The sequence below is a fragment of the Ursus maritimus genome, unplaced genomic scaffold (assembly GCF_017311325.1).
Source record: "Ursus maritimus isolate PB19 unplaced genomic scaffold, ASM1731132v1 scaffold_30, whole genome shotgun sequence".
NCBI lineage: Eukaryota > Metazoa > Chordata > Mammalia > Carnivora > Ursidae > Ursus > Ursus maritimus.
The window spans coordinates 3,212,127-3,347,712 of NW_024425564.1; the positions used below are offsets into that span (position 1 = coordinate 3,212,127).

Sequence of the window (135,586 nt, forward strand, 5' to 3'; positions counted from 1 at the left end):
CTTAAGGGTCAGAGCCTCGACAATGTGCTGGAAAAGAAATGCTATTAAGAGCAGTGATACCAGGGGAGAGCTTTCGTAGAGGACACGGCCCCGATGTTGCTCCGATGCCCAGCACGAGCACTATGGCCATCGGTGATGCCAGTCCGAGAAAAGTGTCTCAGGGCGCCTGGCTGGCTCAGTTGAAGGAGCCGGAGCGTGCGACTCTTAATCTCAGGGTGGTGAGTTCAAGCCCCACGTTGGGTGCAGAGTTTAGTTCAATAAATAAAGAAATCTTTTTAAAAGAAAGTAAGGGAGGGAGGGAGGGAGAAAGGAAGGGAGGGAGGGAAGAAAAGAAAGGAAAAGAAAAGAAAAGAAAAGAAAAGAAAAGAAAAAAAGAAAGAGAGAAAGAAAAGAAAGAAAGAGACCAGAAAAAGGTGTCTCCTCTGAGGTTATCAGTGAGGAAAAGTCACCCATTTCGGAAAAATAAAAAGATACCCTTCCTCTGGGTTAGATGCAGCCCAGCACCAGGGCACATAACTTGAGCAGCAGAGCTTGGGCTGGATTTTAGCCCTTACTGGGTTAGATCCTCTTGTGCAGTGAACAACTTCTACAACTGTAGATGGTGGTCCTGGAGGCTACTGTAGGCTCTTGATCAAAATAGGGCCAAGAAGAGAGCAGAGAATTGGTAGGGCTCAGGGGTGTCTGCTCACAAGGGCCCCATAGTTTCCCCTTGCTTCCGTTTGGTCCCAGAGATGAGGGCTGGGATGCTCCTTGCCCAAGGCCACCCCATGCCGTGCCTCCTCACTGTCTGTGTTTTCCTCTCTGGCGGGGCGCGGGGCGGCCCCTAGGTGTCCAGCCACATACAGGTTCTAGCTCGGAAGAAGGTGCGGGAGTACCAGGTTGGCATCAAGGTACGTTGGGCGCCTGACTAGGGCCTCCGGTCCCTCCTCGGCGTCTCCACTGCTGTCTCCGCACGGCTCAGGCCTCTGCCACGGCCGGCTCTCTGGCCCCACTGTGCCTCTTTTCTGGCTGAAGCTCTGTTCTTGCTTCTTCTGCCCTTTCTGCTCTTTTTCTCTCTTTCTCTCTCTTTCTACAGGTCTCTAGCCACTTGCAGGTTCTAGCCAGGCGGAAATCTCGAGAGATTCAGTCCAAGCTGAAGGTAGGGGTCCCCTGCCACTTGGCCTGGCCCTGCTGTTTTCTGAGCCCAGCGCACGGCAGAGAGGCGGCTGAAGGGCTATGGCGGGGTGGAGGGTGTCTCAAACACAAACAGCAGCATGAAGCCCAAAGGCCACTTCGGGCTAGAGAGGGCCATAGCCCCTGGAGACTAAGCAGAAGCCCGGGGGGACAGCCAGCCCTACAGTGAGGGAGAGGAAGACCATCTGGGGGCCACTAAGGCCCACCTCTCTTCTTCTTCCTTTTCCTTTTTCTCCTTCCTCCTAATTGCTGCTTGTTAATTGCACGGGGCCTTCAGGTGGGCAGGAGGAGACACGGGCTCGCTGGGTGGCAGAGCTGTTGTGGGCCTGGCTGTTCCTTGCCCTGGACGCTCAATCCTGGCTGCTCTGCAGCCTTGGATCTCAGAGCATGGGGCCCAGGGCCCCTGTAGGCTGTGTCTTCCCAGACTGGGTCTCCCGCTCCAGGCCCCTGTGCCTATGTCACAGCCCAGAAGACGTGGACACACCCCCAGGGGCACCAGCGTGGTCCACCGTCTAGGTCTCCAGCCTGCCCTCCCTCATTCTGCCCTTTGCAGGGCACCCCCAGCTAGCAAGCCCTCCCCCTGGGTAGCAGTGGGGTGGGGGGAGGATCTACAGCTGCCTCTGAGCTCCGCTGGGGTCCTCAGACCTGAGAGCCAGGTGGCCGTTGAGTGGAAGGGGGTGAGAAGATGTGTCCCCACCCTACGTCGCCCTCACACGTGCCTCTTCTAATCTACCTTCCCTCTCCTTCACAGGCCATGAACCTGGTAAGTAGCCTGCCCCTCCCCTGGGAGGCGATGGTGGGGGCAGGGGGCGGGGAGCACCTAACACAGGATTTCCAAATTATGAATTGTGAAATCAGCTTAATAGGTTGGCAACCGACGTTGTTTAAAAATGAGATAGAGTGGTTCTCAAACTTTAGCATATATCAGAATCACTGGAAGGGCTGGTGAAGACAGATTTCTGGGCTTCACCCCCAGAGTTTCTGAATCAGTGGGTCTGGGCTGGGGCCCGAGAATTTGCATTTCTAACAAGCTTCCAGTGATGCTGGTGCCGTTGGTCCACGGACCATACTTTGAGAACCACTGATAAAACAGAACAGGAAATAGGAGAGCGCGTGACGCACAACATAAGGGGAAGTGTTTGGGTATATACTGGGTTATGGAATAAAATAAAATTATTTCTCACCATGGACGGTGCTCAGAGGGGTGAGGTGCTCTTAGGAGACAGGCCCAGGCAGGGGCTGAGACTCTCCCGAGCCCACACAACAGAGCCCTGAGGGCCTGGGAGGGGCCGGGAGGCAAGGCGAGCCCCAGCCCCGTGTCTGACCTGGCCATCCTCACGTGGCCTCTCCCCTCCCCAGGACCAGGTCTCCAAGGACAAAGCCCTCCAGAGCATGGCCTCCATGTCGTCTGCCCAGATCGTCTCCGCCAGTGTCCTCCAGAACAAGTTCAGCCCGCCCTCCCCTCTGCCCCAAGCCGTCTTCTCCACTTCCTCGCGGGTAGGGGGGCCCGGGAGGTGGGGCCGAGGTGAGGGAATGCCTTCGGGGTGGGGGGGTCTCGGATGCTGAGGGGCCCCTGGGCCTTGTCCCATCTCTGCAGTTCTGGAGCAGCCCCCCTCTCCTGGGACAGCAGCCTGGACCCTCTCAGGAGTGAGTATTGTGGCCCGACCCTTACCCCCTTGTCCCTGGCGGCCGCGCTGAGACTTCCCCTTTGAGCTGGGTTTGGGCAACAGCTGAGCCAGGTTTTCCTTCAGAAATAGAGGATGGAGGGCGCCGGGGAGAGAGCCGGCGCGTGTCTGTTCACTCATGCGTGTGTTCGTTCATCAGCCTCTTCATCCACTTGTCCCCCGGCCTTCAGTTCTTCTCCCTCGGTTGCCCTCCTGGTGGGTCTCGGAGTCAGCGCGTGGGGCAGTCAGGGCTGCTCGGCTCCCTCGGTTCTGAGAGGACTTTCATCCTCCGGCACACACTCGGTTTAACGAGCCGCTCTCGGGGAGGGGTTGCGAGGCCGCACTACGCGTGCACCTCCCTTGGGAGATGCAGCAGGCTTTCATAAAGGCTCAAATGAGGAGAAAACCAAAAGCTGGGCGGTTAGCGTGTCAGCGTGCGCTTCGGGGCCTTTGCAGAAAGGCGGGTGGCTCCCTCTTGAGACCAGATGACTCCTAGAGACGGGACCAGGTGGAAGGTGGGGCTGGGGCTGGGACCCTCTAACCAGGCTGTGCTCCTGTCTGCAGCATCAAGCCCTTTGCACAGCCAGCCTACCCCATCCAGCCGCCCCTGCCGCCAGCGCTCAGCAGTAAGTTCCCCGCACGAGCCTGCCGCCCCTGTGCACCTGCTTGGCTGCTCAGAAGCGGGGGGACCGAGGCTGGGCATGTGTTTGCACTGGGAGGGAGAAAGGGGTGCCTCCGTAGGGGATTGGGACAGGCCGGGAACAGGCCCCTTAACTTTCACATTGTTGGACACACCAAAGAAGATACCACATTTATATATATTATAACATTCTTCTTCAGAAATACACCAAAATCTTAACAGAGTATCACTCTGTCTAGGTGTTGAGATTCTGGATAATTTTTATTTTTCCCTTTTCACGTATCTGCATTTTCTTTTTGTTTTTTCTTTTTCTTTTTTTAAAAAAGATTTTATTTATTTATTTGACAGAGATAGAGACAGCCAGCGAGAGAGGAACACAAGCGGGGGGGGTGGGAGAGGAAGAAGCAGGCTCACAGCAGAGGAGCCTGATGTGGGGCTCGATCCCATAATGCAGGGATCACGCCCTGAGCCGAAGGCAGACGCTTAACCGCTGTGCCACCCAGGCACCCCTCACTTATCTGCATTTTCTGCTTGAACACACATGAATAGTGACATATAAGCCCCCCCCCCCATGTATACCACTGGGGCCACCGTGCACAGTCGTGCAGGTTGTACACTGTACAAGGAAATGTGGTGGAGGGGTCAAAATCCAGCCTGTGTTCCTACTCGGAGAGGGCGCCATGTTCTAGTTTGCACAGCAGCTCTGTGCAGCAGGGGCAGCTCCGTGTGTAAGCGTGTGCACACGCCCATGCAGATGAGGGTCCATCTCGCCCTCCCAGGTTACGAGCCCCTGACCCCGCTCCCCCCAGCTGCTGCCTCTGTGCCCGTGTGGCAGGACCGCACCATTGCCTCCTCCCGGCTGCGGCTCCTCGAGTATTCGGCCTTCATGGAGGTGCAGCGAGACCCGGACACGGTACTGTGCCTGGGGTGGGGGTGAGGGTTTGGCGAGCCCGGGAGACCCGGCGGGGTGGTCCAGGGCCACGGCTCAGGGGCGTGGGCTTGGGGAGCCACAGGGCAGTCGTGTCCCGGTGCGGCCCTCGGGCCCGCGCTCCTGGGTGCCCTCCTGACCCCGCACCGGGCCCTCCCCACAGTACAGCAAACACCTGTTTGTGCACATCGGCCAGACGAACCCCGCCTTCTCCGACCCGCCGCTGGAGGCAGTCGACGTGCGTCAGATCTATGACAAGTTCCCTGAGAAGAAGGGCGGACTGAAGGAGCTCTACGAGAAGGGGCCCCCGAACGCCTTCTTCCTCGTCAAGTTCTGGGTGAGCTGCCCTGTCTGCTCCCGACAGCCCCTCCCCCACGCGCAGGGCACCGGGGCCCACCGCACTGACCCCGCAGCCTGTGGCCCGTGGGCAGGGTGCTGGGGATGGTCCTGGGGCGAAGCACTGATGCGGCCCGGCCCACCCGCCTCCAGGCCGACCTCAACAGCACGATCCAGGAGGGCCCCGGAGCCTTCTATGGGGTCAGCTCTCAGTACAGCTCGGCCGACAGCATGACCATCAGCGTCTCCACCAAGGTGTGCTCCTTCGGCAAGCAGGTGGTGGAGAAGGTAGAGGTGAGTGGGGGCGCGGGGCGGCGCAGAGGGGCGGGGAGCAGGCACGTTGGCTGACGCGTTCCCCGCGCCGTGCGCAGACGGAGTACGCGCGGCTGGAGAACGGGCGCTTCGTGTACCGCATCCACCGCTCCCCCATGTGCGAGTACATGATCAACTTCATCCACAAGCTGAAGCACCTGCCCGAGAAGTACATGATGAACAGCGTGCTGGAGAACTTCACCATCCTGCAGGTGGGGGCCGGGGGCCGGGGGCACGGGGCCTCCGAGCGGGGGCGGCCAGCCCCTGCGCCCCGTGGCCCCGCGCCGCCTGACCCCTTGCATCCTCCTGCCTGGCCCCCAGGTGGTCACGAGCCGGGACTCCCAGGAGACCCTGCTTGTCATTGCTTTCGTCTTTGAAGTCTCCACCAGCGAACACGGGGCCCAGCACCACGTCTACAAGCTCGTCAAAGACTAGGCTAGCCTCGGCCCCCAGCACCAGGATCCAGGACGAGCATCTTTTCCACACACCTGCCTGGCCCCCCCACCCTCCCCCCCGCCGGAGGTCTGGGGTTGAGGACTCATCCGCCTACCAGGCCTCAGGCCCAGGACCCAGGAGGCCTCCCCACCTACCCCCAGCACACACACTCCCTGCCACTGTTCTGCGCTTTACTTGTGGGAAAAGAGAGGGCGGCTTCGTGGTGGGGCAGCCTGGCCCGGACGCTGAACCATCACCCAGCTCTGCCCAGCCTCCAGTGAGCGGGATCCGAGCCCTTCGGGCTCAGGCGTGTGTGGCCGGCAGGGGAGGGTAGAATGGACATCGAGGGGATCAGAGTGCAGAGGCCCCAGGAAGGAGAGTGTTGAGTTGGGGTTAGGGTGAGAAGAAGAGAGAGGGGCCCACACTTTCTTGCACCTGCTGTGTGCCTCGCCCCATTCGCAGACTGTGCGAGGCCAGCGCGGGTCTTGGTGTCTCATATGATGGGCTGAGACTCTGAGAAGTTGAGGGACCCATGCAAGGGGGCAGAGTTGGAATTCTCACCCGGGCTGCCTGTCCCCGGAGCCCAGGTACACTACCTCCCTGGAGTGGGGGCAGGGGGGCAGCCGCAGGTTGGGGGCCTCCTCCCAGGGCAGCAGCTGCTTCTGACCAGGCAGGGAAAGAGGAGTGGCGGGTACTTGGCACCTGTTAGGCGCTCTCTGTCAGCGCACAGTGCAGCCAAGGCCTCGGGAGCCCCGGTGCTGACCTCCATCTGGGGCCTGAGCCCCTCAGCACCTTCCTGGCGGGCGAAGGCCCCCAGCGGCAGGCTCCAGAATAGCTCGGACGGTCACGTAGGAAGATGGAGTCCCAGCCTCTGGGCAGACCAGCGTCCCGGGGACAAGGGGTAGCAGAAGGATTTGGTATTTTCAAATGCCCAAGCCTTGGGTTTGGTGAGCCCTCGGTGGGCACCACTCCCTTATGTTTCTCTCCACCTCCAGTGTCCCAGGCCTGGAGCAGGAGCTCCCCAGACCCAGTTCTGGGACTGAAGGTTAACCCTTCACCTGCTGCCCCTCCCTACACCCAGGCCCCTCAGCCAGCTCCGCCTGTCTGCCAGCCACCTCTGGGCATTTATGAGTTTCATATGAAGTACTGTGCCCCTTCCCTTCCTTACACCGCCCGCCCCTGAGCTTCCTGAAGGTCCTCACAGTTCGCATATCGCTCAGGCCACTTCCAAACCCAACCTAGGTTTTATAATGTATATTATATTTTTTTGTGTATTTTTTAAATCCAGCTGTGATGGGTTGTATCGTAAACGTGGCGCGGGGCTGGAGCAGGGGTCCTCAAGGCCCGGCTCCTGCTCCAAAAAAAGAAAAAAAAGAAAAAAATTAAAGTTATTTGTTTGTGGGTTAATTCTGTGACCAGTGTGTGACAGACCCCTCTGGGTTGGATTAGCTTCGTGGTGGTGCTCCTGCTAGGTTAGGTCCTGATCTGTCACCCCACCCTACCCCAACCCTGCTGGGGGGGCCCACGCCATACCCACACTCAAAATAGCTATGATTCAGAGATCCCATAAAAGCTTTTCTCTGACCCCTTCCTGCCATGAGTTGAGTGCTGAAGTTGAGTGCCCAGTGCTGGCCTAGGTTCAGTTGTTAAATTGTCTCTTTGAAGTGACTTGCCCAGGGTCACACAACGACTGAGCTGGAGCCCCTGCTAAATCCCGTCTTCATGGTGGCTGCTACTGGTTCTCACCCAAGTGGATGGCTGCTAGCAGGGGAAGCCAGATTCCAACCTGTTCTTGTCTGCCTGGGCCAGCCCTGCTCTCCCCCCTAAGCTGGCTTGTGCTCATATAGCAGGTGGACCCATACCACAGAATGGGGAGGGTGAGGGGACATGCGTTGTTTATCTGAAGTTCAAATTTAAATGAGCATCGTGCGTTTTCATTTGCTAAATCTGGCAGCCCTACTCTAGAATCTAGAGTCTTCTAGATTATTCTGATCCAAGTTTGCAGCTAGGGAAATAGACTGAAGTTAAAATGTTCTCTTCACTGAGCCGGTCACTGGCTACACCAAGATTTGAATCTGGTCAGCCTGACTCCCAAGTCCGTGCACCTGGTAGACTAAATCATCAGGTAGCCTTTTGTCTTAGTCCACAGCGTTGGATGGACCCCAGACTGTCACTTGCAGGATGGGGCCAGTGCCTGGAGCCCCAGGCAGGTGGGTGGGGGCCTGGAGTCAGAAGCTGGTTTATAAAGGACCCACCATGTGCCAGGCCTAGGACTAGATGCAAAATCCAATCTCTGGGCTAACACGGAATTTCATCTATTGGGTGCTTGAGGCATCATCACGTGTGTTGTTGCTTTCACTCTCCTGGAGTAAACAGCCTGCAGGTAATTTCTTTCAGAATCATGTAGGTCTCATACAGAAAACTCAAGTGAAACATGGCTGGCCTCCTTGCTTGTCTTGCCCGACCCCACCCCACCCTGCCCCCCAACAAATATAAAGAGCCAGAGGTCAGTGATGACGTTTCAAGGTCCCAAAGTAAGGAAGGAACCAGTCTTGTGAGCCCAAAGCCCAGGGCCCTCTCCCAGAAGTGGCTCCCCCCTGCTGAGGGTTCTGTGGGAAACTATAAGGAAGGGCCAAGATGGCTGGACCCCAAAGACCAAGACTGTAGTTCTGTCTTTCCTGTCCCTGCTCCTGTTCTGATGCTCCCAGGGAAGAGGGAGGAATGCCATTTTTTGGGTTGAGTCCACAGTCAAGGCCTAGGAATCGTTCTGAGGTTTCACAAGGGCTCTTCATTTCCCTGTACCACAAATGCCTGAGAACTGGGGCTCCCCAGATAGCTGAACGCTGAATTCTAACTCACGTGCACAGTAAGCTGTAGACTAATCATCCCAGAGGCTGGACTTGGTTAGAAAAGCCAACTTCCTTCGCAAGGGACTCTAGCGGCCTCCACACGTGTTTCCCCTTTGCTTTCCCTTCTGCTGCCTGCTCCCCTGCGGCGCTGTGGGCCAACTGAGAGCAGGCGCCGCGGCCCTAGATTCCCCGTGGCCCAGCAGAGCGCAGGGAGTCAGCGTTTGCTTAATATAGTGGGTTTTTAAGGACTCCTACCCCAGGATGTGAGGCTTGATGGAATGGGTGACTTAAATCCAGGTGACTCAAATCAATAATCCAGGAAGACTCAAGTTCCCAAGTATTTCCAAACACCCACCTACCTTCCCCCCTCCAAGCTTCCAAAACTATTAAAAATGTTCAATCCTTGGCTCATTTCAAACAGGAGGGCGTGGCTAACTTTGAAGCCACCTTGTTCTCCCCATTCATCAGCACCTAAACCCCGCTGAGCCAGACAAGCAGATCCCTTCTGTGCCGGGGTCGGAACGCGCCCGTCTGCACCTACACGTCACTGCCGTTTTACAACTGCTGTTTGAGCCCTTAGGGCTGGCACCGCGCAAAGCACGAAACGCTTTGAATTTGGTCCTCCTGTCTTTTAGACAGGTGCCATCACCTGCACTTTCAGGTGGGAAAACCGTTTTGAGACTCACTCAGCAGGCTCACGGGCCTCTTGCGGGAGCCCTGGGATTCAAACTCGGGAGTGGGAGGGGTTCCGCCCGCAGGCAATCATGGGGGGGGTGGGTCTTCTTGCACCCAGTAAATAGTTGAGTATACATGTGAGGTCATGAGAAACCACCTCTAAAACCCATGGCTCCACAGCTGTTGGCAGCACAGCGCCGCTGCTGGTGGCACAGAAACGTCTCTCTGGTCTTCAGCTCAGATCCGCTGCCCGAGGCCCTCAGAATTGGCTGCGAGGTGCCGCTGGGGCCCATCTTAGCCAACTTGGGGACTTGTTTTAGGCTTCCGCCTCGTGGCTCTGGCCTGCTGTATTCAGTGGCTAGAGCAACACTGAAGTCCGGCAGACGGCATTTCTGATTACATTCCCATAGTCCTCAAAATATCCTTTTTTCTTGCCTTAGTATTTTTTCCCTCTGATTACAATCATAGACCTTCAGAAAACCCCAGATAATCCCTTTCCTCTCTGAGTTAAACATGGCCAACATTCTGATATGTAAACTTCCATCACTTTAACTCAGCATAAATGTTTTCAATAAAACTGGGTCCTGTAGTTTTATATGCCAGCTTTTCCCCCTCTCTCTGGAACATTGTCTGACAAACCTAGGCATTTTATCACTCCTAATACGACAGTACTAGACCAGAGGAAAGAGCAAACTACACCGATTAACCCTCAGAACCCAAATTCAAGGCTCATTCAAGATTAGGTTGTAGCCATTTTACCTGTAAGCAAACTCACTAACTTAAAAGCTACAATAGAAGTCAAACACAAGACCAAGATCTTCGGTGAAAATCTTGTATGTTGTTTACGGCTCAAACTTGTTCTGAGGAACCTTCTATTTACGCTTTGGATTCGCCTTTCAGCTGTTTTTTAAAAACATCCGTTTATTTTACAGTATGCACGTGAGCAGGGGAGACTCCCAGGCAGACTCCACACAGCATGGAGCCTCGATCTCACTACCTGAGCCAAAATCAAGAGCTATCAAGAGTCAGAGGCCCCTACCCCCTTCAGCTGTATTAAAGATGGACGGATGGCCTTGTTACTTTACCAAAGTCAAATGAAGCAGATTCAAGTCAAATCACTGGTATTTCCCATACCAAAAACCAACTTCCCAGTGCTGGATGCTGGAGGAAAGAACTCCAACAGGGAAGAGGCGCCTGGGTGGCTCAAGTTCCGATCGACTGAGCCCTCACTGGGCTCCCTGCTCAGTGGGAAGTCTGTTTCTCCCTCTCCTGCCGCTCATTCTTTCTCAAAATCTTAAACAAAAACTCCCAACAGGTAAAGTGCCTCAGGTCGGGAAGGGAACAGAACCTACCTGGAGAGCAGAGGGCCTGAAGTTTCCACAGCCCATTCTACCCATTCACTTAGCTCCCCTAGAAAACAGGAGCAATTACAAGGTCTCCTACTTGTGTTTTCCTAAGCACCTCACAGAGTAAATTACTACCCTGAACAGATTATTTAATTTGGGGTCAGACAAGGAAGTCACGGTTGTGGACCACTTCCATCTGAAGAATCTAGGAACCCAATCTCCATCTGAAACATTCCTTGTGATCCCCACCAAGGGCCCAAATGCACAACCTAGAAGGACAAAACAGAAGCCCACGGAAAGAAACCATGGTGTAGACAGAAGCAACTTCAGGCCATAGGTTAAGCATGCTGCTGAGAACTGAGTCAGTGTCCTCAATGCGAAGGTCCTAGCCCTCTCTTTCCACTAGTACGCAGCGGGAGCACTGCAGGCTGGAGCCCTAGTCCTAGAGATCTGCCCTTCCCAAGGTTCAGAAAAGCTCCAGTCCTAGTAAGCAGCCCCACTATCACGTTACGTTATAAAGTAACCAAGAGACCGAAATAATAAGACTACATGGTTTTGAAGGTAGATAAAATGTACTTCCTGGCTTGCAGTACGGAGAGCATGACCAACCATCAGTGGGTGCCAGAAACTGCCGCCACCAGCACAGCGCTATGGCATGCAACGTCAGCGCACAGAGCACCCCCTCTCCCTGGACACAGGCAGACAGGTCATGGTAGCGCTCAGGTTTATTAAGCTGTGCCTTAGTACAGGCGCTGGGGCTTGCCCATGGTGCTCTTGATGTACAAGGCCCGGACGTTCTGCCAATTCTTCTTGAGCAAGGACACCAGGAAATTGACAGCTAAGTGGATATTGTATACAAGCTCATCATCTGTCATCTTCACGTGGCCAACAGCCACTGCCAGACATAGCACCTGTGGGAAGAGTCAAGTCAAATCAGGCTGGTGGCTAGATGGAAGAGTCAGAGTGGGCATATCTGTAGGCCCATCCCCCCACTCCAGTGACCCTAATCAACAGTACTCTGTCCCCTAACCCCAGGCCAGGAAGACCAGGCCTATGTGAAAAGCTTCAATCCTGCTTGGTGACTGTCACATGTCCTAAGTATCCACAGAAATGCAAACCAGGGCTCCCATTTAGAGAGGGGATAAACTTCAGGACTGGTGGTGCCACCATCACCACAGCTGAACCTATGCAACCCAGTCAGACCTCCTTACCTTCTTCATCTGGAATTTGATGGTGGACTTCACTTCGTCCACTTTGGCCACCATGTTCTCATTGTGGGTCAGCAAGGAAGGGAACTTGCCAGCCTTATTCAGGCCTGGGCCAAGGATTCGTGGGATCTGCTTGATCAGAGATTCTGAAGCCAAAAAGGCATCATACTTCTTGGCTGGTAAAAAGAAGTCATTGGATGCTCAGCATCTCGCCCCCAAAGGCAACCTCCAGAGCTGTCATCCAACCACGAAAGTGGCCTCCAACCACTACACTCTACCCCAATTCTCCACATACCAAGTCTTTTTACTCCTCTCCTTATTCAGCTTATCTCTATTCCCTGGACTTTTACTGGCCTAACATTAACATGAAACGTGGTGTCAGAAACCCAGGCTGACCCATCCTCCTTGTTCCAATAGTAAATGCACACGCTGGTTAAGACTCCTCGAGTTCAAATCCCGTCTGCCTACTTTCTAGTTACAGGACAACCAAGGTACTGCTTTCCTATCCCTGAAATGCTCACACCACACAGGACAAAGATGGGGGGGGGGGGACTTTAAGTAGAAATCCCAATTCAGAACATAATGAGGAGCCCACCTGTTTAGAAAGAACCCTCAAAGCAAATATAAAAAGGAACCTTTAAAAGATTAAAAACTATCACTCAAGTTAACCCACCAGAGCATATCCTTCCCATCATGATTCTCTGCACCCTCTTCCACCATTTTAAAATCCAGATGGCAGTACTGTCGCCTGCCACTCCCATGACAACTGTCTGCCAGAATACAGAACCACCCCAAGCCACACTCACCCAGCTTCTTGACTAGTTTTTTATTCTTGTTGAGTTTCTTCAGCGCCTCAATGTCCATGTGCGGAATATCCACTGCCTTGGCCTCATCACAGTGCTGCTGGTCCCCCAAAACACATACGGAGAACTTGGGGCGGGGAGTGGACTTAAGCCTGCGTTTTGAGGGACAGAACAGGTCAAGCCCAGTCTGGGGGGTCCGAAAGCAGGTGAAGGGGTCTGGGACCGCTGCAGCCACGGAGCCTTACCCAGAACGTCCACATTCACCAACAGCTAGTCTGGCTTCTCAAACTAGCCGGCGGGCTCGGCCTAGGCCTCCCCACGCCTCCCCTCTTGTTTTAAGACCCAGGGTGGGGGTCCGTCCAGCCACGCCTGCCCGGGGCAGGGGGTCTGAACTACCCAGGCGCGTCCGTGCCGCCCGTGCCCGCCCGCCTCAAGCTCAACAGGAGCCTGGAGAGTGGCGGGGGGTACGGGGGGGGGCACGGAGGGCTGGGTGGGGTCAGAGCGGTGCCAACCTGACGGTGCCCGAGAAGCGTTTGTCCTTCTGAGGGTCATAGTTCTTGAGGCTGATCTGCAGCTCCACCGTCTCCAAAAACCTTAGAGAAGGCACCAAAGTCAGGCGGCCGCCCACGGCTTCCCACGCCGCTGCCCTCCCCGCCGAGCCCCGGCTTACTTCCGGCGCTTGCGCTGGTTCCCGTGCAGGACTTCCCGCACCGCCTCGTACAGCGTGTCGCGGGAGACTTTGCTGCTGCGAGAGAGAAGCAAGACGAGCGCTCAGCACCTGCAAAGCCCGGATCGGCAGCCTCGGGCAGGCAGACGGACCCCAAAGGGATTCCGGACCCCAAATCCGGCGATTTGGGTGTGACCACGATGCAAGCCCCGAGAAAGAGACACCCTACTGGGGGACGGGCCCGGCGGGCGGACTGGAACGCCGGTGACTGCAGGGCGGCGCCCGGCGAGAAATGCCCCTTAGCGAAACAGGGGCAAAGACCACCCCCCGATTCAGCCCGCAAGTCTCCCTCCCCACCAGGGTGCCAGGGATCTCGGATGAGAGTGGATGGCTTCCTCAGCGCCACTCACCTCATGGTTCCCCACGCCGCAGTAACAGGAAAGAGATTAATCTAGTTCGCGCATGCGTTCAAATAAGGCTCTTGTTCTCGCGAGATGCCTTTTCCTGTAGCTTCCCTCCCGAGCGCGGCTGGGTCGCTCAATCCCTGGGAGCACTGCCATCTGCGGCCGCTAGAGGGCGCTGCCGCACGTTGCGCGGCTAGACGCGCTCGAAGGGAGAGGAGGTGCGGCGATCTTGGGCGCCCCGTGGCACGCGGAGACTATCCCCATTCGCGCCAGCTACTGCCAGGCACTTAAGAGCCTGGTCCTGGGCACCGCAGCGTGATGGCCGCTGAGAGCGTGCAGTTCCCGCATGTTTGTGCCTCCACCCTCTTCTGCCCGCCTCCTCCTGCCCTCCGCACCTGCTTCGGGCCTCAAAAACGGGGCTTACTGACCTCTCCCTCATCATTGTGCTCTGGGGCTCATGGTTTCGGAGAAGTCGTGAGAAGGGAAATGTCATGAAAGTTCTGTTCCCGGCCCCTCGAAGCCTGCAGTGGGGAAGAGCTGGGAAGGTACCTGATAGTCCATTGAATCACACCAACCCGGTGAAGTGTTTACTACGAACCAACCTTCTCCAAATCGACAGGTGCACCCGCCTTCAAGGCCCCCGCCGTGGCCAGTGCGCGCTCCGCCTACTCCACAGACAGCTCTGCCGCGGCTGGGGGGAGTGGCGCCGCACACCGGTGCCCAGAACTGAAGGAACGAACTCGAGAACTCTGTCGCCTTCCCCTCACAGAACTTTTCACCAGGAAAAAGATGCCCCTTGTCACTGAGTAGGGTGGGTGGTGGTGGTGTCTGTTGGTTTTCAACAAATACCCAGAGTTCATAGGAAGGCAGACATTGCTTCGAAGAAGACATTAAACTTCCTGCTTTTTATTAAATACCTGCTTTTTAATAAATTATTATCCAAGTCAGAAAGAACACAGAGCGTCATAACATACACTTGAGTGCAAGATATTTGCGCTGAGGACACAGGTCACCTCAGGGCTCCTGAAGCATCATTCATCTACCAGGGTCTGCTTTGACCCTACTGAGGCCTTTCAGAAAGTTTCTGTCCCCACAGTCTGAAGTAAAAGTGACAAGGAGTCACTTTTGATCTGGAAATAAGGGTCATCAAGCTGCTTAGCCCAGGACCTTTCCTGCTGGCTGGGAGGCCAAGATGTCTTCTCTGCATCCTGGAGCAGGGAGGCAGCAGACCCCTGGGATGGCCAGGCTCAGCCTTTACCCCCAGGTGAGGGGTCAGGGTGAGGTGCAGAGGGCAGAAGTATCCTTCAGGCAGCTGGTGAGGGAGCTCCAGCAGTGTGGTCCCTTGGTGCATGGTCAGGGGGCCAGATGTCTCAGGGCGGCCTGCAGGGACTTCCTCAGGAAAGTGGTGTTGAGCTCTATAGCTGTGGCCAGGCCCAGCCTCTGGATCTCAGTGATCTGGGGAAAGGAAGAATCATATCAGGACTCCAGCAGCTGATTCGTCCCCTTTCCCCTCTGCCCCATGGCCCTGTCTAGGAAGGAGAGAGGAATTCAGGACACATGGACCATGGAGGAGATATCTGAATGCATTACTTTACCATGATTACGCAAAGTCTTTGGGTTCAAGTGGACCTGGGGTCAAATATTAACTGTACAACTTACTAAGTCAGCCACACTAATAACAGTTGACAATTATTGGGTACTTACTACGTGGCAACACTTATAAACACAACTTCATGTAATCTGCACAACCCTCCCATTATACAGATGAGAAACTGAGAGTCAGAGATACTCCGCTGTGGCTGCCGCATTCCTTCTGGGCCACGCTATTTCTTCCCTGACCTGTCGCTGTAACCTCCTGACAACAAGGTCTCTGCCCTGTACCTTCTCTCCAATCCCTCCTAATTACAGATGCCACAGGTGCCTTTATAAAACCTTTATAAAACACAAATTTGACTAGTCATCCCAGCTTCAGGGGGGCCCTGGGATAACTACTGATGTCTCATATTGGAGGCCCTTCCTCCAGGATCTACAGGGTCTCCAGAAGATCCAGGAGTCTCCTGAAATTTCGCATAAGATGTGTGTTCAGATCTCATTTTTCTGGGAGGATCTATAGGTTTCATCAAATCATTAAATGGGCCTGTGACTCCCCCCAAAAGGTAAAGAGCCAACAGCCAAGGACACCTGGCCTTCAAGACAAAGTCCATGCTCCTCTTCATAACTTACGGGGTCTTTCCTAAGATGATAACATGGCCTGGCCACGTGACCTTGGGCAGGTCATTTTAACCTCCTCTGGGTCTCAACCTCCTCATCTATAAAATGGAGCTAATAATAGTATTTCCTCATTGGGCTAATACGTGGAATAAACTAGCGAGTTAACATAAACAAAGGGCTCCGAACAGTGCCTAAGACATAGCAGGGGCTCTGCGATATTAGCTCTCAGTGTTTTAACTCTGACCTCTAACCTCACCCCTACCACCACCCACTCTCATGGTTTTAGGCCTCAGCTACTACCTGTAGATCCCCCTGGACGCTTACCGCTTATACTGCTTCCTTTGCCTGAAATGCCCTTTCCTCAGTCTTGGTCCCTGGCCGCCATTCAGCCTTTCAGAGTTGAGAAGCCTGTCCTCACTCCCAACCACAAACCAGGTTTAGTTGCCTCCTCCTCCTCGGCAACCAAATGCCCCGCACACACCTCTCACCCGGCTCCTTCCAGATACTAGGCTGATCTGGTTATCCGCTCTCTCCCGCCCCACTGGCCTGGCACCGGTGGAGAGTGTCAAGTCAAGGACAGGGACTGCGTTATGGTCACCGTTGACTCTGCAGTGCCCGCAGAGCATCTGGCCCACGGCGGTGCAGGCCGGCTGAATGAACTCCTCCGCCACCTCACCCCCAGTCCGAGACTTGAACTTGCAGTTTCCCGGGCTGACATCTAGATGTGCATGCTCATGGCCCGCGCAGAGCAGCAGGAGCAGCCCTCGCGGCCCTCCCGGTACTCACGCGGGCCTGGTACTTGGTCATCACCATCAGCACGAGCTTGGCATAGGCCACAGACGTGGTGGCCGCTGGCCCCTCTTTACAGAGCTTCTCTATCAAGACACTGAACTCCTCAGGGGTCATCTCCACCTGCACACATTGGGAGACGGGACAGGAGAGTAAGAAAGGGCCCCAGATTCAATTCTGAACTCTACCACTTTCTAACGAAGTCACCCTGGGCAGGTCACGTAACCAGACAAAGCCTCAGTTTCGGCATCTGGAAAATGGCGCTCCCGACGCTAAAGATGGTGAAAAGAACGAAATGAGATAATGCACACGAAGCCTGGCGCATGGGTCTCGGCGTCGCTTGGCGGTTGGAGACATGAAGGAGTGAGGAGTCCCAAGGGCACTGCCGGCACGGTAACAACAGCTGTCCTTCATAGTACTGTAATAAACACTTGGTATGCATCAGGCACCGTTCTGAGCATTTCATACCAATTATCCACTTCGACCTCACCCCGGCCTCGTGTGGTACGTACCATCATCACTCCCCTTTTGTAGGTGGAAAACTGAGGCATAAAGAGGTTAGGTCAGCTACCTAAGTTATAAACAAATGAGGCAGAACTTTAGGCAGTCATATGGAAAAATTCCCAAAATATACTGTACGTTAAAAAAGCAAAGTACAGAGCACTGAGCTCGGTGTGTTGCCACCTATGTAAAAAGTAGGCAAAAGTAAACTTAAACACGTGTCCTTATACATAAAAGCATCTCTGGGAGAGTTCCCCTGAAACTAGTAACACTGATTAGCCCTGGAGAGGGGAATCTGGATGGCGGGGGGAGTAGTTTTCACTATATCCTTGGAGCTTTAAAATTTGTCAACATAGAGGACCTGGGTGGCTCAGTCGGTTAATCATCTGACTCTTGGTTTTGGCTCAGGTCATGATCTCTGGGTCATGGGATTGAGCCCTGAGTAGGGCTCTGCACTGAGTGGGGAATCTGCTTGGGATTCTCTCTCCCCCTCTCCTTCCCTACTCCCCGCACATATGCACTCTCTCTCTCTCTCTCAAATAAATAAAATCTTAAAAAAATTTATGAGGGGCTCCTGGGTGGCTCAGTTGGTTAAGTGTCTGCCTTTGGCTCAGGTCATGATCCCAGGTTCCTGGGATCAAGCCCCGAAGCAGGCTCCCCACTGCTTCTCCCTCTCCTCCCCACTCGTGCTATCTCTGTCTCTCTCTCTCTCAAATAAATAAAATCTTTTTAAAAAATTGTGAACAGATTAATTTATAACCTATTCAAAAATAAAATGAAATTCAAGGTGCCTGGGTGACTCAGTCGGTTGGGCATCCAACTCTTGGTTTTGCTCAGGTCATGATCTCAAGGTTGGGGGATTGAGCCCCAAGTCAGGTTTTGTGCTCAACACAGCATCTGATTAAGATTCTCTCTCCCTTTCCCTCCCGCACTCGCTCTCTCTCAAATAAATAAAATCTTAAAAAAATAAAATAAAATAAAATAAAATTCACACACAGGCACATACACACACACACACACACACACACATACCAAAGTCCCTGCCCAAGGCCACGCAGCTAGTAAGAGGCAAAGCTGGGCTCTACCATGCAGTCAGCTCTTGGCTCCCAGGCTTTCAGGCCCCAGGACTCACCCGCTGTTGTGGCCCAGCTTGCGTGGGACAGCTGTTCTGCTTGCCTCCAGCCCCGGAGGGATCAGACAGCCAGGAGGCCCACGCCCGTCCACAGCACTGCGACATTTGCTCGTCCACCCTTCCCCAAGGCAGTCTGCTCACCTGCCGCTCTAGCAGTGACTGCACCACCAAGAAAGTGTCCTCTTTCCAGGGCAGCTCCAAGATCTGTCTGCAAAAAGCACAGGCCCCACTGAGGACAGCCCATGTCTGGGTATCTACTGCTCCTACCCCCCTCCAGGGCAAGGCCCCGGAGACAGCAACAGAGGAAGTAGTCAGAGCCCCCGCCGACGCTAGCGGCCCCCAGGAGCCAGCCCATACTCGGTGCTGGGAAGGCTACAACCCAAGACTCCTGGGGCGGAGCACGAAGGATTTGGCATGAGGTGTACCAAGGAAGGTTCCCTGCAAAGCAAGCAGGAGTGGAGAGCGCACCGTGAGTGCGGAAGGTGAGGTGCCCAGGGAAGAGCACGATGGCGCGGTGAGATGTCCGTGAGGCTGTCTGGAGGGCAGCTTTCCCTGCAGAGCCCTGCCCGCGGGGCCATCCGCTCCGGCCGTGCCAAGGCAGCGTGTCACACGCAGCAGTGCGGCTTCTTGGCTGCACAGGCTTGAGTCTGGTTCACTTGCTGGCTGTGCGACCTTTGGCCCAGTCCCTTAACGACCCTGAGCGTCAGGCTTCCCGTCTCCACAGCTGCCACAGCACCTACCTCACAGCACTGTGCGAAGACTACGGAGAGAACAACGCTAAAGCACAGAGAAAGGACTCGACCAGTGGTGGCTGACGTTATTGTTCAGACCGTCCCCTTCTCACGCGAGAGTCAGCATTTTATAGCTCACGGTAGTGCCAATGCAGTCGTAGCTACTCACTTGTTTCTACGTGTCCGGATCTTGACTCCCCACTTTTAATACCCAAATTGAACACCAATTTAATAACAATTTTCGAGCACTCACCAGGGGCCAAATACTGCGCTGAAGCCTATATGCATTATCACATTTAATATCCAGAAAAATCCTAGCAAGGGAACATTATCCCCATTTTTCATAAGAGGAAACAGAGGCTCAGAGAGACGGTGAAAGTGTCAGGGCACTGACACAGGGCAGGGTTGAGATTTGAAATCCTGTCCGCCGGCTCCAGAGCCAGTGCTCTTAACCACTGGCCATGCTCCAGCTACGCTGTGAACTGCTCAAGAGTGGCGACCAGCAGCCTCTTCCCCAAGGCCTCCGGCCCGGCAGACTGGAACCCGGGGCTTGGGCAGGGTCCCAGGATGGCAACTTGCACAAGCCTAGGGCAGGGAAGGCACAAGCCAGGCTCGGGCCACAGCGAGAGGGGCATCCGCTGTGCCGCTGCCTGTCCTTCAGGCACAGCCTGCTACCCAGCTGGCTCCAGCTCCGGAATGGCGGCAGCAGGCCGGGCTGGGGCGAGGGCGTGGGGGTAGGGCAGCATGGAGGCCTGTCCACTCACCCCAGCATTAGAATCCGTGTGTCTGGCTCCAGGGCCTCGTCCTTCATAAGGCAACACAGTAACTCTGTTTGAGCTGGACCTGGATAGGGAACAGCAGAGCGGGGAGGTCTGGGGGCAAATGGCAGGAGAGGATGGAACAGAATGCCTGGCTCCTTATGGGGGGGGGCATCGTCAGGAAGCAAGGTATCTTTACTGACTGAATACACAACTTCCAGGGCCCCCTGGAGTGAAGGGTGCTGGGAACCGAGAGGGCACAGCTACCAGGCCTGGGGCTGGTCCCAGAATTACCTATTCCTGGGGCCTGGAGCACGGGGCCAAGAAGGGCTCTGCAGACAGGATAGGCATACTTGGCACAGAAGGAGGTCAGGGCAGTCATGAGCAGGCGGGAGGCTGAGGAAGTCAGGGAGAGAATCTACAGCCAACGGGAAGGAAAATATTAATCCATTCGTTTCTTCTTCCCTTTAATAAATGTTTCCCAGACACGTATTTCAGACGGTGATACATGTTACAAAGAAAAAACAGAAGTTCTTTCATCTAGAACTCACATGGATTCGCCCATTGGAAAAGACACAAAACTCCCTTCCCCAGCTCCGAAATCCCTTCAGCTTCTGGAAGGGTCTGGGGTCCAAGGGGGAGGAATTAGATGCCATGTGGATACATGACCTGGAGGTCCTTACCCTTCCCTTGCCCCAGGCTGCATCGACGGGCCAGTCGCCTTACAAGGTTGGGAACCAGCTCTCCCAAACACCACCCTTCTGAGGGCTCAGATTCTCTCCCCCATAGTCCCCAGCTTGCCAAGTGTATCGCAGGGCACCTACCCGTCTGAGAAAGAGGCTCTTGGTCAGAACAGTCGCATTGCTGAGGCTGAGATCTGGTGAAAGGGACAGGAGCCAGGTGCAGAGCTGCAGGACAGCTGGGTCCGAGAGCTGTGGGAGCTGCAGCTGGGCACACAGAAGGTCCATCTGCCAAGGAGGAGGGAGGACACAGACGTACTCGGCCTGCCTCTGCCAGGCTGTCTGAAGTCAACCCCGAAGCAGGATGGGTAGGGCAAGGACACTCCAAGGTAAGGTGAGGCAGGGAGAGCTGCCCCCCGTCGTGAGGATCCAAGGGCGAAAAGAAGCACACAGGGTGACCCCTACCCAAGAGACCAAAAAAACCCAACAAAATCCCCTCCCCCCATTCCCACTCAAGGCAAAGAAACGGAGACTTAAATGGAAAAAGGCTGGGGAGAGGGGATGTACCCTCAGGGCCAGGCAGTCTTTCCAGACTCACCTGGCGGGGATTACACTCATGGAGAAGCTGTAGCTCGAGCGGGGGGGCGCCCTCCAAACCCTGGAAAGGCAAATCCCGTGTTTGGGTGGGCAGAACCCCTGGTGACAGTCCGAGACCACCCCTTTGTCTGGCAGAGTGGGTGGATGAGAGCCTGGAGGCTACCAGAGGAGAGGGACTTGTCTGGGTTAGATGACGGATCTGTCCTTGGGCCAAGACAAGCCCCTGCAGTGACTGTCCTTGGACCTCCACTCCGAACCCCACTGTCCAAACGGCCTGTGCTTCCCTGGGCATGGCTGAGGTCCAGGCAGTAGGGGATGGGGGGCAATGGGGAGCAGGGGCCAGTTACCTCCCCGAAAGTCTTGAGCAGCTGCTGCAGCCTGGGAACCTGGTCCTGCAGAGGAGAGCCCAGTCAGGGCCAAGTCCCTACCAACACGGTATGGCCCAGTCCGAGCCCCTCTCCCGAGAAGGCCCCGGATCAGTGGGAGCTAGCAGGCAAGGACGATTCAAGAGAGCCAAGAACATGAAGCCTAAACCTTGAGAGGTGCTTAAGAACTCAAAGTCGACAAGGCCTGTGGAAAGCCAGCTGCCTAGCCTGGTCTTCTCTGCACCCACCCGAATGGGGGCAGACCCAGGCCTTGGGTTGGGAGGACAGGCTGCAGGCTAGCACAGTTCCACACCCTCTCCCCAGGACAGCTCTGGACCCTCTCTTCTTGCCCTGCAGTCCTTTAACCTCATGTTGTAGATCGTTAAGGCCAAAGGTCTCCGCCTCCAGTAACTCGCTTCCCACCCCCTCCTCAGAGTTGGTGGAGCAGAGACTATTCCCTTAACCCCACGCCTCTACCCCCTGCTCCGTGGACAACAGTTATCCAAGTTGGGAAACAGTCTCCCAACCAGCTTTCATCCTGGATCAGCCCCACACTCTTGGAGGATCACTCCAAACCCAGCCTCCCCACTCTAGTACCTGGACAGTTTTGGGCAACTCCAAGCCCTCAGCTGGGGCCTGAGTCTCCTCCAGACCCTGACCAGCCTCCCTGGGCTCGGCCCTGCCAGGCTGGTTCTTAATGGGTGAGGCACCTCCTTCATCTGCCCGGGATTCCAAAGATTCAGGTTCACGACTCTCTTCCTCCTGTCCTTCTTCCTCTTCTCTTTCCAAATGCCGGAACCTTTTGGGGGCCCTCTCGCCCTCAGGACTGGCAGGCTCTTCTGCTGGCCCCTTTCTGCGTTTCCCAGACCGCGGGGAGTCCTTGTCCTCCTCCTCCCCCTCTTCCTCCTCTTCGGGAACTGGAGCCTGGGCCAACCTCAGCCTCCTGCCTCCCTGGCCCAGCCGCCTACACAGGCCTTGGAGCTGTCTCTGGCAGCTTGCAGACAGCGGAGACGCTCCCTCAAGCGCTGCCCCAGCGTTCAGATCCCTCCGCAGCAATTCCCCCAGGGCCCGGAGCCAGGCGTCAGGCTCGGGGCTTTGGTCTTGTTGTGCAATCCGCAGCACAGGGAGTAGGCCGCTCTCGGGCAGCGATGGCCGGACAGCCATCAGCAGGGACATCAGGTTCCTTTGGCATAAGGGGGACAATCGCAGCAGCAGTGGTTTCCTGGTAGCAGAGAGAGGACAAACAGTTAAGAGCATCTTGCCGGAAGGAGCACAGGGCAGCCCGCGTAGAGCTAGCGGTTGGATGGCAGTGGACAGACAGGGTGGCTAGGGGGCAGTACCCGCGGGGCAGTGGGGATAGAGGGGGTCAGCACAAGCGCCATTCAACAGGCCTTCACTGAGCATGTATTTTTTGCTGTGGTGGTGAAGCCAGTTGGAGTTCATTTTACTACTGCTAAAGAGCCAAAAGTTCTCTGAGCGATGCTGTTTGTTTGTTTTTTTAACAATTCCATTTTTTTTTTTTCATTGAGCATGTATTCATGTATTCTGTGCTAGGCCCTGCTCTTTGACATCTCCTGTTCTGGCTCAAAAAATTCATGTTGAAACCTACTCTATAAAAGATCCATGCTTGTTTTACATTAAAAAGTCCCTTCCCAAACTTTATATAAAAATAATACTCTAGGGGGCCCTTGGCTGGCTTGGTCAGTAGAGCATGTGACTTTATTTTTTCTTTTTTGAAGATTGTATTTATTTAAAGTAAACTCTATACCCAACATGGGGCAAACTCACGACCCCAAGATCATGAGTCACACGCTCCACCGATTGAGCCAGCGTGGTGCCCCTAGAGCACGTGTCTCATGATCTTAGGGTCCTGAGTTCAAGCCCCACATTGGGCGTAGAGCTTACTTAAAAAGATAAATAAATAAAATAAAAAAAAAAAAGAATGTGCTGTGGGATGGGCCAAGGTCCAAAATGAAAATAATAATAATAGTAGTAAGACTCGAGGATGCTGAGCAGTGCTTCCTCTGCGGCCCTGTGCTCCCCTTGGCAATCCCCTGGAACTCACAAGGTCACATCTGTCTAGCTTTGACGTTCCTTTCATCCAGCTGAGGTCCTGAGAGGCAGAGGCAGTCTCTCCTTCCGCCGTGTCCCAATACCCGGCATGGCATCAGCCCATCGCAGGCACTGGGTACGCATTTACTGAATGAATTAACTCTCTGAGAGTAAGTGTCCAGAGATTAGCCAGGGCTACCGCGGACAGTGCAATGGAGCCATGTACCATGTTGTCAACGTGAGAATCCAGATGCTATGTGACCTGAGGCTTATTGGTGCAGCAAACAAGTCATGGGTACATGGAGCCCATCTGCCATCATGCCTCTCTGCTCCTCTCTATGTGACTCTGCAGGGCTGCTTGCCATCCCATACAAGGGGCACCTGGGATGTGTGAAAGAGAAAAAAATTCTGACTTTTACTTCTTTGTGAAAAACAAACACAAAGCGAGAGAAAAAAAACCAAAGTAAAAGTTAAACAGATGGTCAATTTGTGGTAGAGGATATTCAGAAGTACAGAGGTGGGGAAGACCCTACTTCAAGGGCTTTTAACTTTTTCGTGTGCATGGACCCCCTTATCAGAATAAGTGTTAAATGTATAAGATAAAATACATGGGATTATGAAAGAAACCAGTTATACGGAAATAAAGTTCTACCAGGGACCTTAGATTAAGTTCCCCTCCTAGTCTGTCAAGAAAAAGCCAGACAGCTGGATAAACACGTCTATGGCCTCCAATTTGGGGACATTCTCCTGGCCCCTATTTCTTTCTTTCTTTATCTTTTTTTCTTTCTCTTTTCTTTCTTTCCTTTCCTTTTTTTTTTTTTTTTTTTTTTAAATAGGCTCCAGTATGGGGTTTGAACTCAGGACCCTGAGGTCAAGACCTGAGCGGAGATCAAGAGCCCCGCGCTCAACTGACTGAGCCTCCCAGGTGCCTCTCTCCTGACCCATTTCTTGAAAGAAATTCAAAGTGGGGTGTCAGAAGACAATATTAGAATTTCTATTTCTACTTACCTAAAATATAAGAAATTAAGTATTACAACTATTTAATGTATGGAATGGCCCTTCCTAGTCCAGTCTTCAGCCTAATTCTGAGGGAAGGGTATCCAAGAGTGCAAAGCCAGTCTCTTCAGCCCCCTAGAGGCTGAACGGGGCACCTCACTTTTTTCTTTTTTCTTTTCTTTCTTTCTTTTACTTTTTGTGTATTTTCATTAATTATGATAATTCAGTGCATTTATGGATACTGCATTATGGTCTTTAACAAAACCAACCTCACTAAATGGACACATAGCTTATAAGGATAACTGAAAAGAAACTGAATATCAGTAACGGAAGCCCACCAAATAAGAAAATGGCAGAACTGACTTCTCCCAGCAGAAATTGTCAATCAGATAAAGAGGCGAAGGAAAAAATAAAAGTTCAAAGTCACCCCAAAGACTATAAATGATCAAGAACACCAACCTTAAGGAAAGTGATTTTGCCCTAAAATGTATATTGTGCTTTGAAAATTTGACATTATAAAGCCACTCCATCAGATGTCCGTTCGGTTACCACGTTTTAAATTTCTACTTTCGTATACTTTATAATGTACGTATTTTTACTCTTGTGTACACTTGGTTAAACATAAGTATCCAGACTTATGAGTTCGATTTCCTTAGAGACGGGAAGTACGAGATCAGAAGCGATTTGAGTCCACCGGCTTCTAGTTATTCATTTACACTCAGCGGGAGGCGTGTGTCTGACGGCTCCGGCCGCACCCAGGAGGTGCTCCTGCCGGGCAGGGACGCCTGGCCGTGGGGAACTAATGAACCTCTCCGGGCCTCGGGCTCCTCATCTAGAAAAGTGGGGTGGCGCCAGCCCCTGCCTCACACGGCGTGGAGGATGGAACACGGCGCCCCGCGACCAGACGACTTACAGCTCCAGGCGACAGTCCGGGCCCTCCACGACAGGCTCCTCCCGGCACAGCGCCTCCAGGACGCTGGCCCAGCCGAAGGGCTCTCCGCTGCGACTGCCCAGGGCCCGCAGCAGCCCCAGGCCGCGCCGCGCCCCCTCCGGCCCCGCCTGCAGCGCCTGCAGCAGGAACCGGGCCGGGGCCTCCAGCTGCCACCAGGGTGCCGACCCCGCGCCTTCAGCCAGAGCGGGCGCCCCCTCCGAGGCCTCCATGCCCGGGGCTCCGGGGCTGCGCCGGCCGCCGCTCTGGTTCCTGACCTCAGCCTCGAAAACTGGCGAAAGGGAGCAGAAAGCCAGCGCCTGCCCCGACGCGACGACGAGCCTCCTCCCGCACCTGCCACCTGCCGGGCTCAGCGTTCGGGGACACACCGGGAGCTCCGCCGCCGGTAGCCCTACAAGATTCGCGCGCGCCTTTAGAAACGTAGGAAGGGGTGTGGCCAGGGGCGGGGCCGGACGTGAAGCGAGGGGCGAGGCAGGCCGGAAGGGGCGGGTCCAGAAATGGTCCTGGCCAGAGAGACAGAGGAACGGAGTAAGGGGGCGGGACCAAGGCCGAGGGAGATCCACGGATGGGGCGGGACCACAACGAGGGGGTTCGCTTGTGGGCGGGTTCATCCGAAGATAGCGGGGTGGGGTGGGATGGGTCGGGGCTTGGTGAAGGGAGGGATCCTTGCCTGCTGATCCTCGCCTTCCTTTCTCCACTGCTCCCTGTAGTAGGGGGACGAAAGGCGGATGCGGAATGGATGTCAGGGATCCTGTTGCTCAGGATCCAAGCATCATTTAACTTTAGCTGATGTCCATGTTATGTGTAGATCATGGACTTTGCGGTAGGATTTAATCACAGTTTACCACCCGCATTGACGTCACCTCTTCCACAGTCCGTCAACTGCCATCATGAGGGTTTCAGTCCTCTCCAGAAATATTTGATACACAACTACCCTGAGAATGTGGGTAGTTGTGTATCTATATGGCCAAAGGCCTTGCTGTGAACTTCCTCCAAAGTCCAGGAAGCTTGCTCCGGTTGTTTATAAGGGGCTGGGAGGGGCTCCACCTCCAAGATTTCAGTTTAAGGAAATCTGCTGGAGAAGGCAGGCTTCCAGCGAAGTGGAGGGAAAGGAGAAATCACTTCAGAGGATAAAAATAAAGAGAGAGGGGATGGGGCGCCTGGGTGGCTCAGATGGTTAAGCATCTGCCTTCAACTCAGGTCATGATCTCCAGGTCCTGGGATCGCGCCCGAGGACAAGCCCCACATCGGGCTCCCAGATCAGCAGGGAGTGTACTTCTCCCTCCCCCTCTGCCTCTCCTGGTTTGTGCTCTGTCTCTTTCTCAAATGAATAGTCTTAAAGAAATAAAGAGAGAGGGGAGAAGAGCCCCCACAGCACCCATAAACCCTACTCTGGGTTCCAGTTTCTATTTACCATTCTCCCAGCTTCTGCAGCTGCACACATCCATTTATTCAATAAACCTTTACTGAGCACCTAGGGCTGGGGATCCAGGGAACAAAACAAAGACCCTCCTCATTGTTGCTGACACTCTAGAGAGGAGAGACAACTAGTAAGTAAACAATAGAATGTTTGATTGTGATTAGTGCTTTCAAGAAGAAGATAGCTGGGAAGGGAGATAGGGTGAGGTAATTTTAAGTACGGTAGTCAGGCAAAATGAACCTGAAGAAGATAAGGGAGCAAGCAAGTCAGATAGAGATCTTTGGGGAGGTCATTTCAGGCAGGGGGAACAGCACATGCAAAGGGCCCGAGACAATGCAGCTGGAGCAGAATGTACTTGCTGGAGAGTAATCAGAGAAAAGATCAGAGAGGTAACTGGGCTAAATCTTGTGAGGCCTTGAGGTCATAAAGAGGACTTTGGTTTTCACTCTAAATAATATGGTAAGCCATAGGAATATCTTGTTTGTTTTTAAGTAATCTCTACACCCAATGTGGGGCTTGAACTCACGACCTTGAGATTGAGAGTTGCATTCTCTACTGACTGAGCCAGCCAGGTGCCCCTGAACAGTATGGTAAGCCATAGGGTTATTTGAGCTGGATCTGATTTCCACTGGAGCCATTTTTCCCCCCAAAATATTTTTAAGGGAGGTGTTGGGAAAGACTAAGGAGTATTTCTTACAGAGTGACTGCTTTGCAAAGGCTTAAATAGCAGGAAAGAAGTTTTTTGTCAACACTTCTATCTCAGGTTAACTGTTCTAACTACATAGAAGATGTCTTTGGTGTTCAAATGACCAGCTGTTTCGGGGGGGCAGGCCCTGACAAGTAGGGGGTGGGGTCAGAAATGCTAAATAACCTTCAGTGCCTTTCCAGTCCTCAACTCTCAGCTTTACCCTGCGATGGTGGCTTTGGCTCATGCCCACTGAGGTTGGCATTCTAGCCTTGGGAAGGAGAGCAGGGAGGAAAGTTCTAAGGGTGGCTCAAGTACCCTGGGGGATCCTGGAGACCTTTTCATGGGATCTGTGATGTCATTACTATTTTCCTAATACTAAGATGTTATTTGCCCTTTCCACTCTCATACTCTTAGGAGCATAAAGTGAAGTTTTGCAGAGGCTAATGACAGGTGATATTGCAACAGAATGAATGTGGAAACAGCCCTTGGTCAGCGGGAGGGCATCCGGGCTATGAGCAGACACGCTTTAGATACCAGCAGTGATGGCCTAGATGCATTTTATTGGTTTTCTTTCAGAATCCTACAAAAGAGCAAAGTTAAAAACCAAGTCCCTGGCAAGAGAGTAAACCCTTTCTCTTTCACAAGAGCCCTCCACCTCCTCCCTTGGTCCCCAGCTGTGTCTGCTGTGCTCCATGGGCGTGGAGGGCTTGCTACTTTCAGCCCCCACCAAGCCCTGAAAGGGAAAAGACCTACCACCTAGCAATCCCTGCCTCTCAGCTCTATCCCCCACATGTTGATCCTGGTTACAGAAGGCCCAGGTAAGAAGTATCGGGACCCAGTAAGAGTTCTGAACCCCAGAAGGTCATGGCCAAGGCACAATTCATGAAGAACACTTCGTTCTCCTGTTCGGTGCGCCCTAGAAACCCTGCTGGGCCCAGCGCCTGCGAATAGAGAAAGAAATCAATGAAAACCCATCAGCTTCGACCCTATTGCCCCAGGAACAAGAGAAGCCAGACTGACATATAAAGTCGGGCAGGTTGTGCATAGCACAGAGATGCCCCATCTGAGCAGGGACTGATATCATCATGGACGCTGTGTATGGCTTTTACATTTATCGCAGACATTTGTTGTAAACATGACCAGCAGCCTCCCTGTCCCATATCCCTGCTGTTACCATCTCACTCCCAGGGGTCAGCTGCATACTCTCAGTCCAGGGAGGATCCGAAGTCAGGGCTTTATCCGGTTGCTGGTGCAGATAAATACAATCCGACTTGAAGGGGCAGCGGCCATTCCCTTGCATGAAGAATCGGCATCGGATCTGGCTATGAGAGGACAGAGGGGAGAGAAGACTGTTGCCTGCAAGCCCTGTTGCCCCAGGAAAAAGGCTGACAGGTAAGGTTGGGTAGGTTGTATATACCACAAAGGCGCAGCCCCCACTGGCATCACAGTGTAGAGTTACTACATTTATTACAACTATTTTCCAGCAGATGGCAGTAAAGTGTCTTAAAGGACGCCTTTCTCTAAGTCCCGCAAGGTCTATTTGGGCCAGCAAGTGCTCCTGGGAATCTCTTTTCCTTCTTCGCACTAAGTTTCAATAATACCACCAACGGAGTGAAAGGTCAGATACAGGAGAGGCTTGTGGGCAACCTGTGATCCACTTACATAGGACCAGCTTGCTTCTTGCTGAGAAGGATGGATGAGAGGGAGAAAGAAAAGTGTAGATGCCTGTTAATAGCCTTTCCTCTGCATTATCACTCCCTGCCCCACACCTTTGAGTCCTGACCACTGCCTGCAGTCCCAGTGCGAATGCAGGATCCCACGGACTCTCCAAGCTGGAAGCCTGGGAATCCTTCTAAACGACCGGCCCTTCCTCTTCTTCCTCCTTCTATTTACCCAAACCTAGTGTCAGACAGGACCCCCTCCATCTGGACAGCCTACAAAAACCCCACACTCAACCTGTCCAAATCCCCCATCAGCTGCTCTCTGCGCTCATGTGATCGTGCCATCCTGTGGCCACCTGTGCTGAAAATATTCTTCATCTTATTATTTTTAAAAGATTTTATTTATTTATTTATTTATTTATTTATTTGAGAGCACGAGAGAGAGCCTGAGCAGGGGAAAAGGGGAGAGGGAGAGGGAGAAGCAAACTCCCCACTGAGCTGGGAGCCCAATGTGGGGTTCAATCCCAGGACCCTGGGATCATGACCTGAGCCTCGGGCAGACATTTAGCAGACTGAGCCACCCAGGCACCCGACTGTCCTTATCTTAAATTTTCCTTTTCCACCTCACAGTCAGTTGGCCACCCAGGTCTGGCCCTTTTTCCTCTCAAGTGCATATCCCCCCGCTTCCTCTCAGGATGCACTGGGAGTCAGAATACCTGGGTTCAAACCCCACTTTCTCACTGAAGTCGGAAAGACCATGCCTCGGTTTCTTCTGCAGCATGAGGATCATAGATGCCCCACTTCATGGAACTGATAATGTGTGAAGTCTGTCATACATATTAACCCCTTCATCTACCTGTCTCCTACCACCCCCGGGCCTGGGTGCTCCCTGCTGGCGACTCCCGACTGGTACCCCGGATGCCAGTAGTTCCCCACTTTGGCCCGTCTCTGCTTGGAGTGCTCTTATTTCTCTCCTCCTGAGGAGCCCCTACTCCTCTTCCAACAGCCAGCTCAAATACTTCCTCCTTTGTGAGATTCACCCAGGAGTTTTGTCTCAGTCACTGGTTGATCCAGCTGTTATGGTTCATGGACAAAATCCAGGTGACTTCTCAACACGGTTGAACGTCTCACAGGTGGAGACAAGACCTTTTTCTATCCCACCCTTTATCCAAATATACTTTGCGTGTGTTGAGTATAATTAACCCTTTGGGAAGGTGTAATTAAGAACCTGGAATTGTACGTACTTCCAGATCTGGAAGTATGTCCACCCTCCACAAGAGATGAAAACCTGCCCACCTTTTCCCTTGCTCCGAGGGCTGACCTTTTGGTCTCCTTCCAGAGACCCCATGCTGTCAAAGATCACCCACGCAACATGTATTCCTATCAATTTACCTTCTTGCTTAAAAAAAAAAAAATCAGAAGTAAAAGCTAAGCAGGGCTCCTCGGTTTGCTGAGAAAACTGGAGATGCCCCGCACTGCCCCTGAGCCCAGCTGGCAGAGAAGCTTGGGTTCGGTGTGCTGCTGCTGTCTCAGTCACTTTCTGAAATAGTGGAAACAGCTCACACCCTCATCTGCCAACTCCATCACTCTGAACTTCTAGGATTTGGGGGATCCCAGGCTGGGAACCAAGGCTGAGCCGGAGTGGAGCAGGGGCTGCCTTCCCCTCTCCCCTACCCTGTCATGGTCCTCCTGCCAGGCTCACCTGGTCCGAGCCTTGAAGTTCCTGATGAGCTGCTCCTTCTCAGCCCCTTTGCTCACCCAGAATTTGTGGGGGATGATGTAGCTGGAATGGACCCGGCACTGGGGACAGGCCCTGTGGGGGTGGTGGGGTGGGAGAATAGTCACAAGCCCAGACCTCTCTGAGGGGCTTCCCTCCCGGCTCCTCCTGACACTGACTTGATGGGAAGTTCTGGGGGTCCTTCCTCCACGTGCGCAGGCAGCCCAGGCAGTGGGCGTGGCTACAGTTGGGCAGGATGCCGAAGATCCGCTCAGCCTCGGGCTTGTCCCACCCCCTCTCCATGCAGATGCCACACACAACGTCCCGACTGTCCTGCTCCCTCTGCGGCCACACGCAGGGTCAGAGCACATCCCCCCTCCCCCCACTTGCAGACACACCACTGCCCCAAATACAGCCCCGGGGACCTCCAGCTGGCCTGGGCGGCTCAGAGGTCCAGCATGGCATCCTCTGCCACTGCCCCTCCCCCACTACCTGCTGCACCTCCTGGTCCAGGCTCTGAAGTGGGGCCCCGAGCTCCCGGACCGGATCTGACGTAGCCCGATGTTTCTGGGAGTAGCTGTGTTTGTCGTCAGCAGCTGTTGGGGGAAACTGGGTCCATTCATTCGTTGACTCATTCATGCAACATGTACCCGGCACCTGCTGCACGCAGGGCTCGACAGCTACACCAAGTGCGGCCCCGAGTAGCTCAGACTCCAGGTGGAATTGGAAGGCTCTGATACCACCATGGAGAACTACTCTGTCTGATAACAGCAGCCACTGGCCACGTGTGGCTATCGAGCACCTGAACCGCAGCTAGTCTGAATGGAGATGGCCGGAAGTATAAAATGCACCTGAGATTTCAAAGCTGAGGACCAAAAAGGACTCCAAAATATTCCATTAATAACTTCTTTAGATTGATTACAGGTTGGGATAATATTAAATATAGAATTTTTTTTGGATATAGAATTTTTGATAAATCGGGTTAAATGTAATAAGAAAATTAAACTTCACCTGTTGCTTTTTACCTTTTTTTTTTTAAGTAGGCTCCACACCCACACCCGGTGTGGAGCCCAACACAGGGCTTGAACTCAAGACCTGAGCTGAGATCAAGAGTCAGATTTTAACCAACTGAGCCACCCAAGGTGTCCCTGCTTTTTACTTTTTTAACATGGCTACTAGAAACATTTAAATTGCATATGTGAATTGCAACTGCTTTGGAAAACAGCTTGGCAGTTCCTCAAAATATTAAATTTGGAGTCACGATATGATCCAGAAATTCTACTTTTAGGTATATGCCAAAGAGAAATGAAAACATATGTCCACACAAAAACTTGTACATGCATGGTTGTATCAACATTATTCGTAAGAGCCAAAAAGCAAAACAACTCAAATGTCCATTAACCGACGAATTAATAAAATGAAAGGCGGTACTTTCATACAGCAGAATCGTATTCGGCCATAAAAAGGAATGAAGTACTGGGCGCCTGGGTGGCTCAGTTGGTGAAGCGTCTGCCTTCACAGCTCAGGTCATGATCCCAGGGTCCTGGGATCGAGTCCTGCATCAGGCTCCCTGCTCAGCGGGGAGCCTGCTTCTCCCTCTCCCTCTGCCCCTCCTCCAGCTTGTGCTCTCTCTCGGTCAAATAAATCAATAAAATCTTTAAAAAAAATGGAATGAAGTACTGATCCATGCTACAACATGGATGAACCTAGAAAACGTTGCCAAGGAAAAGAAGCCAGCCAGAAAGGGCCGTATGGTATGTGATTCCATTTATATGAAACGTCCAGAACAGGCAAACCCATAGAGACAGAAAGTCGTTTAGTGGTTGCCAGTGGTTGGGGAGAGGGGGGAGGGGAAGTGACTGCTAATGGGCTTCTTTTTGGGGTGATGAGAATCTTCTAAAATTAGAGAGTGGTGAAGTTTGTACAACACTGAATACACTCCACTCCACTGGATTGTATGGTTTAAATTGGTGAATTTGGATATTATATCTCAACCAAGCTGTTAAAAACTATATGCGTGACTTGTATTTCAGTTGGACAGTGCTGTATTAGAGCAGTCATTTAAAAAATAACCGCTCACATTTAGTGTTTACTCTGTGCCCGGTACCGTGAGCTAAGCACAGCACATTCATGGACTCATCGCACCTCCTAAGACCCTGTGAGACACGTAGTGTTATCAGTGTCCTTTTGTAGATGAGGACATGGACGTCCAGAGAGGTTAAGTGACTTATCCAAGATCACACAGCTGCTAAGTGGTGGAGCCGGCATTTGAAACTAGGTGCTCTGACTCCACAGGCACCATGATACTCCGCTTCTAGAACATAGACAACCACAGAGCTGGAGGAAAGTTTCCCTTCTAGCTCGGAATCTTGAGGTGGGAAAGGGATAGAAGAAATATAAACCTTGCTCAGAGACAGCACAGGAACCCCAGTTTCAGATCCCACTTGTGCCCCCCCCTCCAAGGGCCCCCGTTGACTTATGTGATGGTGAGAGGGATTTCCAGGAACTGCCACCAACCTCCTTGGCCTTGCTGGCCAACCCCGCCAGGCCGGGCCCCATGCCCCAGCAGGCCCCGGGCCAGTCCCAACCCACAGCTACGGAGGGCAGGTAGGTGGGCTCGGAGCCCCTGCGGGTCAGCCCCAGCCGGGGTCTCGGCAGGGCGACACGTGGCTCTGAATGGCGCCGGCCCCATTCCAGATGGCCAGGGGGCTGAGGGTGGTGATAGCTGCATTGGGAAAGAGAAGCATGAGACTCAGATGGACCCTCCAGGGCTCGGAGCCAGCTCAGCCTCGAGTTTGGAGCCGAGAGGGGAGAAGAGGCTTTGGGAAGATGCATGGTGCGTGGAGGGAGGATGCCTCCTGCATCCCCCACCCTCTTCCCCATTCGAGGAAAACAGTGCTTACCTGCATTGGTCTCCGTGGAAACAGAAGCCTCTCTGGAAGTATCTGCAGACCTGGGACACCTTCCTGTCTTGGGCAAAGTAGTAGCTCAACCCCCAGCGCCGGGCCCCTCGGGCAGAGGTCCTGAGAGGGTGTCTGAGTCACGCTCAGCCCTGTTTAGTTCCTGCCTTTGTGATCCTTAGACAGAGGCTGTAGGGTCACAGAGCACGGGCTCTGGAGTTGGTCCTGGGCTGGAATCCTGACCTTCTGGGGTTCCTGGGGTGGGCCGTAATTCAACTTCCCTAAAGTTTGGTTTCCTCACCCTTAAAATTAGGTTAGCAACACCTCATTGTTACCTCAGGGTGAGGGTTGTGAGGGTTCTTTTAAGATTTTGCACAACGCACGTAGTGGGTGCTCAGTAAATCCCAGTGATTACTCTTCCTTCCTCCAAGCACCAGACTCTTGTGGGTTCTGGAGTCAGAACTCTGGGTTCAAATTTTGGTACCAGGGCCAGCCTCATGGGCAGAGATCTGTAGTCACACAGGGGCCTTGCGCTTGCTTAAATGATCTGCTGCTGCCCTCTCGAAAGGATTACATTAAAAAATACATTTTATTTATTTGAGAGAGAGTACGAGCGGGGTGGGGAGAGTCAGGAAGAGGAAGAAGCAGTCTCCCCACTGAGCAGGGAGCCCGATGTGGGGCTCGATCCCAGGACCCTGAGACCATGACCTGAGCCAAAGGCAGACATTAACTGACTGAGCCACCCAGGCGCCCCTGAAATGATTACATTTTTGAACAAGGACCCTGATACTCATTTTGAACTGGGTCCCCCAGATTACATGGCTGGTTCTACCTGATACCGCTACTTGCTTGTGTGAGCTTGGGCACACTTTCCATGCCTCAGTTTCTTTATTTGTAAAATGGGGATAATATTAGTACCTATTTCATGGGGTGAGGTCAAATTTAAATGACACAATATATTTAAAGACAGTATATGGGGGCGCCTGGGTGGCTCAGTTGGTTGGGCACCTACCTTCGGCTCAGATCATGATCCCAGGGTCCTGGGATCAAGTCCCGTATCAGGCTCCCTGCTCACTGGGGGGTCTGTTTCTCCTTCTGCCCCTCACCCCTGCTCTCGTACTCTCTCTCACTCAAATAAATAAATAAAATCTTAAAAAAATAAAAAAAATAAAGACAACGTATATAGCAAGCCCTCAATAAATCTTAGCTGTTTTTCTTTTGCTTTCTTTTTTTTTTTTAAGATTTTATTTATTTATTTGACAGAGAGAGAGAGACAGCCAGCGAGAGAGGGAACACAAGCAGGGGGAGTGGGAGAGGAAGAAGCAGGCTCCCAGCGGAGGAGCCTGACGTGGGGCTCGATCCCATAACGCCGGGAACACGCCCTGAGCCGAAGGCAGACGCTTAACCACTGTGCCACCCAGGCGCCCCTCCAGTTTTTATTTTAATTCCAGTTAGTCAACACACAGTGTTAGATTATTTTCAGGTGCACAATACAGCGATTCATCCCTTCCATCCATCACTCTGTGCTCATCACAAATGCCCTCCTTAATCCCCATCACCTATTTGCCCCATCCTTTGACCCTCTCCCCTCCGGTCACCATCAGTTTGTTCTCTAAGAGTCTGTTTCCTGGTTTGTCTGCTTTTTCCCTTTTGCTTGTTGGTTTTGTTTCTTAAATTCCACATATGAATGAGATCATATGGTGTTTGTCTTTCTCTGGCGGACTTATTTTGCTTAGCATTATATTTCTCTAGCTCCATCCATGTCACTATAAATGGATCAAAATTATTTAAAAAAATTTTTCATAGGTGCTGCCAATCTTCCCTTTCTGGAGGCTGTGCCCATGTCTACTCCCAGCAAGAGTATGAGAGTGCCTGGTTTTGCACACCCTTGCCAACACAATGTCGTCACACTTGTTAGTATTTGTTAATTTGGTGATTTAAAAAATAGTGTCTCATTGTAGTTTTAATTTGCATTTCTCTTCCTATGGGTGAAATTGAGCATCTTTTTATATGTTTGTTTTTTAGGTAAACGCTATACCCAACACAGGGCTTGTATCCAAGACCCCGAAGTCGAGTCGTATGCTCTACTCACTGAGCCAGTCAGGTGCCCCAAGCACTTGTCATATGTTTAAGAGGCATTTCTTTTTCTATTCTTAGCCTTTGCCCATTTTTCTGTCAGTTGTTGACCTTTTACTTATTGATTTGTAGGTGTTCTTTATATATTAAGGAAATTAGCTCTTTTATGTCACACATATATATTTTTTTACATGGTTGATTTAAAATGTCTTATGGTTTTATTTTATTTTATTTTATTTTATTTTTTAAAGATTTTATTTATTTATTTGACAGAGATAGAGACAGCCAGCGAGAGAGGGAACACAAGCAGGGGGAGTGGGAGAGGAAGAAGCAGGCTTCCCAGCGGAGGAGCCTGATGTGGGGCTTGATCTCATAACACCGGGATCACGCTCTGAGCCAAAGGCAGACGCTTAACCGCTGTGCCACCCAGGCACCCCTGTCTTATGGTTTTAGCTCTGGAAATTAATTTTTAAGATGTATATATAGAGTAAGGTTTTTCATATTTTATTTTATAAACTCCAAGTTTCATGTGCACTGCATGAAACTTAGAAACTTTTGTGTGTATGGGACAGACTTTTGAAAGGCTTATCCACTTCAAGATTATATAAAAATCTTTTCCCATGTGTTTCTTCCAGTTCTTTTTTTTAACATTGTGTAAATATATCAAGTGTATCCATTTTCCTGTTGATGAACGCTGTTTTGTTTCCAAGTTTTTGTTATTGCTGCAGTGAAAGCCTATAGGAGTCTCTGTGTAATTGGGCGGGTTTCACAGCCGGCTACGGTGTCAGGTTGGCTTCACCCCGAAATACATTTGGAGGTTTACTTCCAGGACATCAGTGGGGAGTGCTCTCTGGAACAACAGCTGTAAGGAATTGGAAGGAGGCAGGATGGGGTAGGGAGAGAAGTTAAACTGCAACATAGTTGCCGCAGAAAGCTTGTCTCTGGACAGGGATCACTGGGGTGATCCTTCAAGCTGTCCCACACTGGGGCAAGGCGGCTTGGCCTCATACCCCAGTGTTGGCTATAGGCTGCCCTGGGCGGTGGCCTCATCCTGGGCAAGGAGGCTCCCTTCAGCAAGAGCACTTCCTGAGAGGAAGTCAGCTGGGAGCCCTGCAGTCATGGAAACGAATGGCTAGGTCCTAAGCTCCGTGACGCCCCCCACAGCAACCACAGGCACATTTAGCTTTACTAGGTTTTACCAAGCTGTTTCTCAAGTGGATTATACCATCGTCTACTTCCTTCTCAGCATATGAGAATTTGTACTGCTCTTCTTCCTGTTGACATTTTCCATCTTGGTTTTCCAGTACTATTTTCTGGATAATTTCAATAGGTCTTTCCTGAGGTGCAAAAATGACCTCTTTGGTGGTATCTAACCTGCTGCTTCTTCTTCCTTCCTTTTTTTCTTTTTTTTAAGAATTTATTTATTTATTTGAGAGAGAGAGGGAGAGAGAGCACAACCAAGGGGGAGAGGGAGAAGCAGACTCCCCGCTGAGCAGGGAGCCCAATGTGGGGCTCAATCTCAGGCCCCTGAAATCATGACCTGAGCTGAAGTCAGATGCTTAACCAATGGAGTCACCCAGGCTCCCCTTATTGCTGAAGTTTAAAGAACTATTACAAAGATAGTAGCTTCTAATTCTCTTAAGGCTTCTTTCTTTTCCCCTTTCTTTCTTTTTCTTTCTTTCTTTCTTTCTTTCTTTCTTTCTTTCTTTCTTTCTTTCTTCTTTTTTTAAAGATTTTATTTATTCATTTGATAGAGAGAGAGACAGCCGAGAGGGAACACAATCGGGGGGAGTGGGAAAGGAAGAAGCAGGCTCCCAGCGGAGCAGGGAGCCCGACGCGGGGCCCGATCCAGGACCCTGGGATCAGGCCCTGAGCCAAAGGCAGATACTTAACAACTGAGCCACCTAGGCACCCCTACTTTCTTCTCTTTTAGTCTAAATATTTGATTCATTCGTCCTGAGCATCATTAAAAAGAGATCGACTTGCTCCCCCAGTTTTGCTCATGGGTAAAAAGCAGAGGTCCTGAGGCCCTGGATCAATATGCCTCTTCCCAGCTGAGTGACCCCAGGCACACCTGCTAATCTCTCTCATTGTGTGTCCTCACCTGTAAAGGGCAGGTGATGATATTTACCTGCAAGGTAGTGGTGAGAATTGAGAGGTGATGTATGTAGAATCCCTGGCCTGAAATAGGTGCTTAATAAAGAATATCACTTAGTAATACTAATAATAAGGTGACACAGCAGAGTGATGCCATCTCTTTGCAGCACTGGAAGCCAGGTAACAACAGAAAACTCGTACTGAGACGTGCCTTCTCCCCAGTCTAGTTATTTGGTGTCCTGTAGTCTTACCTCTTTAGTGCTGGGAAGAGGATTGGCCGTTAACAACTGAGCCAGTCTCCAACTTGACGTGAGCAAAAGGATAGGGAGGTGAGCAAAACAAATCAAGCAAACCAGAAAATTCCATCATAAGCAAGGCTATCAATTTCAGAGATGCCCCTGTTTCAAGCATTCCTCTTCCTCCTCCTTGGGTCCTATTCCCCTGGGGTTGTCACTCTCCTGGCTGAGATGAACCCTCTGGAACTTGACAGAGCTCAGATCGCTCTGGCCAGCAACAGCAAAAACAGGGAGGCAAGTGTCAGACTTGACCATCGCTGGGGCCGCTCATGTCGGAGCCGGTGTTCGTACTTGTGCTAGTTAACCGCCGGCTCTGGCGCCCACTCCTCCCCGTGCTCCTCTGTTCCGTGGGGGCTGGAAGTCTGCACACTACATTTCCCAGGCTCCCTTAAGGTGGTTTTTTCAGTGGAAGGTCCAGGTAGCAGACTGGAAGACAGAGGAAAGGAGAAACTGCCTCTCCAGCCCGGACTCCGATGGCGCTTCTGGCAGGAGCGGCTGGGTTGGAGCTCCAGACTTCCTGCTCAGGGGATGAGGTCCCCGGGGGCAGAGCAGCGGCGGTGACCGCCGGCACCCCGGCAGCCCTCAGTGTCGTGTGCGTGCACTCTGATTCTGCAGTCACCTTGGCGCGGCTTTGGGCTCCTGGTTCCTGCAGCGTCCGTGGGGATTCTAGCGATGCTGGCCACCAGGGGATCCCATTTCCCACGCAGCCCTGGGCTGACAGTGTCTGCCCCATTACTCATGGACGGCCTCGATTTCCCCCCTTTTGATCTGTCACTCCTTTCACTAGTTGGTCACAATTTCCTAAATTCCCCATTTTGAAATGTTTTGGGGTGTCTGTTTTCCTGGCTCGACAAGCACTGAAGTCTACCCTGAACTTATCTCACTGCAGTCGAGCCCACCGGCTGCTAAGTGCCGGGCTGTCCCGGAGCCTCCGAGAAGGTGGCACCCTGGGGGGGTAAAGGAGAAAACTGGGGTGCCGGCTGAGGAAAGCCCTGGTCTCTTGTGGGGGTGGTGCCTCCTGCAGGGCCCTTCGGAGACCCTCCCAAGCCCTCCTCACGCCGACTGGGTTGGTACCATGGCACCAAGGGCCGTTCATTCTCCCCCTCGTCCCCCAGAGGCTCCGCGCCGGGCGGGGACCTCAGTCCTCCGCCCTTGCTGACTGACAAGTGGTGAGCTAAGCAGGTGATATGGAAAGATGGATCAGCTCTCCTGGCCTGCACCCCAAAGTCTCCTTTACCCAGCCCAGTTTCCCCCTTCGCGCACTGGATAGGGAGGAGGGGGAGGAGTCCGATCAGCCCCCCGCCCCCCAAAACCTGTAAAAAACAGTCAGCTTGCATCAACTCTTAAATATTTAATTCCCATTTATTTAAAGTTCTGTCAGTCTGTGTACACTATTTATATTAAAAACACAGGAAGCTGGGGCTCCTAGCAAAAATATACATTTCAATTTTGGAGATTGTGTTCAGACACTGAGAAGAGCTGTATCCTCAGCACCAGGCCTGGGTGGGGGTGCGGGGGGGTGTGGGGTCAGGCACAGCATCTCTCCCTTCACAGCGCTGGCTCAAAGGGAGCACCCCAACCCCAATCCTTGGTCAGCTGAGGGTGGGGGTAGGACAGGGAAGAATCTTGTCAGTAGAGAATGATCCTGGGCATGGAAGGCAGGGACAGAAGGACAGGACTCCAACCTCAGGTCTCCCCAACCTTTCTCAGAGAGCCTCACCAGTCTCTCACCCTTCCAGGCCAGTTTCCTTCCCGGAGAAGCAGGCTGGGCGGGCTCTCTGACTTTCTGCTCAGACACAGCATCCATGCCGGGCTTCAGTCCCTCCTCTGAGCCGAGTACTTCACCTGGGAGGAGGCGAAGAGTAGACGCAAGGGCCAGGGGAGCAGGACTGGGCCTAGCAAGGTCCTCGGTCACCAGAGGCTGTGTAGGGGGAGTTCCCGGTGACTGGCTGGGCTGAATACAGGGGAAGGGGAGTGCAGCAGAGCTGTTGGGACAAATGGATGTCGAACTGAGCGGGATCAGTTTATCCCTGGCACCTCCCCCATGAACAGGGGCTGGGCTGGTTCAGCAGGGCACCCCTGCCCAGCAAGGGGTCTGGGAACGAGGGCGCAGCTCTGTCCGGCCATCTGCCTCGGGGGAGGGAGGGTGAGGGGTGTGGAACCAAGTAAAGTGATTCAGTGCTTGTGTGTGCTGGAGTGTTGAGGGGGTGGGGTGGGGGGGTGGGTAAGCTTCATCTGGGCTCCTGGTTGAGGCCGAGGCCAGGAACTCCTGAGAAACAGGAGTCGTGGTTGGTGGCTGCTGAGGAGTGGTGGGAGAGGGGCTGTCGATGACCGCAAGGCCTGGGCTCAGAATTAAGTACACTGCTTGCTGCCTTTTCTGCCCACCTCCGCCTCCCTTGAGGCTTGCTCCTCTTCAGTGGGGGCCCCCACCTGGAAAGAAACCCACCTCCTTCTAGGCTGGGGGTGTCCCCTGGCGGCCAGCGCAGGGGACCATCAATGACACTGGCCTGGAAGACTGGTGAAAAGAAGAGAGGGCGTTGGCATCAGTGGGGCTGGTGCGTGCTGCTGGAGAGGGGTTGGCTGGGTAGGGGAGGGTGGTGACAGTCTAGGGGAGGCACCCTGGCCCTCAGGGCAGGGCCCCGGTGACATGGGGGCCATTGCTGCAGTCAGCCCTGGCCCTGCGTGGCTTCCCCAGGAAGCCGGGCCCAGAGAGCTTAGTGTTTCTTTGGCTGGCCCAAGTCCTTTGCTGTGAAGACAGGAGAAGTGAGGCGCCTACCCTTGCAGGTGACTGTTGGTGCAGAGCGCAGGCCCATTCGCCCCTGCTGCTGGGGGACAGGGGACAGGGCGGACGAAAGCAGAGGACTTGTTCCATGCTGCTGGTGAAGTAACACAAACTGTCTCACGGAAAGAGAAAGGGGGACAGACACGGGGATGGGGGGAGAGAGAAAGGGAAGGCGAGGGAGGAAGGAAGAGGGAAACCTACAGAGACCGGGCGAGAGCGCGCGAAGAAATCAGAGGAGAGAGGATCTGAGGAAGAGGCAGAGGAAGAGGGGGCGGGAGGGAGCGCAGGGAGCAGGAGGCCGTGTGTCTGAGCGCAGGAGTGTGATTCCACCGCCCCGGGGCTGCTCTCCGGGAAAGTCCCGGGGGTGGCATCTGTCCCAGCTCGGTCCGCCGGCCCGGAGGCCGCGTCGCCCCCCTCAGTACATGTCCTTGTAGATCTCCTGGAGCAGGGGGTGCAGCGAGGTCTCCGTCTCGGTCTTCTTGATGCGCTGCATCATCTGCGCGTGCTCCGTGACCAGCTGCCGCAGGTCGGCCATCTTCTGCAGCAGCTTGGGGAAGAGGTACTGGGCGTACGGGTGGTTGGCCTGCAGGTGGAACTCGAGGGCGCGCAGGATGGTGTCCTGGATGGCCTCCACCTGGGGCACGTTTATGAGGCCTGGCCGGTCTGTGGGGACACAGGGCAGAGGCGTGGGAGGGAGCAGGCAGGCATGGGGGTCTCAGGGGCAGAGGAGCTCCCCTACCTCTACCCCGGGTGGGTGACTCGGCCCAGGGGACCGCAGACCTGCTGCTGTGACAGACCCAAGCCCTGTCCTGTCAGCGACTGCTCCACTGGCTACTCTAGTCCCTTCACCCCAGGTCCTGGCCCATCTCCTTCGCTTTCTTGTTTTTTTCTTCCGAAAAAGGCAGTGTGACCTCATGGTGAAGACACTCACTGCCTGGATTCAACTCCTGTCCCTACCACAGACTAGCGAGGAGGCTGTGGGCGGGCCACTCGGCAGCCTCTTCAGTTTCGTCATCTGTAAGACGGGGTGACAGAAGTACCTTCTGCACAGGTTGCCCTGAGGATCAAATGAGTTATAATCTAGGAAAAGACACCAGAACAGTGCCTGGCACAAAGTAAGCGCTAAGGCCCTGTGAGCATCATTATTATTCTATTTATTGCACTGGGATCTGAAAAATGCAGGCAAAATATGGAGAATTTCTCCATCGTCAGAAATCATCCCTATTGGTGCCTGGGTGGCTCAGTCGTTAAGCGTCTGCCTTCGGCTCAGGGAGTGATCCCTGCGTTCTGGGATCGAGTCCCACATCAGGCTCCTCGGCTGGAAGCCTGCTTCTTCCTCTCTCACTCCCCCTGCTGTGTTCCCTCTCTGGCTGGCTGTCACATAAATAAATAAAATCTTAAAAAAAAAAAAAAAGAAAGAAATCATCCCTATTAACATGTTGGCATATTGCTTTGCAGTCTTTTTTCTGTCTCCTCTCCATCTAGAAGAGGGAGCCAGTCCTCCACGTAGTCAGTGCCTCGCACGTCACACTGCCATCATCACATGGGCACCTCCCCACGCTGTTCGGCTGGGGCCTGGTGCCCCTCGGTGAGGCCCCACTCCCCGAAGCGCCGGCCCCGCCTTCCCTTACCTCCACAGAGAATGATGGCCGCAATGAAGAGAGCCAAGTCACTGTCATCAAGTTCCAGGGCATTGAACTTGACCGCAAACTCAAACTTGGGCTCGATGATGTCACTGAAGGGCTTCCGGAGGCTCCGCAGGAACTCCCGGGTGACGAAACCAGTACCGTTGGCCACCAGTAAGCCGTCCTTGTTGACGATGGAGGCCAGCATGGCGAAGATGGCCTCGTGCACACCGTACTTGAGAAGGGTCACCTGGTCGTTGAGGAAGAGGTTGCTGAAGCTGGGGATGCTCTTGGCGAACTCGGTGAGCTCCCGCACGGTCTCGACCGTGGTGCACTGGCAGCGGTAGAAGACGTGCACGCTGATCTCCTTGTAGGGGGGCAGTCCGTTCACCAGCTGCTTCCACACCAGGCCCTTCTCTGCTTGCCAAAGTGTCTCGATGTCGTGGATCACAAAGGGCTGAAAACCAGGCCCCGTTAGAGGACAGGCCTCTGGGGCACCCCCGCCCATGTGCTCCCCATACCCCCGTCCTGTACTAAGTGAGGGGAGGGAGGAGGCCCGGTACTCCCAGAAGTCAGGCAGGCGTCCAGAGCTCAGCGCCACCAGGCCGAGCAGTGACACTCACCGCCGTGTGGCTGGCCTTGCCGGTGAGGATGCCCCGAGCCTTCTTTTTGGTCATGTTGAAGTTTTTCAGGTAGGCGTTGTAGATGTGCTTGGAGAAGGCCTTCAGGTCCGCCACCTGGGGGTTGTGCTGATTCCCCTCGCTTGCTGTCAGCCCTGCCACCAGCTTCCTCTTCTCGGCCTCTGGCATCCGGCCAAAGCGGATGGCTGTATTGTGGGGTGGGGGGTGAAGGGCAAGTCATCGAGGAGTCCAGGCAGGAGCTAGCACCTCTAACCTCCTTGTCTCACAACAGGTACATGGGCCAGAAATGGAGACACATCTTTTGAGCCCAGGACCCTCAGAAGCTCTATAGCCGGCACATTGGAATGTTGGGGAACCCCTCCAGAATGTAAGCTCCAGGGGGACAGGGATTCTATCTTGTTCACAGTGCTTGGCACACACATGAGGGCCCTAACTCAGGGAGCTGACTGAGCCATTGTGGCTGGAAGGCAGTACAGTATGACAGGCAGGAAGACAGTCTCTGGTGTCAAAGGCCCGGCCCTGAGTTCCAGCTTGGCAGGAATAGGCAGGCTGCTTCACCTTTATTCATAAGAAAGATGGGCTAATACTGAAATCTCACGGGACTGTCAAAACAATTAAATAAGAATATTCACACAGTAAGCACTAAAAAATTAGTCATTAGTCATGGATCAGGATGCAAATCTGGCTTCTCTAAGAGAAAAAGTGAGAAGAACTGAGTTGGCCCTGAGATCTCCTAGGAAACCCACTCAGCCCACCCAAGGAACGGAGCCCCGGCAGATACAGACTGAAGGGAGGGACCAACGCCCAGACCTGCCAGGCCCCACCACCTAGAAAAAGCTTCAGATGGAGGACTCAGGTCCTGCCACCATCTCAAATGCAAGACAGGTAGCTGTGGGTGGGGACATTTAAACAAGAGGCTCTCCCCAGTCCTCTGGGGGCGGGGAAGCATCTGACCCAGAGACGTAAAGGGCATAGGTGGGCTCTGCAAAATCCTCCTGTATGGTCTGAGGACAAGACTCTGTAGGAGGCCTGAGCGCAGGGCAGGCTCTGGCTCCCGGCAGCGGACACGTGTGGTCACGCACTGCCCCCTGCCTACCTTCACTAAGCGAGCAGGGCTGAGGCGATCCCAGGCTCTGGCAGTGGCTTTCTACGCTGTGTCAGGCCACCTGAGACAGGCCTGAGGTTCTGGGAGGGGTGTTTCCAATGCTACTGGAGCTGGGGTCAATTCCCAGTTCCCATCCGGGCCAGTGAGGGTGAGCCTGGGGCACCGAGAGCTGGTGGCCGGCCCAGGCCCGGGACTCACAGCGGGCACGGGGCCGGCCGGGGAGGCTCCAAGGCTCAAGAGCGGACGGACAAGGAGGCTGCACGCCGGCCACCGCCCTGAGGTCTGAGGGCACGGGTCGCCGCGCTCACCGTTGTGCGACATGCCCAGCGCCACGCATTTCTGGAAGCGGCAGTACTGGCACTTGTTGCGGTTCTTCTTCTGGATCTTGCAGGTCCGCTCGCACTTCTCGTACTCCAGCTTCATGCGGATCGTCCGACGGAAGAAGCCCTGAGGGGCAGGGGAGACGGGAGGCAGAGCCACAAATAGCGGACGGTCCGCTCTGCCTGGCGGGGTCTGCGACGTTAGGGGCCCCAGTTCTGTGCGTCAATGTAAAAATTCCCCAAATTTGGAAGTAATGGGTGGAAATTTCCCTTGGAGGGGAGCAGGGGGAGGCTAGTCAACAACTCCAAAGCCTTTGAGATCCGTCTATCCCTATCTCTATATTTTTTAATTCTCTCTCTTATATGCTGCTTTGTGAGTTCGGTAACATAATACCGTATCATGGCTAAGCCGGTGTATTCATGAATGTATCTGGTTCTGAGCATTTTCTAGGCACTGGTGTAGGAAAATAATATGTACAATTTGGTGCGTGTCCAGTTAAGAGGATGAACCCAAAAGCACTCTTGGAGAAAAAAAATGTAAAGTTTCCTTTTTTCCCCTCAAAGAGGCCCTTTCGGGCCTTGAGGCGCAGGAAACACTGCCATCAGGGTGATGGCTGAGCCCCAGACCCTCATTCTGTCGGCCGGTGTTGTAGAGCTACGTCCCCAGGGGGCGCCACCCAACAGGGCAGGCCTCCCCGGGGACCAGCAGAGCCCGGGAGGAGGCCTGGAACAGGCCCAAGGGCCTGGCTGCCTCCCAGGTGGGGATTCCGCAGTAGGTACTGTGAGGGCCCGGCCTCTCTGGTGGGTCAGCTCTCCACGTAAACACAGCCCCGACTGCCAGCCACCACTCGCCGCGGGCCCTACCTTGCACCCCTCACACGCATGAACACCATAGTGGAAGCCCGATGCCTTGTCCCCGCAGACACGGCACTCCATGTTGAGGCTGCCACACGAGGCCCCGTCACAGCCCATCTGCAACTGGTCCAGCAGTGAGGGTGGCGAGGAGCTCCGGGAGAGGTCTGCAGACACACGACATAGGGGTGGCTTCATATTCGGCCAGGATGGGGGCCAGGGGAGGCGACCAGAGCCCACAGGGGCAGAGCAGGTGGTGGGAAGAGCCCATGTTTCTCAATCAGCCCTCACTCAGCTCAGACACTTAAGAGCTACGTGCCTCAAGGAGTCAACCTTTCTTCATCTAGAACATGGGCCTTTTCCCCAGACCTGACATACCTGGTGTTTGGGAAATGGCAGCTATCACTGTCTGGGGAAGTCAGAGCCTTCCTGGGCTGTACTCACCACTGGGGAGGAGAGCGGGGTGTGTGTGTGGGCAGGGGATGACTGTGTCTTGGGAGGAAGGGAGCAAGAGGAAGCAGACAGAATCTCTTCAGACTGAACGTGGGCAGTAGCTCTCCTAGTTTAGGGGCTCCACTGTGTGGGCCCACGTGGGGTCGTAGGAGATGTGTGTCAGGGAGGCTGCACGACTGCAGACTCTGAGAGCTGTCCTCCCCCCACCTCTCCTGTGAAATTCGTTCTTGTGTGGACTCCAGAGATGCCATACAGGGTCTCTCAAGAGGCTCAAAGCCATTCTTACGAAACTTCTTGCTCAAGTAGCAAGAAGGCAGGTAGCAGTCATGTCGACTGGGCAGCAAACTGAACTTCCCCAGGTTTTTTTCTATTAAGTGTACAAGATGTTTGAACCAGGTGTTGTGAGTGTAAGCAAGGAAAGCACCAGACCATGGCAATGACTTCGGGGTGCATGTGCTGTCACATGACTCAGTAAGAATTTCTGGGAGTCTCTCTGGAATCTCTCCCTTGGACATTCAGAAGTGAGCCCTTCCCTGAGCCCGTCTCCCGGCCCAGGGCCGGCTGCATGACCCCACAGGCTGCCTGTCCTGCCTCTGCCACGCTGGCCAGGATCTGCTGTCCGCTGCTCTATCTCCTGACGACCGAGCAACCTCCTCAGGGGCAGGAGCCAAATCCCCAGACCAGAGACTCAGTGGCTCAGAGCGGACGGCACCTTAGGGAGGCCCGAGCCGTGGAGCTGAGCCCAGACTTAACATCTCCCAGGCTGGTGTTGCTCCCTGTCTGTCATCCAGATATAGGTCACTCCACAAAATATTTCGATTTCCCTCCCACGGAGTAACCCACGCTCCCCAGACCACAGTGTACTCCACTCTTCTCACACCTTCCTCAGCTCCCCCTTGGACCCTAGGAGTGACAGCAGCAAAGCCTTCAGCCAGACCCTCTCTGGGCCACAGGGAGAGAAGCACGAGCACCAGGCCGGCCTGCAGCAGAGAGGACTGGACAGCAGGGGTATGAAGTAAAATGACCTGTCCCATCCCCGGGCTGTACCGCCCACCTCAGCCCACAGATGGGGGAGAGTGGGCTCCCTCCGTCTCCTGGGCCCAGTGCTGCAGGGGAGCCTGCAGCCTAGGAGGGCAGAGCCATCTGGCTTTCTCCGTGGCCTCGGCCACCACACAATAGTCCGCGTGGGTCCACTCCGTATTGGGTGCCCTCTATCTGAACGGAAGGGCCACGGGGCAGGAACTCTGCCCCCAGGGTGCTGCTGCTGGACGGGGAGCAGGCGCGGAGCAGTGACTGTGGAGTGAGTGGACCTCAAGCTCCCTGGGCTGGTCCTGCACTCAGCGCCCCTGGCCGCAGGGGCCGGGCAGTATCCGCCACTCCTGGAGGCAACAGAATAGGGGCAGGAGACCTCACGTTACGGGTTATCGGGAGAAAACGAGATCACGTGTGAAAACCCTTTGTAGAGACCTGCGTGGAGGTTTCCAACACTTCCTCTCTGATCTGTGTGGTCTGTGTGCATGTTTGCTTTGTGTCACTTCTTGTAAGCTGTTGTGCGTTTGTGGCTTACACGTCTGCCTCCTCTGCTAGACGTGGGATGTCTCTACTCACGCTGCCTTTGGATCTCAACGCTCACCTCCACCACCGAGTCCTGTCCGCAGCCACCGGCCTGTTGGTGGTGCCCTCCCTGTCCCCCCTCCTGGCCCTGGAGGCTGGGCAGGCGCTGGGCATTGGCACTGCGCGTGGCAATGCCACCCTCTCTTTCCATTCAGCGGACATTTGATGAGCCCCTGCTGCATGCACGGCAGATCCAGACCCTGCCCTCGACTAGCTGAGGTAAGAATAAGGTAAGAAAGCTGGAACACGACCCGGCGAGTGGCAACACTGGCCGAGGGGCAGGCAGATGGTGCAGGACTTGGAAGGAGCCACCACTCAAGCATGAGGCTGTCGGGGAAGGTGACTGCTCCCCTCTCTGGGCTCAAAGATGAGATCTTTGGGAGACTTCCTAGTCCGCTTCCAGATGCTCGGAAAGAGCAGGCATGAGGGTTAAGAAGGTGACTGAGTTCAAACTGGTGTCTTGGGCTCCACACCCAGCTCTGCCCTCTGGGCCTCAGTCTCCTCCTCCGTAAACAGGGGATGACAGGCGTATCTACCTGAGAGTCATGGTGAAAAGTAACAGAGTTACTACGGAGAAGAGCCCTCGAACCTGGAAGTGCCCGTGAACGTCAGCGTGAGTCAGGGCGGTGCTTCTCAGAAAGCTGCAATTCTGCACTCCCCAAGCTCTGTACCCCACACAGCCAGGGACCGTGACCTGTCCTCCTCTGGCTGGTTGTACCTCCTTCCCCGCAGCTTCACGGAAATCCAAGGGGGGGGGTGTCTCTGCTTATGAGGTCCGGAGAGCCCCCAGAACCAGACCAAGCCTCCTTTCACTCTCCCTGGCCTGCCGCTGGCCCGTGGCTCAGGAGCGTTAAGATCCCTGGGAACCCTGGGAGAAGCCGCGATGCTCGAGCCCCACCGGCCCCCGAGACAGCCTGAGCTCGGGATCCTGAGACACCCGGGCGAGTGTCTTAGAAGGAAGTGCTGCAAATGGGACTGTGGAGAAACAGGCCCAGGGCGGTGTCAGGACGCTGGACCATGGCTGTCCTGCCCCTCGGTCACGAGCAGATACAGGCTGCAGAACCCGAAAGCAGGCGGCGACGCTTGGTGGTGGCCGGCTAGTTGGACAAGGGCACCCCCTACCCGCCTGGAATAAGAGAACAAGATACCTGCCATGCAAGGCGGAGAGGGGCAGGGAGATGAGGCGCTAGGGTGGGCAGAAGTGTATGTGTCCTCCCGGGGTAGGTTTTGCGCTGGAGTGCACGTGCAGTGGGGGTACTGAAGTGGTGGGGGCTTGGGAGTGGGTTTTCTTTTTCTTTTTAAGATTTTATCTATTTAACAGAGAGAGAGAGAGCATGTGCGCAGCAGAGGGAGAGGGAGAAGCAGGCTCCCCGCTGAGCAGGGAGCCTGACTTGGGACTTGATCTCAGGACCCTGGGATCCTGACCGAAGCCGAAGGCAGATGCTTAACCGACTGAGACACCCAGGTGCCCTGGAAGTGGGTGTTCTTTTTTTTTTTTTAATTTTTTTTAAATAATAATTTTTTAGTATGTTATGTTAGTCACCATACAGTACATCCTTAGGAAGTGGGTGTTCTAAAGATAAAGGTTCTGTTTCTTCCTGGCTGACCTGGCTTAAGGATTTATCCTTGCATCTTACCCAAAAGTGATGATGGCAGAATGCTGCCCATTCTAGGAACCAGGTTCTGAAGGCCCCACCGCCTCGCCCATGACCTCCTGGTGGGAGACTGGGGGTCTGAGAGGCCGTCCCCCTTACCAGGAGTCCATGCCTTGGTGCCCCTCAGGTATGCTGGGTGGGGACACGGGTTACGCCAGTCTGAGGGCCGTCTGCCTGCACAGTGGCTCTCCCCAGCCAGCCCAGCACCGTCTTTCCCTGGTTCCACCTCAGTTCTCAGGAAATGTCCTTGCTCACCCGATGGCCATCATCTGGGCCCTGAGCCCTGCCTCTCATCTTCCACTCCAGCCACACCCTGCCTGATCCTCCCAAGCATCTCCGAAGGGCCCACCTCTACCTCTATCCCAGGAAGGGAGGGGGAAAGAACCAACATTTTCAGGCCCCCACCAAGAACTCGTTAGTATTATTCTGTATCACCTTGGAAGATAGTAACTGACACCATTTAAAGATGAGGAAACTGAAGCTGGGTGAGGTTAAGGGACCTGTCCAAGGTCACCTGTCTAATACCTGGTGGGACTGGAACTCGAACCTAAACCTGACTTCCCGGTAAAGACTGCGTGTCTATACTAATAGTCTCTTTTTTGTGTATGCCTACTGTGCACCAGGCGCTCTGCTGGATACTTTATACCATTAATCCCATGTGAACCTTAAAATAACCCTTCAAGCAGGTCTTCGGACCCTTTTATAGGTGAGGTTGACTCACATGCTGACAGTGGCATTAGCCAGATCGTTAATTTTATGCGTCACCTTGGCCCGGCCATGGTACCCATGGTGACCAGTTTTTGGTCAAACACCAGCCTAGATGTTGCCGTGAAGATATTTTTTAGATGTGATTAACATTAAAATCATTACTCTCCATCATGTGAGGAGGCCTCAGCCAATCAGTTGAAGGCCTTGTGAAAAAAGACCGAGGCCTCCCTGAGGAAGAAGGAATTCTGCCTCCAGATGGTCTTCAAACTCGAGCTGCAGCATTAACTGCCTTGGGCCTCCAGTCTGCTGGGGCCTGTCCTGCAGAATTCAACCTGCCAGCCCTCACAGTTGTGTGAGCCGATTCCTTACACGAGTACACACACACACACATCCTATTGGTTCTGTTTCTCTAGAGAACCCTGACTAATACAGTAACAGAGTTAAGAATTATAACCTAGAACCACCCAAACCCTGGGGCTGAGCTCTTACTAGTCATTACTGCTAATCAATAATTCATGATCATGATAACTGATGAGACATGTCACTGCCGAGGATGACACCACGCCATTATTCAAATGTTCAGACTCAGCGTAAACACTAACCCCAGCGCCCGGAGAGTGAACTATCAGTTGCACCATCTTGGATGACAAGTTCAGCAAATAGACACTATTGACCTTATTCACATCATTTATGTATGGATGACAGTTCTCTTGCATATCTAGTCTCCACGGCTGGAGGTATGCTGTTGTCATAGCTGTGAGAGTGGCCAGGAGGGTCAACACTATTTACTTGGCTGGCAGAGTCCCACAGGCAAATAGCTTCTGAAGTCAGGGCCCATTCTGTGGGACTCTGGAGCCCGGTTACTAAGCAGCCTCCTTACTTCCGTCGTCCTGTTCTCTTGCACTGTGGGCTTCTCAGGGCTGGTGTGCAGCCTTGTCCTCAACGGAATGGCCAGCCCCTGCCTGGACACCCACCGAGGGTTGCTGAGAGAGGAGGTGCCAAGGCCAGGAGGAAGGACACTCGATCTTCCTCAGCCGCAGCCCTGCACTAAGACCCCTGACCTCTTCCCAGGGTGTGGATGGGATGCCCACCCCTGAAGCAGGAGGGGACAGCCGCCCCCACCCCTACCCAGTTGGGCGACCTTGGCAATGTGAGTTTCCTCGTTGCTGAATGCTACTGGTGGGGCCTGTCCTGCCTGCCTCTGTCAGGAGTTGAGCTCGGTACAAAGATGCAGAACCTCTGAGGGGTCAGAAGGGAAGCGAACTGTGGGATCTTCCTGCTGGTTCAAGGCTCGAGGCTGTGCCCCATCCTCCTGAACTCCTGAGGGGACTCCAGAGGCCAAAGTCCTAGACTCACGGGGCAGGGTAGAGAACGTCACCCGGCCAGCCCTTGAGGTGGGCAGACTTTAAACGCAGAGACTGAGACTGGAGAAGGGAAGGCACCAACGAAAGCCATAGCTGATAGTTACCGACTTGAGATTCTTGCCCTGGTTTGTGTGATTCCCAACACAGGATGAGGCTCTGTCGCCAGGGCCCCTCACCTGCTGGCCTTTTTGGGGAAACAAAATTACTTTACCTTTTCAAAGAAAAGCGATGTGTTTGCTTCTTAAACAATGAGAGTACCACAGGCCTGAGAATAAACACAATGGCGTGCACCACCAGATGATGCGTCCTCCCCGCCACGATCCTGCTCCTCTGAGTTAATGGCGCAGTGCTCTGCGTGTACACTCTTCTAATGCCTTCCATGATACTTCAAGATTTTTAAGCAATGGGATCCCCCATTTGGCAGGAGCTCTTTTTCCTGTCAGTGGATTCAAATCTACCCTATCCTTGTTAATGACTCCACAGCATTCCACAGTGTGGCTTTACCACAGTTTACATAACCGATTCCACAGATGGGTGTTTGCCAGTTTTTTGCTTCTCTGAGCAGTGCTGCAGTAAATAAGCGTGGAATCCCTGTGCTCCCTGAGCGTTTACGTGGGATACATTCCTAGGAGGGGAACTGCAGGGTCAAAGGAATGGAAGAAGTGTCCCCGTGCATAGCAAGCTGCCCTTCCACCCTTGGTGGCTGGAGGGCCACGGCCACAACAGCTCCCTCTGCTAATCTGATGGGTTAAATGACATCTCATCTTGCAGATTTTGTCTTTGATTGGTGAGTAGACTGAAAAACATTCTGTTTTCCGTCCATCTGTATTTGTTTGACTGTGAACGGCCTGTTTCTATTTTTCTGTTGCTTGTCTTATAGAATTTGCAGGAACTTTTTCTATACGATGGCTTTAACACATAATGATTATGTTAAACAACCCCCCTCCTGTTTCAATTATTGAACAGGGAAGTCTTTCTACCTCTACTTCATCGATTTATTGGTAAATGGAATCCACTGAAAATCACATCACACATAGCACTGCAAGGGTGGCTGAACACATTTTTTCCTACACATCTCCCGTGTGCCCTAAAGCCCACTGATGAAGTTCCCCAAGATGCCATCACCATGTCTACCTCGCCCTGCCTGTGCACCCAGGCCCTGCGCTCTGGTCTGCCATTAATAGGAGTATCATGTGGGTATACAGTCCCCATAAGGGTGTGTCGGAAACTCCAGGACAGGTCATTACTCTGCAGGTAACTTCCGTGTGGCTGGCCACAGATGTGGGGATAGGGTGGGCCAGGCCAGGTGGTGAGGCCACAAATCCCACGGCCTTCTCTCTCCTTTTCACTCCTCCTCAGTGACAGACCTTGCTCATTCTTAGCCCCCTGGTGCCTTCCCTCTGCTGCCTAGCCCTCCTGGCCCATCTCAATTTCAGAAGAGTCCGTGTTATTAGCACTGAGTGACTGATCACCTCTGGTTAGCCATTCCTCTTCTGAGAAAGGCTGGGTCTCTAAATGCATCCCAGTCACCAGCCAACACAGGTTACCCTGGGGGTTGGGAGATACTTTCTCTTGAGTCCTGAAATCACACCGAGCCCACTTCGGTCATTCCTGGGTATGTGGGTGGGATCAGAGGGATGGGGTGATGGCCTTTCCCTTACCCCACCCACCACGTGCCCCAAAGAGGGAGAAGCTCTGCAAAATCCAGGAACTTGTTCTGCAGGTTCAAAGTAGTGTAGCTCGAGGATCTGGGCCTTTCTTAACTATAGGCCAGGCAGGAACCTGCCCTCCTCAGCAGCCCTGCTCTACCTGAACCTGACACAGGGCTCCAGACAACATCCTGTGGGGTGGGCCTGCTCCTCTGCCCTCAGTCACCCCTGTGGCTGGGATCTGCTTCAGCTGAAATCAGCGGCAAGATCTGGATGTCCCCCGCCAGAAGTGCATCCTCTCGTGGCCCCAAGTTCCTTCTGACGGTTGGGAGCAACACTCAGCTGAACGTGCCAGCACGTGGTGGATGAGCCGGGGACAGGGCAGGGGCAGCATCAGCAGCAGGGGAAACCAGGGCCCAAGGAGTGGATTCTGGGAGCCCCTGAAGGTGGACATAACATGATAACGATGAAGAAGATGGGGAGAGAATAGCACAGGGTCCCAGAGAAGAATGTCTACACCGCTACTAACAGTGGATAAACAAAAGGGGAACCGACAAGTGAGGTAAGAGAAGCTAAAAACTGGCTGGCTGCACAAAAGTAACCTTAATCACAGTCATTCAGACTAGCCGCTTAGCATTTACGCCTGATTATAGCGCCGCTCAATGATGTGTGTCATTAGCGGCAGGTCAGTGGGGCTGGGTGTTGTGACTGATGGTTACAATCATAGACAGGTACAGTTGATCTTTCCAGTGTGCTGTTAATGCAGATTGGCTCCGGATCCCTTGGGCGGCAGCAGTGGGAATCATACGGATGACGACGCACGTTTCAAATGCTAACTCATTTAATTCTCACAAAAGCCCTTGTCCACATCCCCTCCAAGCCCCATCGGTTTCACAGAAAGAGGAAGTGCAACTGGCCTGAGGTCCTGCAGCTGACGAGCAACAGAACAGGGGTGGGGACCCCGGCTGTCTGGCTCTGCCCCTCTGTGCCCCGTGATGCTGTTTGCAGAGGGCAGGGTCCCTGCTCGGCCTGCTCTGTGTCCTCTGCCCTGTGTCCCCCGCCTCCCCCTCCTCACCTGTATAGCTGCTGGAAGGAAGCAAGCGCTCTGGTCCTCCATTGAGTTCTGGGGCTCCTTCTGCCTCTGCCACTTCCTTTTTCTCCTCCTCTTCCCGGACCTCAGGTGCTTCCCCCGGTGGCTGCTCCATGGCTGATTTCCCCTCGGCGCCACGCCTGCAGGCCCGGTCATAGCTCTGGCATCATCTGGGTCTGAACGCAGATGGACCTCTACAGGGCAGATGCCATCAGCCTGGGCCAAGGGGCAGACAAGAAGAGGATGAGAGCATGAGAGAGCAGGACACGCGAGAAGGCTAGCACCAGGGCAGGGTGTGGGGGGGCTGTAGCATGGAGGGGGCTGCCCCGCTCTTGTTCCTTTATGGAAGGCACGCCTCCTCCCTGTAGCGCTAGCCCATGGGCTCCGCTCCTTGCACCCCGAGTCACTTTCCCTCCTGCCCTTTGTCCGCTTGGTTCCAGAGGCCGGTTTGTGGGGTTCGGAGCAGTCTCCACAAAGCAGACAGGGTGACACACCCCTGCACCACCTTTCCCTGCCTCCTCGGCCCCATCCTGCTCTTTGTGCCAGATCAGAATAACTTCAGGGGCTTTTTCCAACCCTGCCGCCCTCCTGGAGATCCGGATATACATCGTACCTCCTAACCGCCCCCCCCGACCCCTCCAGCACTCGGGCTCTCCTACGCTGCAAATCTTGAAGGAAGCAGCTCCTATCTGTCCTATGTTTGGGCGTGGGGAGAAAAAAAAGACCCGAGCCGCTGCTGCGCTAGGCTCACAGTTGGCCAGATCTGCAACTAGACCCTCAGCACAGTCATCAGGTAAGGGGAGATGCACTCTGTCCAGGAATCCTTCCGGGGTGGGGTTACTGGGTGGAGGAGGCAGTTCCAACCCTCGGCGAGTGACATATTGCCCACAGATGCCACCGTCAGTGGTGGTAAGACCATGAGGTGTTGTGGGGGAGTCGCCCTGGCAGGGAACGGTACAGAGACGCCTTGAAGAGTGGGATGGATTTTGACCGGAGATGGCAGGGAACTTGTCTTGGGGATACAGCATGAGCAAAGACTCAGCGGCAGCACAGCGGGGAGCGGTGAGGATCCCAGTGGATAGGGAGTGAGCGCTGTGGGAGTGAGGATTTGGAGGGATGGCCAGGAAGGTGGGCTGTACCCAGGCACGCATGTGCGGCTGACTCTATCCCAAGGCGGTGCAGGCTGTGGGAGGATCGAGAGCAGAAAAGAGCTGCTCTAGAGAAATCCAAGCATCTGTGGGCCTTCTGGATGTGCCACGGGCAGCTCGAACTCAACCTATCCAAGCAGAACCCACCATCTGCCCCCAAACCCGCCCCTCCTCTGGCAATCCCTACTTCAGTGACCCGCATGCCCATCTACCACTTATCAAAGCCAGAAGGCAGGGGTCAACAGAGACTTCCCTCTCCCACGCTGCTCTACACTCGCAAACTTGGCTGGACACTGCAGCCACTGGGGAGTTATTCAAAATATGGATGTCTGGGCCTGTCCCCAGAGATTCTCAGCTGGTGGTCTGGGGAGCTGCTTTTAATCCTCCTGGTGACTGTCATGCGCAGCCAAGCTTGGGAACCACTGCTCCACAGCAAAGCCATTCCAGCGGACAGTAAATCTTCCCAGCGGGCTTTCGTTTCCCCTTGTTTGGACTGACAACATCCTCTTCAAGTGTGTCAACGAAAGGCAGTTTGGAAATTCAGCCCTAGAGTCTAAGAGCTGGAGAGTTGGGAATCTGGGGCTGTGAGGAGTATCCCTGTTGATTTGACAGCCACAGGAAGGGATTCAGCTCACCAAAGGAGAAAGCAACGTGTCAAGGGAGGTCAGGGGCACAGACAACAGAGCGGTGGCCAGAGGCAGGACAGACGTGGGACAAGCAGACAACTCAGAGTCATGGGAAGGGCTGTTTCACGCGGCGGGGGCTCAATCGTCTCAAGTGTTGCAGAGCTGAAGGGTGACAAAGTGACACATGACCCCTGGATTCAGGGACCATCAGGTCATCGGTGACCTTGTGAGACAAGGTTCAGCCAAGTGGTTAGGATGGAAACTGCGGTTCTGAAGAATGAGTCGGAGGGGGCGGGGCAGGACGGCGAATGGAGACTAGGTTTTTGGTAAATATGTGGAGAAAATAAATGTACTGCCTCGAGAAAGTGGCAAAGGCAGGAAGTTTTTTAGACTAGAGGAGACTCAAGGAAGCCGTGGGTTAGAGGAGAGGTCTGCAGAGAAATACTGAAGATTCAAGGGGGAAGCCGGGGCGGGATGACTGATGGAAGGGAATGATTCAAGGGCACAGGATGAGGAAAATACAAAGAAGTACCGTGGCAATTGGGGAGAGGGTGGTTAGAGCTCAGATGGGATGGCCTCACTCTTCTAGTAATAACGTAGGAGGGAAAGTTGTCCACCGAAAGTAAAAGATGGGACTTGCAGGAAGCAAGGAGGCTGGGTGGAGGCACTTTGGCAAACATGACAGGGAATTAGCTGGAGAAGAATTAAAAAAGAACTAGAGCAAGGCCACAATAACTAAAACAGTGACATACTGGCACATGAACAGACAATCAATGAGAGAGAATACAGAGTCCATAAATAGATGCAAACACATATGGAACTTTAACATGTTATAAAGACAGTACTGCACATCCAAGAAGAACAAATGGATTCTCCAATAAATGGTAATGGGACAACTGAGTAGCCATCTGGAACAATTAAGATAGATCCCTACTTCAAACCTTGTATCAAGATGAGGTCCAAGTAAGTAATTTTTTTTTAAGTTAAAACAAAAATATATAAATTAGTGGGCACCTGGCGGGCTCAGTCGGTGGAGCATGCAACTCTTGATCTCAGGGTCATGGGTTCAAGCCCCATGTTGGGCACAGAGACTACTTACAAAATTATATATATATACATACACATGTAGCTACATATGTACATACATATATGTACATATATATAAACTTTCCACATGGTAGAAAAAAACCATAACAAAAAACAGATAATGAACTAGGGAAAATATCTGCAACTCTTGTCAAAGGGCTAATTTCTCAGGGTGCCTGGGTGACTCAGTCGTTAAGTGTCTGCCTTCGGCTCAGGGCACAATCCCTGCTCCGCTGGGAGCCTGCTTCTTCCTCTCCCACTCCCCCTGTTGTGTTCCCTCTCTCTCTCGCTCTCTCTGTCAAATAAATAAATAAAATCTTAAAAAAAGGGGGGGGGGCTAATTTCTCTCTAACATTTCCAAAAAATGACATTCTATCAATCTCATAGATAAATGGGCCTGGTATATGAAACATGCATACAGAAAAGGTACCCATTTGAAAAGCTGCTGAACATCACTCATAAAAAAAGAAATACAAATTAAAACAATACTCAAATACACTTTTCACGATCAAATTAAAACAAATGCTAACACGTTGTTCAACGTGTGGCGAAACATAATCCCACACATCCCTGGTGGAGCGGTAAACTGGCGCAACGTCTGAAGAGGGTAATTTGCCTACATTTATCTCCATTACAGCGGCACATTCCCTATGACCCAGAAATGCCACTTCTAGGTCGTATCCTACAGCGACGTTTCTACTTCAGCAAAATAACAAAGTATTAGAGATTATTCATTACAGTACTATTTGACTAGTAAGAGGCGGGGAACAAACAGGATGTCTATTAACAGGGGGCTCAGTAAATAAATTAGGACATGGGGGCAGGAATTCTATGCAGCCATAAACAAGAGTCATGATGTTTACGGACGAGAATGGAAGTATGTCTAACATATATTGAAAAGGGAAGAGAGGAACTTGCAGAAGGAAGTGAAGAGCTACACCTCCTGCAAAAAAGATAAACTGAAGCTGTGATTTCGTGTGTGCGTGTGTGCGTGTGCGTGCGTGTGTGTAAGATAGGAAGACTACATAAGAACTGGGAACACTGGTTGCCTCCGGGTCACTAGAGGGAGAGAGGGTTTTCACGGTACCTTTTGTGCCTTTTAAACTCTGAACCACAGGCATGTTATCTGTCCTAAAAAGAGTTTAAACTGGAATAAAGAGGCAACACCTACAGACGACGATGTGGAGATGAGCGGGAGACTGCTGGAGGCGCTCGGGAAATACAGACGGAAAAACGTCTGAGGGAACCACTAAGATACCATAAATAGCACGTATGATTTCCAAGTTACTACAGTAGAACAGGAAAACTTAGAAGTCATGTAAAACTCTAGCTTTCTGGCTGCGAAAGTGTCACAGACGGGAAACTAAATGTGACGGTGGGTGGCCCGCATGCTGGAACAGAAAGAGGGCAGTGGTGGCAGAACCGGTAGAACTGAATAAAACCCGCTCAGTCTGCAGCACTGAGCCAGTATTCATTTCTTAGTTTGGGTAAGTATCTGGCGTTTATGTACGATGTTCACATTAGGGGAAGCTGGATGAGGGGCCTATGGGAACTCTCTATGATCTTTGTGAGATTTCTGTAACCCTCCAGTTTTTTCAAAATAGAGGGTTTTTTTAAAAAGCTAAAAAAAGTCTGGCTTTCTGGCTTCTCTTGTAAACTGGACAGCCCTGGCCACTGGGTGCCTGCATGGCCCTGATACCACCTTGGGAGCTGAGCAGTGCTGCCCTCTCCCTGGACAGGTGCTCGCCACTGGCACGCGCGGTCTCGGCTACTTCCTGCGGTCCTGTGCACTGCATGAGTGTCCCCTCCTGTGGGAATCTGAGTCTGGTTAGCATAAATCAGTTCCTCGAGGATCAATCACTGATCACCAAACTCGGCAAACGCGAGACCCGGAGAAGGTGGTCTCCGCCATGTGGCTCTGACTACAAGTGGCAGCCTGGGGCAGTCAGGTGCTTACCTAACACCATTCCCCCTTCTTCCTTACTGAGCCCCGTGCTTTGGATCAGGCACGTGCTTAGCTAAACGCTCCATTTCCCAAGCTCTCCTGCAGCTTCTGTGTTCACATGACACAATGCTGACCAATACGTAAAGAGAAATCTACTGCGAGGGCCTTCAGAAAATAGGGTTTTCCCGATCCAAAGAGACAGATGTTTGCCTTCCCCCCTTCCTGCCTGGACCAGGAATCCTGCGCCTGGAGGTGGAGCGGCTCCCTTCCGGGCAGAAGACAGGTTGAGAGGGTGGGGCGGAAAGTGCGAAGGGGTCCCGGGCAGCTGCTCAAGTAGCCCCGCGACGCCTGTCCCCAGACTCCTCGCTGCAGGAGACAAGGAAACGCCTGTTCCCGAGGCCCTGCGCGCCGGACTTCAGCTGCAGGCAGCGGAACACGGTCCTAACTGGAACACCACGCTGGCGGACGCTCGGCTAAAGACGAGAACGGGGCAGCGGGAGGGGCCCGGCGCCAGCTCTGGGAAAGGACCTTGGTCCTCACCGGGAGCAGTCTGTGGAGACTGTGGCATGTAGTAAACACTCTAAAAACATTAGTTACTCTCTGAATAACAAGGACCAGAGACACTGATTCTTCATGCTCCACCAGACTGAAAAGTCTGCAGCACGCGGGGGAGAGAAGCCCCCAACCAGGCCCGGGCCCGGAGGGGCTCCAGGAGGCTTCTGAGGAGTAGCAGCAGGGGCGTCTGGGCAGCATGCTGACAGAGGCCCAGACAACGTGACTCCCACGAGCTACAAGCACAGTGGTGGAAATGAGAACAGGCTGAGAACACACTGTTTCCGGAGCTGCGTGGCTTGGCTGGCAGTGGACATGGGGAAATGTACACCAGACTGTGGTGATGAGAGCTGGGGAGAGAGGCACATGAAGATTGGGGGTCCCCCTTAGCAGCTGGAAACAGAGGCGGGACAACTACAACACTGCCTCGTATAGATACCTGACAAATTCTTCTTGCTCATTCCCTCATACCCTCTGATCCTCTGAGTGACTCTGGGGAGATGGTACAGAGTTCACTGTCGGTACTGGGTCGTGGAAGGAGGGGTGGGAGCTGACTGAGCTCCCACTACATGTCCTGTCTGATGCATGAAAAACAGGCTCTGCTCAATCCTCCCGAGCTCCCACAGGCGAGCCTTGTGAGCGCCCCTGGGGAGAGGAGGGAAGTGACAAAAAGCTCAGGCCTGTGGAGCCTGACACGGTGTCTCCCCAAGAACATGCAAAGGATAAAGCAGAAGACTGCAGGGTTTCAGACACAACGGGGTCTGAGCCTGGCCAGGCTTCTGAGCGCGGCGTGCATTTGGGCCACCTTACGCACCTCTAACACCTTGAGTCTCAGCTTCTGCTTCCATATACCAACTGGTAGAAGCTTCTTTCACATGACCAGAGGCGCTGTTCTCAGTTTCAGGGGGGGTGCAAGTGGATGCCTCTTGAAACAGATGTGGTTCTGGGCTCTGGCTAGAGTTTTGGATTTGGGGCCAGGGTCCCTGGATTCCAGGCAGATGTTCCTCCCCACTGGAGTTGTCTCTTCTGGCTGTGACCAGCAGAAGGGGGAGGGGAGCAGCAGTCTGGTTGTTCTAAAACCCACACACATCCCTTGGGCTGTTTCATATTTAGATGTAACCGCTGTGCTGCAGCCCATCCCTGCATTTTGCCAGAAACCATCCATTTTCACACAGCCCTGGCTGTTCCGTGTACAGCTGAGGTCTGTCCATCTCCCGGCAGCCAAGGCCGCCCAGCCCCACCGCTGTTCTCAGCTTGCCGGATCAGGAGCTGCTTTGTTTCCCAGGGCCCTCCCCCCACCCCATTGGGCCCAGGCCCACAGGCTGGCTATTTCACAGGTGGTTGCCATCCCACTACCACTATCCCTGCGATGGACCTTACTTCCCTTCCTTTCTTCAGCCCTAACGCTGAAAGTAGCACACCCCGGCACCGGGTCTAACTTTGGTGTGGCTGAGAAGCCCAGGTTTTTGCTACTGCCACCCCCAGTACTGTGCCAGAGCCAGAAACCCCCTGATTGTGTCCCAGCTTCACCCCACTTACGAGGTTGGTGCTGTCATCAGACAGGACAAGGGTCCTACAGCCAGAATGAGGAGGTGCTGTTCTGCTGCCCTTGGACAAAACAATGGAGTCTCTAGCAAAGGAATTTCTTATAAAACAAATGCCCTGACTACCCTGATTCTGGCACGCACACGTGTGTGTTGCTTGTATACGTGCTCACACAAGCCTGCAGGGCAAGCAAACCCAGCACTCCCATTCCAGTACCCACTCTCTCTCTCTTAAGATTATTTATTAGAGAGAGAGAGAGAGTGTGTGTGTGAGCAGGGGGAGGGGTGGAGGAAGAGGGAATCTTAAGCAGACTCCATGCTCAGCCCACAACTCTGAGATCATGACCTGAGCTGAGGTCAAGAGCTGGGAGGCCTAACTGACTGAGCAACCCAGGTGCCCCTCCAATACCCACTCTTTTGCCCCAAGAAGAATGTCAGGCCTTCTGGGAGCGGAGGTGGGGGGGAGGCACACACTCCATCCATTTGCCCTTGGGCAGGTCTGTTTCATGGGCAGAGGTAGTTAGGAGCTAAGCCCAAGTGACCCAGAGCTGTACAGAGGCCTGGTCTAGGGCTCAAGGGACCAACCCACCTGGGGCCCTAATCCATCCCACAAGGTCTAGACATCCTCAGGAGGGGGAGCGCCCCTGCCGCCCACCGGCAGGCTGTATGCTCCAACTGGGTCAGGCATCGTGCTGGAGCCCCACTCACCTCTCAGCGCTGTGGCGCAGCCTGACGGGCTTCTCCCTGCACCAGAGCCCAAGCTGGGTCACAGCTCTAAGCCTCCAGCTCACCACCTCCATCACAGCGGTACCAGCTTCCATTCTCCCAGGGCTTACCATGTACCAGGCTCTGTGTGTACGGACGTATAATCCTCACGAGAACTCTAAGAGTCAGGTACTATTACTACACCCATTTAACTGATGAGGAACTTGTGCACAGAGAGGGAAAGTAACTGGCTCAAGGTCACACAGTAATCGGAACAGCAGGACTGGAGTCCGGGCAGGTTGGTTCAAGTGTTAATCACTGCATTGTGCACCTTGTGTGTGGTGCTGGGTAAGACTAGGATGTCCAGAAGATGGTATGCCCCTGCCCTGTTGGATCTAGAAGCTGCTCTTGGCCTCCATCTGGAGCCATCACTGTTGAATTCTTTGTCTAGCTGCCAATCCCCAACTGTTTTTCTGTCAAGAATACCCTGGGTCAAAGTCCTGGATACTTCCCTTCCAGAAAATGACTGCTGCGTGCTAATGACAGCCATAGGCTCTGGTCCCTGGCTCCTTCTCCAGCCCCACCCCACTTGCCCTGTGTGCCAGCATCACTCTCTGACCCTAGAGGCTCATACTGGCCTCAGCCTGGAATGCTGCCCCTGCACTCTTCTCCTTCAAGAGTGGGCTCTCCTGCACCTCCTCCCTGAGGAAGCTCTTGCTGACCACCCCATTCTGTTCCTTCCTAAGGCAAACCTGAGCTGGGCCCTCCAGATCTGTGATCACTGCAGCAAACTGCAATGTCAGGCAACTGGTCTGGCCTCACCATGTTGTTATCAGTTTCCCAGACAATGCCCTCTATCTTGCTGAGGTAGGTCCCCAGCACCTGGCACAGTGCCTGGCATTTAGCGGGTGCTCAGCACACACTTGTTGGACGAATACACAGACATTAACCTTAGGCATGGTGTTTTCAGTCTTAGCATTGCCACCATATCAGTTTTCGTGTATTACCGCCCCTGAGAAGCAATACTCCATAGAAGTTAATTCCAGGGTTCTTCTGTGTCAGACCTGGATTCAGACCTTGGCTCTGTCCCACCCTCTCTGTGACTTGGGGAAGAGACTAACTCTTCAGAGTTCCCCAACCTGACATCTGGGAGGCTACTCCCTAACCTGAACAGATGTCATGAGGATTAAATAGCCACAGAGCCAGTGCTGAACAGTGCTGAGTATACGTACGGCAAATGTCCAACAAATAGGGACGGTGGCTGCTGCCATGATCGTCACTGTTGGCTCATCTTAAGGGACTACAGGGAGTAAGTGACACTCCAGGTCTAGAAATGTGCTAGCCTATTGGAATTCCAGGGACCTAAACGGACCCAGAATTTCCCAATTCCCTGCCTTATAATCAGCTGCGTAGAAGAGATCCGACAGGAAGCTCCCTACTCTGGGCATGTGCTTCTCCTTCAGAGAGCTGGGCCTGAACCTTCCTCCACTTCTTGTGCTCCCCCTGCCCCCAACGCAGATGACCCAGTTGCTGCCCTTTCCCCCTCACACCACTGCAGGGGGATGAGGGTCAGCAGCTTCCAGATAAAGGGCAGAGGTTGCCCCATTTCCCTGGCAAGTGCTTTCAGGATCAGCAGTGAGAAAGGCCATGGGAGAATGGGCCTGCTTGACTCTGTCCCAAGCTTTCCAATCAATCATTAAACCGGGTACTGACCCAGTGCCCTGGTTTTCCAGGCCAGCAACTCCACGGGGCTTTTTGCTCCCCATTTGCCAATTCAGGTCACCCCACTCCTCTCAGGGCACAGGAGAGGCCTGTGTAGCCTTCTTGCTGGCAGGCCACCTGAAGCCAACCACCAGAAGTAGCGTGGAGGCTGGTTTTATTCAGACAGTTCTGGAACCAGAGAAAAGACAGGCAGGCGGCCGCCCTTGCCCCTCACGTTATGTGATTTTTCCAGTTCCACCAAGAGTCAGCCTGTAAGCCCTGCGGAGTGGAGCTGAGCTAAAATAAAAGGAAAAGTCGCCTCAGGGAGTACTGAGAGTGTGGCAGGGAGGAGATGTGAGTGGGAAAAAGAGGGCTCTTCATCCGGGGTTCTGTGGGGCCTGAGTACGCGGGGTAGCCCGGACCCGCAGCCAACACCTCTCCCACTGCAAGGGGTAAGGCACTGAGCACTGCCCTGGCTGACTCGGACTAGAGCCACTGAAGACTGAGGAGGTATCAAAAATCTCCAGTTTTGGGGACACCTGGGTGGCTCAGTCGGTTAAGCGTCTGCCTTTAGCGCAGGTCATGATCCTGGGGTTCCGGGATCAAGCCCTCTGTCGGGCTCCCTCCTCAGCAGGAGAGTCTGCTTTTCTCCCTCCCCCCGATCACGCTCTCTCTCTCCTTCACTGTCTCTCAAATAAATAAAATCCCCCCCCAATCTCCAGTTTTCACAGACAACAGAATCTCCGTCGATACATGTACATAAGGCATAGAAACAAAACTGGAAAGACATGGCCCAAACTGTGAATGGTACTTTTCTCTGAGGGGTCCAGTTATGTGATTCTTATTTTCTTATACTTTCTGTATTCTCCAATTTCTTCACCATGAGCACAGGTTACTTTAATGATTGGGTTGGGGGAGACGTTTAAAGAAGTGTGGTGGACAAAGAAAACTGAATCATATGCTGAGATACTGATGAGGTAAAAGAGAGGCCTGCCCAGAAGAGACCCGGATCTCTCCTCCTGGAAGTCTGAGGGAGGAAGGAGGACCCATTGCTGCTCAGAGAAGGCTCCTGGGGTAAAGGTGGTTGTGCCAATGGGCAGAGGGCCACACCGGGGGACCTTTCCAGAACACTTCTCATCTGAGGCCCTCAGGTGCTATGGCTGCTAATGCTGTCAGTGCCCCTCCATTCTTCTTCTGGGTCCTGCCAACTGCTGCCAGCTGCTTTTATTCACTCATTCAACAAATATTTGTTAAGTACCTACTATCAATGTGCCAGGCTACACTAGGCAAGTAACCAACACAAATATGTAACTAGGAATGACGACCAGGGCTCCGAAGGACAAAGGCCGAGCACAGTGGGGTCACACTCAGAGCATGCTAGCCTAGTGGGGGTGGTCAGGGGAGGCCTCTGCCTGAGAGGCAGGCCTGTAGGGTCCTGGGGCCACAGGGAAGAGAGATGTGAAAAGGCCCCTCGGAGAGAGACGGGTGGCATGGCCCCTCCGAGAGTGCAGGAAGGCTGGTCTAGGTGGGGCTGGGGATCACCTGGGGCTTCAAAGGGCAAGCTGAGGATGTAGGTGTTTATCCGGAGAGCAGAAGAGCACGGAGGAGGGTTCTGAAGAGGATGGGCAGCGTCGGAGCTGCATTTAAACATGAACTCCTCTGGCTGCTGGGGAGGACAGTTTGGAGATGATTTCAGCCAGGCTCTGAGAAGCCAGGGTTACAGCAAACCGAGCTGGTGTACCGACAGGAAGGAAAAGGCCGCCTCCCAGAGCACTGGAAGGCTGGGCACGGGACGCGGCCGCCTACTCATTCCTGGGAAGATCCGCGCTACAGAGCAGAGGGGTGAGGCCCAGAGAGCCGTGTGCTTCTCCAGCTGCCTCATCTGTGCCTTCTGAGTAAAACATCAGTGCAGGGTTAGCTGGCCTCCAAGGCCCCTTCCTGCTCCGACCTCCTCGGCCCAGCCTCCGAGCACTGTCCTCGTCTTACTGTCTCCCAGCTGTGATATACACACGGATCTGGCACTTGGCACTGCTTGGCAGGAGGCTGACTGCCATAAGCGGCCACAGTCCTAGGCCTCACAACTCCATCCAAGCCCCCCAAACTCCCCACACACAGCTCTCGTGACCAGCACACTGGGACCAGTGGCCCTGCTCTGGGAGCTATGCGGTTAAAGGGCACGGACCAGATGCCACTACACACACCCTTTTCTTTTTAAACAACAAAGACCAGGACACCGGCCAGCCCTTTAAAGTTCACGAAGTGCCTTGGTGTACACAATCCCATTTAATCAACCCGGTGGGAGGACGGCAGACAGGACTACTGTGTGTGGAGCACCTCACTCGAACACCACGATGACGCTTGAAACGAAGCTCCAACTCCTGCTGGCCCCATGAACAAACTGGGCATGGGACAGAGGCTGGTGGCAAGGGGGGGGCAGCGCACCGAGGGGGTGGCCAGGTCTAGTGGGAGGGAACGAAACTCTGCCCAGCCCGGGAGAAATGGGACTCACAGTTGGAAGGGGGAGGCAGAAACGGGTCAGCAGGGCTGAGTGACTTCTGAACCTCTCCGAGGGGAGGGGAGACAGGAAAGAACCCTAGAGCTAAGCCAGGATTGGTCAGTTCTGTCCGGGAGAAACTGCTCCCAAGTTCAAGCTTCACCTTTAACAGTGTCCATGTCCTCTGACCTCATAATTCCCCTCACAGGAAAATGCATTGGGCTGTGCAGTGCAGTGCTATTTACAATAATGAAATCATTTTTTAAAATAATGAGAAATATTTATAATAATGAAAAATAACAGAAATGACTCGATGCCCAATAGAGGAATGGTTACATAAATTAGGCACCCCCCTGAAAAACGAGTACTATCCAGCCATGAAACTCATGTTTCCGTACAATATTTAATAACTTACCTTTAAGTGAAAAAAAATACAGAACTACATAGACAGCATGATTCCCATAAAAATGACTAGAGAACGAATGGATGGAAGTTTCCTTGTATGCATAGGGTGGTAGGTGATTTACTGTTTTTATGTTGCTGTACTTTTTGAACTTGATATTGTCTTCATCTTACACTTAACCCATCAGAGTATGTGGTACCATTGCTGGATCCTCCCTCCTTTAAACCTTTTCTTACTTGGCTCCCAGCTTCCTGGCTGCTCCTACGCAATCTCTTTTGCTGGTCCCAGTCAACTCCCAGTCTGAAGGTCGTTTTCCAGCTGCACTCACTTCCCTGCATGACTTTTTTTTCTAAGATTTTTTATTTATTTACTTGACGGAGAGACAGACAGCCAGCAAGAGAGGGAACAAAAGCAGGGGGAGCGGGAGAGGAAGAAGCAGGCTCCCAGCGGAGGAGCGTGACGCGGGGCTTGATCACAGAACGCCGGGATCACGCCATGAGCCGAAGGCAGACGCCCAACGACTGAGCCACCCAGGCGCCCCTCCCTGCATGATCTTAAACTGGCTCGTAGCTTTCAATACCTTCAAAATATAGGTTTATGACCCCCATATTTATTTCTCCAGTTCCAGCTTCTCTGACATCTCCACACGGATGCCCAATGGTATCTGAACAGAGCCCTTGACCTTCCCCCAAGGTCTTTTCCATCTCAGTAAAGGGCATCACCAACCTTCTAGTTGCTCAGGCCAAAATGTTGAGAGTCAGCAAATCCTGTGGGCTCTGCCTTTAACAAATACCCAGAACCTAATCACTTCTCACCGCCCCCACTGCCATGATCCGGGTCCAAGCCAACATCCTCTCTTGCCCGGATTATTCCACCAGCCTCCCAACTGGGTTCTCTGCTTCTGGCTTCGTCCCCTGCCCTCCACACAGCAGACCGATCCTTTTAAGTCAGATCTGTCCTTCCTGTGACCAAATCCCTCCAGGAGCTTCCTGCCCATCTCTCCAGAGGCCTTCCGGAACGGGTGCCCTGCCCTCCGGCTCCCTTCCTGGCATCCTATGCACAGGCACACGGCCTTCCCGCCGGTGGTCTCGAACGCAGCAGGGCATAGCTGGCGGCAGGGCCTTTGTAGCTGTTCCCTCCAGCTAAAAATGTACTTCCTCGGGGCTTCGCTCCCATGTGACGGTCAACCTGATGTCAGGGAGGGTCATTGGCAACGAAAAGATGTGACCAGCAATTGACCCGTGAGCCAAACCCAGGTGACTGAAAGCTCCTCACCCCCTTCCCAGTCTCTGGAATGTGGGTTCTGCTTGCCTTTCCCACCCCCTGGAAGCTGTCCCAAGGACACAGCCTTGAGATAGTGATGTGGTACTGAGAACACCTGCGTGGTATACATGACTGACTCCAGGTAAGGCCTCTCTGTAAGCTTTTAAGATTTGGTGGGTGGGTGTGGGGATCCAGGTGTCTTGCTGCCACCCAAGATGAGCTCCCTTTCCTTATTCAAACTGCCACCTGCTCACCTGGAGTGGCCTGCCTCTCTCTGTAGTCTCTGCCTGCCCTCTTTGCTCCAAGTGACACGTGACCACCCAACTTAAAACCATCCCAGCCCACCCTCTGGTACTCCCATTTCTCTTCCCGCTTCAGTTTTCTCCACAGCTCTCACCACTATCTGGAATAGCGTGTGCGCGCACATATGTGTATATACACGTATATACGAGTATTTTTAAAAACTCATTTCTTTACTGATTGTCTCCCCGCAAAAGAATATAAACCCCACAAGGCAGAAAGTTTCACCTGTTAGATTCACACTGATCTTCAAGTCAACTGGCAGAGAGTCACCGCTCAATAAATATGTACTGAATGAATAAATAACTTTCCATAACTAAAAAAAAAGATTGCCATTCATGGCCCAGCCTGAAACAGCCCCATAGAGACCTGTCCTCAGATTCAGTTTTACAGGTGTATCTGAGCCTGCTCTCCCGACCATTTCAGTCAAGAGAGGAGCACATCAGGATTACTGGCACAAATGCAGTGTAGGGGAAGACACAGAGTCTAGAAACAGCTGGCTGAAGGTGCCCAGTGGTGGGCCAGGCCAGCTCTTTTGCTAATCTGTCAGGTGACCTTGGGAGGAGGTGGTTTTTTTCTTTTCTTTTCTTTTTTTAAGATTTTATTTATTTTTTGACAGAGAGAGAGCAGGAGAGCACAAGCAGGGGGAGCAGCAGAGAGGGAGAAGCAGGCTCCCCGCTGAGCAGGGACCAGGACCCTGGGATTATGACATGAGCAGAGGGCAGTTGCTGAACTGACTGAGCCACCCAGGCGTCCCGGTGGTTCATTTTTCTTGGCTTAATTCCCCTCCCCACCCCGGGGAGGGAGTGTTGGGGGCATCTATCTCCCACCTTCCCTTTGATTCTAAAATCCTCCCACTGAGCAGACCTCAAGGGTAGTAGTCAACGGAAAAAGGCCTAGGTCACTCACAGGCTTCAGCTCCTCTCAGGGTGGGGGTGGGGAGGTGGTGACAAATCCTCTAGTGCCTTGAAAGTGTTTACACTCCAGTCAAGGAGAAAGACAAGACCATACCTACAACCACCTCAGGGAAAGCAGCACACAGACAGGGAAGGGGGTGGGAGGAGTGGCTAAGTCCAGAGGAAGAGGAAATGGCTTCTGCTGGAGGCCTCAGGGAAGGTTCAAGGCTAAGGAGAGCTGGGCTGTCCAGAAATTATCTTAAAAGGAAAATATGCTCATCAGAGAAAACATTTAAGAATTCAGAGAAGAAAATAAAATCAAGGAGTGGGGAGACTGCTTTTAAATACAGACTGAGGGGTAGGGTGTTCTAGGTTGGGGAAATGCAGGGTCTTAGGCGCAGGAGGGGGTGGATGGAGGGAGACACAAGCAGACTGGGTGGCAGGGACCAGAAAAGGCTGGGGAAGGAGGTCATAGCCAAACCATAGCATGGAGAACCTCCCGTAACTCTCACACGGGCCCTCCTCAACGTCTGCGTGAATCACACTGTACAAAGCGTCTCTATGTGCCGGGCATTACTGTAAGCTCCTTACGTGCGGTGACTCACTGGGGCTTCACGAGGGAGAACTATGAAGCAGGTACTATTATCACTCCCATTTACCGAGGACAGAACGGAGCAGGGGAGAGTGAAGTCATTTCCACGCCCAGCTGAGCCAGGATCAGCATGCAGAGCCGTGAGCCAGTCGGCCTTCGGCCTTCGGGGTGCGAGCTCTCAACCTCTCCCCTGGACGCTGCTTCTTTTTTTTTTTTTTTTAAGATTTTATTTATTTATTCGACAGAGAGAGAGAGAGAGACAGCCAGCGAGAGAGGGAACACAAGCAGGGGAGTGGAAGAGGAAGAAGCAGGCTCATAGCGGAGGAGCCTGATGTGGGGCTCGATCCCAGCCCTGAGCCGAAGGCAGACGCTTAACCGCTGTGCCACCCAGGCGCTACCCCCCTGGACGCTTCTTGCCTCCGCTGTGTCCCTCGACTGCTACAAAGGTTCCTGTGTCCTGGCGAGTGGACCCATCCTCCAACTAACCTCCATTCCTGGTCCGGTCCTGCCTGATCTCTGGTCACCAAGTCCCGACCTGCACCTCTTCCCCCCTCAAGCCATCCTGTCCGGGGGAGGCCTCTTGGTTACCGCAGCCATTGCCACCGGACCGGTTCCCGAACCTCCTCCTTCGTTTGTCATGCCTCCTACTGTGTGGCTCCTAAACCCCCAATGGTCAAGACGAAGCTAGAGTGCTGGAGTGGCCATACTTTCAACCTACCTTTTCTCCTAAGTCAGTAAGGGCCCAAGTGTCACGAGATGCTTTCCTCGAGGTGCTGTTTATTAACCTTTGGATAAGGCAATTCGACAAATTACAGTAACGGGTCCTGCTGAAATCCAGGCCCCCAGCATGACTCTTCTCTGTCTGGAGGTGAGAAGAGCGCGGATACGGTGGGGAGTGCGTTAATGCTGCGCTGTATGACAAGTGTACTCCCAGCTTGGTCTTTAATATGCTGTGTAACTCTGGGCGACCTTCTAACCTCTCTGTGCCTCAGTTTTCCCATCTGTGAGATGGGATTAGTATTCACATGCCTTCCCCAACGGAAGAAGCAAGGCTCAGGTGAGACATTCAATGTGAAAAACATTTGTATCATACAATCTACACACCAAAAATATCAATGGTAGTGATCTCTCGGGGGTAATATTTGTTTCTTCTCTTATTGCTTATGTGATTTTTCTAAATTTTCAATAATGAACATGCGTTGTTAAGTAAGCAAAAAGAAAAAAAAGTTTTAAAAGCATGATGCAAACATGAAACATCATTATTTTAGAGGAGCAAGATGAAGCAGAAGAAGCTGAAGAAGTCAATCTCATGATGAGACATTCCGGCACATTCCTGCCACGGAACTCTCTGCAGACCCTCCCAGAGCGGCAGGTGGTACGCATGTGGGGCCAGGGCAGGATGGCCCTGGTACTCCGCTGGGAGGGGACGGTGAGGAGTCACGTTGCACATCTGCCTCGCTCCCATTCTGTTTAAGACAATGACACAGAGCCGACATGCGTTTGCCCGGTAACGCAACAAGTGCAAAGGGAAAACAGTCTGGAATGGGAGGGAGGAAGGAGGAGTGTGATGGTGGGAGATTAATAGTTTTTACGAGTGTGTAGTTGTAATTGGTTTTTAAAACAGGCATCAATGTCTTTTGCAAGGAAGCTGAGGAGAAGAGCCAGGAGTCTCCTTCAAAAACTTCTTCTTTCTCCCTAATGAAAGCTCTGGATTTCACTTGAGTGAAACCAGCTTGGGAACTAAGGGCGAATATGGACACTGGAGAAAGCAAAGTTTGCCTGGTTTTGGATCTCAAAAGACATTTTCAGAACTTGCTTTCTGTTCTCCCTTTTCTTTTCTTTCTTTTTCTTTTAAGATTTATTATTTATAAAAGAGAGAGGGGGAGAGAGAGAGGAGGGGCAGAGGAAGAGAATCCCAAGCAGACTCCCCCCTGAGCGTGGAGCCCAACATGGGGCTCAATCTCATGACCCAGAGATCAAGACCTTAGCCAAAACCAAGAGTCGGATGCTTTACGGACTGAGCTGCCCAGTGCTGCCTCCCATCGCCCCCCACCCCGCTTTCCTTTTCAAGTGCACACCTATGTGGTTGCTCTCTAAGGTCCCAGATAAGGGCTCAGTGAACAAATATTTGAAAAGCATGAAGTCCCCCAAAGAGGAAAGGGGGAACCAGAGGTGAAGGAATGAAAGGACAAATCAAACAAGAGTAATCAAATCTCGGGAACACCAGAACATACTTTTTCATCAAAGCACCTTGGAGAGTCAGAAAACTGGCCCAGGCCCTCGCCTTCCAATTTGCATATCATTTTGACAGCAGCTTCTGGATTTTACGCCGCATGAAAGCCTTCAGAACCCTCAGTGGGAAAGCTGGTCAAAAATCTGCTGTCTCACTTCTCAGGACTCAGAGCCAGGACGAGGAATGCGCAGGACAAGATGGGGAACTAGCAGGCGTGGAGTGACTTAGGGATGATACCTGGGGAGTGCATTCGGGGAGCGGAAAGCCTCACATGTCGGGTCACGTCAGGCTCCCGGGATGGAGTTCTGCCCTATCCGGCAGGAGGAAGAAGGGGCTCCCTTGAAAGAATCAAGTGAAGCCCTGCCACTGTTCCACGAGTGTTACCACCAGTGATGATGACAGTCTCATCTGTCAACACTGCTGTTCCTCTGGGGTTCTCTCCAGGGGCCCCCTCTGTCCCTGCCTACCTGGCTGCCAGAGCCCTGGGGGTCTCTCCAAGATGCAGGGCCCCGGGAGGCCATCAACCTCCCCCAGAAGTCCCCTCCGGGCCCACAAGTCACGGCTTGCTCCTGGTCAGGCCACTCTGACCCCGCCCTGAACCTGGCCACTTCCCGGGAGGCCTGTGAAGATGAGCAGTGCAGGGAGAAGCCGCGGGAACTGAGGAAGGCTAGCTCTCCCGGACTCGCAGCTCCACCGCAACAGGACAACCTGGCCCTGACAACCCAAATCCAGACTGAGCCAGCGCCACGGTTCTCCTCACCAGTGCTCCCAGGAAGGGCACGAGGAACAGACGTCACTCACCAAGTGCTCAGGTGCTCCGTGCTTCGGAGAGAGCTGCTAACGGGGAAGGTGGTCGGGCTGGTGGGCCGGCAGAGCAGCCCTGGAGTACTCCAGCGTCACTGCCGCAGCCTTCCTTTCTGCTTGCCTCCCTGAGAATCTCCACCCAAATCCTAGGGCGTCCAGAGCACGCAGGCAGTGTCTCCCCACCCACAATGACCTGCTTGGCAAGGTTCTGCACACCTTTCCCCCATTAATACTTCCTGCTCCCTCCCTCCCCCCAGGAACCCAGGCAGGCTGAGGCAGTACCCCCTCCATCCATCTAGACTGCCCTTGGAATTCACGGGCCAATCTGGGGATCCTGGGCACTAACCTTAGCATAAGCCAAGGCCAGGTACGCGAAACCTGCACTTCCCTGTTCGGGGAGGCTGGCGCTGGAACGGGGCCAGGAGCTCACCTTTGTAACATCCACACAAAAGCATTTATTCCAAAGGTGGCTGAGGAGAGTCCAACAGCCCGCCTACCAGCTCACCTTCCTGCAGAACAGCCTGCCACGTGCCCGCAAGCAACCTGCGTGAGAGAGCCCCTCTCTTACCGCTCACCTCAGATCCTACAGGGGCTGGTGTTCTGCTGGATTCTGAGCGTTAGTACCTAGAGCTTGGTGCCACCGTAAGAGTGATGGGGCACCTCTGAGGAGGCGGACTGACATTAAGGACAAGGGCAGGGCTTTAGCTCCAAAAGCACAGCTTGCGAAGCCTAGCTCTGCCACTCGCTAGCTGAGTGGCCTTGGGCAAACTGCTTCACCTCTCTGAGTATCTATTTCCTTTTATGTTGAACCACTCAGCCCGGAGAGATGATGTAACTTGTCTCCAGTGCCGGGGAGAGATGGCTGTACAGCCTCGTCCCCCATCTCGGTCTCCTGGCTGCCAGGGCCGGTTTGGTAACACCGAGATGCTTCCCAATAGCTGCTACAATTGACCGAGAAGCGAGTCAGCGAAAAGTTCGTTCCAAAGTTCTCTGCCTTAAGACAAAAGCAGTATTCCCAGACCCCAGTTTAACCAGGTGATTAAAGTCAGCATCACCTTTACTGGAGCCGACTGGGACCTTCATGCTGCCTGATGTGGGGCAACAGGAAGCACTCATCACCTATGAGGGTTCTCACCCAAAAATGATAACCTGAATCTATTCACAAGGAAATGCCTGAACAAATATGGAATGCAGACAATCGATGACACAGGGTCAAGCAATGAACAGACTGTTAAGCAGCTGGCGAATCTTAGTGAAGGAAATAGAGACGTTCACCCCACCATTCTTTCAACTTGCCTGTAGCTTGGACCTTTTATTAAATGAAAAACAGAGAGGAAAAAGGCTGTTCTGCCTTCAGCTCACCCCATGGCTCTCAACAAAGACTCAGTTGTATCATGTTGGGTTCTCTATCCAGTGTCCAGAACATAAAAATCCAAGCTCTTCTGCTTATCGTTCAAGGCTTGGCACAACAGGGATCTCACAGAGTTTCCTAAACTCATCTTCCACAAAACTCTACAACCTGAACCACCTTCATCAGCCACAGCTGTTTACACACTGGTTCCAAACAGCCAGCCATTAGTTGGAAATCTGTTTATTAAGCCAACAACTTTCATGGAGTACTCTCTAAGGGTCACGCACCCACCTTGGGTAAGGCACCAAGCCAGGCCCCAGAGACATTGTACTGGACGAGACTCAGTGGCTCCCCTGTGGAGCTTACCTGCTAGGGAACCATACAATAGTTGGCTTTTGTCAGGTCCTGCCTGGTGATCTCTCTCTCTCTCTTTTTAAGTAGACTCCACACCCAGTGTGGAGCCCACTACGGGGCTTGAACTCATGACCCTGAGATCAAGACCTGAGCCAAGATCAAGTCAGGTGCTTAACCAACCGAGCCAACCAGGCTCCCCCTGCCTTGTGATATCTCTTGACTGTACCTCCATACAAGACTTCCTTCTCAACATTTCTTGGGAAATTTATCTGTTTCATTTAATCCCCAAATTTGAGAAACATCAAACGAAAAGTTGGAAAATAGGAAAAAGTATGATAATCCTCTGGTGAGAATTAAAGCTTAACAATCTATCTAGAGATGTTACTGGTTCTAAGGAATCCACTGACTTGAAGTCAAAGCAAGAGCAAGAAGCGAACACGCAGAGCTGAAGGTTAAGGCTGGCATCTCGGAACCAGGACAGGAGTGCGAAGGAGAGAAGTGGTCACAATCTAATCGAGTCTTGCTTGTAGACACTGACGTGCTGTAAGTGTGTGTTTATGGCCCTGTTTGCCATTAATGGTGAGTTATTCTTGCAAATATGTATTAATACATTTATATACATAGTATATACAAATCCTAAAGTACTATTCTAAGAAATAAGTTTGGAAGCAAAATAAGCCCCTAAATTGGCAATTTTGACACATGATTTTGTGCAGTGCTCTTAATTTTGTTAGGGGATCCACCCGTTAGGTTAAATACTACTCAATAATGTTCACTGACATTTTCCAGCATTTAACTATTTGATACGGAAGAAATGCAGACAAAAGATGTGAATGTTGTGGAATTCTAAGACACAAAATCAGAAATGGATCTAAAATCTGAATTAATAAAGCATTGTTGATTAGTAAAAACAACTAAATCTAAATTGGGGCAAGCAAAGTATGTTCATCACTAAAAAAGGAAATGAGCCTATATGAAGTAACATGTGCCTCGATGTCCAACTGGAAGATGCTTTTGGACATATGCTTAACAAACAAGCAAACAAAAAATAATCTGATTTGGGGCGCCTGGGTGGCTCAGTTAGTGAGGCGTCTGCCTTTGGCTCAGGTCCTGGGATTGAGCCCCGCATGGGGGGGGGGGGTCCCTCCTCAGCAGGGAGTCTGCTTCTCCCTCGCCCTCTGCATGCTGCTCCCCCTGGTTGTGTTCTCTCTCTCTCTTGAATAAATAAATAAAATCTTTAAAAAAAAAAAAAGAAATGGGAAAAAGACTGAACAGATACTTCACTAAAGAAGAAAAACAGATGACAAATAAGCACACAAAATGATGTTCAACATCCTTAATCATTAGGGAAAACCAAATTAAAGCCAGTGAGATACCGCTACATACCTATCAGAGTGGCCAAAATGAAACAGAAAGGGACAATACCAAGTGCTATAGGGTTATAGAGCAACTGGAACTCTCGTACATTGCTGGCGAGGATTCAACATGGCACAGACACTTTGGAAAAGAGATTGGCAGTTAAACGTATTCCAGCAATCCACTCCTAGGTATTTACCTAAGTGAAATGAAAATCTTTGTTCAAACCAGCATATGAATGCTTTTTCAAAATTGTCAGAAACTGAAAACAACTTAAAGGTCCCTCAGCTGAAGAATGGATAAACAAACTATGGTCCATTGTTACCACGGACTACTGTTCAACAATGGAAAGGAACAAATGCACACAATAACAACAGATGAGTTTCAATACATTATGCTAAGTGAGAGAATAAAAAATGCTATGTACTTTATGACTCCATTCATATGACATTCTGCAAATGGCAGAACTACAGGAATGGACAACAGAGCAGGGGTTAATGCTATGAGGAGGTCTGACTATGAAGGAGTGGGCCAAGGGAATGTCATTGTTTTGAGGGGGTGATGGCATAGTTATCTGGATCATGGTGGGGGTTTATGACTATAAGTTGCCAAAACTCACAGAACTGCACACCAGTTCATCTGATGAATTTTAGTGCCTGGAAATTTAAAAATAAAAATGTATAATTATTTAAGAATAATTTTTTAAAAATAGTAACTGTGGTATTATTCTTAAATCAGTCAATGATTTCTATTTGGCATTCATTTTATGTTAATGTGCTCAACCTTTAACATTTTTTTTTTAAGATTTTATTTATTTATTCAACAGAGATAGAGACAGCCAGCGAGAGAGGGAACACAAGCAGGGGGAGTGGGAGAGGAAGAAGCAGGCTCATAGCAGAGGAGCCTGATGTGGGGCTCGATCCCATAACGCCAGAATCACGCCCTGAGCCGAAGGCAGACGCTTAACCGTTGTGCCACCCAGGCGCCCCAACTTTTAACATTTTCTAATACCAAATATCTGTATCAGGTAGAGATCATTTTTACATGCTAATAAAATATATAGTCTTGTCACAATACAGTGTTGTCTTGTCTTGTTACAATACAATAAAATTAACCATGCATTTAATGTTATATCTTTTTTCATTTTTTACAGAAAATGTAACTTTTACCACAAAAAAATAATTCAGTTTATTATGGTCTTGCATTCTTATTTAAAAACTCATAAATGCAAGAAACAACAAGTGTTTCTACCCTACAATCCAGTAATTGTACTATGGGTATTTACCCAGAGAATACAAAAAACAGTAATTCAAAAAGATACATGCACCCCTATGTTTACAGCAGCATTATTTACAATAGCCAAATTATGGAAGAAGCCCAAGTATCTATCAACTGATGAATGGATAAAGATGTGGTATATATGTGTGTGTACACACACACACACACACACACACACACACACAGACTGGAATGTTACTCAGCCATAAAAAAGAATGAAATCTTGCCATTTGCAACATGGATGGAGCTAGAGGGTATAATGCTAAGTGAAATAACTGAGTCACAGAAAAACAAATACCGTATGATCTCACTCATATGTGGAATTTAAGAAACAAAACAAACGAACAAATGAAAAAAAGAGAGAGCGACAAGCCATGAAACAGACTCTTAACTATAGAGAACAAACTGGTGGTTACCAGAGGGGAGGTGGGTGGGGGGATGGGTCAAACAGGTGAAGGTGATAAGAGCGCCCTTGTCATGAAGAGCACTGAGTAATGTATAAAATTGGTGAATCACTGTATTGTACACCTGAAACTAATATAACACTGTATGTTAACTATACTGGAATTAAAATAAGAAACCTAATAAAAATTTAAAAAATAATACAAATAATAAAAACTCATAAACAAAGGTTATGAAAGATATAGAATAACTTAGAATTTGGGGGAATTCCCCGGAAATCCAACTCCTTGTTCCCAAATCCTGAAAAGTTAGGAGCTGTCGGGGATTTGGAAGCACCAGGGCCTTGATACTTACCAGGCAGCCTTTGCTATGACCCCCATGGCAACCTTCTACCTGCCTCTAGCCAGAGCCCTTCTATTAAAAAATCATTTACAGGATTGATTTGGGAACTATGCGCACCAGCACTGACCCAGACTCACTCCTACAGGGGGAGATGTCAAAAGGAGTTAAGTCCGAGACTGCCCTTGAAGGCAGTGAGCACACAGAGAGCTGTGTGATGCAGACCACACGGGAGGCGGATACTTGGGAGGAAGAAATATTTCCAACTTGGGAGAAGCAGGGATCGTTTTGGAGTAGTTGTTATGGCCCTTCTTCCAAAGGGCCAGAAGGCTGGGAAAGGTACTCCCAGAGAAGGCCAAGGTGAGCGAGGCTAGGCAGCTGAAAACACAGAACAGGTCTGGGAACGGAGAGCTTCCCCTTGGCTGGGGGGTCCACCTCTCTGATGGACAGACAAGGGGCTCCAATATGGCCGGCCTTGACTTCCTAGGTGGGACTTAATTCTGAGGCAAGGGGGAAGGCAGAATCAGAGGAGTGCTTTGGTTCCAAAGCCTGTAAGACCAGAGACAGGCCAAGAGACTCTCACTAGGGGGTTTCTGAAACAACACAGTGAGACAGGGTAAGGATCTGAAATCTCATCTCTCATCCCTTCCAAACACTACACTGTGTTCACCCGGAACTTTCCAGGAGATCAGGCTCTCTGCCTCTGGGCCTCCGCACAGGCTGTTCCTTCCATCTGGGATACCTCACCCCTTTCTTAACCTGATTAACATCTCCTCATCCTTCAAATCTCAGCAAGTAGAGTACTTCCTCAGATAAGCCTCCTGCAATACGCTCCTAAAATCCCTGTATTTCCTCAAGCAGAGCCCTTCCCACACTTTCTTGCTACTGCATTTTACTCACCGATTGATTCTGGGGATATGCTGTTTATTTATTTGCTTATTTCCTTGCTTTATCACAGAAATGTAACACACCCATGGTTACAGGCTGTGGTTTGCGTTAATCTTCAGTGTGTAGCTCCACCAAGTCTTACATTTATATATACTACCACAAGATCATCACCCGGCTCAAGACCCCAAACATCTCCAGCACCCCAAAGGTTCTTCATGCCCCTTCCTAGTCAGTGCCCCGAATAAGAGGTAACCACTAGTCTGACCTCTACCACCATCAACTAGTTTTGCCTGTCATGCATACAGCGTCTCCTGGATGGAGTTTGAACCCATGGAGTTGTTCTGCTGCTCTCTGGACCCCAAAAGGGCTGAGCACAGAGCAGGCCTGTGAACACCTGCTAACGAGACCAGGCTAGAGGGGGAAGCAAGAGTGCCCGGCATCCCGAACCCCGGCCATGTTTGCAACTCCATGCCTCTGCTCATGTGCTATCCTGCTTGAAATGCCCCCCCTTTTTTATTGGTCTCATTCCTACCCCCATCTTTTTTTAGAGGTTTGGCTCCAGTTCCATCCCTTTGGGGAGGCTAGCCCCACAACATCCTCCGCCCACTGCATTCATTCCACAGATGCTGCTTCCCAAGTCCTTTCCGGGTAGATGTGTATGAACCTCTCAATCCTGCTCCCCAAACAGTCGGAGTCTCTCAGAGAAGAGATGCTGTTCTACCCTTCATTAAACGAGAACCAACCTCTCTCATCTCCTCACTGCTCACAGAGTAGCCTGAGCGGCAAAAAATTTCTTCTGGTCGGTTTTCTTCATAGGGCTAGGAGGGTCACGCCGGAAAACAGCTGTGAGGATGTTCTATAAGCCACAGTTCACTTGACAAATTGCTGGAAAAGTATTGGCTAAACTATACATGCATCATATGTACAACAAAAAAGATTAAAAAAAAAAAAGAACGCAGTGGATCTGTACTTGCTGATATGGAAAGATTTCAAAGATATACTTAAGCAAAAAGCCAGGTGTCCAAACAATTCAGTGTGCTCCCCACTGCCACAGGGGATAGGAGGAGGAAGAGGAAACATACATATGCACTTGAGTCTGCACATGGAAAATTTCGGAAGAATACACAGGAAACTGATCACCCTCACATGTACCCCAGGGAGTGGGGCTGCGGTCCCATAGCCAGCCAGTTGCTTTTGGTCATATAACTGTCTCACCTGTCCACGGGGTATTTTTATATAAAATAGACATTTTATTTTATTTTATTTTTTAAAAATTTTATTTATTTATTTGACAGAGAGAGAGACAGCTAGTGAGAGAGGGAACACAAGCAGGGGGAGTGAAAGAAGAAGAAGCAGGATTCCAGCAGAGCAGGGAGCCCGATGCGGGGCTCGATCCCAGGACCCTGGGATTGTGACCTGAGCCGAAGGCAGACACTGAAAGACTGAGCCACCCAGGGGCCCCTAAAATAGACACTTTAACATAAAAACAAGGTAAAATGACTAAAGTTCATCGTGAGGGTAAGCTGAGGACAGCCTGTTGACACCAGGACTCGGCCCTAGAAGCCAGACACACACTGCAACAGGACTGGCGGCAGAATTTCAGCACAAATCAGAGAGATGACAACAGCCTGTGAGCTCACCCGGGGCAACCCCTGGGGCCTTGTAAGGAGCAACATCTGATGCAATTCTACCTTTTGCTTAGCAGCCCAAAGCTGGAAGCTGAGAGCCTAGGGCCACAAGGGGAGCCAGGGATCTGGGGCCACAGGGTTTGGGCAAAGCGCTGCCCACCCTGCTGTATGGCTCAAACTGATCTGGGCTTGGCAAGGGCCTGGTTTCCCCACCTCCTGACAAACATGTACACCCAAGGTTGGGAGAAGCAACCCAAGGGAGAGGGACAGAAGGACCAGGGCCCCTAGGGGGCTGCCGGGCTTCCCAGCTCTGAGAGCTCCACGCAGCACAGGCAGGGCTTCCGGGAGGTGGGGGAGAAAGACTACACAACCTTTCTGCAAGGGCCTGTCTTTCTCTCATCTGCAGGGCTGCCCATTCTGAAGCCTCACCCTTGACCTTGAAGAATTACAGGACCTTCAAGGTCAACCAACAAACTCCAGCTGCCAGGTGAGCAGTGAGGTGGATTCCCTTATCACCTTCCTGGTTTATGTTTGGGTGGGCTCTTGGTTGACGTCTCAACCTTGAAGTTAAACTCCTTGAAGCTATCGCCTCACCCCCTAATGAGCCCCCGAGATCCAAACAGTCCAAGTACCCAATGAACCAAGTACTGTTCATCCGAGTGCCAAATATCTCCCTAGTTCACCTCAACTGAATTACTACAACAGTCATTAAGAGGGTCCCCTGCCTCCGTTCTCTGCCCCCTCCCCAGTCTGAGCCAGAATGACCTTTTAAATCACAGACTGAATCATATCTACTTCTGTGCTTAAAACTCCTCAAAAACTTTCTGCTACCCGAAGAATGAACCCAAGCTCCTGGCTGGGCCGTACAAGGCCCTTCCGGATCCAGGCTCTGCCTCTCTCTCCAGCCTTCCTAGGGACTGCCCACTCTGCAGCCTTTAAAATGATGACCCTCCCTCACACACGCTCCTCCCTGGTTTTGTCCCTGGCTGGCTCCCCTGCTCGCTATACAAACCATCACTGCTGTTTTCACACACTGTGACCACATCCTATATCTCTGTCCCGGGCTTCTCACCTACTGACTGCGTGAACACCACACAGAGGCCTCGCAGGGCCCCGTCATGCCTCCCAAACACAGTGATCTCCAGGTCAGGCCCCAGGCAGCCCTGCCCCTTGTGCCCAGCAGACAGCAAATGCTCATCTCCTCTCCTGCTACCTGCCCCTGCAACTCCTCCGACACTCTGTACCTGTCAGTGGGATGCCATCCCTGTGTCACAAGGGCTGAAACACCAGCATCAGGTCCTCTGTCACTACTGACTTTTCAACCATCCTCTGTCCCCTTTCCCTGACTTTGCGCCCCCACCTGGAACTGCCCCTAGGTACTCCCTTGCTGCAGTCCAGCCTCCCTCCTCTTGCCGGTGACATTTCTTAAGCCCAGACATGATCTGTCACAGCCCTGCCCACAAATCTCCTGCAGCTCACTGTGCCGAAAAAATAAAATCCAACTCCTTCATTTGGCATCCAAGGCCTCCCACGCTCTGGCCCCAATCTATCGTTCCAGTCACCGTGGGTAAAAGCAGTCACAAGAACTGACGTGGACCAAGTGCTTCCCACGTGCCTCTTAATCTCTTAACAACCAGGATTACGGTTTGGCAGATGAGGAAACTGAGGACAGCAGGGTTAGGTCACTTGCCCAGGGTCAGAGTCAAGCTCATAAGGAGTGTACTGGGTCGTAAATGACAACCTTTTAACCCATCAGTCTTCCCTAAAAGATTACATCCTTAAGGGCCGGAATACACCTTTAAAACCAATCTTGGCAGCAAGCTTCCTGTTGCCTCCCTGACATCCAAGGGGCAGAGGAGGAGAGAGGGCAAGTCGTGTTCCTGAGATCAAAATCAAAGAGACCACAGGTCAAAGAGACACCTAATTACTTCATGTGGATGACATCTTCATGCCTACTTTACTGGACCGGGAGAAGCATTTTATTCCTCTAAAGGTTTCATTTTATGGCAAGCTGCCAGGGACGGCACAGCATAGTCGATGCCAGGGGTCTGGGGAGGAACACCCCTCCCGACGCTGACCCCGATCCTGGAGCAGTGTCTCCTGGCAGTGTCACACCTGTCCGAGAGCAGGACATTTGCCTGCTGCTAGCCACTAAGTGCCCATGGGTCTGCGACCTGCATCTCCAGACGTGTGGCCTCAGCCCAGAGCTTCCCACTCAGTGGCCGACTGTTCCCACTTCCTCAGGTCCTAGTGGCTATTGCCAGGGCTAGAATGAAGGGGGCAAAAACCACGCCGGCAACAATGGTGACGGCGATACAGGGAGAGAGAGTGGAGGAGAGGGCACGGAAGAAGGTTGGTATGACAAACTCAGGGGACTGCTGTGTGGCCCGGCAGGTGTTTGAGGTGTGCTCGCTCATGCCTTCCTCCATGCCACCCCTCTTTTTCTATTCCCCTCACTCTGTGCTGTCCCTGTTTACGTACCTGTGTCTCCCCTCTGGAATGAGGATTCCCTGGCTGGTCCTAGTAACTAGCAGACCGTAGGTGCTAAATTCATGCTGAATGAATCGTGGCAGACCTTTCTTACAAGTTGTTAACCCAATATCTCCTCTCCCCTTGCTCCTTAGTTACAGAACCCCCATTTTATTTCAGGTGGCAGCAAGCCTCCCTGCAGCTATGGAAGGCCAATGAGGGAAGTGGAAGCTATTGGGTGGGACCTCCAAGAAAGCTCCTGAAGAGGGAGAAAGACAGCTTGGCATAGGTCTTTTCTGTCTCCCCTCACCACCCTCCTTCCTGGAAACCTGACCTGATGGCTGGAGCTCCACAGCCATCTGAGACCATGATGCAGCCCTGGGCTTGGAAGCCACACACTAAGGATGGCAGAATGGAGAGGCTGGCCCTAGACTACCTTCCCCAGGTTTCTTTTAAAAACCTAACAGAGAACAAACTTCTACTGGTATAAGCCACTGCTCTTTCTGATCTCTGCTTACCAACTGCCAAACGCAATTTGCAACTGATTCATGAGTAAGCCAATTAAACGTGTTTTCTTAACTTACTCATCGCTGACTTGCAGTTCAAAGGCCAGTCACCACCTCTAACCTCTCTCTCTCTGGTCCTTGCAATACAACAATGATTTGCCATTATTTCGGGATGCCAGGAAGACAGAGGGACGGAAACAATACAAAGATGAGGTGGTACAAGGTGGAAGAGTAGGGGATGCAGATGGCAGCAGGAGGGGGAGCAGGAAAATGAGGGGCAGAAAGGAGAGGGATGTGGGGGGACGGCAGGGTGGGAACAGAGGGCAAATGTGTCAGAAAAAAGGGGAGGGGAAGATGAGGAGTGGGGTAGAGACCATGCAGGGAAGGGGAAGGGAATGGAGTCAAGATGTGCTACGACAGCAGTCACCGTTTAGAGAGCACTCGCCATGGTCTGGGCATCATGCCAGACCCCGGATGATCCTCTCTAATCCTCATCCCCCTCGGGTCAGTGCTATCATGCCCATTTTACAAATGAAGTAACTATGGCTCTGAGATATTAAATAATTTCCCCTCAGTCACAGAAAGTGGTAGAGGCAGAAGACTTTCCTGAAGTACCCTGAATGGGGAGGGAGGGGAGACGTCACCCTTCTCTCTTTCTTTCTCTATCTTACTGACTGGAATGCAGATGTGAGAGCTGATCCACGGCAGCCATATTGGACAATGAGAACAACAGCCACACACTAAGAATGACAGAGCAAGGAACTGGATGGAGCTTGGGTCCTTTATGAGTTAGTGGAACTTCCGCAACTACCTGAGACTGAAGACTACCTAACCCACTTGGAGTCCCTATCCATAACGGCCTCAGACCTCTCAATTTGCTCGATTTTCCTCCAAACCTCAATAACAGGTTCCAAGGCCCACTCCCAGAGATCCCGATTCAGCAATCACTTTGAGATGTACTCTCCCAGAAAAATGGAGTCAGACTAGAAAAGGCAAAGAAACAATCTGAGAGTCCACAGGAAAATCCTTGGTGCCTCAAAAGCAGCAATTGCTGGTTGGTGATCTGCCCCAGTAGACCAACAGGTGCCACTGTAAAACTAACCTGTTCTCATGTAAAGAAATGGAAGGAAGAACAAGTTCATAAAGACACATTTGGGGCCACTCCTCAGAAACCAAAAGATGGCCCTAGTCATCTCAGACCAGTCTGTAACAGTGCTAGCAAATCATCCAAGGAAAACACTCCGATGGTCCAAACCGCCCAAGGCAGGAGCGCTGGGCTGTTGCGAGGGCCAGATCCGCACAGAGCAGCGCCGCTCAGAAATGGTCTCCTACGGTTGGCTGAGCACACGGGTGCTTAAGTCACAGCTACAGACTGAGAATCATCAGGAGAGAACTAAGGGAATCGGGGGTGTTGGCCAAGCTGTCCACCAACCCCTAGCCCTGTGCCTCCCTGAGTCGAGGCTGATTCCTGGAACCGCAGCCAAGAGGACCGAGAGTCAGTGCCGTCACTGCTCATCCTTCCCGCCAGATTACTGTCCGCCGAACACCCCCCGGGAATCTTCAAAGATCAGGTTCCCTTCCCTTCTGAAGCTATTCCTGTTTTGGAGTCTCAGGGGCCCAGAGGATTCAGGCAAAGCTAAAGAGGGCCAGCACAGGCCTGTTTAGCTCTGGCTCAGGCCTATCCAACCCACCCTTTCTAAGGGGGAGAAACCTTACCTGGGCTGTAAGTCATGGGCATGGGTGACACGTAGCTCTGAACACCGGAGCTTTTACACCCTGGTCTCCTTGGAGGCCCCAGCACAGAATCATCCACTCCTAAAGCAACTGTCCCTTTCAGAAGGGCAGCCTTATCCTAAAGTTAAAGGTTCTTAGGGTCCACTAGGGATTATAATTGGTTTGTGCTACTCTGCCTGCCATTTGGAGAAGCCAAGTTTGGGGATGGAATGTGGGCATGCATCCTTAAGGCCGGAAACCACTTTAATTTGCAGGATTTCGTGGCTTTTTCTGGCTGCTGTCTTGCCTTAAGTCTCTGGCACCAGCAGCTAGATTGAGAACTGCTACCTTGTGTCCCCACCACACTGCCATCAACTTGGCATAAAACTTGCCAAAAAGATCAACTTCCTGCGCACTCTCTCTCTCTCTCTCTGCATTTGTGTCTCCTGCCACTCCCAGCTTGCTTCTATTTGACCAGAGAAATTCAATGCAGTTCAAACCCACAGGCAACACTGAGCAGCCATCAAGCGACAGACAGAATGCCAAGAGCTTCAAACACCAAGAAAAACAAGATGCTTTCTGAAGGGACTCAGAGTCTGGCATGGAGACACATAAACAAGCAGCTACCCACAGAGTGATAATTACTATAGAAAGAGACCCCAAGCACAGAAAGAGCAACAGCCACTCTGTCAAGGGGGGTCAAGGAAGAAACTCAAGGGAAGACAAGCACTTCGTGGGAGGAACGAGCATGTGCAAAGGTGCAGAAGTCTGAAAGTGTGGCCTACTGGAGACAGCAACCACGGAGGGACTTAACAGGGAGTAGGTTACTATGTGCCTGATGCTGCCATTTTACAGAGGAGAACACTTAAGGCACAGAGATAGTAACTTGACCAAAATTACAGTTACGAAAGGATGAAGACAGGTTTCAAAACTAACACTTGGACTCCAAAACAAGCTTTCAAACATCATAGTACATAGTAATGCAAAGAGTTCAACTTGCTGAAGCATAAAATTTAAGAGCTAAGTTTATGTAGGGGCACCTGGTGGCTCAGTCAGTTAAGCATCCACCAAGTCTTCTTGATTTTGGCTCAGGCCATGATCTCGGGGCTGTGAGATCCAGCCCTGTGTCAGGCTCCATGCTCAGCATGGAGCCTCTTTAAGATTCTCTGCCTCTCCCTCTCCCTCTGCTCCTTCCCCTGTTCTCTCGCCTGCACTCTCTCAAAAACAAAAACAAAAACAGCTCTTTAAAGCGAAGTTTATGCTTTAAACAAACCACCAAGAGGGACAAGTAGAGGCTGGATCATGAAGGGCTTCATACACTATGTACGCTAAGAATGTGGGCTTGAACTTTCAGCAAAACAGTGGACTGAATTATTATGAAAGAGCTTCCCCTACCCGCTATACTCACACAGAAATATTAGATAAAACAATAGATATCCTTCAACATACAGCCAAATCTGAAAGAAAGAGAAATACCCCCTGTGCCAGAAATGACAAGACAAATGGAAACATGAACAGTAAGTGGAACTGACACCAAAATGACCCGTGGACTTTTGAACCCACATCTAAAGTGGTGTTAATGGCTGGCTGTGGCTTTGAGCCCCAATACCAAGATGAGAGCCTCAAAGGGCCGCCCAGTTTAGGAAAGCAACAAGAAGCTGGCAATTTCTCCAAGGCTCTACTGGAGGATAGGTCACCTATAAGAAGCTAAACTACTAAGCTAGTCCCACCCACGGATATTAATCTGATTTGACACTCAGAGTGGTGAAGAGGCACCAAACTGAGAAATGAACAAAAAACTGAGCCACAGGGACGCCTGGGGGGCTCAGCCGTTAAATGTCTGCCCTCGGCTCAGATCATGATCCCAGGGTCCTGGGATGGAGTCCCACATCGGGCTCCTCGCTCAAGTGGGGAGTCTGCTTCTCCCTCTGCCTGCTGCTCCCCTGCTTGTGCTCTCTCTGTGTCAAATAAATAAATAAAATCTTCAAACAAACAAACAAACAAACAAACAAACAAACAAAAAACTGAGCCAGGACCACTGAAACACCAATGGCCCCACCAGAAGCAAAGTGCTCTTAGGGATACTTTCACAACCCAGGACACAACACTTACCCATAAAGCAGAGTCTTTCCTGAAGATGAGCTCACAACCCAAAGTTATAAACCACACAAGGAAATAAACCACCAAGAGGGAGAGACCAAAAAAGAGTAGTATCATCCCAAAAATCAGAAATAATAAAACAATCTGAGACTAAGAAATGAGAACATTTAAGATCATTAAAGAGATAAAACAGAAGAAAAAAAACACAGATACAGAGACTTCGATGGTAGAATGGTCAACATATATCTAAGAGGAATTCCAGAAGGCCAGAGTAGAGAAAATGAGAGAGAACCAAAGAGATAAATGAGAATTTCCCAGAATTTATTTTATTTTTTTATTTTTTAAATTTTAAGTAGGCTCCACACCCAATGTGGGGCTTGAATTCATGACCCCGAGAGCAAGAGTCAATTATTGCTCTACTGACTGAGCCAGCCAGGCGCCCCTGAGAATTTCCAAGAACTTAAAAAAGAATTAAATGTAAGATGTTACAGGGCACCTGGTGGCTCAGTCGGTTAAGTGTCTACCTTTGGCTCAGGTCATGATCTCAGGGTCCTGGGATTGAGCCCCGAGACCAGCTCCCTGCTCGGTGGGGAGTCTGCTTCTCCCTCTGCCTGCCCCCCTGCTCATTTTTTTCCTCTCTCTCTCAAATAAACAAAATCTTATAAAATTAAATAAAAAAATAAATGTAAGATGTTAAGTATCCCAGACTTCAAGAGCCGTGTGCTCTTCCAACCAGCCAGATGCCCCAAGATGTATAATTTTCAAACCAGTAAAGGGAATAAAGAAAATTCAAGCAATCTAACAGAAGGCAGGAAAGGAGAAAAATAGGCAAAAAAGGAAGGTATATGGAAAGTACGAAAAACAGGATATATTTAAGTCAAATACCAAAAATGTAAATAATTATACTGATTTAAGAAAGATTTCCAGATTTGATTTAAAATTTTAAATGCAGCCACATTCTATTTATGAAAGAAAACTCCTGAAACATGAGGACACAGAAGATTGAAAATCAATGCAAATAACAACCCCAAGCTGAGGTAGCGCTAGCGTCATCCGACTTTAAGGCAAAAAGCAGAAGAAATATCTAGAAGGAAAAAATAACAAGATTTGGTGACTGAATAAAAGAGGCCTTGGTGAGAGGGAAAAAATGGAGGGCCACTGTCAGGTGACCACAGGAGTGGGGACACTCCCAATAAGGCAGGGACTGAGGGAAGAGGAAGTCTAGCAAAAAAATATAGGGGTCATTTTGGGGCATAGTGAGTTTCAGGAACTCTAGAGACCCCCAGGTGATGATGTCCCCTAAGCAGTTACAGATAGTCACAAGTTCAGTGGGTTATTCTGCAGTTTTCCAGAGAAGATTCTTTTCTTAACGCTCAGTATTAAGAATGTACATAATTCCTGGGTGGGGCGCCTGGGTGGCACAGCGGTTAAGCGTCTGCCTTCGGCTCAGGGCGTGATCCCGGCGTTATGGGATCGACCCCCACATCAGGCCCCTCCGCTGAGCCTGCTTCTTCCTCTCCCACTCCCCCTGCTTGTGTTCCCTCTCTCGCTGGCTGTCTCTATCTCTGTTGAATAAATAAATAAAATCTTAAAAAAAAAAAAAAGAATGTACATAATTCCTGGGGGCGCCTGCGTGGCTCAGTCGGTTAAGCATCCAACTCTTGATTTCGGCTGAAGTCATAACCTTGGGGTGGCGAGACCAAGCCCTGCATTGGGCTCCATACTTGGTGTGGAGTCTGCTTCTCTCCCTCTGCCCTTCCTCCCTACCCCCCCTTCAAAAAAAGGAATTTACATAATTCTTGTTTCTGTCTTAAAAAAAAAAAAATCCAAAAAACAACCAAACCCCAAGTGCCAGTCCTAAGACTAACAATGACCTTGGCAGTAAACCTGTGTCTCCTTTTGATGTCTGGCCCATCCAAACAATGCCCCTGTTGGATGGTGAGAGAGGCAGTGACAGACACCAAGAGTGGCGGTGCCCAGGGCTTCTGGAGCCACTTCAGGTCCCATGTACAGAGTGGAAAGCTCTTTGGAAAAAGGAACCCTGTATCTCGAGGCCATGGGAAAAAGACCCGCTACAAGTGTGGATCGGGACCCCTCCCCATGGTTTGTTAGCAGCAGGCTGATACTCCCACTGCTGAATCCCAAGGTTCAACTCCAGTAATCAGACAGCTGCCCAGTGCCCAATCCTGCTCCCGGGGGGTGTGTGGTGGTATAAAGGGTGACCAGAACACACAAACGACTGTAACAACCCAGGTTTAAGAATGACAAGCTCCCCTGTGCAGTTCAGGGGAAGATCATGAGTTCATGGAAGATGCAACATTGGAAATGTTCTTTCTCCATGTCCCCCCTTGTTACACAATCCCAGGGGCACCAGCATTCCTGCAGTTGTGGCTCCCAGGGGCTCAGGGCCTCAACGCACTTAACTGCCCTCCACAGTGGAAGCTCCACATTTCTAACAATATTTATTAGTGCTTACAAAGAGACAGGCATGCGCTGAATGTTTTATGAGCATTCTTTCATTTAATCCTCTCTCGATTACCTTCTAAGGTGTGTACCACTGTTATTCTCAGTTCAGATGAGGAAACTGAGGCTTAGAAAGGCAAAGAAAACTTTCCCAAGGTCACTGAGGTATGGCCACAGAGCCTGAATTTGAACCTAGGTCAATCTCCAGAGCCCATTTTTTTTTTAAAGATTTTATTTATTTATTTTAGAGAGACTGAGAAAGAGAGGGAGAGAGAACCTCGAGCAGACTCTGGCGCACAGCCCAACATGGGGCTCAATCCCATGGCACTGAGATCATGACCAAAGCCAAAACCAAAAGTTGGAAGCTCAGCTGACTGAGCCACCCAGGTGCTCCTCCATAGCCCACATTTTTAATTGCTTTGTCATACCACCTCACGTACATACATGCTCTGCTTACCCTCCTAGACGATCACGTCATCGTAGACCCCTGCCACGGCTAGCACCAAGCAGAGCGCACAGATGAGAAAGCTGCAGCAGGACGACAGAGGGAGGCGCTGGATTTGAGTCAGAGCTCCTGGGCTTGTCCCAGCCTGAGCGCTCGCTGCAGGGGCTGAGTGAATCTCTCCAATAATAAAGCAAACAGTGTCAGGCACACTACTACATAACCTAATCCGCACAACAATCCATCAGCCCTATTTTCCAGAAGAGGGAACTAAAGCTCAAAGGGGTTCATGATCTGTCAAAGGCCTCAGCTAATGGGTGAGAGAACCAGGATTCAAACCTAGACCCACCTCCAAGGACCACACTTGTAGCTGCTGGGCATACAGCCTTGAGCATCTCCAGACCTACGAGTGAGGGGGAAGAGGAAACCTGTCTTTGGACTTGAGAAGATCGAACGAAATAATGAACACGGACTCACTGCAGACTGGGACACTGTCCCTATGTCAGGCCAAGGGAAGGCCCAGAGACGTCAGCGAGCACAGGTTTGTACCTAGCTGCCGTGCAGCCAAGAATCTTGCAAAGAGCCTTTTCCCACATAAGGTCACATTCACAGGTTCTAGGGATTAGGACATGGACACATCGCTTGGGCAGCCACTATCCAGTCCATTAGAGGTGAAATCAGAAGAGAGGAAAGAATGGGAGGGACAGCTGTGGATGGTAGAGGACAGAAGGGTTCCAGTTGTCATGTGGCTCCCAGGAACTGACAGAATGGCGTGTTATGAATAGAAGCGGAGACGTGGCAAGAGGGGAGACAGAGGTGAGTTCTTCCTTGAAAACTGAGCACTCCAGTAGCCAGGGGGACATGTAGGTCTGGCATTCAGCAGAAAAGGATTTGTGGCAAGAAGGTCATATTTTTGGGCACCTGGGTGGCTCAGTCAGTTAAGCAGCTGCCTTCTGGTCAGGTCATGATCTCAGGGTCCCGGGAAGGAGTCCCTCATCGGGCTCCCTGCTCCTCGGGGAGCCTGCTTCTCCCTCTCCCTCTGCCCCTCCCCCTGCTTGTGAGTGTGCTCTCTCTCTCTCAAATAAATAAATACATAAAATCTTTAAAAAAAAAAAAAAAAGAAGTTCAGTATTTTTCCCTATAAGGGAAGAAGGTCTTAGCCAGGAAGGGCCAAGAGGGTGAGAGAAGCAGAGAAAGGGCAGAACACCCCGCACACTCAACGTGCAGACAGAGGAAGAGGAAGCCGGAGAGCAAAGCACAGAGAGGAAGGAAGCCGAGGCCAAGGCCAGGAGCGGGCCGGTCGCCTGGGAGCGGGCAGGCCCATCTCCTCCTGCTGTGCGTTTCTGCAGTCTACCGCGGCGGCGGCCACGGAGCGGGCCGAAGTACGCCTCGAACAGCGAACGTCGGAGGGAGACGCCAAGCAGGAGAGACTGCGGGGACGCAAAGAAGCGGACGGCGTGTGCAGTGCTTGCGAGGCCCGTGCTCCCAAGAGGCAGCACCCCGGCACAGAGACACGGGTGAGCGAGCGAAGGCTCGGCGCAAACTCTACGCGGACGTGAGCCGACAGCCCCGGGAGGTGAACGCGAGAAGCCGCCAGCTGTCGTGGGAGAAGCCGGACGCCGAGGGCACACGCGCCCTCCGCGCACACAAGCACCACCCCGGCCCTCCGGCTCTTCCCTCGAAGCCTTCTCTGGAAGCCACGCAGGCGCCACAGCCCCGCTGTGGAGAGAAGGCCCGCTGGCCCGAGCTGGGGAGACCGGCCCGCACCCCGGCCGCTCTCGGGGCGGCCCCTCAGCCCAGGCGGGAGCCGTAGGGACAGCCGCAGGGACTGCGGCCAGCGGGTGACTCAGGCAGCGTTTACCACACGTGGGTGCCCACCGCCGTCAGAGGGGGCAGACCGGGCTGACTGTGTCACGCTTCCTGGAAGCATTTCTCCAGTTCTATTTCTGAAGGCACACCACCTCCAGAGTGCCATCTCTCCTGACGACCTCCAAAGGCATTTCAGTGAGCAGCCGGAACCCACGTCCTGTCCACACCTGCCCGGCCCGACCCTACTCGCTCCCCAGCACGTCCGCGCGCGGCCAGGAAACGCCTCGCAGCCTCTCTACGGGCAATAGGGGCTGGTGCTGCGCCACACGGCCGTGGCGAGGCCCCGGGAGGTCAGAGCCACCATCCGACCCAACAGGCAGGGCTTCTGAGGCCCCCAGAAGGGGGCCCGTGAGCACGGACTCCTAAACTCCCCGGCTCACAGGTCGGAGAGTGCTGTATCACAAAAGGTCACAGGGCTTCCTTTATACACTAACTTTATAAAGTCAAGCTCTCTCGCAGACAGCAGACAGAGGGTAAACTAGTATAACTCCCTGGAATTTGGCAGTTTGGTGAAGTTTATCAATAGCCTTAACATTTTGGTTCATTCAAAATTATATAAACACACATATACTCTTAAAACCGGTGCCAAGTAGCCAAGAACGATGCTGGGGAATGGGCAGACAATGCTAACAAGACCGACAAAGTGGCTGTCCTCAAAGGGCTTTTGTTCCAGTCAGGAATTCAGACAGTTCAGGGATGAGGATTTTTTAAAAGACTTTATGTTTTTATTTTAGAGAGAACGCGCACATGCACGTGCACAAGGGAGGGGAAGAGCAGAGGGGGAGAGAGGGAGGAGAAAAGAATTTCAAGCCCCGCTGATGGTGGGCCTCAATCCCATGACCCCAAGATCATGACCCAAGCAGAAACCAAGAGTCCGACGCTCAACCAACCGAGCCACCCAGGCGCCCCTAGAGTTAAGCAATAAATTAACAAACAAGATGATTTCTGAGTACAGGAAGCATTAGATGTAATAGCAAAAGATGATAAATAACTATCAGCAGGACTGGTTAAATAAATAAGCTCAGATACACTCACAAGATGGAATAGTGCTCTGCTTGGTTCAAAAAGCATTCTTGGGGGTGCCTGGGATGGCTTCAGTCAGTTAAGCAGCTGCCTTCGGCTCAGGTCATGATCCCAGAGCCCTGGGATCAAGGGCTCCCCACCCCCCGCCCCTGGCTCCTCGGGCTCCCTTCTCAGCCAGGAGTCTGCTTTCCCCTCTCCCTCTTCCCTACATCCACTGTCCTCACCACCCCCGCCCCCGCTCATGTGCTCTCTCTCTCTCAAATCTCAAATAAATAAAATATTTAAATAAAATAAAATAAACATGCATTCTTGAAAACTATATTCAAACTGCTGTGATTGTTTCAAGTATCACAATTAGGTTTGGTGAAAGAAGACAATCACAAAAGACCACATATTGTATAACCCGTTTCTATGAAATATCCAGAGAAGGCAAATCTGTGGAAATAAAAAGTAGATGACTGGTTGCCTTGGGCTGGGGGCAGGGGAGGAAATAATGGGGAGTGAATGCTAATGGATATAAGACTGCCTTCTGGGATGATGAAAAGTTTCTAAAATTAAATTATAGCAATGGTTACACAACTCTGCAAATATACTCAAAACCATCAAGTTGTACATTTTAACTGGTGAACTTTATGGTATCTGAATTTTATCTCAGTAAAGCTGATAAATAATAGTATCACAATATGACTTCAATGTGGTTTTCAAAAAGAGGGTGTTGGAAGGGGTGCGTGTGTGTGTGAGAGAGAGAGAGACAGAGCTAGAAAAGGCATGAAAGAATGAATATTCATGAAAATATTAATCACGGTAATTCTCTGGGAGGAAGATTCTAAGGTAGCTTTCGTTTTCCTCTTTGTATTTGTCTGTATTTTCCAAATATTCTAAGATGCAGACGTTAGTTGTTTTAACTGATCAATCAGCCAGGGTTTTAAAAGCTACGAGGGGACCTTAAGTAGATCCAAGACACAGAACTAGAAAGGTCTGCCTATTGTCTTAACTTGGATATATTTAGGGTTGTCACAGTCTTTGCACCAAAGATAACCAGAGAGCTAAGCAAACAAATTTTATACTACAGGTAAATCAGACCAAATAGATTCCAGTTAAGAAGGGTCTGCCAACTGCCGGCAGAGCTTACTTCCCTCTGCAAATGCTTTAAAAGAAAACCAGTGGGGCGCCTGGGTGGCTCAGATGGTTAAGCGTCTGACCTTGATTTTGGCTCAGGTCATGATCTCGGAATCGTGGGTTAGAGTCCTGCGTCAGGCTCCACGCTGGGTGTGGAGTCCGCTTCTCTCCCTTTCTCTCTCCCTCTGCCCCTCTCCACCTGCCCCCCACCAAAAGAAAGAGAGCGAGTTGTTACCATAAAGTTCAGATACTATCAAAGAATGCAGAAGAATATCAAAGATTTGAGCAGATGCGGTCAGAAATCTCCTGGATGTGTTCAGGAGTCATTTCCTGGTTGTCAAGTGTGAGGCCCATAGAACAATCACTGTCAGGTCCCACTGACTCCTCTAATCACCTCAGAGGCACCTTTCTGAGAAGTCAGTGGTTCTCCCAATCAGGTTTGCCACCTCAAGTCTACGGGGAGCTTTAAAATGCAGATTTCGGGACATAATTTCTGGAAATTCTAATTCAAGAGGCCTGAAGCAAGGCCCAGGAATCTACATTTTTTCCCAAAATTCCCTGGCAAATCTGCCAGCTGAGCCATGTCTGGGAATCACAGGACTAGATACTGTCTGAGACAACCAGCAACCAGGCCAGCCTGCACATCCGGCTGCAAAGCCACAAGGATCCCATAGGGCCAGCGCTGGGGATCAAAAGGCTACTAAGTGCAGAAAGGGAAACTCCATGGGGAAATTCCATGCATGTCTAGCAATGAGTGCTAGAGCCTGGGGAGGCAACTAGCAAATCCCTATGAAAAAGCCTGTTTTAGAAAGTTCTCTCAGGCCCAGTGATCTTGGATGTTCACCTGGGAAAAAAAGGTAACCGGTGCAACTTCTACTCTGGGAGACTAAAAGAAGAATCATTGCCCTCTAACAACACAAACGTGAGGTAGCAAGCTTTGCAGCCCCCAAGGAATCAGAAGCAGAAAGGGACACGGTGTGGTGTGGGAGAAAGAGCTCTGCGTCTGAGTCACACAGATTTGGGTTCAAATCCCTGCTCTCCATTACTGGCTATCTGTGGATTAAAGATGGCTACCATCCCTTTGCTACTCCTCCCGTCAAGATGTGGAGTCTAGTTCCCCTCCTTCAATCTGGGCTGGCCAGTGACTGCTTTGACCAGCAGACTTTGGCAGAGGCCCTACCACAGAGTGTACAGGCTGCTGAGAGAATGTGTAAACCTAGTGTTCAAACAAACAACATCCCCACAGTAAGTACCGTTTCACCAACAAGCTCCCACTTTTGGAGCCCTGTTTTGGCCAAGGGCACCTCTTCATATACAAAGTACAGGAACTACTTACGATTCCCCTACAACTTGGGAGGGACCGTGCCAACAAGGGCCCAATGTTCCAAGGATGACTCACCTTCTCCCACCACGCCAGTGTCTCCTCTGGCCTCTCATCTTCCTATTACAGTGTCTTCTTTGTCCTAGTCACCTAGGTTCAAAAAGTCAACCTCTCAGACTCCTCTGCCTCTCTTCAGCATCCAGGAACGGCCAAGACCTCACCTCTCCAGTCACCCCTACCTTTCCATCCCCATGGCCCCCAAAAGGCAGTCTTCAAGGCCAGCCAGACCTGAGGGCTGCTCTGCAACTTACTAGCTGTGGACCATACACAAGCTTCTCATCTCTTTGAGGCTTAGTCTCCGCAGCTGCAAACTAAATCTGTAGTGCTTTCAAAGACAAGAAAACCTACAGCCAAAGTACACAGTACAGACAAGGTGCTCAATACGAAGCAACTGTTTTCACCGAAGTTAATACAGATAGACATCTCCTCACCTGATTCTCTTGCTGTGTATCACTCTCCATTTTGAACCCTCCAGTATAATGCTAGCACACTAACTGTCCAGGAGGACAGCTACCACATCATTCTCCACTGCTCTCACATCAATCTCAGCTTCTCGCTCAAGCGTGTCGGATTATCTACAATAATGGCTGCCTACTGTCACGTTGGCCTGCCCCAACCAATTCCATCCTCACTACAACTTGCTACTGGAGGCAGCCTTCTAAAATGGCTTACAACAACACCTTCCTCCTGACCCACAAAAACTGCAAGATCACAAATGTCGTTCTCAGCCACTAAGTTTTGGGGTCATTTGTTATGAGGCAATAGATAAACTAATACTCTTGATTTTCCCGAACACATCTGAGCTGCTGCTCCTTTACTCACACTTGCCCTTCCCAAATCTCAGCCTACTGTGATCCTTTCTAGCCGGCAAGACCCACCTGCTATGCCAGTGCTCACACTGAGGCTTTTCTGAAAGCGCCATCGAGTCTCCTCCAGGAGCCTTTTCCTCTCCCCCTACACTCTTCCGCACAAGTCTCCATGTCTGCATCTGTCACATTGTATCATTGTCAATCTATTTGTTTATCTCTGTGCAAAATGACACACGGCAATGTTATTCACTGCAGCCAAAGACTGGAAATCACCTATACATCTATGAGTAAACAGAGAATGGCACATCCATACAACAAATGAGGGAGAAGTGAAAAAGCATGAGGAAGCTCCACAGTGTACCGGTACGCCAGGAGGGACAACATACTGTATGGGAAGCAAGGGGCAGACTAGTGAACACAGCAGACAGCCATCTGCCTGAAAGGTAATAACGTAATAGTAGAAAATATACAGGTACATGCTCATAAATGAAAGTGACCAAGAGGGCTGCCTCCATGAGGGGGGACTGGTGGCTGAGAGGGGAGGAAAAGAGGGAATACCTTCTGAATTTTGTAGCATGTCAATAATCACCTATTCAAAAATAAACAGCTCCAAAGACTGAGAGCTTTCCCCCTGAGATCAGGAATAAGACAAGGGCATCCACTCTCACCATGTCTGTTCAATACTGTACTGGAGATTCTAGCCAAGGTAATTAGGAAAGAGAAAAAAAAAATAAAAGTTATCTGGATTAGAAAGGAAATAGTAAAACTGTATTAGCAGATGATACAATCTTACATGACATGATCTTAGAAAATCCTAAGAAATCCACAAAAAAAACCTACTAGAACTAATAAATAGATTCAGCAAGGTTGAACGATAGAAGATTGACATATAAAATTAGTCATAAAATCCTCAACAAAATATTAGCAAACTGAATTCAACAATATATTAAAAGGATCAGATACCGTGATCAAGTGGGATTTATTCCAGGGATGCAAGGATGGTTCAATATCCACGAATCAATCAACATAATACACTACATTAACAAAATGAAGAATGAAATCACATAATCATCTCAATAGATGCAGAAAAAGCATTTAATAAAATTTAACATCTGTTTATGATAAAAACTTAAAATGGGTATAGAGGGAACATGTCTCAACATAATAAAGGCCATAAATGACAAGCCCACAGCTAACATCATACTCAGTGATGAAAAGCTGAAAGCTTTTTCTCTAAGATCAGAAACAAGACAAGGATGCCCACTCTTGCCACTTTTTCAACATAGTACTGGCAGTCCTAGCCACAAGAATTAGGCAAGAAAAAGAAATAAAAGGCACCCAAATTGGAAAAGAACAAATAAAACTGTCACTCTTTGTAGATGACATGATACTACCATAGAAAACCCTAAAGCCTACACCACAAAACTAATAAATGAATTGAGTAAAGCTGCTGGACACAAAATCAATATGCAGAAATGTGTTGCATTTCTATACACTAATAATGAACTACCAGAAAGAGAAATTAAGAAAATGTACAATTGCATCAAAAAGAATAAAATACCTAGGAATAAATTTAGCCAAGGAAGTAAAACACCTGTACTGTAAAAACTACTAAGACACTGCTGAAAAAACTGAAGACAACATAAATAAATGGAAAAATATCCCCCGCTCATGGATTGGAAGAATTGCTATTGTTAAAATGTCCATACTACCCCAAACACTCCCCAGATTTAATGCAATCCCTATCCAAATACTGATTGCATTTTTCACAGAACTAAAACAAATAATCCTAGAATGTGTATACCACAAAAGACCCTGAAGAGCCAAACCAATTTTGAGAAAGAAGAACAAAGCTGGAGGTATCGTGCTCCCAGATTTCAAACTACACTACAAAGCTACAGTAATCAAAACAGTATGGTATTGGCACAGAAACAGACACAGAGATCAACGGAACAGAACAGAGAGCGCAGAAATAAACCCACACTTATATGGCCAATTAATTTACAACAAAGAAGTCAAGAATATATAATGGGCAAATCTCTTCAATAAATGGCGATGGGAAAACTAGACACCTACATGCAAAGAATGAAACTGGACTACTTTCTTACACTATATACAAAAATTAAGTCAAAACAGATTGAAGACTCAAATCTAAGACATGAAACCATAAAACTCCTAGAAGAAAACATAGGCTATAAGCTCTTTGGTGTTGGTCTCGGTAATATTTTTTTTTGGATATGTCTCCTCAGGCAAGGACAATAAAAGCAAAAATAAATAAATGGGACTACATCAAACTAAAAAGTTTTTGCACAGCAAAGGAAACAATCAATAAAACAAAAGGCAACATACTGAATGGGAGAAGATATCTGAAAATGATACATCTGATAAGGGGTTAACATCCGAAGTTTGTATGAGTTTAAAGAACTCATACAACTCAACAGCAAAAACAAACAAACAAAAAACCATCTAATTAAAAACCGAGCAGAGGACCAGAATAGACATTTTTCCAAAGAAGACATACAAATGGCTAACAGGCACAAGAAAAGACACTCAACATCATTAACCATCAGGGAAATGCAAATCAAAACGACAATGAGATATCGCCTTACACTTACAACAGTCAGAATGACTATTATCAAAAATACAAGAACTAAGTGTTGGCGAGGGTATGGAAAAAAGGGAACTCTAGTACACTTCTGGTGGAAATGTATATTGATGTAGTCACCATGAAAACCAGCATGGAGGTTCCTCAAGAAATTAAAACTAGAACTACTATATGATCCAGCAATTCCACCTCTAGGTATTTATCTGAAGAAAATGAAAACACTGGGGCACCTGGTGGCTCAGTCAGTTACGTGTCCAATTCTTGATCTCAGCTCAGGTCTTGATGTCAGGGTCGTGAGTTCAAGCCCTGTGTTGGGCTCCACACCCAGTGTACAGCCTACTTAAAAAAAAAAAAAAAAAATGGGGCACCTGGGTGGCTCAGTCAGTTAAGTGTCTGCCTTCGGCTCAGGTCATGATCTCAGGGTCCTGGGGTAGAGCCCCACATTGGGCTCCCTGCTCAGCGGGGAGTCTGCTTCTTCCTCTCCCTCTGCCCCCCCCCACTTGTGCTCTCACTGGCTTGCTCTCTCAAATAAATAAATAAAAACACTAATTTGAAAAGACATAGGTACCCCTATATTCACTGCAGCATTATTTACAATAGCCAAGATGGAAACAACGTAAGTGTCCACTGATATTCACACAGTGGAATATCATTCAGCCATAAAAAAGAATGGAATCTTGCCATGTGTGATAACATGAATGGACCTAGAGGGTACTGTGCTAAGTGAGCTAAGTCAGACAGAGGAAGACAGATACTATATAATTTCACTGGAATCTAAAAAGCAAACCATCAAACAACACAGAAAGGGATTCACAGATAAAGAGAACAAACTGATGGCTGCCAGGAGAGGGTGGAGGGGGTGGATGAAATACGGGACGGAGATTAAGAGGTACAAACTTCCAGTTATAAAACAAAAACAAGACACGAGGATATAATGTACGCCATAGGGAATATAGTCAATAATATTTTAACAATATTTGCTTGGTGACAGATGGTAACTAGACTTAACAGGGGTGACTATTTTATAATGTACATATTGAATCACTTTGTTGTACACCTGAAACTAATACGATATTGCATGTCAATAATCATTTTTTAAAAATCAGTCATATTTCTACACACTAGCAGTGAACCAAGAAGTCCAAAAGTCCAAAGTCTATTAAGAGTCTTAGAAACAGAGGCTAGAGATACTGAAGGAAACAAATAGGAGAAAATTTCCAAAGGACTCTTCAGCCATTAGGGCCCTGCAGGAATTAAGGAAAGAAGACAGATACCTAGCTAGACCCTAGTGACACAGCCTGAACTCCAAGAATAAAGAAAATCCTTACATCTTTCAGAGAGGGGGAAAAACAGATTACTTATTTACAAAGTACCCAGAATCCAATTAACTTTACTATTCATACAGAAACATGGAGCAGTGACCTCAAAATTCGAAGGATTCTACACATCGATCAAGAGTGAGGGCTTGGGGACTCTGGTACACTGCTGTTGGGAATACTGCAGCCATTATGGAAAACAGTACGGTGGTTCCTTAAAAAATTAAAATTAAAATTAGCACATGATCCAGCAATTCTACTTCTGGGTATATGTACCCAAAACACTGAAAGCAGGGACATGAACAGATATTTTTACACCCATATTTAAAGCAGCACATTCACATCGCTAAAAGGTGAAAGCTGCAGATGAGTGGGTCATCAACAGATGAATGGACAATCAGAATGCGCTACAGGAGCACCTCAGACACTTGAGGCTCAGCTCCAGACACTGCAATAAAGCACACACCGCAGTAAAGCGAGCCCCGCGTGTTTTGGTTTCCCAGGGCAAATAAATTACACTCACCCTACGCTGTGGTCTAGTAAGTGCGCAACAGCATTGTGTCTTAAAAACTGGACATGCCTCAATTACAAAATACTTTATTGCTAAAAAAGGCTAACTATCACCCGAGCTTCCAGTGAGTCATAATCACAGGTCACGGATCACCACAACAAATTTAATAAATTAAAAAATTGCAATTATTACCAAAATGTGACACAAAGACGTGAAATGAGCAAATGCTGTTGGAAAAACGGTGCCGAGAGATTTGCTTTACGTGGGGTTGCCACAAACCTTCACTTTGAAACAAACAGATAGATAGATAAATGCAGTGTCTCCAAAGCACAATAAAGTGCAGTTAAACAAGGTACGCCTGTATATACACACAATGGAATACTATTCAGCCTTAAAAGGTAAGGAAATTAACATAACCAACAACATGGATGAACCCTGAAGACATTATGTTGAGTGAGGTAAGCCAGTCACAAAAGCAAAACTACTGGATGATTCCACTCATGACCTACTGAGCCTAGTCAAATGCCTAGAGACAGAAAGTAGAACAGTGGTTGGCAGGGGCTTGGGGCAAGGGGCATTATTTACAAAGTTTCATTTTCCCAAGATGAAAAAAAGTTCCGGAGAAGAATGGTGGTGATGGTTGTACAACAGTGTGAATATACTTAATGCCATTGAACTGTACATTTAAAAAATCGTAAAAATAGTAAATTTTATGTTATGTATATTTTACAATGAAAAATAAACAGCTAATCAACCTAATAAACAAATAAATACATGAAATAAATACATGAGCGAGGGCACTGTGCAGCCACTTTGGTAGTTCCTCAAAACGTCAAACACAGAGTTATTAGCACATGACCGGCAATTGCAGCCCTAGGTATATTCCCAAAAGAACTGAAAGCGTATGTCCACACAAAAGCCTGTAAATGAATGTTCACAGGAGCCAAAAAATGGAAGCAACCCAACTGTTGAATGCATAAGCAAAACGTGGTATTTTCCATCAAGTAGCAATAAAGAGGAATGAAGTACTATTACGTGTTACTTAGACAGCAAGTACACAGATGAACCTTGACAACGTTATGCTGGGTGAAAGAAGACAGACGCAAAAGGCCACATATTGTATGATTTCATTTATACAAAATGTCTGGAACAGGGAAATCCATAGAGAAGGATAGATTAGGGGCTGCCAGGTGATGGCTGAGGGGAGGGTGGTGCTGGGACTAACTATTAATAGGTATAGGGTTTGTTTTGGGGGTGATGGGAATGTTCTGGAATTAGTGGTGATACAACAAAGTATACCAAAAACCACTGAACTGCACACTTTAAAGTAGCGAGTTTTATGTTACATGAAGTAGATCTCAATTTTAAAATGCTAGAGAAAGCTATAGAATGTAACATAAACCGGGTGCCTGGGTGGCTCAGTTGGTTAGGCATCTGCCTTTGGCTCGGGTCATGATCCTGAAGTCCTAGGATTGAGTCCGTGTTGGGCTCCCGGCTCAGCAAGGGAGTCTGCTTCTCCCTCTGCTCCTTCTCTCTCTCTCTCTCTCAAATAAAAAAATAAAATCTTAAAAAAAAAAAAAAAAAAAGAATGTAACATAAACCACTCACATTCTACCTTGTGGCTCAGTGATTCGAAAGCTTGTCCCTGTCCATGCCCTCTTGCCCTGCAAGGCAGCCTGTCTGTCTCCTCCACCCTGTGTGTGCCCCGGCACTCTCTGGCTGCTCACCAGCCCTTCCTCGCCCCCATGACTCCCCACTTTCCGACTCTTGGGCAAGGCTTGCCCCTGCCTCACTAAACCCACCCCTTTTCTGGCGGGTCTCCACCTCCTACACAGACCTACCCAGGGCCGTCTGGAGGCTGAGACACCAGCCCCAAGAGTCACCCCAGACGAGTTGCCCAATGACCGGGACTGTAGTTACAAGCGTGTGTCAGCTGAGGGATTCGGTTTCACGTAGGAACTTAATTATAGCTCAGGAGTGGAGGGAGGGAGAGGGGCAGTGCAGGCTTGAGGGGACCCACAGGAAGCTAGCCTGCTCTGTGGCCCAGACAGTATCTGCCAGGTCACACCAGGACTGGGATCCGCAGGAAAACAAGTATGACCCAGGCAGGCCCACAGCAACACACAGCTTATGGAAATCATCCTGTTCATAATCATGAATTCCTAGCCCTGTCATGCAACACCAGCCCGTGTACAGACCAGAGTGGTCCAGAAAAAACCTGAGATGTCAACTCTCACTCACCCTCAGGGCTCAGATAGGCCTTTTCCTCACCTACTGCCAGGGACCCCATTTTACTCTGTAAGAAATAAAGGGGAGGCATAGCTTATTCCTCCCAGAATACCCCATCTTCAGTTTTCTCCCTGACTCTGGGCTGTTTTTCTAGAACGGAATCTGAGCTGTTGAGGATGCTGGGAACATCTTCCCTGTGCCTGCCACTATGCTCAGATCCCTGCCTCCTGCCCAGTGAGGTGCCATGGAGCAGCTGCTAACACACAGGTGTCCGCAGGGCCGGGTCCACCACACCTGTCAAACCACCTGGCCTGGCACTGCCAGGCGGGGAAAGCAGACCAGGTGCAAGTTCATGGAAAGAGCAGGGCCTCAGTGGAGGAGCACGTCGCACTAAGACGTATTTCCTTCTCCCTGCTTCTGACCCATATCTGGGCTCCTTATTCTCTAGGCTTCTGCCTGGTCATCCCGCTTGCCCTCTCAGCGAGGAGTCCCCAATGCCATCTGCAGCTGCCCTGACCCCCCAACCTATCGTCCAATTCCTTCTCCTTGTTTCAGGACAGAGCCAGGGACCCAGGCCCTCCTCTCTATAATTCTTCCCAAGCACCCCCCACACCCGGCCCAGGCACGATCCTTCCCATCTCCTGTGTACCTTTTTTTCTGAAATCATGAGAGGGTTCTCCCTAAAAGCCATGAAAAGAAACCTTCAGACTGGAGGCGGTATCCTTTCTGGGTTTTGTACGGAAGGAGAAAAAAAAAAAGGCAGAGAAGTGAGGCATGGAGAGGGAGAGCAGACCGGCTAGGCAGATACCCGGAGAGGGAGAAACAGGCACTTTTTGCCCTCCGCCCTTTAAACCATCACAGCAATGAGCAATCATACAGTCCTTCCCAAATGCCTCCCTTTAGGCAAGATGCCTTTCTTTGCTCACTCACAAAGGGCAGGGAAGGTTAGAGAGCAGACAAAAGAAACCACCTGAAAAACGGGAAAGACAAGTCACAGAACTGAATGTTAAATAATATTCCCGTTTTCAAAGAAAACCAAGTAAGTACACACATAGTAAAATTTGAAAGAACATGGACTAAAATTTACAGCAGTCACAGGATTCTGTGATTATGTATGACTTTTCGGCCTTTCTCCGTGCTCAGCTGTATTTCCTTTTTTTACTGAAGTATAATTGACATACATTAGTTTCAGGTGTAACAACATAATGATTCAACATTTATATCCAATGCAAAAAGATCTCCACAGTAAGTCTAGTTACCATTTGTTATCATACAAAGTTACAAATATTTTTCCCCCTCTGGTGATGAGGACTTTTAAGATTTACTTTCCTACCAACTTTCAAATTTGTAATACAGCACCGCTGACTATACTGCATGCTATCCATTCTATCCCCACGATTTAAGTATTTTTTTAAAAGATTTTATTTATTTGAGATATATACATAGAGACAGCGCGCACACATGCAAGGTAGGGAGGGGGCATGGGGAGAGGGACAAGCAGACTCCCCAGTGAGCAGGGAGTCCGACGTGGGGCTCGATCTCAGGACCTTGAGATTAAGACCTGAGCCGAAGGCAGATGCTTAACCGAATGAGCCACCTAGGCACTCCGATTTAAGTATTTTCTAATTCTCTATTATGAATAAGCACTATTTATATAATTAAAACATTTTAAAATAAATTAAAAACTACATCCATGGAAATGCTTGTGCCTGAATGCCAGCTCCACATCCCAAGAAACACTGCTTCCCAAATACCCATAACACTGGCCATTGGTGGTATCTGATGAGCTTCTAAGCCCCCCAAGTACAAGTTCCCAAAGATGTCTTTCACTGTTACCAGCTAAAGCAGCTTGCCAGTGACAAGCCCGTCCTTCAAAACCTTGGGCCCAAGCACCCAAAATCACCTGGTAGTGTCTGCACTCATGGGACACGGGCCCTAACCCCTCCAGAGCTCACAACCCAAAGCCAGAGCCTCAGAAAGTGCAAAAGCAAACACAGGGACGGGGGCTACTGACATCCTCAGGTTGGAAGACCTCTCTTCCCAAGGCCCAGATAGGGGCTAGAGGGGGTGAACTGCGGGCAGCTGCCACGGGAATTACTCTGTGGGGTCCTGCAGGCAATCACTGACTACAGTCAACACCCACTACAGCCAACATCCAGATGGAAACAGGAGGACAACCAAGAGTCTTGAAGTCCTGTTCAGTCCAACCAACATTTACTGGCATCCATCCCGTGGAAGGAGCTGCCAAGGGTCCAGAGATATGCTAACAATAAAACAATCAACACCTAATGAGTGCCACAGCTGTGCCTTTACATGGATGAGCTCTTTTACTCCTCAAGTCATCCCCGAGGGGTAGGGTCTATGGTTATCTCCCCCATGTTACAGATGAGGAAGCCATCAAGGCCTAAAGTGACTTGCCCAAAGCTACCAACAGAGCCAGAACTTAGTCCCACGCATTCTGGCTCTTAACCAGTACCCCATATTCCCTCAAAGTTCTTAGCCTCGGAAAAAGCCAGTGAGCTAAAAATATAAAGAGTGCCACATGCTACTTCCTGTTCTGCTCCAGGGGAGAGCTCATTCCCTTCTGAGAAGCCAAAGAAACAAGGAGTGCAACTGTCCCTCTGTCCAGGATCCCCTGGGCCTACAGTGGACCTGAGGCGAGGCCATCAAAGCAAGCAGGTGAGCACAGTCCCCACAGCCCAGCCGAGGGCACCGTCAAGACGCCACCTATGCCTTCCCTGCACCCCAACCCCAGCCTCCAGCCAGGAAGTGGGAGCAGAGATAAAAATAGCTCTCTAAAAATAAACCAGGGATGGCAAGGTACAAGAAGGGGAAAAATATAAGGCCACTGCTGGTTTGAGCCCTGTGCCCTGCTGGTCTAGGTAGGGCCCACATTGCTGAGCAGGACAGGTACCCAGAGTCTTGATTTCTCCTTCAGCCTCTGCTCATGGCCTGCAGATACACACGTGCACACATTCCTAGTGGCTGCAGAGCCCACACTAACGTGACATGAGCAGGAAAAGCAGTCACTGAACTGAGAAGCACAGGGGTCCAAAGGGCTTAAACCTCAGGCCGTCATCTGTCAGGTGTGACAGAGCTGTTTAACCTCTGTGATCCCACACCTCATCTGTTAAATGGGTATAACACCCGCCTCTCGCAGGCTGGTGTGAGGGACAGTGAGCTCATCCACGGCGTGACGTCTGGCCCAAGGGAGGAGCCGAACAAAGGCAACTTCCCTTCCTTTCTTCTCTCCATACGTGCACAGCTGGGCCCCCTTCTCTCTCTTCTCTCCCTTCACCAGACTGAAAACGGGCTGATTAATCACTTGGATCAGAGACTGGTTTTCTTCCTCCTACAAGTCCCTTCCACTCTATATGCCTGGCCCACCAGTTGGCTGGTTATTTCTTCTGGTTCGAGGGGGGCTGCTCACTGCCTTGAAGCAGATCCAGGGAGACACTAAGCGCAGCCATTCTCAGAGCCTCCTCTTCCCACTGACCTGGAACAAGACGCTGCAGGGGCCTCCAGACCCTGCCAACATTTGGTTCTGCTCAGTGACCAACAAGACACTCTGCTGTGCTAGAAAGCAGGGAGTGTTCTTGGAAGCCAACACCAGTCTGGCCAGTCAAGCAGGTACTTTCCAAACTGGAAGAATTAGCTTCAACCAGCCATCCTCCTTAGGGAGGTCCTGCTGTGTGGTAATCAAAGACACAGTTTTACACACCTGGGTTCAAATCTCAGCTCTGCCACTTACTGGTTGTGCAGCTTTAGGTAACTTTCCTAACCAGTCTGAGCCTCAGCACTCTCATCTGTAAAAGGGGTATGATGATTCCTACCTCTCAGGGTTGTGTGCATTAAACAAGCTGATGCATGGGAAATAATTAGCACAGTGCATTCAACACATGAGAGCCACAGCTTACTCGGCTCCTCGACAGCTACTGACTTGTGTTGGGAATAGGAAGGGGATTAGACACAGGTGAGCACAGCTCTCAAAAGAAATCACAGTCCAAGCCCCGAATGTGCACAATAACTCCACCATAATATACTACGGTAGGTGCTGAGCCAGAGGTATGAGAAAGGAGCCTTACTCGACCCCCAGTGGAGGAAGCGGAGAGAAAGAGGCATATGGAAAAGACTCCACCAAAACCAAAAACCTCCGTTCCTCAGCTGTCTCCACTAAGCTTCAACCAAAGGAAAGAGCAACAACTAGGAAAGGGGGCCTTAAGTTTCCTTCTCCAGATGGCTGACGCTGCCCTATGAAATGACTTCCCAGACAGGGCTCTGGTGTAGGTTAGTGCTAGGGCTACTCTGGGAAGCAAGCCACTTAGGCTGGCCATCCAGGCACTCTTCCGTCTGACAGTGCTCGGTGCTCACCTCTGCACAAGGCACTTGCCCATCAAGGAGCCAATTTCTGGGGAGATGATCTTTGATTGTGGCTAATGAACACACATCAGGACTGAGAACGTGACTGCGCATTGTAGCTGCTCCCTTGCAACTCAACGAGGTCTCTGACTCATCGAGAACATCAGAGGGATGGACCAGTTCTTTCTCACAATGGAAACAGAAGGCAGAAAGGAGGGCAAGGTTCAGGCTGCAGCCCACAAAGAGAAAGCAGCACAAGGACAGAAGCTCTGGGAGTGCTGGAACCAGCTCTACAATGTGCCCAGAGTGGGGGTACAAAAGTGAACCAAAAACAGATGGTCCTGGGGCACCTGGGAGGCTCAGTCAGTTAAGTGTCTGCCTTTGGCTCAGGTCATGATCTCAGGGGCCTGGGATCAAGTCCTACGTCTGGCTCCCTGCTTGGCGGGAGTCTGCTTCTCCCTCTGCCCCTCCCCCAGTTTGTGCTCCCTCTCCCTCTCTCTCTCTCTCAGACAAATAAATAAGATTTTTTTAAAAACAAAACAAACAGAACAGATGGTCCTGGTGGTATGTGAGAAGACGAGGCTACACTAGGCTTGCAGGGGACAGAGACGGGCCTTGGCCTGGGTGCAGATATGCCTACTGGGTCAGGGAATGGGCTAAAGAATGGATAAAATATTTTTCTGCAAGGTAACACACTGTAAGGATATGAAAGGCAAATTGTAAGTAGATGCTGTAAATACACGGGGACATTAAGATGCCAAAAAAAGAAACATCGCAGAAATCATACACTGTAATAGAATACAAATAAGACTGGAATAATACAATTTTGATTGGATGCATTCTGCAGTCTGAGAATTTGTTCACCTAGTGATTTTCACTTGGGAGATAGAAATTTATTATTGGTCAATTTGTTTATTACCAAGGATTTTTAATTTTTCAGTAACGATCGATTTGATGCCCTTAGTTAAAGGAGGTTCTGGGAAGAGTCACCTAGGACTACAAAATCAGGGACACAGGCATGGAGGATTTCATCTATGGAGACAATCTGTAACCGACCCCTAGATGACAATGAAGCTTACCATGAACTACCGACAGACTGTCATTTGGGAAAGTTGCCACAGCACCAGGACTGTCATGGGGTCACTATCCAGGGAGAGTGCGACTTTTCAAGCTGGGCTCACTTGACCTTTTGGGATCGGATACTTAGAAACCCAGAAAACACGGTGAGGACCTGGAGGCGGCAGAGTCCTGAGGATGGGGGTGGCCCCTCGCAGGAATGGGAGAGTCAAGGGCTCTGAGACAGGGCGGGGGGGGGCCGGGGGTGCTGGGAATCTAAGCGGTAACCATGCATGCACAGTGGCACTACCCTGTGCACCTTGTTCTCTTTTTCTGGCAGCCCTCAGACTCCTGGTTGAGCAGCTGGGGAGAAGGCAGGCTATGGGGCCGCTCCTGGGAGGAAGGGCACGGAGGTGAGTGAGCTGTTAAGAATTTCAGGTGGGCAACTGTGGGACCCACACTAAGTAGCCCAGGAAGAGTGGAGTGGGAGGAAGTAGCAGGCATGGGGGCCTGGAGGTCCTCATGGGGCTGAGGAGGAGGGTGACTGGAGCGAGGACCCCCAGGAAACACCGCAGAACTGCCTGGGGAGAGCAGAGAGGCCAACCTGCATTTAAGAACACGGCTCCACACCACCACGGACAGTGGAGCTGCTTTTATTATTCAGAAAGAAGACGTTGCTTTCTTCCCCCCTTCTAATATTTTAAGTTGACGATATTTACCTGCTGATGTGGCCGGGGTAAGACGTGACAAATACTCCATGGAAAGGAATTGAGGAACACAGGCATAAAGACTGAGAGGGGCTGTGAAGAGGAGGAAAGGAGGGAAGAGGCTAAGGGCCAGGTGAAGTGAGAGACTGTACAGTTCTTCAGGGTCCACGGTCCCTGGCCACAGTCAAGTCTCTGACCTCATCTCCTTCTATGCTCTTCTCCCCTCACTCCACTCCAGCCACAGTGGCCTCCTGACTATTCCTCAAACACACCAGCCATGTTCCTGCCTCAGAGCCTTTGTACTTGCTTTTCTCTGCTTGTAAAATTCTTCCTACACATGGCTCGTTCTCTTTGAGCTCAAATAGTTCCTTCTCAGTGAGGCCTTCCTCAAGCCCTCTATTTAAAAGTGCCACTACTCTTTCCTGCCTTTTTAAAAAAGATTTTATTTATCTGAGACAGAGAGAGAGAGAATGTGCGCACATGCAAGCAGGGGGGAGGGGAAGAATCTCAAGCAGACTGCACAGAGCCTGACACCAGGCTCGAGCTCATGGCCCTGAGATCATGACCTGAGCTGAGACCAAGAGTCAGACACTTAACCAACTGAGACACCCAGGCGCCTCTTATTTTATTTTTTAAGTAGTCTGCACGCTGGGCTTAAACTTACGACCCTGAGATAATGACTTGAGCCAAAACCAAGAGTCGGACACTTAACTGGCTGAGCCACCGAGGCACCCCTCCTACTTTACTTTTTGATATAGCATTTACCAACATCTGACACACTAGTTACATAATTCTGGCTCTCTCCACGTTCTCCACCATAACCACCATGAGAGCATGAGACTTTTTTACCTGCTTTGTTCACTCCTTCAGCCCCAATGCCTAGCACATAGGAGGTACCCGATAACTGCATATTAATGAGCAGAAGATGGAAGTGGAGTCAGATTTATCCTCAACAGTCCGAAAGAAACCCTTCTTCTTTTTTTTTTTTTAGATTTTTATTTAATTATATGACAGAGAGAGAGACAGCCAGCGAGAGAGGGAACACAAGGAGGGGGAGTGGGAGAGGAAGAAGCAGGCTCCCAGCGGAGGAGCCCGATGTGGGGCTCGATCCCAGGACTCTGGGATCAGCCCTGAGCCGAAGGCAGACGCTTAACGACTGAGCCACCCAGGCGCCCCTGAAAGAAACCCTTTCTTACTCACCTGACTGAAGGTGTGGGGTGACTTCTAAAAGCAAGGATCAGACACTACCTGAGGCCTTCTCTTTTACTCCCAAGAACTCCCTAAAAAGGTTCCCCCAAAGAGCATATTGCTTCAAATATTAGTCTGGGAAAAGGCAGGACCTAGAATCTTGAACTGCCATAAAAGGGGTTCTCTAAGACTGCCTTGAAATAAGAATGAGGGCCAGCCAAGTCACCCCCTGGGCCTGGAGGCAAACGAGCCCTGGAGTGGTTTCCTATTGCCACTGTTACAAATGACTACAAACTTAGTGGCTTAAAACAAAACACATTTATTCTCTCACAGTTCTGGAGGTCAAAGTCCAAAATTGGTTCCACTCAAAATCAAGGTATGGGCAAAGCCACACCTCCTCCAGAGGCTCTTGCGGGGCATTTGCTTCCTTGCCTTCTCCGGGTTCTAGAGCTGCGTTCCTCACGCTCCCTGGCCTCTTCCTCCATCGTCAGAGCCAGCAGGGTCGCATCCCGCTGCAGCAGTCACACTGCCTTCTTCTGTATCGAATCCCCCTCTGTCTCCCTCTTCACAGGACACCCATGACTGCACTCACGCCCACTCAGATAATCCAGGATAATCTCCCCATCTCGAAATCCTTAAATTAATCGCATCTGCAAAGTCCATTTTGCCATATAAGGTAGCATCCACAGGTCCCAGGGGTTATAGCCTGGATATCTCCGGGGGCCATTACCCAGTCCACCACCATGGCAGACAGATTCCAAGAGTGTGGAAGAAACAAGAGTTCAGACCTCTGGTCCACGTGAAGGAAGGATCAGAGCAGGAATCTTGGCAGTATCCTGGGCCAGGGTCTTTCTTTTGCTATCATAGCTTGCTATTATCTAAGGGGTGGGGAATTAATTTCATGGAGCTGAGCAGTTTGGCCTCTGGAGGGCCTCCTGAGGGGAGAAGGATAGTCTCCAACCTGGAGCCTCCAATGGCCCACAAAGGAGACCATCCCGAGATGCAGGTGCTGAGGGCCAAGGGGACCTACCAGGATCTCTGGACTGTCCTGACGGCTTCTGCAGGAGGGGAAGCTGAAAAGAAATGGTCTGGACCAAACAGACAAACTCACAATCAGGAATGGCAGGTAAGTCTTCTCTCATGAGAACTGCCTTCACTAGAGGGTTCTGAGAACCGATGTGGCTTCGGAGAGGGGAGAAAGACTGCTGTGATCAGACCACCAGATCAGCTGGTAATGTCTGACGCTGTGACAAATTACCAACTCTATTCTACATGGCACCTCTGCGAGCTGTAGGAAGGTGGTTTTGGCCCAGACACTGAAATACTTGGAAAAGACATGATAAACCCAACCACTCCAGGACATTGCTTTACACCTTGGACGCTGTCCCTCTGTTGCGTAGATCTCCTATGGCTTCTTACTTAGTTGGAACGTGCTCGCTTATTATGAATTTTTCACTCCTCCCCAAAGCCCTCGAGGGCCCAGTGAGATGACTGAGGAGGAATCATTTCCAATGTAAGAGCTGCATGCTTACTGTATTGGTTCTACTGATGTGATGTTCACCAGTGGACCCAGCTGGCCAGAAATATTTAGTGGGCAAAGCAATAGAGCAGTGGCTGTCAACCATGGGTGAGTTTAATCCCTAGAGGGTATGTGGCAATGTCTGAAGACATTCTCGGTTTTCACAACTGGTACGGGGAAGGGGGGCAGGAGCGGTGAGGTGCCACTAACATCTAGTGGGTATAAGCCAGGGATGATACTAAACATCCCAACAATACACAGACAGCCCACTCAATAGAGAATCTCCCAGCCCCAAACGTCTATAGTGCTGGGGATAGTGCTATAGAAACCCGGTGCTTAAGGAACTCGAACTGGCGGTGAAGACAGTAGAGTGAGAGTCATGAACAAGGCAATGCTGGAAGCAATTAAGGGAAAATGAGGAAGCATACCTCGTTTGCTTGTTTGGAAAAGGGGGTGACAGGTAAAGCTCTGGGTTCTGGCAAACTGAAGGACGGCCTGTTCGTGAGCAGAGAGCAGGCGTGCAGACTGTTGCATATGTAGGGTGGCCTGCTTGGCTACAGCTGCCATTGCGAGAGCAAAGTTGGCCTGTACTTCCATTGCAGAGGTAGCCAAGTAACTGTGAGCCTCTGAGGTTACAACTCTTGGATGAGGGAAGCGCCAGAAGCAGTAGTAAGGCAAGGATCAAGGAGTTACAGAAGATTAGAAACGAAGGTTTGTAGGCACCTATTAGTCTAACAGTAGAGAAATGAACTTTAGCACGAAGTGGTTTTCCCACAACACCAGGAGCCTCTCCCTGCAGTACCCTTCCCATGGGAGAACTCTTTCACAGGCATGTCACTATGAGCCGTGGAGAATTCGCCAATGGTCTCCAGAGAGCTGCTGAGATGATGACAAGGGTGGAAGTTAGGCTTTGAAGATTGGACTTGGTGGGGGGATGAAGGGGTGTCACGATGCACTGCCCTGAACACCAGCTGTTGAACAGAACCTGCAGACTCCCCCACACCGAGGCTGGGCTCCCGGGGCCACAGCCTGTAAATCAGGGAAGGAACTGTTTCAGACAGGCATTTCTTTCTGAGCGCCCCACCTCAGAAGAAAGGGGACAAACCAGCACTGAATGAGGTTCATTTCAATCATTAAGTCCGGAGAGCGAAGAGTCCCCCCCAGGTCTGTCCAACAGCAAATCTGTTCCAACTCTTCCCATGGCCTCTCCATAGACACAAAAGTCAGAGACAGGGTAATGGTGGGGGGTGCTGAAAGCCAGAGGCCAGGGCCTCAGAGAAGCACAGAAGCCGGCTCTCCCCCAGCTCTGCAGTCCGCCTAGAGTCGTCCCCCAACCTCTAGCAGTTCTTCCGATTTTGACCTCCTTCAAACTCCTTTTGCTCTTTGCTCCCCTTAAGCCCCTTCTTTCTCCCTCTCCCTACCATTCGCGAATTTGTCCCCCTCTTCCTTGCTCTCACTCTTCTCCTCGCTTGCTAGTGGTCTATGAGCACAAAACTGGAGTGTATTTGAAACATCGTCCGCGGCTGTACGTGAGGCTTTAGCTTTCCCTTGCTTTTTCTTTTGACAACTTATGATTAGGGGCTCCTGGGTGGCTCAGATGCTTCAGCATCAGACTCTTGGTTTTGGCTCAGGTCGTGATCTCAGGGTTGGGGACTGAGCCCCGTGTCAGGCTCTGTGCCGAGCATCGAGTCTCCTTGAGATTCTCCCTCTCCCTCTGGCCCCCTCAGCTCACACACGGTCTGTCTAAAATAAAAAAAGAATGATTAACTTCTTATCGTGTCTTGACGATAAAGCCCAACTTGAGCTGCCTTCCACCTTTTGCGGAGCTTTTGATCTCTCTCACGATCGGCATCCCTAAATAAGGAAGGGGAGGGATTCCTCCAGCCCTGCTCTGGGTACTTAATCTGTGTGGCCGAAAGACTGAAATCAGTAACTCTAACAACCACCAGAAGAACCCAGATTTAATGTGAGGAGGAATTTCCTTACACTCAGACTACTGCAACAGTCTCCTACCTAACCTCTCTCCCTCCGTTCTTCCTCTACTCAATCCACCTTTATGCAATGTTAACAAGGAATGGTTTTTCCTTGCTCCCAAACCATCAGTGGCTACCCACTGCCCCAAAAACATGCAGTGCAAATTCCTTCACCTGGTATTCAGCCTGCTAAGAGCTGCCTAACAAAGGTGGTCGCCAGGAACGGAAACTGTGAGGAGGTGTACTTTTCTTCTGGAAGTGTCACTCAGATACAGGCCAGGCTACCTCACATAGGGACGCTCAAAAGTAGTAGCACTGCTCTCCAAGGAGCCTTCTCTCCCTCCCAGTGAGCCCCGTCTCTTGGTATTCATACCCTTGTATAGCCCTCTGAATCTGAACGAGTCCTGTGACCAAGAAAAGACAAAGGAATTGACACCGTGTCACTTGCAAGCCTGGGTCATAAGAAACCTTGCCCTTTGTGCCTGGATCTCTCAGTATGTTCACTCTTAGGGTGCTTCTGCTCGGAATCCAGCCACCACGCTGTGAGAAGCCCAAGGCACATGGAGAGGCCACAGGTAGGTACTCTAGTCAACAGCCAGCATCAAGTGCCAGCCATGTGAGCGAGCCAGTGTGGATGTCCAGCCCAGCTGAGCCTCCACACGACTCCTGCCCCAGCCTCTGTCTGACTAAAGCAATGTACCCTGAGAACTGCCTTTGATGAGTCCAGTCAACCCAAAGAACCATGAAAGATAGTAAAGTTCCAATTTTGCTTAAGAATGTTCTAGACAAGGGGCCCCTCGGTAGCTCAGTCAGTTGAGCACATGGCTCTTGATTTCGGCTCGGGTCATGGTCTCGGGTGGTGGGGTCAGGGACCCACGCACTCAGCAGGGAGTCAGAGCCTGCTTGAGGTCCTCCCCCTCTTGCTCTGCCCCTCCCCCTGCTTGTGTGCTAAGATAAATAAATAAATCTCAAAAAAAAAATGTTCTATGAGACAATAAAAACCAACTTTATTAAATCGTGACCCTTAAGTACATGTCTTTTAAATACTCTTTGTAACAAAATAAGAGTCACGTGGTTGCCTCGAGAAAAATTGTGAGATTTAGTTGCAAGCTAAACTAGTCATTTTTTTCATGAAACAACATTTTTACTTGAAAGAAAAGAGTAATACCTTATAATTATTTAGACTTTGAATATCTGACAGACTTTTTCTTGAAAATGGACATTCAATTAAAAAACCTGACAGTATGCGGGCACCTGGGGGGCTCAGTCAGTTATGTGTCCTCCTTATAGTTTTGGCTCAGGTCATGATCTCAGGGTCATGGGATCCAGCCCTGTGTCAGGCTCCGTGCTGAGTGGGGGAGTCTGCTTGAGATTCTCTCTCTGGCTCTCCCTCTCCCCCCCCCACACGCTCTCTCTCAATAAATAAAATCTTTTAAGCAAACAAACAAAAAACCCGACAGTATGTTACCAGTGATAAAAATCAAGCTTTCAAGAGAAAATCTAAATTATGGAAACTTGTATCCACCCCTCTGAGCTTGACAGCTTCCCAACACTTGAAAGCTTTTCTGTTGCTATCAGTGGTATTAATATGATTTGTTGATATTGTAAAATGAAATATGTCAACATTTAGAAGATTTATATGACTCAGTGAACCAATATGTTCTGGTGAGCAACTTAAAGTAAAAGATTCATCTAAAGTATAAGACTGACCAATGGATTTTAATGTTACAAAATATGAAAACTCCGTTGGTAAGGTTTCAGACTCCACATTCCAACTAACCTTTAAGAAACTACCACTTGTTCAGTTTTGGTATCATATCAAAGAAGAATATCCACAATTATCTGCAAAAGCTATTAAAAGCTATTACCCCTCTCTTTCTCAACAACCTATCTGTGTGAGGGCCAGATTTTCTTCATAGCCTTCAAATAAAACAACATATCTCAAGAGACTGAACACTGAAGCAGTTATGAGAATCCAGCTGTCTTCTATTAAACCAGACATGAAGAGATCGCCAAAAATGTAAAACAACACCACTTCTCTCAACTTTGTTTTGAGAATTAGCTATTTTTTTCTTGAAAATGTCATTTGTGGTAAATGTCATGGGTTTATTATTATATTAAATGAGTTAATAAGTTAGTAATTTAAAAAAATTCCTTGGTTTTTAGTTTCTACTATGGTAAACAAAAGTTCTTGGGTCCCTAATAATTTTTAAGAGTGTAAAGGGGGCTTGAGGTCAAAAAGTCTGAGAATCACTGTTTATGACATTCTAAAGTTGACTTCAGGGGCGCCTGGGTGGCTCAGTCAGTTAAGTACCTGTCTTCAGCTCAGGTCATGATCCCAGGGCCCTGGGATCGAGCCCCACATCAGGCGAGCAGGAAGCCTACTTCTCCCTCTGCCCGCAGCTCCCCCTTCTTGTGCTCTCTCTGACAAATAAATAAAAACTTAAAAAAAAAAAGTTGACTTCAAAATAAACTTTCTTTCAAGGCCTCATCCGAAACCCAATTTCTTCAGGGACAAAGCTGATCCAAAGAGATGATCTGCTCTTTTAATGAGCACCCCTGGGGCGCCTGGGTGGCTCAGTTGTTAAGCGTCTGCCTTCGGCTCAGGGCGTGATCCTGGCGTTCTGGGATCGAGCCCCGCATCAGGCTCCTCCGCTGGGAGCCTGCTTCTTCCTCTCCCACTCCCCCTGCCTGTGTTCCCTCTTTTGCTGGCTGTCTCTCTCTCAAATAAATAAATAAAATCTTTTAAAAAAAAAAAAATGAGTATCCCTGCCCATGTTCTCAGTACCCACCAGCTCTCTTCATATTTCAGAATCTTTTTGTGCATATGCCTTCTCTCCCCAACTAGACTCCACACACTTGGGGGGTGAGGGGGAGCAGCCAAGGACCGTTATCTGAAACATCTGTCACAGGACCTGACCCATCTATTGGTGCCTCAGATGGGAAAGATTAAGATAACGACCAAACCATAGTCTTCTGAGATTAGTGCTGAAAAATCTGATAAAGCCCTAGTCTCACCTTTGCCAGTGGAAACTAAGAAACAAAACTTCTCGCTGGGACTGGGAGATCAAAGCCCAGATATAAACCGGACAAGTGAGCCTGGACATGTACAACTGCCACCACTGTGGCCAGCTGCTGCTGGAACGAATGACAAAGCAATGAACTCAGTAGCTTTCCCTTCTACGCGATCCCCTCTCGGGGAACCTCAGCAGCCTCCCACACCCCCCTTCTTCCTCATTCACATCTCCTTCAGAGGAAGGACTGGGTATGGGTTTGACAACAGGAGGGGCCCCTGCCTGAGGCCTTCCTGCAAGATCCACAAACGACCTGACCCCCACAGACTGACAGACATACGGGCTCAGCACCCTGTCTGGCAACAGGAAAACCCACAGGGTGTTGAAGGCAGAGAAAGGGAAGTGAAGCCCATAAACAGCTGCTGGAACCACTGAACTTCGGAGATGAAAACAAATCAGACAGGAGCCCGTGTTTCCCCTGGCCCCCAGCAGGGGCCTCACCACAGCCCAGCCTCCCAGAGAGTTGAGACAATGAACATCGAATCCCCTGCAGCTCCCCTTCTGAGAGTTTATAAAATCCGTCAGGCATCCTGAGAACAAACAGGGAAACAGTAATGAGAGGCCCAGAGCGTTGTTCAGACTCTGGTGAGGACTTGCTACGCCAGCAGAGATGGAAGAAAAAACCCTTGTGTATTATGCTCAGATCGCATACGTGCCAATGAACTTCGGACCCATTAGGCAGGGACTAAATCTGTTTTTTCTTTTTGCTATCAGCATTTCCCAAGTGTCTAGTACTGTGCCTGGTACATAGTAGACACTCAGCAATGTCTATTGCATAAATGGAAGGGAATGACACCATCGTTGTGGCCTGGCACCCATACGGACAGAGAAGAAAAGTTTCTACACTGATTCATTCAACAAATATTTAGCATCTCCTCAGAGCTAGGCAGTCCTAGACACAAGAGGAAACAAAATAAGTCCCAGCCCTTGTGGAATTTATGTTTTAGTCGGTGTAAAGGTGAGGAAATCTCAGTGCTCCCCCAAAAATACATAAGCCATAGACATTTAATAATTATTTACTAAGTGCCCACTATGGGGAAGTGATAAGACCAAATGTTATGATAGGCACCTGGGATCTGGGAACTCAGCCCCAGTGAAATTGTTTCATCGTTTAGGCCAGGATCCTAAACCCGGCATGCCTCAGTCAGTTGTCAGAGGTCCTGTGTGAGGAAAATGGGATTACCTCTTCGGTGCGTCTGTCCTCATCTATTGGTGAACAGAAGCCACTGCGTGAGTATCACGTGCATGCCCAAAACACCACGCAACGCTGCAGGACAGAAAGAGACCAACACCTTTAGCTGAGAGGCACCAGGGGTCAGAAAAGCAGCATCCATGTTCTAATTCAACACTAAGGCTCCAAAACTGCTCCTAGGTAAGCTGGCTCCTTCTTTGTCCCTCACACGCACAGCCTGAGATGTTGTTCTTCTGAGCCCGAGTTAGCAAAGATTTCCCGATCCTGGAAGTAGTCTGCTCATTTCCGAGTAAGCAGACACCGGCTTTGCTGATTTTACAGGGGTGAGGCAGAAGGAGCTGGCAAAGTGAAGAACGACCTGGAGCCCAACATCCCCCACAGGTGGCAGCTCAGACATGGAGATGCCCTGAGTCATGCTTGAGTCCTTCACCGAAGCCCTGTGGCAACAGGACTAGAGTCACACCCGAATCACCAGCCTCAGAGCAACGAAGGCCAGGAACCATCTGCCAAGATGAAGACCCACATGGCTGAAACCTGATGCAAGGGGCCATCTCCTCCCTGCCAGGCTTGAGCAAGTGCCCAGCTCTCCTCTGACATGGTGAAAGGCAGCTGCTGCAAGTGGCTCCTCCCCCTGGACCCAAGGCACAGCAAAATGCTCAGGGACATCACACCATCTGCAAGAAGCAGCCACTGCGCCATCTGGGACAACGGGGCACAGACGAGGGCAGCACACACAGAACTTCTGACATGACACAAGTCGGAGCCTGGCGGGACAGACAAAGTCCGTGGAGACGCTGGGCGGGGAGGAAGAAGAGAGTGACCCCAGCATGGACAGTGCAGGGCAGTGGGGCAAGTCCTGGCACTTCCAGGCCCTACTCCAGCACTGGAGGCAGGGCCTGCAATTTAGCTCCCCGCCAGCAGGGAACACCCTGGGAGGGGGCCCGCAGTGACAGGCTCTACAGCTGAAGCAACAGGTCCGACTCCTTCTGATCAAAAGGAGCCGCATTGTCCCAGGACGTGCCGGGATCTGCAGGCCCCCAGGACAGCTTGCACAACAGCCAGAATGGCTGCATCTGTCCAAAGCAGAAGGCTACATGCTTCCCAGGCCAGTGAGCAACCCTGGTTAGCCTCTATCAGGCCCTTAGGGAAGAGATCTGAGGAACCACAGATGGGGTAAGGGCTGTTCTTCTTGAAGGGCAGAAGCATACACCAAAGGAGTAAACAGTGGTGGAGAGGCAAGAAAGAGCCAAACAAAAAGAACAGTTCATTAAACAAAGGAGCTGATGGGCTACCCCCCTTGTAGAATAATGTCAGGGGCCTGACTGCTCACACCTTTGAAAAAGACAGAGGGCTGACCCAAACTCTGCAAAACTCACCGAATGGGAACTGGCCATCGATAACCCTGACCATCCACCAAGGCCGCAGGGTGGATAAACCGCAAGAAGCTATCCAGCCAGAGCTGGTGGGGCCCAAGCTGCTCCCTAAGGACTGGGCTCCACCTCTTCTTAAGCCCCTCTTCCCTACGGCCTCAGTGGAGAGTACCACTGATGGGTATGCAAAGGCAGAGGAGTAGCAAACCTCTCAAAAAAGTCAGGTGAAGTCCTTGGGAGTCAGAGATGGGGTAACTTACTGCCAAACACACGACCTCAACTTCATCAGAATGACCCATTAAAACCCTGGATGGATGCTCTTCATGAGAACAAGGGACCCTTTTTGGTTCATTCTGCCCAAATCCCACCCAAGTACTACTTAGGAAGGGGCTCAGGGGTCAGTGGAGAGAGGACTGGCTCAGACATCCACAGTCTTATTCCTTTCACAGAAAAGGGTCAGTGCACAAGAGGGTTCCAAAACTTTAAAGTCTGGTCGAAGCTGGTTCACTTGGCTCTCCACCACAGCTCCTGAAGGTTGCCAATTCTGTGTCCAATTCTGGCTCAAAGACAGAGAGCACAATCCTCAAAAGAGGAGACCTAGAAACCTGGAGCCAGGTGAAACAACAGGCCTTCATTTCTAAACGTGAGAGTGGGTCATGCTTTCAGAATCCTCCAAGATCAGACTGGGCAGAAACAGAGGATAATGTTATTTCCTAAAGATCTCTCCAGGGGACCAAAGCCAAATAAAGGAGCTCACATTGAAGGCATCTGAAAAGAAATTTCTGCCCGACAAGAAGGTTAAACCCCCCCACACACCAGGAAGGCGGTGGGCTCTCTTGGCCCCAGAGAAGATATTTCTGTGACTAGAAGCCACTCAAATTCCTGACACCGTCTGACTAATGCAGCCCCACCACCTCCCCAGGCAGATATCCACCGACAGGGAAAGGATAAGAACTTAGGGTCAGCCTCCCTCTTGGATCCCCAGGAAATTAAGCTCTCAAGGAAAATGGGAGGGAGAAGAACCTTCGAGAGAACCTGCTCAGTGACTCATATCAGAGGCCCTAACATCCAGTGGATCAGAGATGCACGAGTGAAAATCAGAAGCTGGTTCAGGTGACCAGTAACAAATAGGACAGATGCCTGCCAGCCCCAGGGCTATCGGGCTAGCAATCTATTTCAAAACTCAAGTAGGAAAAAAATGTCTTGGAGTCAGTACAGAGGAAAAAGGTTAAGGCATTCTCTGGGGCACAACTTCTGGAGACTCCTCTTAGCTCTTCGGGATGGGGCACAGGGTGGAGGGTGGGAGTGAGGGCAGAGATAATCTGGAGTATCATGGTATAACTGTGCTTGGTACATCCAGAGTGGAAAGACACAGAGCCCTGTTTCCTGGAAGGGGAAAAGAGTTGGATGAGGCCTCCAGCCACCCCTGGCACACACCCAAGTCAGCGGCTGCTCTCTCCCCAAGGGTTCCTGGAAGTCAACAGACCCATAAAGGGGAAGTATTAAAAAGCTGAGATTAGAATGGTCTACAAATTGGACACCATCCCTGATGCAACACCCAAGTAAATGCCCCCACACAGACATGCCTGATACTTACCACAGCCCTTACTTCAATCAGGGGCGGGACACCCCCCACCCCACCCCACCCCATTGATATCTCAATAGCAAGTCAAGGGAAAGCAGAGTAGTGTGTGGAGCTAATGCTTCTCCCTGAAGTAGAGGCAAGGGACTGGGAGGGAATGGGAGGCAGGTGACAGGAATGCAGGGGACAAGGCTTAATCAGAAGGAAATTAGAGAGACAGGCAAAAATAGGGCCTCTGAGGGTAGCCAGGGTAGAAGGGACTTAGGTAGACAGGGATTGCTGGCAAAGGGCTGAAAAAAAACTAGTAACACCGCGAAGATGACGGGAGCCTTAATCCTGAGAGGGGTCAGGCAACGGGGGAAGGAGGGGAGAGTGTTGGGAAAAGAGGGCAAAGACAGAGAGCTCAAGGATGGGAGGACGAAGGCAGGAGATAAAGATAACAAGACAGAGAAGATTCCCCAAGGAAACCCTGGGTAGAGAGGGCAATGGTTCTGGAGACACCAGAGAAGGGATGAAAGAAGAGCTCGGAGGCAACGGCAGGGAATGGGAGAGGACCCCGAGCCTTAGACCCTGCTCTCGGACACAGAAGTGGGAGGAGACGGAGCCACTAGGCCCAAGAGGGGGCACAGAGTCGGGTGGGGGAGGCCCGCAGTTCGGGCTCAGTGATGGGTGTCCAAAAGGCCGGGGGCTTAGGGGCGGCGGGGCGCCAGGAGAGCCACAACCCATCGCGGACCGGCCGGGGCCGGGGTCTCGGGAAGCCGCAGCGGCTCGGCCCGCGGACCCCTGCCGCTCCCCCCATCCCACTCCCCGCCGGGCCTCGCGCCCCGGCCCCGTGGGCCGCCTCAGCCCGGGCCCGCCGACTCCTTCTGCCGCTTGCCTACCGCTTCCCCCGACCCGGACTGACCTGTCCTGGCCGCCTCCCGCGCCGCCGCTGCCGTCCCGCAGGCTCCGCAGGCTCCTCCGAAGCCTGCCAAAACTTTTCCCATTAATCCCCAGCTCCGCGGCGGCCGCGGCGTCACACGCTGCGCGGGCCGGACCCGCCCCCACCATCCTGACGTCACCGCGCAGCTCGGGGCCGCCCCCTTCTCTCCGCGCCCCCTTCCGCCCCGGCCGGGGCCAATCACCGCGCGTTCTGGAGACTCCCCTGATTCTGCACTCCGCCCACCGCACGCTACCCAGGGCCCGCCTGCAGCGCCCTCTGGTGCGGGATGCGGGCGCGGCAGCTGAGGGAGGAGCAGGGAGGAGGAGGATGTTCCAGGGCCAGTAAAACAAGTCCTGCAAGTATCACAAAAGGGAATTTAAAGCTGGAAGGGAATTTAGAGGTCGTCTAATACAGCCTGCACGTCCTTCCACTGAAGAAACAGTCCCAGAGAAAATGAGTGACTTGCAGTGAGAAGCAAGGCTGGCGTTAGAACCTGGGTCTCCAAACTCCTCTGGAGGAGTCGGTGCTGCCTAATTTAATGAAAGGGCTTTCTTCCCTTGACAGGCTTCTGCAACTAGAAATTTCTGGTTATGGAGTTTTTACCTATCTTCCTAGGTACTTATGTAATATTCTTGCTCAACTAAATGGGGAGCATCCTCCTTACTGTTGTAGCAAGTTTGCTCTTGCTTCCTAATCCAGTTTTTCTAGACCTGGGAGGGACCTGTTATCCCAAACCTGTCCCTTCAGATATACCATAAAAAGATACCTAGCAGCTAGGAGACGGTATGAAAGCAATTGGGTCTGTCATCTGGCGAGGAACAAAACTTGACTCACAGGTATGAGCAATGAACTCCCTTCTCAACACCATCTTTAAAGTCAAGGTTACCTCTTTACTCTCGAATACATTCCTCAGGCCACACCCTCAGATGTCTGGAGGATAGAGCCCTGAGGGATTTTTTTTTCTGCTTCTCTCTCTCTTTTGTACTTTTTGAAATAAATGTGCATTACTTTTGTAATTCAGACGTCAACCTCCTTGCCCTTCGAGATAGAAGTAAGAGTAAATTGTGGAGGTCAAAGCCTCCCCTAGATTTCAGCAAATTTCTGGGGATTTGTGTTCTTCTAAATCTCGCTGCCTCCAGGCTCTTGTTTCTGCCCGGCTGTTGCAGTGGTACAGTTCAAAAATGTAGAGATGGAAGTCAGCCCTTCCTGAGGACTGCCCACACATCTTCCCACACTGAACATTCATGGGCGAGAAGACCGTTAGGATGCTTTGGGCCCCAGAGCAGGGTCACATGATGCATCGCAAACAGTTTAGACTCACACACCAGACATTCTTTAGAGTCTTTTCTGAACAATCCATTTGATGTTTTCTAACTGGCCCTTCGCCGCTTAGGGTCTTGCCCTCTTCCGAATCCCTACCTCTCCTCCCTGCCCCACCATTCTCTCCTCTAGCCCACCTTCTCTGGAGTAAAATTCTTCCTGATTTCCAGGCAGATAGAGAACTTAACCCTATTCTTCATTGCTAGGGTTCCTGCTAACACTCATGCCCTAAAGATCTTACTTTCTACCCCTAAGAGGCTTATGTCTCATAATAAAAATAGCTCCATTCCTAAGAGAAATTCTGGGAGTTCTCTCAAGATATTATATGTTCCACCTCATTTCATTTTTATATTAAAAAGATATATAGAGAGTATTATATTTAATAAGTACGTATTTCATATCGAGACCACATAATTCCATTGCTCATTGTGATATTATTTAAAAAACAAAAACCTGGAGCTAAGGTCATTGTCAACAACAGAGAAACGTTTAGTAAATAATGTTGTATGCTCCTGATGGGATATTTGCTCTGTAAAGTTGGAAAAAAAGGGGGGGAATGTTATGATATGATATTAAGCGGGGAAAAGCAAAATCTGATGACATATATAGCTATGTATACTGTTTGGGAAACAAAAAAGGATAGAAAAAAGCTGAAAGATGGGGTGCCTGGGTGGCACAGCGGTTAAGCATCTGCCTTCGGCTCAGGGCGTGATCCCAGCGTTCTGGGATCGAGCCCCACATCAGGCTCTTCCGCTATGAGCCTGCTTCTTCCTCTCCCACTCCCCCTGCTTGTGTTCCCTCTCTCGCTGGCTGTCTCTATCTCTGTCGAATAAATAAATAAAATCTTAAAAAAAAAAAAAAAAGCTGAAAGGAAACACACTAACATGTTGTCAGCAGTTGTCTTTGGGTTGTGTTTCTAGGAGTTATTATCTTTCTACATTCTTATTCTGAGCATTTCTTTTTCATAATGGAAACAGGGTTGGTTGGGTTTTTTTTAAGAACAAAAAGGAAACATCTTCCTTCTATTGAGCAGAAATTTATATCCTCTAGTGTGCCTATCCCATAGTGTCAGTCCTCTTCCTCGGAGGTAAACTAAGTCAGATTGTTGTCCGTGTAAGATACCTTCTGATGTTTGATCCCATTCCCCTGTATTCTTTCTCCCTCAAGCTACAACATCCCTAGTTCCTCGTATAAAATGATGATGGCTCCCTTTGCCACCAGATGGCTAGCCTCAGAATGTGCCATTTTATGTATATCCATCCCCTTCAAGGTTTCTTGGGTTTTCGCCACCTCATTTCTTTTTTTTTTTTTTTTAAAGATTTTATTTATTTATTCGACAGAGATAGAGACAGCCAGCGAGAGAGGGAACACAGCAGGGGGAGTGGGAGAGGGAGAAGCAGGCTCATAGCGGAGGAGCCTGATGTGGGGCTCGATCCCAGAACGCCGGGATCACGCCCTGAGTCGAAGGCAGACGTTTAACCGCTGTGGCACCCAGGCGCCCCTCGCCACCTCATTTCTGAATCACTAACTTCCCATATTTGGGGAATCTCCCACTTCAGCCTCTCTCCCCACTATGGAGGCTCCAAAATGCCAGGCATTTACTTCCAGCCCCCCCTTTCAGCTGGGGCATCGCCATACAACCAAGGCGCCACCGGAAGTTGGGAAGAGGAAAACCTGGGAAGCTCCCGTAATCCATTTGGGTGGGTGGCAGAGTAGCAGCTCCGCCTAATTTCTGTCTGTGAGAAGCTGCAGTTGGAAGCGCGGCGTCTCACACTGGAGACACTAGCTGTGGAATCAGCAGCGTCTGTACCCAGACGAGGCAGCTGGGGTGTCTTCAGAAGCACGGTTGGGTGCCCTACTTTGAGGTATTGGTCCTGACTATACAGCCTCCGAGCTGGCTTTCTCTCATCCTCCCAATTATTTCAGGAACTCTTCCATACTCTATTAATAAATCCCCCCCCCACTTTTTTAAACCTAAACCAGTCAGTTTCTGTTTCTTGAATCTTCATTTTTTTTAAGTTTTTTTTTTTTTTTTTTAATTTTTATTTGAGAGAGAGTGAGAGTGAGAGAGATCATAGAGGGAGAAGGAGAGACAGACTCACCGCTGAGCAGGGGCTCGATTCCAGGACCCCGGGATCATGACCTGAGCGGAAGGCAGACACTTAACCGACTGAGCCCCCCAGGTGCCGCTTGAATCTTCATTTTGACCAGATTTGTCCACAGGCACAGCTCAAAGGGCTACAAGTTGGTCCCTGCCAAGCCTCTGTAACCCTTTCCAGACCAGCCAGAGATCTCAGGTACCAAAACCTGTTCTGATGCCCGATTACAGTAGAACTGAACAATAACTTACCGCGTGGAAGAAGATCTGCTCTGAATTAGATTCCAGGCTCCACCCCAACGATTTCAGGCCTCAGCTGGTTGGTGAGAGCCTCCCTTCGCCTCCTAAAATCAGCCTCCTTGGTATTTCTGTTCCTCCCCATCTCACCTACAGGAGGGGCCAGAGAGGCAACTCTCCCCTGGCCCCTCTTCAACCTGGAGAGACACCCTGCGTTGGAGGCGGAGGCATCTTGCAGACCCCGGCCTCGATCTGCAGCAAGGCTCTTGCACTCTCGCCTATCGCCCTCCTCCCCACTCCTCCTCACGTAGGAGCCGTACCGGGATGACTTGGGACCACAATGGCTGTGCTCTCCACGTGGTCTCCAGAGCTTGTGAGGATCTCCGACGGCATCAGAGATGGGATACGCTCTCCTTTGTCTGGGATGTTGAAAAGGAAAGAAGAGTTACTTTTTAATCCTGGAATTAAAGACTGGAAAATATCTTCTCCTGCCCCCTAGTTCTGTCCTTCAAGACTGAGAGCCTTTTGTGCCAGTTCCAATGTGGACGGTATTCAGGCATCAGGGTGATCTGCCTATCAGTGTCTCATACCTCAACCGTCAACGCCTCCCTGTGGCCAGTCACAGAATATCCAAAAGCCTGGAATGGACCCCATTTACAGGTAAGGAAAATCGAAGCCCAGGGGTTGGCTTGCCACCTCAAGTCTAGACTCTACCTAGTTTCCAACAATGTCTATAATCAGCCTCATTCTACCTTTCTAGTCCTTTCTATCTTCATGGTAGTAGTCTTCAAATTTTTTTGCCTCTCTATTCCTAAAAGAATATATAACTATGCAGCTCCTTGCACATTTCTAAGGTGACAGCTAATATTTTTCGCCATTAGTTTAAAACTTAAAACGTAGAGAATGGGTGTCTTTTCTACTATTCTAAAATATTGACATTCTCACATAAAACTGCATTACTACCCTTTTAAATGCAAATCCCATAGTGGTATGATGCTTACCATCACCCCTTAAAAATACATGAAGAAGCTCTTCTTTATCAATAAAAAAATTACATAGTCTCTTTTCCTCCTTGTACTTGCATTTCCATTCCACGTTCCCCTCAAAAATCTGATCAATGTAACATTTTTTGCTTAAGTCTTTTATTGATTACCATATCGTACATTTCTGCAACCAAAATATGTATATACGTTGAAATTTTTAAAAATTTTTTAGATTTTATTTATTTGAAAGAGAGTGAGAGAGAGAGAGGGCACAAGTGGGGGGGCAGAGGGAGAGGGCGAAGCAGGCTCACTACTGAGCAGGGAGCCCAATGCAGGGCTCAAAGGAGGGGGTGGCGGTACTTGATCCCAGGACCCTGGGGTCATGATCTGAGCCTAAGACAGATGCTCAACTGACTGAGCCACCAGGCACCCTGGAATTTAGAAAGTTTTTAAGTTTCACCTAACTATAAAACTCTAAATCAGAAAGTTTTTTCTGGTTTGAGTGGCCATTACAAAATTAGTAATACACAATTGATCAAAATAACATGAATACTATGATTTTTGTAAGTATGACACATAAACACAAACAACACATTGGAGATGTATTTTTTTTTTAAAGATTTATTTATTTATTTTGAGAGAGAGAGAGAGCATGAGCAGGAGCGGCCGAGGGAGAGAGAATCCCAAGCCGACTCCACAGAACCTGACACTGGGGCTCGATCTCATGACCCTGAGATCATGACCTGAGCCAAAACCAAGAGTCAGACACTTAAACACCTGTGCCACCCAGCTGCCCCAGGAAATGTATTTCTTTTTTTTTTTTTTAAGATTGTATTTATCTGAGAGAGAGAGAGGGAGCACAAACAGAGGGAGGAGGGGCAGAGGGAGAGGGAGAAGCAGGCTTTCCACTGAGCAGGGAGCCCCATGTGGGACTCGATTCCAGGACCCTGGGATCATGACCTGAGCTGAAGGCAGACGCTTAACCAACGGAACCACCCAGATGCCCCTGGAAATGTATTTCGTAATGAATCGATGGGCTGCTTTTTTCCCCCAGGTAGTTCATATGTTCATAGTTGAATATAACTTATTGCTGGAACAAGACTGCATTCAGCATCAATGCCAGGCCCATGTTTTCATTCACACTTCATTTTCATTTCCATCAGTAAGTAGAGGGGAATTGAGAATTTTGATATACATTGGCATCTAAATCTCAGTTGTTTACTGGAAAAAAAAACAAAAACTACAAAGATCTAAAAGATATTGTTGATGATTTTTCAGCTGACAATGCAAGTAAGTCCTTCTAGGTTTTGAAAGCAAAGATTTAGAAACCTCCTGACTTGAAAACAAAAAGAATTTGTTGTCCAGCTTTTAAGCCATTCATTTTCTCAGCACCCACAGCCACCAGCAGCATTGCAAATTGCTGCTTTGTTTAGTGTTCCAGGGCATTTCCCTCCCTGGACAGTCCACCATTGAAAGATAGTGGGTGAGGGAGTGTTGAGCCTTGTTACAGAAAGTATGGAAGGCGACAATGTGAAAGAGGACAGCAGTTTTGGGCGCCTTGGTGGCACAGTCGGTTAAGTGTCCACCTCTTGGTTTGGGCTCAGGTTGTGATCTCGGGGTCATGGGATTGAGCCCCGCATCAGGCTCCTCGCTCAGTGTGGAATCTGCTTGACATTCTCTCTCCCTCTCCTTCTGCTTCTCTCTCTCTCTAAAATAATTAAATAAATCTAAAAAAAAAAAAAAGAGAGAGAGGACAGCAGTTTTGGTAAAGAGCACACTTGGAAGTTGAGGATCTGCAAATTGATTTTCTTAAAGCTCCTTGTACCCTAGACATACCCCACCTCCAATTAGAGCACCATTGACCTTCCCACTGGTGGAGGGTTTCCCATCCAGAATCCAGATTTCTTGTGCTCATAGATGTGTTATGCTTCTTTCTACTTAATGTTGTTTCCATGTTTTCCTACTGTCCTTTCTTTTGAAAAATTTTAAGGGCCATTGTGAATCCCAGCTCCTACCTAACGCTTCCTTCCCTTTCTTCTGAATTCCTACCACCCTTAGAGTTTGAACCTCACTTCCCATCCCACAATATGCATTGTGTTATACTGGTGGTTTTGTTTAATGACACTTTAAATAGACTGTAATGAAGTCCCTTGCAATAGGGCTCGGTGTCCTTGCAAAAGAAATGAGCTTTGATATCAGCCAGCACATAAGCTGCAGGAGGGCAAGGACTCCATCTGTTTTGTTCTGTGCATGTAGCCAGCACGAAGCACAATACTTGGCATGGAAGAGCTTAATATAGAATTCATTGAATAAATGAATGGACTTGCATTCAAATCATAGCTCCTTCATCACTTTTAAGCTGCGCGACACCCAGACATTCCTTTTAGAATTGAATCATTCAACAAACACCTGTTACATGCCTGCTAAGAGCCAAGCATTGTGCTGGGCACTGGGGATGTGAGTTGAAGATATGTCTGTGCCCTCAAGGAACTCATGCATCTGGTTATGAAGGCTGTTAAGTGAAGGGAGGTGGGAAGGACAGCCAGTGTGAGCGCCCAGAGGAAGGAAAAGGAGGGAGCTGTTAGCAGATGAAGCAGAGGCATGGGAAGCTCTCCTGGGCTAGGGCATCACAGGCCTCATGTGCCCCGTATGGGAATGTGAACTTGACCTGACTGATTAGATATGCGGCAAGATGGAGAAGGAGTCAAAGGTGAGCACGCAGGAGAATATGAAGGCCTTAGCCGTGGCAGTGGCCGTGGCCATAGAGATGGAGGGATAGCAATGAGAGAGTGAGGGAGGATCTACCAGATTTCGTGATGGGCTGTGCACCATGAGGGGGATGGGGGAAGGAGCACCCTAGATTCTCAGATCTCTGTCTTTGGTGACAAGGTCAGTGAGTCAAATAATATGGGAAAAGAAGCGAGTTTGGAAGGCCTTGGGGAAGTTACCTGACCTTCTGGGTCTCAGTTTCTCCACATGTAACCCGAGAATAATAATATTCACGTCTCAGGGTTGCCACGAGAATGAAATAAGCAGGGAAACTGCAGGGCATAGACTAGATGCTCAGTCAACACTTCTGGGTGATACTAATAATAGTGCGTGCTCGAGCGCCAAGCACTTAATCCTCACAACGACCCTATAAGGCAGGTACGATTAGTATCCCTATTTTATCAACATGGGGACTGAAGCACGGTCAGGTGAGCAGACTTGACCGAAGTCACCCAGTTAGTAAGTGGCAGAGTGTACTGGCCTCCCCCCTGCACTCCACTTTACTCTCTCTGTGATCCGAAATTGGACTTGAGGCAGGAAGAGAGGACATGGCAGGAGAGATGGACGGCAGACCCGATCAGGGGTTCATTCCAAGAGCAGTTTTTATTTGGAAATGTGGCTCCGCAGCCTGGTGGCAGTCTGAGGGCCCATGCTGTTTGGCTTGCTGGTTTGCTCTTCTTTCCAGCCCAGGGCACAGGGTCCTTGGGGTTAAGGCACGAGATCAAGTTCTCAAGGATCAACATCCCAGACAGCCTCAGGGGTCAGGGGCCTGGGGCTGGTGCCCATAATGAACTAGGCTCCATTCAGGACTGTCACGGTTGGAGGGCCGGGGCTCCTGGCACCAGGACCTCAGCTTCCTCTTCTGCGGGGGCTGGCATCACCCACAGGCCAGCTGTGGCCAGGTTCTGGTGGGTATGAGGTTGGGGGGGGGAGGGGATAGCAGAGGCTAATTTTCTGGTGCTGGGTCCAGTTTATCTTCCTGAGGGGTGGAAGCCGAGCTGGGAGCCTCATCCCCACCATTGAGGGACTTCTGCTGCTCACTGCTGCTGGGCGAGGGGGTCCTGTTGCCCTGGGATCCCCAGCGGGTCAGGCGCTTTAGGGAGGAGTCGCGGCGGGCAAGTAGATGTGGCTGGAAGCCTGTGAAGGAGCTGCTGGTGGTGGGACGCTTATCTGGCAGAGAAGAGGCAACCGCGAGTAAGGAGAAAGGGGCATGCACAGGGGAGAGGTTGAGGGGCCTTGTCTCAGCCCTTGGGGGAGAGGAGAACCCCCTGACCTTCAATCCCACGCAGCCTCTGTAGATCTGGAGGTATCCCTTCCTCCCTCCCTCCCTCCCTTCCCCCGTCCCACTCCAGAGCAAGCTGCAGGGTCTACCCCTTCTCACCTCCAGGTGCAATTGGATGCATGAGCCGGTTCATCTGAACATTCCAGTGTTTCACGTTGGTGCTGGCCTGGCGCAGCTTCTGCTGGGCAGCCTGTGGGGGCAGGGCCAGCGGAGGGTGGGTCAGAGGCACCATCCTAGACGGGGTGTCTTGACCTTTTCAGGTTTACAGGCCTCTTAGAATCCGACAAAGGCTATTGATCATCTCCCCAGAAAAACTCACGTATGTTCATGAAGAGTTATATAGATGAACAGTTAACTTCCAATTTCAGGGGTCTCATAGACCCCCAAAGGGTCAAAAATCCTCATCATTATAGTTTCTATTCGTTAAGCAGCTAAGATGTGCTAAGTATATTTATTATTTTAGTTAACCTTCAGAGCAGAAGTTAACAAGTGCAAAAGAAGTTAAGCGATGGGGTGCCTGGGTGGCTCAGTCGGTTAGGCGTCTGACTTCGGCTCAGGTCATGATCCCAGAGTGCTGGCATCGAGCCCAACGTCAGGCTCTCTGCTCAGCGGGGAGCCTGCGTCTCCCTCTGCCTCTGCCTGCCGCTTCCCCTGCTTGTGCTCTCTCTCTCTCTCCCTTTCTCTCTGTCAAATAAATAAATAAAATCTTAAAAAAAAAAAAAAAAATAAAAAAAAAAAAATCAAAAAAAAAAAAAAAAAAAAAAGGTAAGTGACTTGGCCCGGAACCTATGTTGAGCCGTAAACCACCGCACCACACCACCTCTCCAGGACCAAATGCAAAACCTCTGCTCCACTGTTCATCCAGCCATTAGCAGTGGTTGTCGGGTGAGGAAACCACAGAGGAACTTTTCCTTTCTATGTTACATGTTTCTGTGTCCGAATTTTTTACAATGACCATGTCAGCCAACAAGGCAAAATAAAATAATCAATATTAATAGAACATCAAAAATTAGGTGTGCCTGGGTGGCTCAGTCGGTACAGTTTCTGCCTTTGGCTCAGGTCATGATTCCAGGACCCTGAGATCAAGCCCGCATCTGGCTCCCTGCTCAGCCGGGAGTCTGCTTCTCCTTCTCCCTCTGCCTCTCCCCCCACTTGTGCTCTCTTTCTCTCTCAAATAAATAAAAATCTTAAAAAAAAAAAACATAAAAATTAAAAAACCGAAAAACAAAACCCAAACCCCTCTTCTATGGAGATTAGAGCCCAAGTACAGGGATAGCAAGGTAGAAGAGTATGAGGAAAAATTTCGCCCAGATTCATAACAACGATAAAAATAGCAGCTGATGTTTCTTCCGCACTTGCTACATACTAAACATCACCCATCAGCTCCTTTAATCTTCAGACGATGCTATCACAGGCCCCTTCCCCAGATGAGGGACTTGAAGCTCAGAGAGGTTAGGCAATTCGCCTGAGGTCACACAGCGAGGCAACGGCGGAGTCAGGGTCTGAGAGAAGGCGGCGGAGCCTGCGCGTGGAGGTGCTCCCGGCGCCGGCCTCCGCCCTGTGCTCCCCGCCCCCACCCCGGGCTCACCTCCACGTCCTCGTCGGCCCGCTGCCGGTTCTGCCGCACCTGCTCCAGCTGCTGCTGCGCTTGCTGCAGCGAGCGGCTCTGCTGCGCCATCTCCTGCTGCAGCTCCTGCTTCTCCTGCTGCGCGCGCTCGATGTAGCGCTCGTGCTCCTCCTTGAGCTGCAGCAGCTGCTTCAGCTTCTCCTCCTCCTCCTCCAGCAGCCTGCGGGGGACACCGGGTCGTCCCCAGAGCCAAGGCGCCTCGCAGGTGCTCAGCAAGCGGGACGCCGGGGCGTCAGGGGACGAGAACGAGAAGGGGTCCTACCTGGTCTGGGCGAGGCGCACGGCCTCCTCGTCGCGCCGAGCTTTCACCTCCAGGTGCAGGGCCTCCTCGAGCCTCTGCTGCATGTCCTCCAGCTCTTGGATCCGCTGCCGCTGCCGGGCAGCCTCCTCCTTCTTCAGTTCCATCTCAGCCTGCATGGAGGCCCGGGCCTGTGCCGGGACGCGGAGCCGCGTCACGGGGGGCACCGCATGGGGTAGGGGAGGCTGCAGGTACGCTGCCTTTCCCCAGGGCTCCGCTGGGCTGGCCCACATCGCCCTCTCCCTGTGAGGGTCGGGAGTTCCTTCAAGGCGGGATTCCTTCCTGATCTGATCTCTTTCTGGGAGCCTGACTAGGTCAGATAATGGTCAGTGAACAGATGCTACATGGGGGAAAGGGGCTCAAGTCACCCCCCCAGCACCAGCCTTAATAATTATTATTATGTGTTATAATATTGGGTATTATGACTATAATTAGGGCTAGCGCTAGTCAGGGAGTGACTATAATTATAATTGTCGTAACAACTAAAGGTGTTTCCTCAGCTGATTCTCATCGTACCTCCAGGAGCACAGTTAGCATCAACTGATAAGTGATTGAGGCACAGAGAAGCTAAGTAACTTGCCTGAGATCACAAGCCTCCTAAAAGGCAGAGCTGGGATCGAATCCAGCTGCCTCTAATTCCAGCTCTAGATCTCTTAAATCCTAAATCTGATTGCCTTTACATGCCTAGTCCGCCTCCACATTCATCCCTCCTTCTTCCCATCCTGCATTCCCCACACTGGATTCACTGTCAACTTAGACCAAGTCTAGTCCAATCTAGTCTAGCGTTGGTCCAAACTCATCCCCAACTAGGGGGTTTTCTGCAGCATCTCTGTCCAAACCTCGCTCCCAGCCAAGGTCTCCGAACCAGCACTCAGCTCCGGCCCCACCCCATCTTTCATCTCAAGCTATCCCTCGCCAGGTTCCTGCACCCCCACTCCTTCCTCATCCCGCCTCTGGCACAGGCCCCATCCCAGACACATGTTTCAAGCGCACAGGCTCTGTCCCAAGTCCCTCATTCCAAGCCCCGCCTCCACGCCCTTCCTTCCCCAGCCCGCGGGCTCCGCCCCCGTCCAGGCCCCGCCCCCGGCCCAGGCCCCGCCCCCAGCTCCCGGGCCGCGTGCCTCCGCGTGCCTCTGCCGCTGGCCCGCGCCGGGTGAGCGCCCCACCTGCTCCGCCTCGCGCAGCTGGCCCTCGAGTGCCTGCTGCAGCTCGCGGTGCTGGCTGCGGCGTCGCTCCTCCTCCTCCTGCAGCAGGCGCTCGGCCTGCCGCTGCGCCTCCTGTAGCAGCTCCAGCTCCTGCAGCTTCCGCTCCTTCTCCTCCTGCAGCTGCTGCAGGCGCAGCAGCTCCTCCTCCTTGGCCGCCCGGCGTCGCTCCCGCTGCTCCCGTTGCTCGCGCCGCTTCTGCTTCAGGTCCTTGTGCAACGACGTCTTCCCCTCGGCCTGCAGCCGGATCGCGGTCTGGATGGCTGCGGAGGGTCAGGGAGGGGGTCAGCAGGTGGCCTAGCCGGGAGCAGCGGGGTCCTCGAGGTGGCCCACCTCCAGAAAGGGGCCTTAGAGGTGGCTCGAGGCAGTCGCCGGCCTCCCGCTGGGCAGTGTTATCACCCCCTTTCACAGACGAGGCGACTGAGGCCCAGCCCGACCCCGGCCACCCAGCGAGCACTCACCAGCCGTCCATTCCTGGCGCTGGCGCGTGTCCGAGGCGCTCATCTCGTACGTGCGGGAGGCTGTCTTCACACAGAACATGCAGCGCTTCCCCTCTCGGTCGGGCAGCACCTGGGAGAGGGCAGGTGGCCCCCGACAGGCTGGCTTCACTGGGATGGGGCCACACCCGCCGCAGGGGTGCTCCAGCTCCATCCCCGACCCCTCCGTGCTGACCGTCCTCCCAGGGCACCGCTCCCACTCTGCCAGGAGCCTGTACGGCCTGGCATGGAGGTCAGTTATGGGTGCCCTTGTGTCCCCACCAGTCTTGTAGCCTCTGCTCTTTGGAGGTAGGGTGGGGGTGTTTTCATCTTGGGGTCTCTCCATGGGGCCTGGCACCTAATCCATTATTGAGTGTGGATGCAGATCATTCTTGAACACCACCAGTGACAGGGTCCTCACTACCCAAATCATTCATTTTCATATAACCCTGCCTTTTTGGGAAAGCTCTCCATTCATTCATTCCACAGATATTGGAACGTGTCTACTGAGTAGGGCTCATTGTTCTAGGCATTTAGGATACTGAGGTGTGCTGAACAGATCAAATCCCTGCCTCCCCTAAGCTTATATTTTAGCGGAAAATAACAGCTACCACCTGTTGAGCTGCTGTTGCTGCTGCTGCTGCTTCTTCCTCTTCTTCTTCTTTTAAGATTTTATTTTTAAGCAATCTCTACCCCCAGCGTGGGACTCAAAAACTCACAAACTGAGATCAAGAGTTGAGCACTCCACCATCGGAGCCCTCTGCGTGTCCCATATATTGAGCTTCGTAGGCTCTAGAGGCTGAACTAGTGTTTTATATGCACCGTTTTATTCACAGCTCTGGAACAACCTTGCCAGACAGGCATTATTTGCTCCACTTTACAGAAAAAGAAACTGAGGCTCTACTATGTCCAGGAACATGCCCAATTCACTCTGCCTGTTAGTGGTGGAGCTGGGCTCTCTGCCTAAGATCTGGCTCTGTCCTCAGTGACACCTGCTTCCTTATGTGACAAAGATGGAGAGAACCTAGGAGGGCTATAATAAAAAATTTTTATAATATTTAATTTATTTATTTGGAGAGAGAGAGAGAACAAGTGGAGGGAGGGGCAGAGGGAGAAGCAGACTCCCCCATGAGCAGGGAGCCTGATGCAGGACTTGATCCCAGGCCCCTGGGATCATGACCTCAGCCAGAGGCAGACGCTTAACTAACTGAGCCACCCAGGCGCCCTATAATAATAATTTTTAAAAATGTAAAATAACACATGTTGACAAGGGTGTGGAGAAAGTGGAGCTCTCATACACTGCTGGCAAGAATGTGCAATGGAACAGCTGCCGGGGAAAACAATTCAGCTATTTCTTAAAAAGTTAAACATAGAATTACCATATGATCTAGCAATTCTACTCAGTATGTATCCAGAGAAATGAAAACATATGCTCACCCAGAAACTTCTGCATGGATGGCCAAACCAGCTTTATTCACAATAGCAAAAAGATGGGAACAACCCATTGTCCATCAATGAATGAGCGGATGAACAAAATGTCGTCTATCTACACAATGGAATATTATTCACCCATAAAAAGGAATGAAGTCCCGACCCATGCCACAACACAGACGAACCTTGGAACGTTAGCTGAAAAAAGCCAGTCACAAAGGGACAAGATATTAGATGATTCCATTCTCTTCTAGGTACCCGGAATGGGCAAATTCGTGGAGACAGAAAGTAGAATAGAGGATAGCAGGGGCTGGGGAGAAAGGAGGGATGACTTATTTCTTAATAGGTAGAGAGTTTCTCTTTGCGATGATGAAAAAGTTTTAGAAATAGATAGTGGTGAGGGTTACACAACATTGTGAATGTACTTAATGCTATGAATTGTACACTTAAAATGGTTAAAATGGCAAATTTCATGTTAGGGGTGTGTGTGTATACACATATATTTTTTTAAACTACAATTTAAAATAATTGTTTTAAGCCTCCTAAAATAATAACAGACAGAGC

The 135,586-nt window shown here is 50.9% G+C and overlaps 7 protein-coding genes across 19 annotated transcripts in view; 2 read left to right on the top strand and 5 right to left on the bottom strand.

Annotated features, from left to right (window-relative positions):
* Window positions 1-6,879, top strand: part of TEAD3 (TEA domain transcription factor 3) — a 23,796-nt gene extending 16,917 nt beyond the window's left edge. Inside the window, exons 5-14 of the mRNA XM_040644610.1 lie at window positions 828-890; window positions 1,925-1,936; window positions 2,533-2,670; window positions 2,771-2,820; window positions 3,402-3,463; window positions 4,257-4,390; window positions 4,569-4,742; window positions 4,895-5,035; window positions 5,113-5,265; window positions 5,375-6,879. Coding sequence (XP_040500544.1) covers window positions 828-890; window positions 1,925-1,936; window positions 2,533-2,670; window positions 2,771-2,820; window positions 3,402-3,463; window positions 4,257-4,390; window positions 4,569-4,742; window positions 4,895-5,035; window positions 5,113-5,265; window positions 5,375-5,488 — 1,041 coding nt within the window. The 3' untranslated portion in view covers window positions 5,489-6,879. The remainder of the gene's footprint in view (window positions 1-827; window positions 891-1,924; window positions 1,937-2,532; window positions 2,671-2,770; window positions 2,821-3,401; window positions 3,464-4,256; window positions 4,391-4,568; window positions 4,743-4,894; window positions 5,036-5,112; window positions 5,266-5,374) is intronic.
* Window positions 6,880-11,065: 4,186 nt separating this feature from the next.
* RPL10A (ribosomal protein L10a) lies at window positions 11,066-13,520 on the bottom strand. The gene is made up of 6 exons (XM_040644711.1): window positions 13,447-13,520; window positions 13,040-13,114; window positions 12,882-12,962; window positions 12,373-12,521; window positions 11,570-11,742; window positions 11,066-11,269 (listed from the first exon to the last, which is right to left on the bottom strand). The coding sequence occupies exons 1-6, from the start codon at window positions 13,449-13,451 to the stop codon at window positions 11,099-11,101; spliced, it is 654 nt and encodes a 217-aa protein (XP_040500645.1). The 5' UTR covers window positions 13,452-13,520; the 3' UTR covers window positions 11,066-11,098.
* Window positions 13,521-14,326: 806 nt separating this feature from the next.
* FANCE (FA complementation group E) lies at window positions 14,327-25,502 on the bottom strand. 4 transcript variants are annotated; one of them, XM_040644715.1, is made up of 10 exons: window positions 25,166-25,502; window positions 21,802-22,426; window positions 21,187-21,231; window positions 20,841-20,900; window positions 20,387-20,530; window positions 19,857-19,980; window positions 19,569-19,647; window positions 18,215-18,281; window positions 16,438-16,563; window positions 14,327-14,895 (listed from the first exon to the last, which is right to left on the bottom strand). In XM_040644715.1, the coding sequence occupies exons 1-10, from the start codon at window positions 25,411-25,413 to the stop codon at window positions 14,794-14,796; spliced, it is 1,620 nt and encodes a 539-aa protein (XP_040500649.1). In that variant the 5' UTR covers window positions 25,414-25,502; the 3' UTR covers window positions 14,327-14,793. The 4 variants fall into 4 exon arrangements, with proteins under 4 accessions (XP_040500649.1, XP_040500646.1, XP_040500647.1 ...); XM_040644712.1 differs by lacking the exon at window positions 25,166-25,502 and adding an exon at window positions 20,114-20,186 and having other exon boundaries at window positions 18,215-18,277; window positions 21,802-22,467; XM_040644713.1 differs by lacking the exons at window positions 21,187-21,231; window positions 25,166-25,502 and adding an exon at window positions 20,114-20,186 and having other exon boundaries at window positions 18,215-18,277; window positions 21,802-22,467.
* Window positions 25,503-27,861: 2,359 nt separating this feature from the next.
* LOC121106109 lies at window positions 27,862-31,339 on the bottom strand. Of its 5 annotated transcripts, XR_005838862.1 has the most exons (4): window positions 30,867-31,133; window positions 30,673-30,783; window positions 28,484-28,631; window positions 27,862-28,250 (listed from the first exon to the last, which is right to left on the bottom strand). XR_005838862.1 is itself a non-coding variant. In XM_040645201.1 (3 exons), the coding sequence occupies exons 1-3, from the start codon at window positions 31,320-31,322 to the stop codon at window positions 28,066-28,068; spliced, it is 447 nt and encodes a 148-aa protein (XP_040501135.1). In that variant the 5' UTR covers window positions 31,323-31,339; the 3' UTR covers window positions 27,862-28,065. The 5 variants fall into 5 exon arrangements, 4 of the variants coding, with proteins under 4 accessions (XP_040501135.1, XP_040501136.1, XP_040501133.1 ...); XM_040645201.1 differs by lacking the exons at window positions 30,673-30,783; window positions 30,867-31,133 and adding an exon at window positions 31,180-31,339 and having other exon boundaries at window positions 28,513-28,631; XM_040645202.1 differs by lacking the exons at window positions 30,673-30,783; window positions 30,867-31,133 and adding an exon at window positions 31,180-31,339.
* Window positions 31,340-39,399: 8,060 nt separating this feature from the next.
* Window positions 39,400-121,425, bottom strand: PPARD (peroxisome proliferator activated receptor delta). 3 transcript variants are annotated; one of them, XR_005838740.1, is made up of 9 exons: window positions 121,282-121,425; window positions 117,417-117,500; window positions 53,900-54,130; window positions 45,394-45,548; window positions 44,518-44,656; window positions 43,087-43,289; window positions 42,470-42,920; window positions 40,833-41,501; window positions 39,400-40,571 (listed from the first exon to the last, which is right to left on the bottom strand). XR_005838740.1 is itself a non-coding variant. In XM_040644716.1 (8 exons), the coding sequence occupies exons 3-8, from the start codon at window positions 54,027-54,029 to the stop codon at window positions 41,254-41,256; spliced, it is 1,326 nt and encodes a 441-aa protein (XP_040500650.1). In that variant the 5' UTR covers window positions 54,030-54,130; window positions 117,417-117,500; window positions 121,282-121,425; the 3' UTR covers window positions 39,400-41,253. The 3 variants fall into 3 exon arrangements, 2 of the variants coding, with proteins under 2 accessions (XP_040500650.1, XP_040500651.1); XM_040644716.1 differs by having other exon boundaries at window positions 39,400-41,501; XM_040644717.1 differs by lacking the exon at window positions 117,417-117,500 and having other exon boundaries at window positions 39,400-41,501; window positions 121,282-121,406.
* LOC121106044 lies at window positions 54,175-62,405 on the top strand. 2 transcript variants are annotated; one of them, XM_040644718.1, is made up of 2 exons: window positions 54,175-54,707; window positions 59,078-62,405. In XM_040644718.1, exon 2 carries the CDS (start codon window positions 59,841-59,843, stop codon window positions 60,903-60,905), a length of 1,065 nt encoding a protein of 354 aa, XP_040500652.1. In that variant the 5' UTR covers window positions 54,175-54,707; window positions 59,078-59,840; the 3' UTR covers window positions 60,906-62,405. The 2 variants fall into 2 exon arrangements, 1 of the variants encoding a protein (XP_040500652.1); XR_005838741.1 differs by lacking the exon at window positions 54,175-54,707 and adding an exon at window positions 54,719-58,723 and having other exon boundaries at window positions 59,078-59,099.
* Window positions 121,426-129,290: 7,865 nt separating the features above from the next.
* The window catches only part of DEF6 (DEF6 guanine nucleotide exchange factor), a 20,113-nt gene continuing 13,817 nt past the window's right edge, over window positions 129,291-135,586 (bottom strand). For all 3 annotated transcript variants that reach the window (XM_040644721.1, XM_040644720.1, XM_040644719.1), the window contains exons 6-11: window positions 133,577-133,685; window positions 133,080-133,378; window positions 131,878-132,044; window positions 131,577-131,775; window positions 130,088-130,178; window positions 129,291-129,876 (exon numbers count right to left, since the gene is read on the bottom strand). In XM_040644721.1, coding sequence (XP_040500655.1) covers window positions 129,653-129,876; window positions 130,088-130,178; window positions 131,577-131,775; window positions 131,878-132,044; window positions 133,080-133,378; window positions 133,577-133,685 — 1,089 coding nt within the window. In that variant the 3' untranslated portion in view covers window positions 129,291-129,652. The remainder of the gene's footprint in view (window positions 129,877-130,087; window positions 130,179-131,576; window positions 131,776-131,877; window positions 132,045-133,079; window positions 133,379-133,576; window positions 133,686-135,586) is intronic.

What these genes read in the sequence shown, in the direction of transcription:
- FANCE (XM_040644715.1), bottom strand. Translation starts at nt 25,413, where the DNA reads ATGGAGGCCTCGGAGGGGGCGCCCGCTCTGGCTGAAGGCGCGGGGTCG. An exon ending in TGCTCAAGACTTTCGGGGAG is followed by an intron (nt 20,901 to 21,186) that starts GTAACTGGCCCC and finishes TTGCCTTTCCAG; the next exon opens with GGTTTGGAGGGCGCCCCCCC. An exon ending in TGACCAAGTACCAGGCCCGC is followed by an intron (nt 14,896 to 16,437) that starts GTGAGTACCGGG and finishes TCCTTTCCCCAG; the next exon opens with ATCACTGAGATCCAGAGGCT.
- LOC121106109 (XM_040645199.1), bottom strand. Translation starts at nt 31,058, where the DNA reads ATGTGCTCTGACCCTGCGTGTGGCCGCAGAGGGAGCAGGACAGTCGGG. An exon ending in AACTTCAAGGCTCGGACCAG is followed by an intron (nt 28,632 to 30,672) that starts GTGAGCCTGGCA and finishes GTCCTCTCATAG; the next exon opens with CCAGATCCGATGCCGATTCT. An exon ending in GGATCCTCCCTGGACTGAGA is followed by an intron (nt 28,251 to 28,512) that starts GTATGCAGCTGA and finishes CTCTATTCGCAG; the next exon opens with GCGCTGGGCCCAGCAGGGTT.
- PPARD (XM_040644716.1), bottom strand. Translation starts at nt 54,029, where the DNA reads ATGGAGCAGCCACCGGGGGAAGCACCTGAGGTCCGGGAAGAGGAGGAG. An exon ending in GCTGGGCATGTCGCACAACG is followed by an intron (nt 43,290 to 44,517) that starts GTGAGCGCGGCG and finishes CCCACAATACAG; the next exon opens with CCATCCGCTTTGGCCGGATG. An exon ending in GGCCATCATTCTCTGTGGAG is followed by an intron (nt 41,502 to 42,469) that starts GTAAGGGAAGGC and finishes GTGTCCCCACAG; the next exon opens with ACCGGCCAGGCCTCATAAAC.
- RPL10A (XM_040644711.1), bottom strand. An exon ending in AACCAGCGCAAGCGCCGGAA is followed by an intron (nt 12,963 to 13,039) that starts GTAAGCCGGGGC and finishes GCCTTCTCTAAG; the next exon opens with GTTTTTGGAGACGGTGGAGC. An exon ending in TCAAATTCCAGATGAAGAAG is followed by an intron (nt 11,270 to 11,569) that starts GTAAGGAGGTCT and finishes CTCTTCCCACAG; the next exon opens with GTGCTATGTCTGGCAGTGGC.
- LOC121106044 (XM_040644718.1), top strand. Translation starts at nt 59,841, where the DNA reads ATGTCCTGTCTGATGCATGAAAAACAGGCTCTGCTCAATCCTCCCGAG.